The sequence below is a fragment of the Medicago truncatula genome, chromosome 1 (genome assembly GCF_003473485.1).
Source record: "Medicago truncatula cultivar Jemalong A17 chromosome 1, MtrunA17r5.0-ANR, whole genome shotgun sequence".
NCBI classification, from domain to species: domain Eukaryota; kingdom Viridiplantae; phylum Streptophyta; class Magnoliopsida; order Fabales; family Fabaceae; genus Medicago; species Medicago truncatula.
Window position 1 is genome coordinate 53,108,043 of NC_053042.1, and position 143,096 is coordinate 53,251,138.

At 32.5% G+C, this 143,096-nt stretch overlaps 15 protein-coding genes and 2 long non-coding RNA genes across 25 annotated transcripts in view; 5 read left to right on the forward strand and 12 right to left on the reverse strand.

Annotated features, from left to right (window-relative positions):
* Positions 1 to 10,389: 10,389 nt before the first annotated feature.
* Positions 10,390 to 12,037, reverse strand: LOC25485457 (uncharacterized). The gene is made up of 2 exons (XR_003007327.2): positions 11,811 to 12,037; positions 10,390 to 10,749 (listed from the first exon to the last, which is right to left on the reverse strand). It is a non-coding gene; the product is annotated as an uncharacterized lncRNA (long non-coding RNA).
* A 2,408-nt stretch (positions 12,038 to 14,445) lies between these two features.
* Positions 14,446 to 18,366, reverse strand: LOC25485458 (zinc finger CCCH domain-containing protein 15). The gene is made up of 3 exons (XM_013614672.3): positions 18,154 to 18,366; positions 17,127 to 17,892; positions 14,446 to 15,246 (listed from the first exon to the last, which is right to left on the reverse strand). The coding sequence occupies exons 2-3, from the start codon at positions 17,871 to 17,873 to the stop codon at positions 14,920 to 14,922; spliced, it is 1,074 nt and encodes a 357-aa protein (XP_013470126.1). The 5' UTR covers positions 17,874 to 17,892; positions 18,154 to 18,366; the 3' UTR covers positions 14,446 to 14,919.
* Positions 18,367 to 26,215: 7,849 nt separating this feature from the next.
* LOC25485459 (uncharacterized) lies at positions 26,216 to 26,649 on the reverse strand. Its single transcript, XR_003007332.2, has 2 exons — positions 26,520 to 26,649; positions 26,216 to 26,406 (listed from the first exon to the last, which is right to left on the reverse strand). It is a non-coding gene; the product is annotated as an uncharacterized lncRNA (long non-coding RNA).
* A 2,967-nt stretch (positions 26,650 to 29,616) lies between these two features.
* Positions 29,617 to 33,299, reverse strand: LOC25485460 (putative zinc finger protein At1g68190). The gene is made up of 4 exons (XM_013614674.3): positions 33,110 to 33,299; positions 31,690 to 32,280; positions 30,884 to 31,204; positions 29,617 to 30,220 (listed from the first exon to the last, which is right to left on the reverse strand). The coding sequence occupies exons 2-4, from the start codon at positions 32,167 to 32,169 to the stop codon at positions 29,987 to 29,989; spliced, it is 1,035 nt and encodes a 344-aa protein (XP_013470128.1). The 5' UTR covers positions 32,170 to 32,280; positions 33,110 to 33,299; the 3' UTR covers positions 29,617 to 29,986.
* Positions 33,300 to 36,016: 2,717 nt separating this feature from the next.
* LOC25485462 (uncharacterized) lies at positions 36,017 to 38,840 on the reverse strand. The gene is made up of 7 exons (XM_013614676.3): positions 38,671 to 38,840; positions 38,514 to 38,583; positions 38,333 to 38,400; positions 38,084 to 38,226; positions 37,395 to 37,590; positions 36,974 to 37,146; positions 36,017 to 36,329 (listed from the first exon to the last, which is right to left on the reverse strand). Exons 1-6 carry the CDS (start codon positions 38,674 to 38,676, stop codon positions 36,979 to 36,981), a joined length of 651 nt encoding a protein of 216 aa, XP_013470130.1. The 5' UTR covers positions 38,677 to 38,840; the 3' UTR covers positions 36,017 to 36,329; positions 36,974 to 36,978.
* Positions 38,841 to 42,165: 3,325 nt separating this feature from the next.
* Positions 42,166 to 47,034, reverse strand: LOC25485463 (amino-acid permease BAT1 homolog). Its single transcript, XM_013614677.3, has 8 exons — positions 46,716 to 47,034; positions 46,370 to 46,630; positions 44,301 to 44,319; positions 43,950 to 44,169; positions 43,668 to 43,849; positions 43,232 to 43,521; positions 43,012 to 43,141; positions 42,166 to 42,606 (listed from the first exon to the last, which is right to left on the reverse strand). Exons 1-8 carry the CDS (start codon positions 46,826 to 46,828, stop codon positions 42,259 to 42,261), a joined length of 1,563 nt encoding a protein of 520 aa, XP_013470131.1. The 5' UTR covers positions 46,829 to 47,034; the 3' UTR covers positions 42,166 to 42,258.
* Positions 47,035 to 49,600: 2,566 nt separating this feature from the next.
* Positions 49,601 to 54,719, reverse strand: LOC25485464 (amino-acid permease BAT1 homolog). The gene is made up of 8 exons (XM_013614678.3): positions 53,876 to 54,719; positions 53,529 to 53,789; positions 52,943 to 52,961; positions 52,593 to 52,812; positions 52,142 to 52,323; positions 50,286 to 50,575; positions 50,070 to 50,199; positions 49,601 to 49,973 (listed from the first exon to the last, which is right to left on the reverse strand). The coding sequence occupies exons 1-8, from the start codon at positions 53,980 to 53,982 to the stop codon at positions 49,626 to 49,628; spliced, it is 1,557 nt and encodes a 518-aa protein (XP_013470132.1). The 5' UTR covers positions 53,983 to 54,719; the 3' UTR covers positions 49,601 to 49,625.
* A 278-nt stretch (positions 54,720 to 54,997) lies between these two features.
* Positions 54,998 to 59,141, reverse strand: LOC25485465 (lipid phosphate phosphatase 2). Of its 4 annotated transcripts, none has more exons than XM_013614679.3 (8): positions 58,989 to 59,141; positions 57,457 to 57,678; positions 57,254 to 57,341; positions 57,056 to 57,165; positions 56,842 to 56,935; positions 56,029 to 56,217; positions 55,872 to 55,931; positions 54,998 to 55,389 (listed from the first exon to the last, which is right to left on the reverse strand). In XM_013614679.3, exons 2-8 carry the CDS (start codon positions 57,670 to 57,672, stop codon positions 55,175 to 55,177), a joined length of 972 nt encoding a protein of 323 aa, XP_013470133.1. In that variant the 5' UTR covers positions 57,673 to 57,678; positions 58,989 to 59,141; the 3' UTR covers positions 54,998 to 55,174. The 4 variants fall into 4 exon arrangements, with proteins under 4 accessions (XP_013470133.1, XP_024627374.1, XP_024627375.1 ...); XM_024771606.2 differs by having other exon boundaries at positions 57,457 to 57,688; positions 58,989 to 59,140; XM_024771607.2 differs by having other exon boundaries at positions 58,993 to 59,136.
* Positions 59,142 to 66,744: 7,603 nt separating this feature from the next.
* Positions 66,745 to 71,516, reverse strand: LOC25485468 (lipid phosphate phosphatase 2). Of its 2 annotated transcripts, XM_013614686.3 has the most exons (9): positions 71,192 to 71,458; positions 70,945 to 71,039; positions 70,480 to 70,698; positions 69,558 to 69,645; positions 69,160 to 69,269; positions 68,844 to 68,934; positions 68,297 to 68,485; positions 68,159 to 68,218; positions 66,745 to 67,149 (listed from the first exon to the last, which is right to left on the reverse strand). In XM_013614686.3, exons 2-9 carry the CDS (start codon positions 70,993 to 70,995, stop codon positions 66,965 to 66,967), a joined length of 993 nt encoding a protein of 330 aa, XP_013470140.2. In that variant the 5' UTR covers positions 70,996 to 71,039; positions 71,192 to 71,458; the 3' UTR covers positions 66,745 to 66,964. The 2 variants fall into 2 exon arrangements, with proteins under 2 accessions (XP_013470140.2, XP_024627376.2); XM_024771608.2 differs by having other exon boundaries at positions 70,945 to 71,516.
* An 18,534-nt stretch (positions 71,517 to 90,050) lies between these two features.
* On the forward strand, positions 90,051 to 90,668 carry LOC112418681 (uncharacterized). The gene has a single exon (XM_024775151.2). The coding sequence runs from the start codon at positions 90,051 to 90,053 to the stop codon at positions 90,666 to 90,668; it is 618 nt and encodes a 205-aa protein (XP_024630919.2).
* A 1,554-nt stretch (positions 90,669 to 92,222) lies between these two features.
* Positions 92,223 to 95,125, forward strand: LOC25485469 (putative mediator of RNA polymerase II transcription subunit 12). Its single transcript, XM_013614687.3, has 2 exons — positions 92,223 to 93,686; positions 93,915 to 95,125. The coding sequence occupies exons 1-2, from the start codon at positions 92,353 to 92,355 to the stop codon at positions 94,834 to 94,836; spliced, it is 2,256 nt and encodes a 751-aa protein (XP_013470141.1). The 5' UTR covers positions 92,223 to 92,352; the 3' UTR covers positions 94,837 to 95,125.
* Positions 95,126 to 98,404: 3,279 nt separating this feature from the next.
* On the reverse strand, positions 98,405 to 104,659 carry LOC25485470 (elongator complex protein 2). Its single transcript, XM_013614688.3, has 10 exons — positions 104,336 to 104,659; positions 104,151 to 104,238; positions 103,785 to 103,870; positions 103,505 to 103,658; positions 103,249 to 103,409; positions 102,463 to 103,134; positions 101,439 to 101,760; positions 100,093 to 100,310; positions 99,632 to 99,809; positions 98,405 to 99,048 (listed from the first exon to the last, which is right to left on the reverse strand). Exons 1-10 carry the CDS (start codon positions 104,474 to 104,476, stop codon positions 98,558 to 98,560), a joined length of 2,511 nt encoding a protein of 836 aa, XP_013470142.1. The 5' UTR covers positions 104,477 to 104,659; the 3' UTR covers positions 98,405 to 98,557.
* Positions 104,660 to 106,810: 2,151 nt separating this feature from the next.
* On the forward strand, positions 106,811 to 114,928 carry LOC25485471 (uncharacterized). Of its 2 annotated transcripts, none has more exons than XM_024771609.2 (10): positions 106,811 to 107,144; positions 107,497 to 107,574; positions 108,524 to 109,288; positions 109,403 to 109,505; positions 110,414 to 110,514; positions 110,598 to 110,772; positions 112,804 to 112,974; positions 113,061 to 113,161; positions 114,326 to 114,454; positions 114,582 to 114,928. In XM_024771609.2, the coding sequence occupies exons 1-9, from the start codon at positions 106,926 to 106,928 to the stop codon at positions 114,380 to 114,382; spliced, it is 1,770 nt and encodes a 589-aa protein (XP_024627377.1). In that variant the 5' UTR covers positions 106,811 to 106,925; the 3' UTR covers positions 114,383 to 114,454; positions 114,582 to 114,928. The 2 variants fall into 2 exon arrangements, with proteins under 2 accessions (XP_024627377.1, XP_024627378.1); XM_024771610.2 differs by having other exon boundaries at positions 106,814 to 107,144; positions 108,524 to 109,231.
* A 4,714-nt stretch (positions 114,929 to 119,642) lies between these two features.
* LOC25485472 (auxin-responsive protein IAA32) lies at positions 119,643 to 121,468 on the forward strand. The gene is made up of 4 exons (XM_013614692.3): positions 119,643 to 120,181; positions 120,664 to 120,873; positions 120,991 to 121,099; positions 121,191 to 121,468. Exons 1-4 carry the CDS (start codon positions 120,037 to 120,039, stop codon positions 121,261 to 121,263), a joined length of 537 nt encoding a protein of 178 aa, XP_013470146.1. The 5' UTR covers positions 119,643 to 120,036; the 3' UTR covers positions 121,264 to 121,468.
* A 5,415-nt stretch (positions 121,469 to 126,883) lies between these two features.
* LOC112418682 (uncharacterized) lies at positions 126,884 to 127,207 on the reverse strand. Its single transcript, XM_024775152.1, has one exon. It carries the CDS (start codon positions 127,205 to 127,207, stop codon positions 126,884 to 126,886), a length of 324 nt encoding a protein of 107 aa, XP_024630920.1.
* Positions 127,208 to 138,278: 11,071 nt separating this feature from the next.
* Positions 138,279 to 141,191, reverse strand: LOC25485477 (receptor protein kinase-like protein ZAR1). Its single transcript, XM_013614697.3, has 2 exons — positions 139,482 to 141,191; positions 138,279 to 139,147 (listed from the first exon to the last, which is right to left on the reverse strand). Exons 1-2 carry the CDS (start codon positions 140,953 to 140,955, stop codon positions 138,492 to 138,494), a joined length of 2,130 nt encoding a protein of 709 aa, XP_013470151.1. The 5' UTR covers positions 140,956 to 141,191; the 3' UTR covers positions 138,279 to 138,491.
* Positions 141,192 to 142,296: 1,105 nt separating this feature from the next.
* The window catches only part of LOC25485478 (uncharacterized), a 7,688-nt gene continuing 6,888 nt past the window's right edge, over positions 142,297 to 143,096 (forward strand). For 3 of the 4 annotated variants that reach the window (XR_003007440.2, XR_003007441.2, XR_003007442.2), the window contains exons 1-3: positions 142,297 to 142,536; positions 142,628 to 142,712; positions 142,960 to 143,029. Coding sequence is in view for 1 of the 4 variants with exons in the window: in XM_013614699.3 (XP_013470153.1) it covers positions 142,348 to 142,536; positions 142,628 to 142,712; positions 142,960 to 143,029 (344 nt within the window). In the remaining 3 variants the exon portion in view is untranslated. The remainder of the gene's footprint in view (positions 142,537 to 142,627; positions 142,713 to 142,959; positions 143,030 to 143,096) is intronic. The other variant, XM_013614699.3, reaches the window with a different exon arrangement.

Consider the following 143,096-nt stretch of genomic DNA (forward strand, 5'->3'; position numbering starts at 1 on the left):
ATCAAGACTCTTTCCAATTTAGAAAAAGTCTTGTGTTATTCAATCAAGATTCATTGTCATTTAAAAAAAATTATGTGGTATTCAATTAAGACTCTTAATCACTTAAAAAAAGTCTAGTGGTATTCAAAATCATTCAAATTTCAAAGGATTGTTTAATAAATCAGATTTTGATGGATTTTGTGGGATTTTCTATTGAAATTTTAGCATGAAAAAATCTTTCATGAAAATATGAGATTTCTTAGAATTTTTTTTTTTTTTTTTTTAAGATTTTACCATCTCTCTCTCTCCCCTTTCTTCTCTATCTCTCTCCTTTCTTCTCTATCTCTCTCTCTCTCTCTCTAACTCTCCCGTAAAAAATAAATTAAAATAAATAAAGAGTTTTTATCAAGATTTTGTGAAAGAGAGTGTGTTATGATATTTTTTTCAATTATTTCTTAAAATTCATAAAATCTGTTGTAATCTCTTGAAATCCATAAAATCATTTCAAATCCTTTAAAATCTTATGAATTAAATCCATTGAAATCCTTAATAGTCTTTTAAAATCATCAAAATCCTTCAAAGTCTTTTAAAATCCTCAAGATTTTTTTAAACAAAAATTATCCTTTAAAATTCTAATCTAATGCACCCTCCTAAGACTTTGAATGTCCAATTAGATTGGCTCACTTATTCATCTTAACCGGTGATTTTAGCTAAAAAAAACTTTGAATTGCTCCTTCAATCACTCATTTAACTGGTACTCATCTATAGAATTAGAATTCGAAATCTCATGCTTTTGATTTTGTGGACAGGTTGGAACCTCTGCTAGACTTCATCCTATTTTGTGGGCCGATACTATTCGTGATTTCTTTCTCCCTCTCCTATATGCACAACTATCAAATTATTTTGGTCACTCCACTGTTACCCGGTTTGAGATTTAATATCTTTATTGTTATCTTTAAGGTCTTCTCGTTATGTTTGTTGTTATGTTAATTTTGTTTTAAGCTTGTGTTTAATGTGTTTGTCAAAAAACTTAAAAATAGCTCTTTTTGTTGGTACCATATTTCAAGCAAGATATTTTCGGATAGCACTTGTGTATCATAATAGTATATACTATTGTCCAATTTCTCAAACTCATTGATAAATAATTTGATCATATGTGAAAGAAAATAGTTTGAATGTTATGATTAAAATTGTGAAAGAAATTAGTTTGAATGTTATGTTTAAAATTGTGGTTTGTTAATGTCCTATTAACTTCTGTAATTTTTTAACCAACTTAGGTTGGACTGGTGGTATTAATTTGAGATTTGGAAGTGTGCTTATTCTCAAGGTCTCAGTTTCTATGTACTTCCTCCGTCTCAAATTGTATGATATTTTGGACATTTCACACATATTAAGAAATGTAATTAATATTGTGTGGAAAGAGATATTATAAGTTGTTTTACAAAATTGTCCTCGATAAATGATATGGGAAAGATGAATGAAGGAATTGAAAGAAGAGAGAGCAATAAATAGTTAAGGATATAATAGGAAAAGTAACATTAATTTTTCATTGGTATTGTAAAGCGACATATAATTTAGGACAAATATTTTTTCTAAAGTGACATACAATTTGGGGTACACCACAAACTCATTGATTTTCAAACTGAATAAACTGAATCCATTATTAGAGTCAAATAAAGGGGTAAATAATTTGATTTTCCTAACCTAATTGATACCCTTCCTAAGTTTCTCTTTCTTTTTTAATTAGACTTCATTTCTTAACGGCACAACGATAATTGTTTGGTGTGGTTAAAAGGAAGGAATAGTTACTACCAAAAAAAAAAAAAAAAGGAATAGTACTCTTGAACTATGGATTGTTATTCATTGCCGTCAACAAATTGACACGGTCACACAGTCGATCATAACACAACCATCTGATTAAATCAACATTTCAAAAAATTCATCTACTCAAAATTTTCAACTTTAAACCCACAACACAAGAAAGTAGAAAGGAAAAAGCTCTTGGAATTCATCTTATTTTCAGTTGTCCACTCTAATTCATCTTCAATTTTCCGACCCAATCAAAACGGTGAGGTTTAGTATGGGAAAGGAAAGTTGTTTCCCATGATGGGAAAGCTTTTTTTGACCATTAGATTAAATAGGTGCACACATTTTATGATGGTCTGTCCACACCATATATTTCACACTGTCTTCTCCATCCTAGCTCACAGTTTTAGATCCAGATTTCTCGCTTCAAAAACCATTAATTTCTCAAAATCCAATTGATCTTAGTTTTTTTTCTTTTCTTCAATTTCCGTGTTGTTTTTGTTTTATAATCAGACATATATGTTAATACAGTAGTATCAAATTTTCTCTCACATTTTGGTGTTTTGGTTTTGTATTTGCTCAATGATATTGTTCTTCATGGTATTCACTAGTTTTAATAATTGAATTTTGTTCTGTTGTGGTTAATTAAAAAAAAAAGTTGCTTAATCCAGCAAAGATGAACAAATCGAAACCTATTACATTCATGTTAAACAAATTTTTGGATTTTCGTCAGATCTTGGACGGAGAATGTGAACTGAGATTCATTGTGAGTTAGAGGTATTGAAGGTTTTCTTTATAATGGGTTTGTTCTGATTCAAGAGAGGCTCAAATTGATGAAATGGATTTGTTTGGAGGAGAGTTGCTAGTAGGCTCAAATTGTTCTTCATTGGATTTGATGAAATGGCAAATTGGCAATATTCAAGATTGGCTCATGATTCAACGATGTGTGTTTGTTCAGTTCCTCAAAAGTTCTTTGTTGAAACTTGAATGAAATGGATTTGTTTAGAGAAGAGTTGCTGGTGAGAGAGCCATGGAGGACATAGAATTGTTGGAGAAGATAGTGTGAAAAAAATTCAGTGTGGAGAGAACATGATAAGAGGGTGCTCCTTATTTAATCAAATGGCTAAAATCAACTTTTCCATCATGGGAAACAACTTCCCTTTCCCATACTAAACCTCACCAATCAAAACACATATTTCAGTTGTGAAAATTTGAAAGTTGAAAATTTGAAAAAGAGTAAAATCTTAAACAGTTTTGATTGCGGAGTCACCTCAACAACTTCGGCGTCAACCGTATCATCGGGTCTGTCACCAGAATTTGAATAAAAAAAGTTTTGACCTCTTAAACAACGGTAACTCCAACACAACCCGTTGAGAGAACTTAAAACTCTAAGCAACAGAGATACATTGGTCGAAGACCAGAGCTGCGGCGGGGTTTATGCCATGGATGCAAGATGAAGAAATGATATCCAATATTGGATTGAAGATCATGTGAATGCGAGAAGGATAAGTATGCACGGTTTAATTGGGAATGGTTTCAACCATGGAGATTCAAACCGCATAGGTTCCCTGCTTGCTTTCATGTGTTTAGGGTCTACAATAGAGAAGATGATTATTTACTGTTGATTTAATCGGACGATTGTGATATGATTGACCGTGTGACCGTGTCAATTTGTTGACCGTAGCAAATCACAACAAATCGTCACAGCCACACACTCAATCAAAGGACAACCATCCGATTAAATCCAATATTTCAAATTCATCTCCTACAATTTTTTAACTTTAGAGGTGTTGTAATACCATTTAGATTGTGATTTGTGCAATAATTGATCCATTAGTTGAAAATTAATATAGTGTATAGCACTAATGTTTTAAAATTGTCTATAATAACATTAGAAAGAAAGAAAAAAAACTGTCATTACAACAACTTGGAGATTGGCTTGGTATTTTTATAGCGGACAGGTTACATATTATTTATCATTTAACACAATTTACAAATTTAGCAAAAATTTGGTTTTCGCTTCAATTGATTTTGATGGCGTCACTTTGAGTTTTATGAAAAGAAATGAGCAGTCGTATTTTTTTGGCAAAATGGACTGTTATTACAACAACTTGTTGAGAAAGTGAAACTCTTCTCGTTTTGGTGGTTAACAACAAAAATGACAAATTAAATTTAACTGATTTGAATCATCACCAACCTTTTCTCTCATGTTATTTGTTGTATCATAATCTAAGTCATTCATTGAATCGAAAAGGAGAGGAGACTGCACAAAAAAGATAGGAGAGGATCCAAATCCAAACTTAAATTTTGATTTTCATTACTCTTGTTACCTAGTTGAAATGCTGGATTGATTTCTAGCTAAAGGTTGTGTTGATTTTATTATGTATTTCGATTGTAATCTCTTGAGTCATAACCTAACACTCTTTAAACTGACGTATAGCTCCTTTAGTTTAATATAATTCATTTTTGCTATTAAGATCTATCTCATTTTTGCTACCCTTTTTGTATAAGGACTATTAAATAACTATATAAACATTGAAAACTACAAAACAGTTAATGCATGTGTGAATTTATTTTTCAGGTGTAAAGTGAACACATATAAATTAAATTCTTCAAAAATATGTAACCAAAAATGTCTTTAAAAATAAAAATATGAGATACTCCGTATTTGCTTTTTGTTAAATTGGATCTAAGTTATCTTTTGTTTTGAAAAAATAAATTTTCCTTCTTAATGATTTTTTAAGATTTTTGTTGGATGCAAATGTAGAATGTTATGTTAATTTTTTTGTCCTTGTTTAAGATTTGAAGACCTCAAACTAGTTGAGCTACCTAATTTTCTAAGATTGATATTTTTTTTTAAAGAAAACTACAAACTTCGATGTATTTTGTTGATGGATCAATAACAATTAAAAAATTATTCCAATTGATAATTCTTCTTATAAGAAAATAATAAATATGTTGAAATGCAAAACAAAATGAGGCAAAAAAATAGAGTAGAAACGTAGATCTGTATACTGAAAATGAAAATAAAGATGGAAGTAGTGTTAATTACCATGTCCATATGAGAAGGGAGGGTGCTGAAAGTAAGGGAAGAGGGAGAAATAGAGGGAAAACGTAGGCATGGGAGGTGTAGGTAAGAAGAAGCACCATAATAAGCATATGCTGTTATCACTTCTTCCCTACTATCCCATGCCTATGCCTTCCCCCAACTTTGGCTCCCTTTTCCTCTCCTCTATAATGAAGTGAAGGGGGTTCTATTCTATCTATCTAGATCTAGATTTAAGTTGGTTGTGTTGTGGTAGTGATGGTGTAAGATTGGAGTTATTGTAAAACAAGAAAAGCTAAATAAAGGTTAAAAAGCCTCACAGAACAAAATTATTGAAAGTAGCGAGATTCCTGACATAAGAAATGGACAGAAGTAAAGCTGGTGGGTGGGGGTAGGAAATGGAATCTTTTTTAGTACTACTAATTTAATCGTGATAAAATATTTTGTTAGCAAAATGTTAACTTAAGCCTAAGTTAATAAATTAAACATAAAAATATTTTATTGAAAATTGTGCATTTCATGTTTTAAAAATTTAAAATCTTATCTTTTTAAGATAATATTTATGTTTTAATTCTATTTTCAGCTTTTTATATTGTGTTTTAAAGCTCAAGTTAACACAATTCATTTTGTCCTACCAACATATAATAGATATTGTCCTACCAACTGAGTTATGCTAATGGGACATTCAATATACGTACTTATTGTTATATCAATCCTTACAAATATTTACTTATTATCATATAAATCATGTATGAAAAGAGTTATGTCAACGTTAAATGACTATTTCAACGTACATTACTTTAACTAATAGAGTGCATAATGAGAAAATATTTTAGAACTTTAATAACTATTGTGAGTACTTTTTATATATTCATACTATATTTGGATTAATGGTGTATGATGGAATGGAATGAAATGGAGTGGTAACTAATTTGATTTCATTGTTTGAATAGCAAAAAGTAAATGTAATGGAATGAAACATAATGGAACTCATTCCACCTCATTCCATTAATTCTTCAATTTTACATTCCCCCAATTGGGGTTTATGCAATGGAATGAAGCTTCATAGTTTCAATATTACCATTTTACCCCTAATTTATTTTATCATTATTTTTTCCTCATTCTTCCAAATACTTTTTTTTCCCCAAGTCACGTGTCTTTCTTCGTGTACCTATTTGTATGCTTGCTTTTCTTTTTCTTTGTAGTGGGTATGTACATGCAGTGGATATTTTTGCTTATTTTTTGTTTTGCATACCCAGTGTGTCTGGATTATTTTCTTGCTTCGTAGACAGGGGCGTGCAATTCCTATGAGATGTCATGTCTCGCTTTGATGTTCTCATGTAGGTGAAGTGAGCGCAATTCCTATGGGCTTCTGTTTGGGATGATCTATGAGCTTTTGTGTGGGTCGTTGAATTGTTGAAGTAGATAAAATTAGTAATAATATGTTTTACATCATAATAGTGGTTTTGAAAAGGTTAAAAATGAAATAAAAAATTATAACTTGTTCTATTCCGTCCATTTTCTAAACAATAGGATGGAAACATTATTTCGTAATATCTTAAAATACACAGACAATAAAATGAAATATTTGTTCAATTCCGCTCCATTCCATTTGGTCTCATTCCACTCTGCCATGTCCAAACAAACAAAGCCTCCGGGATTAAAATCAGCAGTTTTCAAATGGAACCCTTCATTAATTGAATGTGCTCCAATTCAATTTCTTAAGCATTCATATGCTTGAATTTAGAAATTGTTCGATTCAACGAACTGCAGATAAAGTAATTTATACATTATTTTCATTAGTACAGTCTTATAATTCGATTTGTTTTTTTTTCTTTTCCCTTTCCAATAGCTTTAGTTTTCGCTAAATAATGGAGTTGCATTTTTGTAAAAATTAGTTAAGAAAAATCAATTCCATTCTAAAAACTGCATTTCGTATTTGGTAAATGCATTTTTTTTAGGGGTTGGTAAAGGCAATTTTAGTTAAGTTTAGAATCACGTGTGCATCAATCCTTTTTATTTAGATTTGGGACAAACTATTAAGGATGAGTGTCTTTTTTTTTTTTTTTTTTTTTAGAGTTCACACAATTTAATTATGGAGAAGTGGAGTGTCCGATGTTCGAACTCCAGTTTCTGCATATAATATGCAATATCCCTACCAATTGAGTTAACATGAATTGAGTTATGTCTTTCTAAACCAAGGTAAATTCAGTTCAATTTTTTTTAAAAAAAAAACAAAACCATTCAAAATCGGCATTCGTCATAAGTTTAGAGTATGTTGGTATGCATAATGCGGATGTCTTGCGATCAAAGTTTAAACATTAGTTTTTTCATTTCGACGATTATTATCATTTCGTCTAAGTGTTTGAATTAATCGGTTACACACTCATGTACTTGCCCAGTCCATTTGCTTGGAGCCTTGGATTAATGAGCAACACCACGCGTGTCCTCTTTCTCTCATCACAATCACAGCACTATCATCTGACTCAAGGGAAATAAATTACACCACCAAAACAACCATGTGCTATTCGTCTAAATAAAGTAAAAGCATCAAACCACCTGAGAATAAGTATAATTTTTTGGAAAAAAAAAAGTATAATTTATTTTCTAGTACATCCATCTAGATATGTCATGGTATTATTCTTTTCTCCCTAAAAAAGAAAGTATTATTCTTTTCTAAAATATCTAGACAATCTCAACCTTTTAGTTGGTGCTTAGAACAATTTTACACACAAATAAATTTCGTTTAACAAACTATTACATTGATGATCTCAACAAAAAATTAGCAATCTTTAGTTTTATTTCGCATCTCAATCACGTTCTTTTTTTATCCATGAGACTTAACCTAAAGTATTGCAATATTGTTTAGAGAAATGATATTTGTACAACCACTTTGTGACAACTTTTGACAACTTTATCTCTCATACTCACATTATTTTCTTATTCTCTCTCTTCCTTTTTCTCTCTCCATTGTTTTTAACCAATGAAAAGAGAGAAAAAAAATTATCACCAAAAGTTGTATGAAATGGTTGTTCAAATATCACTACTCTATTGTTTATGAAATTAGGGTTAGTTTCACTTGAAACAATACAATGTTGGTTATTTGTTCAACACTGTAATTTTGAGGTTTAATAGTAGTTTTCGTACCCTAACTTTTTCAAATTTGCGATTTTGGCATCCTAAGAAATAAAACTACAAAATCATCCTCTAAGTTTTGCAATTGTAGCAGTTTTGACCCTCAAGGCCAATTTTTGGTTAAAAAATAACACGTGACACCTTACTTAGGGTGTCACGTCAGCGTAGACCAAGTCAAAATTGGCATTGGGGCCAAAACTGCCACAAATGCAAAACTTAAGGAACAGTTTTGTAGTTTTTTCTTAGAGGGCTAAAATCGCAACTTTGGAAAAGTTAGGGGGCTAAAAGCCTAATTTTTATTAGGATAAATTATATGTTGATATATACTCCATCCGTTTCAAAATGAGTGTCGCTTTAGGCAATTGCACACATATTAAGGAATGGAATGAAGTAGTCAAATGTGATATCAATTTTACCAAATTATCCTAATCAACTATTGGTTTGTTCTTCATTAAAAAAAAATATTTTGGAAGTAGTGTAACATAGTATTAATTGACGGGTACAGTTGAAAAGAAAAAATTATTATTGCATTGAAAACTGAGTGACATTTATTTTGAAACATTTTTTTTTGCTAAAACGACATTCATTTTGAAACGGAGGAAGTATTATCTTTCCCTTTAGAATTTAGTCCTTAAATTACATAGAGAATTGCTGTTTACACATTTGATAAGGCTGTACCACACGAGTAAATGACGTGTTTTCCCTTCGGCAGTTAACCGCCGAAGTTTTAGAAATCCGGCTGCAATTAACTGCCGAGGATCTTCTGCTACAAATCTGGCAGAATCTCCTCTCATCCATTATTCATCTCATCTTCCAAATAATTTCTTCAAATTTCTCTCAAAATCTCTCTAAAAAACACAACCAAATTCAACCAAATTTATTCAACAAAATCACAAGTAAATAATTATAATGCTATTAACTTACATTTTAGTTGTTATAAATGTTTTTATTTTTTAGTTTTTGAGTACATTTATTATTTTTTAGTTTTTGAGTAGATTTACATGTTATAATTAATTTTTAGGGTAGATGTTAGTTGATTAATGTTGTTAAAATATTTGCATGATGTTTATGTTATAATTTAATAATTTTGTTATATTTTACGTTATGTTACAACAAAAAAAAATTATGTTAAACATAAGTTTAATGATTTATGTTATATTATATGATTAATTTTTTTATTTTAGTAAGAGTATATGATTTATAATGTTAGGGTTATTTTTATGAATTTTAGAGTCTATGTATAATGTGCACATCAAGTGTTTGATGAAATGTTTGAATGAGTTTTTCATTGATTGTTTTTAATTTCTTATTGTGTAGATTTAAAACAATGGCCAGGTGGATCGACATTCATGCGCAATTCAACGGCGGAGAACCTCAGAGGTTGAAAGTTCGGTGCTTGGTGTAACGTTAAGAGGTCTCAAGGATGAACTGACTGAATTCAACCAAGGAGTCAACCCCAGAGATACAAGGATGGTGTTACACGTTCGGTATAAATGTCCAACGCTCGACGAGGGGAGAGTATCATTCACTTGGGCGGAATTAACGAACGACGAAAACGTGACGAGCATGTTTTGGGAGCACAACATGTTCCAGTGGATCGATATGCGGGTGAAGTTGCTTAGATCAACTGAAGATATCATCAAAAGTTTGATTCCGCCAGAAGATCGTCATTAGTTAGGGTAAGGTGCATTCCAACTACAACAATTGTCTTCCTTTGAATGAGATAAATTCAAACCTGCCAAACAACAGGACTCGAGCATTTCGCTCGGCATTCATGTTTTTCGTTTGAAAAGATTAAATTCTTGTTAGGCTGGTTTAGATGAAGGTATTAAGTGTCAAGGAATGAACCTCATTTCGTTGGCACTTGAATACCATCATCTAAAGCACGCCTAACAAAAATTTATTATTTTCAAAGGAAAACATGAATGCCGGGGGAAATGCTTGAGTCCTGTTGTTTGACAGGTTTGAATCTATCTCATTCAAAGGTAAGACAATTGTTGGAGTTGTAATGCACATTCCAACTGCAACAATTGTCTTACTCTGGATGGGGCAATTCAAACTTGTTAATCGGTAGGACTCCAACATTCGATAAGCGTCTTGAACGCTGGTATTCAAGTGTCAAGGAATGCACCTCATTCTTTTGACACTTGAATACCAGCGTTCAAGATGTTGATTGAATATTGGTGTCCTGCTGCTTAGCAAGTTTGAATTTGCTCCATTCAGTGGTAAGATGATTGTTGCAGTTGGAAGGTAAATTTCAGAATGTAATGTAATGTGATAACATATATATATTTTTGAATGGAACAATAATTATCTTATTTATTCACTTTTCAAATTTATTTATTCATTACACAATTTTAATTAGTTAAATTCACGTTAGATTTAATTAGTTTTTATTATTCAAAACGCGACTTTAATCAAAATTATTCCAAATTCGATTTTATTCTAAGTACCATAATGTCAAACAAAATGTGCGCGACACAAAAATAAAACATAAAAAAATCCAAAACAATTAGGCATTAAAAGCCATTATATTCATTCTTCCTCGTCACACAAATCAACCGGGTTGCCCACTACAGTCCCTGCGGTACCTTGTTTTGGTTGAGGACCGAAATAGCATGTCCTCCCGCTCCTCCTCAACCTCGAGTGATTGTACACCGGCACCTTCGAACCCTTCTTTTTTTCGGAACCATCGCAAACAATTTCGTGCCACGTCATAGGCGATTTTTCTTTGTTCTTCTCATCACCCTGAACGTTACCCTGATTCTGATTCTGAGACATATCTACATTAAAAAAAATGGCGATCAAAACCTAACTAAACAAAACAACAATGCCATAAAATCGTAAAATCAAAAACTAAACCTAAACCTAAACTATCATCAAAACCTACACTTAAACCTAAACAATTCTAACAATTCTAAAACGATTCATCAAAACCTACACTTAAACCTAAACAATTCTAACAATTCTATTCTAACCTAAACTATCCTAACATATCATAAAATCAACAAATCAATATAATCGAACCTATATAATCGAAATTTAACAAAAAATAACAAACAATTCGACCACAAAGCAACAATGCAAAAGTAATCAAAAAACTTACTTGTTTTTGTGATTGAAATTGGCTTAGAATGACTTCAAATGACTTAAAATCGCACCTTGGATAATAAAAAACGCAACAATGGAGTTTTGGAAACTCCTATGCTGTTATGTTCTTATAACATTTTCCTCGGCAACTAACTGCAGCCGGATTTCTAAAACTTCGGCAGTTAACTGCCGAAGAGCATTTGAGTAATTTACTCGTGTTTCACAACCAAACTCAATGTGTCAATAGCAATTCTCAATTACATAAGTACAATAAATAGTCTATAAAATATGTCTATTTTTGTCACTTGTTTTAAAATGTTTGAGATTAAATTGATGTTTATTCCTTTCATTTCCATTTCCAATTTATACTATTCGTATCTAATCTACCCGGTTCAGATCCGATCCAGAGAATGAACAATTCAATTCAGTTTGTTGATATATCCCTTCGCATCAAAAGTTGATATATCCATCCCTTAGATCTAGAAAATATAAATTTAGGTAATTTGATTTCAAATTATTTAGCAAGTTGATACTATAGATATGGAATGATGGATGTTTGGATCTATTCAAATAAAGAATTTGTAGATCACAGATCAAAGATTAAAACTCCTTAATCAATTATTAATCATCATTACAAGTCCATGAAATTAAAATAAGGAGAAGTAGTAGAACAAGAAAATGAGTTGCCTTTTGACCAGTAGTTATAAAGCTTTCTCATTCAATCAATCCTTGAAAAGAAAAAAAGAAAACTTACACAAACAGAAAGGTGGTTGGAGAAATGGAGAGGAGAGTGGAAAGAGAGGAACAAAAGGAAATAATAGGAATGGGTGGAATCGGTAAAGAAATTATTCAATTCAGATGAATTAGATCTGTTTTACCGATCCTCCCATATCCCATAACTTCCTCAAGCTCTTTCACCCTTTCCCTTTCTCTCTCTTGCTTAATTTCTTATTCTTTCTTATCTTCAATGAATGAATGAATGAAACACAAACATCAAATAAATACTACTGCTTGACGTGTGGAAAACGTTGAAAAAGACATCCAAAAACACCTATACCCCACTGCACGTTATTTACCTAATTTTTCTCTCTTTTTTGGTCCAAATTTTGAAAATTCATACTAACATAATCACATTTTCCAACTGACACGTTCAATTTTAAAATTTCATGAACATTCACAGATTTGTGGGGTATGTAGAAAATGAGTTTGAACTTTCGTTTTTTACTACTTAAGGGTGTTTTAGGAATTTCACATTGAGTGGGTATAGAGGTTTAAATGAGTGGGTATAGAGGTTTAAATGCAAAGCAAATGTATGAGGTAAAATTTTCGGTGGAGTTAGTTATGTCGCATTACATTTACCGTTTGTTTTGGTTTTTTTTTTTTTTTTTTTCGGCAATAAGCACTTCTACGACATCTTAAAAGTGAAAATTGAGTTTTCAATTATGTTTGGTTTGACTTTTCAAAAGGATAATATTTCATGAACACTCTTTTCTCCATACACACTATGTACCACTCCCATGTGAAAGTGAGTTTCTTGTGTGTGTGGAGACCAGATGGACACATGTCACAATTGTGTATTGATGTATAAGTGGTACATGCCACCTAAGGTGGTCTATGTATCACCACTCTTTCAAAATTATTTCTATCATTCAAAAACAATTTTGGATGAAACTACAATTTATAGCTTTTGGATTAATTAGATTCAATTCTCCAATAAATTTTATATTTTTATTATTACAATTTATTATTTTCTTTTATTGCCCTTTACATTTCTTCTTCTTTTTGCTTTGTAATTAATTTAATGAACCAAATTTAATCAAAAAACTTAACGAACCAAACCAGCTCTCGAAAAATATTTATGGTCATGAGTCACCAAATTTTAGATTTTCCTTTACGGTGTTTCTGTTCATATTTACTGTATTTTCTTCTTTTACCTTTCTTTTACACTATATTTTATCATTTTTGGCAACTAACTCTAGTATTATTTAACTTAAATATATTTTATCAAAAAATTTAAAATATATGAACAAATATTTTGTAAAAAAAATTGGTTTAATGATCGCATTAATATATAGAAAATTTATTTATTTAAATTAAATAATATATCTACATTTAGTATTGATCTAAATATACATTCAACTATGTCCTTTTACTTGTACGTAACTATGTCCATTTTAGTAATTATATATTCAAAAGTAATTTTGATCGAAATTATCTAAATAACATTTATTTGTTTAATAAATTATGCATTATTATATACAAACATAAATCAATTCTCAGTCAGAATCAATTCTGAAAGCTGAACCAAACACACTATATATAATGCACAAATTTCTATAATTGAGAGACAAGAATGACCAATGGAATGAGGGATCTGTTAATTTTTTTGGTGCTACCATTGCATGTATGAAGAATTAGGGGTTGGTTTATACGAGGGCCTTTGCATAGCTAGAAGGCAGAGAATATTAAGAATTGAAGTTCAAATGGATTCATTGGGAGTGATTCGATCACTGTGATTCAGAATTTACAACATGGAAACAATGACAGTGTTATGGGAAGGAACGTTATGAAAAAAAATCAATGGGAGTGTTATGGGAAGGAACATTATGAAAAAGAAAAATCAAAGAATTAATGACATTAAACTGAAACGTTAGGGTCACACATGTGTATCGAAAAGCTAACAAGTGTTCGGATGTTTATAACCAACTTGGATAGTGAAGGCGACACAGGAGCTACTTATTTAGAAAACCCTCCTTCATGGATGTTTGTTTTATCTTGATGATTGCTGTGGTGTTTAGAACCCCATTTAATTTTGTTGTAGTAGTTGTTTTTCTTTTTCTTTTTTGGCTTATACCGACACCCTTATTTATATAATGCAATGTCGTTAAGTTTGCGAAACATACCAGAACGCTATTGTATAAAAATAAATCATCAAAACCGACACAAATGATTTTTTTTTTTTTTGTGGTGGCCGGGGTTTGAACCCCGGACCTTACATATATTATGCATTATTCCTACCAACCGAGCTAAGACGACACAAATGATTTAAGATTTTTTTTTCTTTTTCTGAGAGAATGATTTAAGATTTATTACAAACATTATTCTTACATTATATATTTTACACAGAAATGTATCTTTTTTTCACTAAACACATAATTGTATTGAAGCAGATAGAGTACTTCGTAAAATAAAAATAAAAATCTTAAAATTAACGTAATCTAAACTCGAGTATAGTTCAGTAAGACTTAAGGAGTCTTTAGCTGAATGCAAGTAAAAGTATTAAAATACTAAAAATACTATTATGGACGAGTACACATTTTGAACATTGTTATTTACTTAACTCTTGCCAAAAAAAAAAGTTTACTTGATAAACAATACTTATATAGATATAAATATTAATACCTTAAAAGAATAAGTATAAAAAATTGAAAAATAGACCACTAGAAATATCATATTACAAGCACAATCAGAAATTGCTAACTTTGCAGAGTATGGAACGAGCGTCGTTACAAAACTACCAAAAAATGGTATTATTTCATAGAGTACCTTCCCTTTGGTTCGTTATGTTGGGACCCATATAGACGTATTTGTATGTAATGCTCAAAATTCAAAATGTCAAACTTATGGGGGAGAAAAAAGAAAGACATGAGGGCCATACACATTCTCCTCAAGAATCCTGCTATAGACCTCAATTTGCTGCAAGCGTTCCCTTTTGTTTTTGGTATTACTTTCTAATGGAAAGTAATTATTTTCAGCTAGCTCATACTGTCCCTGTTTGTAAATTGTTGTAATTACACAATCAAGAATATTATTATGTACCGTTGTATATGCTTTGAGTCAAACAAACACCTCCATGAGACCATTCATCTTTCCAGCTTCATTGATCTGGGCTTAGGTTGTGACATAGCTTTCTCTTGTTCAGTAAGTGCATGACGGAAATGGCATCTATGGCCATAAGGGCACACAACCCCAGCAAGGACCATCCTGCAGACCTCAGTTTTGTAGCGTGGGTGGCGGATCACTGGGCGAAGCTCCCCAATGCCATGAGCGAATTGACAGTGGTCTCCATAAGGGCATGTGCCAGTTTCCTGCCATTTGTTACAGAGCTCAGTCTTGAACATCCCCTGGTTGTACACAACCATCTCAAGAGGCTCTTCCTCTTTCTGCCCTCCTCGCACAAATACCTTTTGCTGCAAGCATAGTAACACAAAATTTCAACAATAATCAATTCTTCCGAATATCAACAATCAAATCTATATAATGTCCACTCATTGTTATTAAATGGTGATGCATCTACAATCTACTTTGACGTTAATATGAGTGTCAAGGCATGGCAGAGCATTTTGAATATGAGTCAAATAAAAAAAAAACAATAAGATGAAAAATATAATCAGTCAAGATGAAAGAAACATTAGTATGACTGTCAAGGAATGGCAAGGCAAGACATTCATGAATAGTATATGCAGAGCTCTTGACACAGTTTATCCCAAAATATATTCAATCAATTGCTTGACTGATCATCCGAGAAATTACCATTTCAAAATTGAACACAATTATTTGCATCCATTCATCTTTATCTCGAAGTATTGTCCTTATTTTCAACATAAATAAATCAAAGCATATATTAATAATAGAGGCTAATCCCAAGCACAAGATGTGTCCAAGGCTAACCAATGAAGATTCAAGACATTACCACAGTCAGCACTGAGTAACAAAACAAATAACTAAATGGAGACAAACTAACAGCACTATACGTCTATTGAAAGCTACACCTACAACAGTGGATAAAACCATGAAAAGAAATTGAGTGACATATTTTGCATCCCCTGCATCACTTGTTACTTGTAAAACCAGTCCAACCATTTAGCCCCTTTAAAACTTAGTAAAAAAAGGTATTGATTTTGGCAACTAACCACTACCAACAGCACTGCAAATTTCCATACATGGCTATCATAAATATCTTAAAATTCAGAAATGTAGAAAAATAGTATACATTTGACCTCTTAAATACTCCTATAATGTAGACATTGTATGACTCATCAATCTTCCTAGTCTTGCTAGTTCTATATACTATTTCAAGAGTTTATTGAAAAGTGTGAGAAAGATTATTTAACCACCTTAATTATAATGTAAAAACTGTATGGCTGCATCAAAATTTAACTTAATTGGAACATGACACTAAGCACAAAGAAACATGGTTTTAAAATGTGGCCGCTGTTGCAGTCGCTGCCTTTGCAATATTGCAGCTATTGCGGTGGTATTGTGGTCCTTGCGGCGTCAACTTAATTTTTATTAGCATGAATACTATAATTTACTATTATTTATTTTATGGCTCATGTATCTTCCGTTTCCTCTCTAAAATCTTTATCTCATATCATCCATCTATTAGTTTAAAATATCACTAGTTCTTTAAAATACTCTCTAAATCTATGATATAAAGAAAAAGTAAAGTATAAAAATAAATTGTGTGACCACTAGTTTTCTGCACCCAATTCCCTCATTACGGCACTGCGAAGTGGTTTCAAATGTGATTTATGATCACACCACAATTGCGGCTTGATGCGATTGCAGACAATACCGTGGGCGCATCAGGTGATGCATCCACAATTTGAAACCATATACAGAGCACATTGGCACAGAACACAGGTTAAAAGGTCACAAAAAGGCTTCAAAGTTTAGCTTATCTGTTTTGCCTCATGGCAAACTAGAGCTAATTTGGTCCTGCAACACTACTAACCAACAACTAGTATAAACTGGAGTCGAACTTGCATCTTTGCAAAAAGCACACGCAAATGAAAAAACAACCAAACTACAAGGTTTGTTACAGCTAACAGGTAATGACACAGACAAGCAAGGTTTTACTTCATTTGGAAGGAAAATAATTAGATACTAACAAGCAATTCAAATTTGGTATATAACTATAAAAGCAATAATTACACATTAAATTAAGCTAAGATCACAATAACAACAGCAGCAATAATAAAAAATAAATAATAATAATAATAATAATATAATAGTAAAAAAAACTAATTAAATAAAATAAAAGCAATCATAACGTGCGTGTGCTTACAACTGTATCAGATTGAGTGGAGGAAGCGCGGGAGCGAGTAGCGCCTTTGGTGCGGCAAGCATTGTTGTTAGTTACGACGGCCGGAGGCGGAGCAAGCTTCAAGTAGCCATTGGATCTAACAGAAATGCTCTTTGGAAGCGAGAACCTCTCCGTTTCAACACCGTTATTCTCAATCACACTCGTCGGACTCTCATCAGATTCGGAAGCTTCCTGCAACTCCTTGTTGTTATTGTTGATGTTATTGCTATTCCAATCAGCACAGTTTTCCTTTCCATCTCCAAGATTCAAGCCACGGAAACCTTGCAACACATCAAACGGAGTTGATTGAGTCTGGACGGAGGATCCACCGCCATTGAATCGGTTCTCCAGCGAAGCTTGAACGAGAAGGTTCAGATTCTTCTGCAACTCTTTGTTCACGGCACGGAGCTGTCCGTTTTCCTGCTGCAGAGCTTCGACCTCTTTGGAACTTTCCAGAAGGCGACTGAGAAACATACTGTGACGATTCACCATATCCTGATGCTTCTGTATCACGCATGAGTCGTACTCTGTTCCAAGGTCAGAGTAAGGATAAAGCGAAAATCCGCCGCCGTTGCTGCTGTTTCCGGCGAGCGATGATGGAAGATCATTACTCAGAGCAGAGTACAACGAAGCAAACACGCCAGCGTTCGACTGCATGTGACCGGCGTTGTTGACGCCGATGCCGTAACCGCTTTTGGATGACGGAGAACAAACGTCCTTGTTATGCATTTTGATCGGTGAAGTAATACTGCAAAATTACCAGAAAACGATTAAAAAACGTGACGAAGATCGCGATAAACAAAAATTCATAGATTCATAATCATTTCACGCATAAATCAATGTATACATTTTCAGATCAATCAATAAATTGGCGAATTAAAGTAACAGTTTAACGATCGAAGAAAAATTGAAAAACCTAACCGATTCAAGAAAATATACAAACGAAATTAATAAAGCGCGCTAAAAAACGAATGCGATTATTCAAAGAGAAATGAGAAGAAAGCATTACCGATGAAGAAGAAGAAGAAGATTCACAAATTCGATCGTAACAGAAAGGATGAGAAACGACGAGAAGCTCCACCTTCACAAGCAGAAGCTTCTCGAAAGAGAGAAAGATGAAGTAAAATTTGGAAAGAGAATGATATGGTTAGTTAGAAGAGAGAGAGGTGGAAGAAGAGTTTATATAGTGACAATGGTGAAGAGGGTGTGTTTGTTTGGTGCGAGGGAAAATCAAAACCGTCTTCAACACACTTTCCAACAGAATTCACTTTGCGATTTTCGAGGCAGTGGAGTTAGTTTCCATAATTACCCCTCATAATTTCAAAGCAACCGTGTATTCCTTGTGGTGTTTTTTGGAATTCAGTTTGTGTCTTCGTTGTAAGTGAAATGCATCTACTGAATAAGACCACTGATATTTAATCGAATGGTTGAGATCAACTGGAGGTTTACCAGAAAAAGATCCTTCGCTATCAGTGTATATTCTTTCTTTCTGGTTTTATTTTTATGCAATATACTCCTCTACGACTATATTCTCTTACCAATTTTGTACATGCTTTATTCATGAATAAATTGTATGTTTTATTGGTTGATTGTATAAATTGTATGTAAATGTGTTTATGTGATTTACGTCAAAATCCTAATTATGCACTTACTCACGGCATAATCACTTAAACTAGATAAATTAAATTGAGTTGGAATAATCATAAATTTTAACTCAATTGACAACAAATATAGATACTGAAATTACTATGATGTTGCGAACGGAGTCAATTCTGATTTTTCTATTTATGAGTGTGATTTTTTAATATGTATATTTGTATAAAATCATTGTCATGACAAAATTCTTCAAATGATCTTCTTTCAAAACAAATAAAAAAAAAATTCAAATAATCAAAACAGTTTAGCGGGTTAAATTGTTTAGGGTTTAATTTAGACATATAATTAAAATGAGGTACATATATGTGATTTGGCAGAACTATTACAATGTTAGTGGCATATCTTATTTACTCAATTGTTTATGTACATTGAGGTTTAATAGTAGAAGAAATATTAGATGATTATCGATATACATTGATATTTAGATTGTTGCACGAACAGTTCAATATAACTGGGTATTCTACCAAATTATTTTACGACACCCCGCTTTAATAGTATGACATGTAACATATCCATTACACCGATATTTATGTACATCGAGGTTTAATAGCGGAGAAATATTAGATGATCATTGATATACATTGATATTTAGATTGTTGTATAGATAGTTCAATGTATTCTGTTAAATCATTTTACTACACCCCGTTTTAATAGTACGACATGTAACATATCCATTAAACAGATAGACTACATCCATTAAACTCTATGAGGAACTTATTTTTCATTAATAATTTATTCACTTAAAAGTTACTTTAATATACTGATAATAAAAATAAAAATTATATTTAAGCCATTAGGATTGGTCCAGCCACGAGGGATTTTGATGGTATGCATGAGATCTTAAGTTCAAACTTCATTCCCTTGTACATAAAAAGTATATTTATTATTATTAATTTTTATCATAAAAATATTGACAATCCCTTATTTAGGTTTTAAAAAATGGCAGAATATTAACTTTAAATCAGTTTTTTTATTAAATCATATAAAGTATATCATAATAAATTATAAGCATCAGATAATTTTTATGTTAAATTAAAAATATATCACTTGAAAGGGCCAGATCAATATTCCAAATATATTTGAAGGACCAAAATGAAAATTTACCAAGAAAGAAACCACACACTCAAGTACCTCTAGTTGACAAACCGGATGATCTATGCTAATCAAAATTCAATCACATCATATCAATATTCAACACCAAGGTCCACCATATGTTATTTATATTGTTTATTCTTTTGAAGTACATGTGTTTGAAAAATTAATATTTTTTAAGTTGTAACAGAAAAATGATAAGAATGCAAGAAAGTTTAGAGAGCGTATTGAAGGTGCATAGTTGCGGTTAGAATAGCATTTGATTACACATAATGCTTGAATTTGAAGTTAGTTACTAGTAGCTGGTAGTCTTGACTTGGGTTTCCCATTTTTAAGTCACAAACTAGATTAAGACACTTATTATTTACGAATAAATAGAATCCAATCATGTTCTTATTTGGAGGGAGAGAGGTTGTTTGCTTCTTTATCACATTTACAACAACCTCTTCGTCTAATCGCTACTCTATCAAAATCTTATATCAAAATGTTTGTTGAATAAAATAAGACACATCCTAAAAATCGGTCCCCATGTTAATTCATTTCTCTCTCTCAAAAGCCAATAGCTAAAGTCTTTTCCATGTGTGATGGTTGTTTGTTAAGTTAGCCATACAATTCTTCTCAAATACTTTTATTTTCATAAAACTAACCATGGTCGGATTATATTTCCCTTTCATTACAGCTTTGGTCATAATGCTATTATAGCTAAAAGCTGATTTAGTTGTTATTGAGTTTTATCAAGGACTAAGGAATATATATATATGTTCCTTTATTTGTCTCAAAATACAAGTGAAAATCTAGCACAGTCTGATTTAAATTAGAATCTTATTTGTGTCACCATTCGAATATAACAGCGAGTTTTACAAAAATATTCCAAACAAAATTAACATGAAGCAGTGCAAGACAAGATCCATTAACTCGATCCAAGAACTAATATGCACCCTCTCCCGGGAATGTCTACTGGCCAGCCTTAAGCTTCATTCTATGCGAGGAAGGGGTCACCCAATGCATCCTCTGAAACTGAAATACAAAAAAGAAAACAAACAACAAACCATTAAAAATATAAACATTTTAACATAACAATTGAATCGTTAAAAAAACAATAATTAAAATAAACATTTTAACATAACAATTGAATCGTAGAAAAAATAATATTTTATATAGCAATTGAATAGTAAAAAAAACAATAATTAAATAAAATTAAACAATTATACTTACTTCGGCGAAGCTCCAAAGCCTGCCTGCACTCCACAATCCACATGTGTGTCGAACGATGGTAGAAGCGACAAGTCACTAGGGCCCTCAGGAAAACCCTCTGATTCAAGCGCAACCTCATGTACCCCATGCCGCTCAGGGTCAGCCTCTCCCTCCTCTTGAACCGACTGCTCATACTGAGGTTACTCGTAGCAGTGCTCCTGAGCAGCGTAGTAGTGAGGGTCTTCCTCATAATGTTGTGCATGGTCCACTATCTGGAACGGACCCGTCTGGGACGACGACCCCTCCCCGCTCATACATTATAGGGATACTATGGTTCTCATTTTTCTCATTTAGGATGATTATTTTAAAAAAAAAATTATATAATTGTGTAAATGTGTTATCTCCCTTACCCGCGGACAAAAGTCGTAAAATAAAAGAGTAAATTTTCAGGACACTTTGTTTTCTTTTGGCCTTGCGAATTGTGGGTATAGTTGTCCATAACAGTGTGCCAACTATTAATTGAAGGAAACACATTTCATGTTTTTTTCTTGCTAGTTGGTGCCATTGCTAACTTTATAAGTGTTTTATTTTTATAATTATGTTGAAAATATAGTATTATTATGTTTCATAAGCAAACTATTAAAGTAATGCAAATTTTTTATTACAAAATTTTCATCATTTACTCCAATATACTATAAATTTATAAACTATTAATGTTGAAAAACAAACTTCTACTGTACCATTTATGAAGTTTGTTTTTTGTTTTTTATTTTATTTTTTTGTTACAAAAAAATTAGGGTGAGGGTATGATGTCTCGGTCTAAGACGGAAAAGACTTTTGGGCTCAAAAAATACTTATAAAAGAATTTACATTTTTTTCTTTTCATTTTACTATTCCATCTCTCTTCTATTTCACTTATTTTTAATTGAGAGTGTGACATACAATAGAAGTAAGTGATATATTTCATTTATTTATCAAAACAACTAGCTTATTATATATTCGAAATTGAAAGGATAACCAATATCAAAGACATTTCTACCAATATACTATAAAATTTTTCTTTAAACTACCATAATTATCAATAACAACTCAACAAACTTGTGCATCGCACGGGTATACGTCTAGTACTTGTCTAATATTCAAACTACAAATCATGGCAAGTTTTTTCTACTATGATCAAATTATTTGCAAACAAAAAGGAAATAGGTTGAGACATAAATCATAAGTGACACATTGTGCAATATGCAAGTTACTAAACCAGAGAATAATCTACTTCATGTCGTAGATGTCTAAAACACCAATCGAACATGGAGAAGCCTGTATCATGAGGATTTGGAAGCGTGATGTACTTTTGTGATTTTTTATCGTCCCATGAATACATGATACATGTTGTAGATAAAACACTGATGACATAAACAGAATTACTCTCATATCCCCACATGTTCGGATTTCTCAATGCATAACAGCTTTTCTCCAACATATTTGACACACAAAATAACGCAATGTCACCCAAAGTTTCCAATTCGACATAAGTCATAGTTGAGAAGTCTATCTTGTACGCATTCCTTATAAAATTGAACTTCATATCAACCACTAAAAGTTGATCGTCACAATTAACCAACCTAAGCCATAAGGACGTTGTAGCATCGGAAATACTCTTCAGTTTTAGAAATTTAATATTTGCTGAATTCAAGCTGAGTACCCCAATGTTGGCCTTGTCAGTGACTACATATATTATATTATGAAAAATCACAAAGTCAACAACCCTCCCTTGATTTTCCATTGTAGAATAAGTAACCCAACCACAATTACGAGATTGATAGACATGCAAACTCATAGAATCTTGGCATAAAACCACCAAGACAAATTCCTCAGAGCATTTGCCAAAAGCAAGCAGGGCATGGTTAGCAAACATATAAGACTGAACTTCGAAGTTAGAGGTATTGATTACCTTGTTTATTCTTGTAAATGGATTGATTAGCATAAATGAATTATTGTCCCCTGCCATGATAAAATATCCACTACAAAACGTAACATAGGTATAGCGGAAGAAATACTCCATCATCTTCAAGCAATAAACTTTTTGTTCGGGTATGCTACTAAGGGAAATTGATCCGTAACCATCATATGAAATTTGAAGAATTAATGGTTCTTGGGATGCCAAGAAATTTCTCCAGTAAATTTTACGAAAAGCCCCTCCAATTCTTGCACACACCGGCAAACTGAAAGAGGTCGTCAAAATCTAGTGTTTTGGAAATGATATCAAGCACATCCCAGGGAAAGTCACGGTTCTCTTCTACTTTCTTCAATTTTTTCCCTTTGTATCACAACAATGACAATGTTAGGTGATTGCTAAACATATCTTTTTATTTATTTCTGAAACATAAGATATTTTATTGTTTATATGATAATATCATGGAAAGTACGATAAAGAGATATTTACCACCCCTTTTACCCCAAACAAAAATCCAGCATAAAATACAAATATGCGTGATCCTCTTTTTCGTGTGAATAGTTAACTTTCCCATTTTTGTGATCATGGATCATGCCAATATATAGCAAACTATAGGTGTCCATTTTCATCTTCATAGAAATTAACATTCTAACTGAAAGCATTAAATATTTGGCATGCATGACATTTTATTGACCCTACTACCCAACAAAAAAGAAAAAAAAGGATAAAAGACATAGGAAAAGTTCAATTAGTGAGGAAATAACATTTCCATGCAATTCCCTACAATCATGTGAGATAAAACAAATACACCAAGAATCAATAAAAGATACAAGAATGAAAATTTTAGATTAATTCTTAAACATAAAAGATACTGGAATACTGATATAACTGAAAAGATTGGAATAGTAAAAATAAATACTACGAAGAAAAGCAATAGAGTGGAATTATTGAAGGGTTGAAAATAAACAGACAAAATTACAATTTATGCTATCGAAGACAAAAGTGATAAGGTTTTAGTTGCATGAGCCGAAAAAATACAACAGATATATATGAGAATACCCTTCATTGTATTGAGATGCTATCAAATAGCTTCCGAAGCTCTAGATCTCTAGGTAGTCAATAGTGGCACAATCACGCCCGTGCATGGAGGCGTGGTGTCTGACCGCGACAGCGTGGGCAGGTCTTGTGTGTGCTCTAAATGCGTTCGTAAGTCTTGGGTGAGGAGCAGGTCGCGGGTCGTAGCGTCCTCCTAGACCGCGAGCCGTTGTCTAGGAAAGACCCAAATTGTCCTTAATTTTGAACCATTTAAAGCTATTTTGGGGGTTTTGTGTTTAATCTAAACCCATTCTTCTATTCTTCTTTGATACTCTTCTTTTATCCTTCGCTGCAAAGTGCAATCAGTCCTGAGCTGAGAGAGTGTTGAGTGCAAAGTTGAACTTCATCTTCACCGTTTTTTGCACGATGCCGCGCCGGCTACTGTCCATTTGTCTCCTCCTCTCCATTGTTTCCTCTTTTCTTTGTCTTCTATGTTTCCTCCTTTCTTTTTTTGTTACTCTGTTGAATCTATTGATATTATTTCCCCCCTTACTATTTATTCTTCTCTGTACTCTTATTTGTATTTCCTTTTGCTACTATTGTTTTGATTTTTTTTTTTTACTTTCATATATTTAAGTGTTGGAGACTTCCATATTCTTTATTTCGTTGACTTTTGTTGGTATTTAAATGTATGTTTTGATTAAGACTTGTGGAATTTTATTGCAATTTATGAATTTTTCGTGAGTTTTGAGTTATTTGTTTAATCTTACATTAAACAATGATTATAGTATTATTCGTGAAATTTGTCCCAAAATGATTAATAGCGGTCATCTTGCTATACGCTATATATCTCACTTTCAGTGTCGGACGCTCTGCGTTGCTACCTGGGAACTGCCTAGCTAGATACCAATATGGATCCAAGAGCTGATTATGTGAATACATTTAGTATGATTCTACTTCTAAAAAATCTATTGGAATAAGTTTTTGAAAATTATAGTCCTTCAAAATTTAACTACTACAATTGCAATCAACAACAAATTTCCTTCAAATTTCCCAAATTTCCCTTTTGCGGCCAAATACACATATTTTCTGTGCCCCCTATCAATAGCCCAACTCAAACAAAAATAGTCCTAGATAGTGTGGATAGTTAACACCAACATAAGTCAAGACGATGGCAAGGTTTAGGACAGATATCAACCCCAATCAATACATCACCATAGATTCTCGGGAAGAATTAGTATCCACCCTTTCTAATATGCTCGCGTAAAACAAGAGACTGAAAGACACCACAGTTTCAAAATAAGTCAACCAAGGACCAAATAAGAATTAGCATTCACCCTTAATACATTCCTTTCAGATTTTTTGTTTATTTTCTTTGGAAAAATTTCATGCAATTAAATGTTTGGGACCCCCAATTTAAAATCCTTGCTCCATCTCAGCCTTCTAATTCAAGACGATGGCACAGACAAGCATCTAACATGTAAGCTATGAAGAAGGAGATCACTTGTAAGATGAGAACAAATGGACAAAGTTAAGATGACTGGCAAACAACAAGAAGCTTCGAAGGGCAATATTGATGGATGATAGGACTATACAACTCATGTTTATTCTAGAAAGAGATAGCAAGGGGCACATGAGATAGATAAATGGAAAAAGAGGATAGGCTGAATGAAAAGTATGTTGAGTTGGAAAAAAGGGAAAATAAAGAATCCTAACAGAATATAAAGGCTAAGGAGTAAGGAGACTAGAGAGGTGGGGAGTGAAAAAATATTGGTATGAGGTGCTATAAAACGGGTTGGACATTCATATTTGTCTTCACTTTTAATGGATAATGGGCCAAAAAAAAAATGAGCTGAATGAGGAGGAGGATCTGTTGGAAGAAAAAGAAAATGAGGAATCCTAACATAATGGTTGCAGAGCTGAATGAGGAGGAGGAGTGTCTTTTCTTTTTAATACTCCAAAAGTGTCACTATATGTCGCAAAGAATCTTAATCCATCAATTAATAGTGCAAAATTAGGACTCCATTACACTCAATCCAACAAAAATTGAACAATTTAAATATGGTGGATATATATCGCAAAGAAACTGCAGAAAAGCATCAAGATATGAGAATTACAATGAATAGTGATAAACTACTAACCAGTGGTCTCAAATTGAAATGGAAGTGTGATTCTATCTGTATGACCTTTAAGCAACCCCTTCACACTTTGATCCTGGAATTCTTTTAGAACTTTCAAAATCCCGTTATAATTTTTCCTCCTAACTTGAAACGAAACTTTTACTGCCTTACGAAACGCCAATTCATCAGCTTCGTTTCGAGCGATCTTCATCTTTTTATTCAGAAAATCAATGATTCAGTATAACTAATTCCAATAATTCAGAATAAATAAAACCAAAAAAAATTAATGTGTCGAGTGAAAGAGGAGGAGGAAGAGGAGCATACCATTGATTTTTGAGGCTGCAAGGATTAAGATTTAAGAATGCGAACCCCCTAATTCTGAAGCTACAGAGAGGAGAGGGAAGCTTGTGTTTTGTCGTGCTTATGTTTTTTATTTATGAAAGTGTTTGTTTTGTCATGTTTTCTGTTATTTATATACTAAATAATTTTTTATTTTATTAACAAATCAATTTAATTGTTACAGAAAAAAAATATACAAATAAATTATATTAGATTTTCAATAAATTTAAATAGAGATTCCTTAAAAAAAAAAAAAAGATTTTAATTTTATTATGGACAAAGTCACCAATAAGCTAGCTTTTTGAAAGGGAAGACTTCTCCACAAGTGACTCTTGTTGTAACAAAAAAAAAAAAAACAAGTGACTCTTGTTAATTCTCTTTTGACTTTTATCCCTGCTTATAATGGGTAGCACTTGGGTGACATAGAGTTGGGTGACATTGGTGACATCGATCAATCACAATGTTACAATGCTTGTGAGAGAGAGAAACACAAGCATTGTGGCATTGTGATTGGCCAATGTCACCCAACTCTATGTCACCCAAGTATTTTCCGCTTATAATATGCAAATCAACTGGCTTCTGCGGTATGTGTGTGACAATCTTGATAAAATAACTCGTAGTTTTATTTGGAAATGATCGACGAACAAAGGGTATGCATATGGTTGGCTGGAAAAAAAATTACTAAGATTGGGCAAAATGGTGGTCTTGGAGTGAGAATGGCTATAAACCAAAACATTGCGTTCTTTCAGCAAAATACTTCCAAGGGTCAAATGTCTTCCTTGCAAGAAATAGTAAAGGCTCCCCTATTTAGAATGCTATTGTAAAACCTATTAAAAAAATATTGGAAGATGGTTTCGAGATTAAGTTTTGTTCCCCATCGTTTTGGCATCCTGCTCTTCACATGACAACTTATCTCTATTCTTCATTGTAAAACACTTCAAAATCAGTCACCAATGCAACACTTATACCACTGTGATCCCAACTACACGCATCTATGAGTTTTTGATTGTCTATGTTATGATCTATTCTCGTTATCTAACATCCATAAGTTACAACCTCGCTCTACTCTGTGTCTTCTTGGGCTATCCGCTAAATCATAAAGGCTACAAGTGTTTTAATTTTTCAAACAAAAAATTAATAATTTTTAGGCATTTTATCTTTGATGAAACCCAATTTTCCTTCACCAAGATACACCACCTTCCCTTAACTATTATAACTTCCTAAATAATGACAGACACCCATACCTTGTACATCAGTGGCAAAATAAACTATTACCACCTGTTTCTCAATGCCCACCTTCACCAATCACCAGCAATCCCCATCTCATAATTATGCGAAATAGCTATTACAAACTCTTAGAAAGAAAAGTTTAGAGAGATAGCGATGGTTAGAGGAAGTTTAGAGAGAGAGAGAGAGAGAGAGTGATAGATAGATAGCAGAAGAAGAAAATTTTAGAAAGAAAAGTTTAGAGAGATAGTGATGGTTAGAGGAGAGAGGTGTGGAAGAAGGAGGTTATATTGTGGCAATGGTAGAATGTGAAGTGTTAAGAAGCAAATGAAGCTCGAAAGAAGCTTCTAGAAAGAGAGCGGAATAAGATTTTAGAGAGAGAATGACGGTTCGAAAAGAGAGAGGTGGAAAGAGAAGTGTGTTGTTTGGTGCGCGGAAAACCAAAACTTCCTCAACACACTTCTTAACAGATTTCCTTTATGTTTTTAACAGAATTGATAGTTTCAAAACAACCGCTCATTTTTTTTTTTGTTTGGAATTCAGTTTGGTGTTCTCTTCATATATAACAAACTTTTTTTTTTTTTTTTGACAAGTATAACAAACTCTTAGACATAGTTTATAGTATTAATTTGTACACTTAGACATCATATAACATATGTAATAATCAATTATTCGGTCTTGTTAACGAGTGTTTCAGACACTCTTTAAGCATTCCTAATTAATAAATTATTTTAAAAAAAAAATAAAGACTTCAATTTTCAATGCAATAAATGCACAAACTTCTATAAAATATTATTACCATAGATGCTAAGTGCCTTGAGACACCCGTTAACATTTTCCTTAATTATTTCATCCTTTATATAAAAAGAAGAATATACAACATCATCATCAAAAAAAAAAATACAGCATCTCTAATTATAACTCCTCAAAAAAAACATTTTTAATTGTTTAAAAAAAATAATGTTATTTGAACATCAATTTGCTTGACAACTAAATGGACAATCACATTTTTACAAAGAAAAATATGTATGTATTGGCACAAATATCAAAGTAATAGAGAGAGAAAGTAAAAATATAATGTAAGTATGAGAGAGAAAGTTGTCACAAAAATTGGTACAAAATGGTTTTACAAATATCATTTCTCTTTAAAAAATAACATTTCTAATTATAAGCTCCGTTTGAAGGAAAAAAGGAAGTGGATCCACTACTACCTTATTCTCTCCGGTTGCCTTTTCTGTGCGGTTCTCGAGCATTTGATTAATCCAACTATATTCCATAAACTACTATGGTTATAATAAATAGTTGCAAAACTCAAGACAGAAAATACTATAAATAGTTCAAGCAAACTTAGTGTTAGTTTAAAATCTCTTATTATTAAATCTTAACCCCTCTAGCTAACCCCAACTCTAATTTTACCTTAATTTTTCCCTTCATTTGCCACACATTAAATGCTCAAATTTGACTTTCTCATTCCCTTTGCCACGCACTAAATGCTCCTAAATCCCTACAATTATCCATAATCACATTTGACATTCTCATTTAAAAGTAAATGTGACTCTTAAATCAACATTTAAGTGTTTAATGTTGGGCTCCCACTCAATTCCATTTTTCCACCTTGACTCTTTATGTCTCCATACAAATTAAAACTCGCCTAAATGCACATCTCTTATTGTTTTCCCCTTCACACAGTAGTCGCATATTTGACATGGTTGATCGTGCCGTAGAAGTCTTGCTCTCATATCACTGCCTAACCGGTATATATATTATTCAAAATAGGTTCTCAGCGTGACTCTTTATTTTGACGTTTTCTAACAGAATGTTTGTAATATGACCCGTGCAGCACGGTTTCTAAATCTTGAATGCAACATATTTTAGGTATATATGATGCCTTTCTAATTCAATTACATTTAAATGTTTTCCAAATATAATTTACATGACCAATAATAACGTACTACAAGAATGAATTAATGTCAATATAATTCATGCCTAAACTTGACCAGTTTCGCATTTTCCTCTTTTGATAGAAGTTGTAAGAAAACTATGAGTACAACTTTTTTTTTCCCGAACATAATGTTTATTCTTCATTGACATTGTCTTCAATCCTTCAAAATTAGTCATACAAAAAGAAATTCCGCTTAAGATCATACGAATCGGATGATGATTTTCTATTATGGTCCGATCTAGCACTTTAATTCTCAATTCACTGAGAGGAAGTGAAAATGTATTCAGACCTCCATTGTACTTGGATTGTCAATATCTGAATTATCAACTGATAAATCCTTCTCCAATGAAGAATAAGAGACGTCTTTGCCACCAAACATCACTCTAATTGGATCTTGATCTCCTCCAAATAGTTCCTCATAGTTTTGGAATGTTAAGTCAACGTCAGGTATGTTGAAATCGTCTCGACAAACAAGTTCTTCACATATTCCCAGGTCTTGAATATTTTGCGGCCATAACTGCAAACATCAACAAAATGAAATTTCCACTTTTGACTAGAAGTAGATTAATTAACCCAATGTTCGATACTAAACAATTAATATAAAGTTGACATATCAAATTTCATTGAACTGAATGTTAATACAGTCACCAAAACAAAGTTTAAATAAATGTCTGCTGGCTAAACTAGCATCAACATGAAGTTTTCTGTCTGATCAATGTGTTCAAGGAAAATGCTCCAGACTATTGAAGTCAATGTCAGGTATGTTGAAATCATCTCGACAAACAAGGCTTAGAGTATGTAATAGGGGACTGAGGGATTGATCAAAATAATGGTTTAGTCAGAATGAGTCCTTAATTTCTATGATATCTTATCACTAGCCAGAGTATGAATTTGTTTTTATTCTTGATTAGGATTACTTGACGCTTAAGGTAGTTCCTTTTATTATCAGGATTGGAAGGATCATTTGAGTTTCCTGTATAGGGTACATTATCTGTCTTATTGGTAGCTTATTATTGATATTTTAATATCAAATACTGAATTCTGAGTGTTTTTAAGATTATTAGTTGGTTATATTCCTATTCTACACCAAAATCTAAATATATTTCCAAGGGATGTACGGTACATAATGTATGTTTCCTTTCAATTGTGGCTCACAATAGTGGATAGATAAGTATCTGACCTGGTTACTTTGTAGTGAACTCTTAGCAGTCCAAAATAACTCTCCATGCAAGGGAAGGTCCATAACTGAAGATGAAGACAAATTATCAAGTTGAGAAAATGCAGAAGAGAAAGTTTCGGGGTTCAGCTCCCCGATAGAATTGTCTTCTCCCAGCAGATTAATACCAAAATACTTGGATTTTTGTGCTTGTTGATTGAATTTTTCATCCACTTGTAGCCCATTTATCTTTGTAGAATGATCCCTCTCCTCTATTAGCTGAAACCTTTTTAAATCAACAATCTGCTGCAGAATAGTTTGCCGCTCTTGATCACTGTACAATATCTGTCACGACTCACAAGTAATTAAACACTAAGATGTATCATGAACCTGTCTCTTAAAGAATGGAAAAAGGAAAACCTTGTGGTTTTGAAAATTAATATGCATTTCAAATTGTACAATTTCTGATTTTGATTTATTGAGTCGACCTTAGAAACAAAAAAAAAGAATCCTCATACTTTAACTAACTCTTAAGGAGTGAACTTCAAATTGCACCTTTCTCTAATTGTTACCGATTCTTTATTTAAGAATACATTAATCATTTCTTCTATTTTCCCAAGATTTTGGATGAAGATAATGTGAAGGCTCACATTTTAGGAGGAGAATGTTGAAATCCAATGCTGTGTAATCAGCATAAAAGTATATATCATTTTCTAACTCTTGAGTATTAAGTACCAATGGTTTATGAGAACTGAAATAACTATCACTGTATATTTTCATGGATTTCATCACTATGATAATGAGGTAATAAATTTTACAAATTTGCATACCTGACCTAATTGACTGCTGGATCCCTTATCATGTTTGTCGCCAGATGTTGTTGAAGCGACTGAATTTCGAAAGTGATGCTTGATCACATTTACATCTGTAGAAACGCTAGAAATAGATGCAAACTGATCCTTCTGACTGACACTGTTTTCAATCTCCTTAAATTCAAATCCCCATAGTGTTGCAAACTCTTTGGCAGAAGGGCAACCGATGAAAGATTTGACAGATCGTTTGCGATGCGGTGAAGACCTGTCATGTAGCTTTTGATCGCAGTCTCTACAGATTAACATTTTGTGATCCAAGCACTGAACATAAGCAAGATCACAACAGCACGAGTTACACACAAGGGTCCGGAGGTGCCGGCCAGACAATTCATTTGCCCAATGGACCTTTGCATCACAGGATAGACAAAGGTATGCTGCATCAGCATTACAGTAAACAAGTGGCCTCAATGCTGTGCAGAATTCACAAATTTTCTCCATTTCCTTTAGTTGTAAACTTCAAACATGAAAAAAAGATCTGAAATTTATAAAAGCTCACATTGTAGAGGCCATTTGCATCAGGAGAAATATCATCTTGCATATGAAGTTGTCCTGTGTAGGTTTATATAAATTAAAAAACAAAACTCATCCATGAGAAGTGGAGTTAATAGAATGTAAAAGCAGAAAAAAAGACAAAAAAAACTTTACAACAAATACAGTTGCACATGCTTGTGAAACCAGAACAACAAGTATTAAGACCGTTTTGAACAGTTATCTGAGAAAACCAAAAAAGGAAAAAGTGATCCAAAAGCTCATCCAACTCCTATAGCTCCAATTCAATGGGAAACCTCCCATTGTTTACAAAACTTTTTAATCTGCACACGTGATTAACAACTTTGTATTTTTCAAAAAAATAAATAAAATAATATTCCACAACACTATCATACTAACCATCACTCATCATCAATGTAACACCGACACTTATCAGATTAACGGTATGTCCGATGTTCGACACCGACACAATATCGATACATGTAATTAGTTACATTCAATCACTTCCAATTTTTTAATCACTTCAATTATTACCAGAGTCGTGGTGTCTATGTCAAGAATAATGCTAGCAACACATTATCTAACACGTTTTTCTCAACACACTATAATTGGTTGAAATTTAAACAAGTCTCGCTAAATTTATGTGGTGTCTAAATAATTTCGTGGGATCCATTTGAATTTTAACAAAGTAGAGAGATAGTGTATTATTAGCACATGGAAGTGGTTCATAGATCACCATACATATGCCCAGATTTGAAAATCTACATCAGTGGGAATTTAGGAGTAGGCGACGACTCTCAACTCCCACAATAAAAAATTTAAAAATAGTAACTAGAAAGCAGTGCATGCAATAATTAACATGAAATAAATTGTGAATTAAGAAACGTACCTATGATTGTTTACTAAAATAAGCAACAAGAGAAAAAAAAGTGAGAGAGATGGAATTGATCCAATCAAAGAGAAAGTAAAGAAGTGATGTTTATCTTGTTTGTAAAGGGAGTGTGATGTTCTTATTCTTGTTATTGCATTGCAGTATTGTACATGTACAGTTAGATTCTGAGGCATGAGTCATGCGTAGCTCTAGTTTTTACCCATTTTGGAAGATGACGTGTACAGTTGAGACATGGAACTTTCCAGCGTGGAACATGGATGTGTGTGGGGACCATTTAGGATGTTATCCAAAACCAAACCAAAAGTGTAGCCTGCTGTACCTTACACTTACATGTGAGTGTGGTTACGAAATCCCAAAGTTTACCCCTGTTGGGCCAATCGGAGTACGCCTGTTACATCCACCGGGATGGGTCAAACCAGCTAGCGTGTGGGTCCCACTCTCTCCTTTTTCATGAGATGAGACACCAAAACTTCTTAGGGACTAATTTTATTTCTCTTTTATCCAACCCACGATTTTTAAAAAATTACATGATTCAATTCAAGACATGTAATCCTTCCATCCTAAGTATAACAGAAAATTATATCATTAAAAAGTTGATGTATTTAGTCTATTAGATCAAATACATCACCAATATATATATTTTTTTAATCATTTATTTTTTTAATCTAAAAGTTCATAATTAATCCCACCCTTCTACTTTGTGCAGATTCTTTCTTTGAATCATACATTAGTGTTTGCGTTCGATCAATGGAAAACTCATATCGTAAATTATGGCTGCTTCGTGATACTCTAAATATTCTTCTGGAATTTTTTTTTGCGCCCTACCCGTCACACACCTGTTGCTATTACTGTTGTCTTTCAAATTTTGTGATAACGATGCCAATTGAAGAAGAAGGTAGTCAATATAAAAGTATTTTGGATGTGATTGCTTCCATTTGTTAGAATTTTAGATGTTTAACCAGTATTGAAAAGTAAATTAAGATAATCTCATGGTAAGTAAATTAAGATAATCTCATGGTAGTATCGTTCAAAATGAATTTGATGTAGAAACTAATTTTATGGTTTCCGTAAATGGGAAACCTTTAAATTGAATTGCTGCCAGCCCTTGTATAAAATCAAGAATCATGTTGTGATTGGATACATGAGATCGGTGGAGAATACACACTTTCAATCTTGGCAGAATTAAAGACGATAGAGCTGGGATTCAAGTGAGAAAAGAGCAGCTTAGTAAATTCAACAAACAATTATGGACCTTTAGATTAAAAAAATTAATGGTTGAGATCAAGGTTTTGCAACTCGAGAGTTTATCTCAACTCGTTTCGTCTAGGTAAATTCGACTTGTAAACTCGACTCGAGAACTCGTACGAGTTTACCTAAAATTAAAATTATATAAAATTTATTATATGCAGGACATATATAAGTTAATATAATATTGTAAATAGGTCAATAGTGCAAAATATGACTTAATTACAAAGATAAATTATATCAAACTACCGTAATAAAATATTATGCTCAACTTAGCATCAAAATACAAAAATTAACGCACCAAATCATAAGTTTCATAAGTCTCTAAGTTTAAGTCATCCATAAAACCATCCAAAAAACAAGTTTCACAAGTTCCTAAATTTGTTAATAAAACTATCTAAAAAATAAACTAGTTAATTTCTTCAAAACGACAACAAACACTACCACCGCAACCCTAACCGGCGTCGCAATAAACGGCGTCGAAATATGACTTTCCACCGTTGGAATCGCAACCCTAACTGGTATATGCTCCCCTGTTCGAGAACTTAGAGAAGAAAGAAAAAAAAAAGTTTCATTTCAGAAACGTGTTACTGTAAAGGTAACTATTCAATAAACGTTTCAGTCTTTGGACTTGTAGAAAATGAATTTGGTTTTGAAAAAAATGGACCCAAATAAAGGGCCAATTTTCATTTTTTTTTTAGATGTTAACTCGGTCGAGTTCAGTTTACACGAGTTTACCGAGTGTTAACTCGGTCAAACTTGTCAAACCTTATGATTTTTCCAGAAATCGAGTTTACCTCAGAGTTAACACGATTTTTGGTACCTAAACACATAAACTAGGTAAACTCGGACAGTTAACACTCGATTTGCGGAACATTGGTTGAGATTTGGTGTCAACGAATCTGTTGACACTGTAACTCATATCTCATATATATATATATATATCATATATATATATATATATCTGTGTGTGTGTGTCATGTTCTCTTAGGGGTGGGGAGTGTAATTTACTCGAGGAATTATGAGGTTGTGCATATATGGGGGTAGTAGAAGGAAGACAAGAAAATTTGATTGGTACTAAATATACCAACAAGTTGTATCTTCTCTTATTACTGATATCATAAGAACTTCTATAAATTTGGTATAGGTGACCTAGATAGTTTCGAGAAGAGAAATGATATTTGTACAACCACTTTGTGACAACTTTCTCTCTCATACTCACATTATACTTTTATTCTCTCTCTTCTTTTTTCTATCTATATTGTTTTTAACCAATGAAAAGAGAGAAAAAAGTTGTCACAAAAGTTGTATCAAATAGTTGTTCAAATATCACTACTCTTTCGAGAAAATGGGTGAGTGAATATAAAATGCGCTAAAGACCCGTGCCGCTAAATATTGCGAATAACCCTAGACTCTTGATTTTCACAACATTGGATAAATCACATCTAGCAAACAAATGTATTTCTAAACCCTTAGCACCCAAGCAAGCACCATGTACAATACACTGAATTACATTTGTATCCTAAGAAACCCTCCTCTTATACAAATTTGGTCGAGTTATAGCCTCCACAACAACAGCTGCCATGAAAAGGCCATAACCATAGGGAGGAGCCAATAACTGCTGGCATAAATAACAATAATTAATGATTATAATTTTGGTGCTTGAATTTGAGTTTCTTTCTCAAAAATAATCTATTGAACAGTTAACCAAACTGAATGCAAAATCCCAAACATAATGCACAACATCAATAGAAGCGTTTATACATTTTGACAAACCTATACCATACACCTAAGAAACTTCTACCTAGAAAGTGTTCCAAGACATTCCGTCAAAACATGTGCTGTACAATTAGGTCTTCTATATTTAAAAAACTGGAATAGTTTTTCTCCAGTAAAAATTGATAAAAAGCTCGAAGATGTAAATCCAAGAACGAGGCCCCAAAATGTCAATCTCAGCTCCATGGTTGAAGATCTGCATCAGAAAAGTATTATGAGAAATCTAGAAAATCGACATATTTCCAAAATAGCAGCGCATGTTGGTAGTAACCAACAGCAAAATCAATTGAAAATTTCAAATGCTACTAGAGCAGAAGAGGCCACAAATGATACTTCTGAACTGCAGAGACAAGCCAACGACAAAAGGAACAGTGCAACAATGCAATACTAGGAAAGGCTAAGGTAATGCTTTACCTCCATAATTTCCTCTACCTGAGGCTAAGAACAAAGACATCAATAATGTCTCCTTACAAATGATATTTACCACACCCTAAATATGAGCATTCATCATTTCAAACAACCTGATTACACTTCACCATTGTTGAAAAAATTGAAAATTATATCTTCTGGTGAAACAACAGAATGTACAAAACTCTAGCATCGATCCACTTCTATTTCTAATGGTGCTTACTGCCTCAGAGAAAGAAAGGTCCTTAGTTTTTTACTTTAAAATACCACCCCCACCCTGTCATCCTCTCTTTCCATACAGTTGAATACAAATTCATCATCAGGACAAATATAAATTACTGTGTCATTAAGTACATAAAAAACACAGAATATCATAATGAGATGATGATAAATATAAAATTCACAGAAGTGAGAAGCTAGAAAATTCCTTACCTAAATCAACTTGATTTCACATGAACTTCAATAATATCATTGTCCTCCATATCAAGGCTGGCAGGGGTTTGAGATGAACTTATTTTATCACCATCAAATGACAACACAATTTGTTTCAGATCACACTTCATTTTCTCTGCGTAAGTTTTAATAATCCTTTCAAACCTGTCATCCTACAGAGAATTGAAAAAGGAGAGTAAGGTATCCAGCTAGATAAAGTGACAAATACAATCATTCAATATGACCTAAAGAAATGCAGCTCGGATAAAGAAAATAAAATAAAAAGGCAGGCAGATCAGAAACACAACCCTTGTAACATTTCAAACAAACTACAACTAGACTTGACCTGAGTACTAATAATAACAAAACCACAATATTAAGAACATCAACAACATAAAGTATATGATGAAGGAACCAGTACCATGTACATCCGAATCTGCTTTGTTTCATCCTTGTCTTGAACAGAGATGAGAATCTTTGCTCGTTCAGAAGGTTTTGACGTTTTTTCACTTACGTCGTCCACAGAATTGGAATTTTCAATTTCTACAGAATTCTCAACAGTTTCCAACATTTTTTTTGCTGATTCAGCAAAAGCGGCAAGCTCCTGCTTCTTCAATCTATACAAATGATAAACATCTTATAAGAAATTGTATGGTAAATAAAGAATATAAGCACATCAGCATAATGATAAGAAAGTATGCGTAGTATAACTTAAATTGGTAAAGTTTCAAACCAAGAATAGGCTTAATTATTTAAAAAAGACTAAAATCATTTCCTTCACCCAACACACATTGTTAATATAAGAGCATGTGTATAAATGCATTAATAGCCTTTATGAGCATATTATTTTTATTATCATATCTCTCTGTAGCAATGTTTTAAAAACTGAGCCAAACCGGACAGTTCAACATGTTGAACCGGAAATCGATCAGTTTTCCAATTTGTTTGATTTAGATTACATTGTAGTCTGATTGAACTGGATCTGAACCAGTTGAATCGTGGTCGGTTTAACTGGTTAAACCTAGGAGTGTTAAGTAAACAAACAAAGCAATAGCAAAAAACAAAAATTTGGCAGCTAAAAAATTCTATTAAGACTTAAATGCTATCAACCTCAAATTCTTCAAAGTTGAATCCTCCTCGTCGGTCTTCTTATGGGCCTTACCAGTGACCCTTGGTGGCGAAGGTAACCAATCATCATCCTCAAGGTCCACCACATTCACTGTTTCCACCTTAGTATTCTTCCCATTCTCAACCTAAACCCCAAAACATTATCAAAATTTGCAAAAACAGAATAACCAAACATCCTCCGTACAAAACAAAACAAAAAAAAAAAAACAAATTTGAAACCAAAATACTCACTACATGCTGAGACTTAGAATTCTTTTTTCTCTTCTTAGGAAAAGCAACAACATCATCGTCTTCATCATCTGCAGCAGTTCATCAACAATATTTTAGAATAAAATTAAAAGCAAACAAAAATTTTAACATTTGGGGGTTTTAATTTCAATTTGAATAATCGGAATAGTTAAGGAATGCTAACCATCGAGGCACACGATATTGGGTTGAACGCGACTGTAATCAAACAAGGGTTCAAGTTCTTCTGTTTCATCCTGCAAAGGGGAAAAAAAAATACAAATTGAAGATTTGAAATTGAAAGAGGAACCCTAATTATTTGAAATTAAGTACGAGAAGCTCACCGCCATTATCGCTGTCTGGATTTTGATTAAGCTTTTCACAAATAAAAACTTATGAAATCACTCTCCCACTTCAAAATTGAAATCGCTATTTTTTTTGGTTGAGGGAATTGAAATCGCTTGTCTTCACCTCTTTTCTATGCTGTAAAATTTTGTTTTGTTTATTCCTATCAAAAAAGACTGGTGCTAGTCACATCAAAAAAAATAAGTTACATTTAAATTTATTTAAAATTTTACAATAATACTAAAATTATCCTCTTCATGTAAATTTTTAAAAATTCATCTTTTATGATCATTCTGAACCCTTACCATCTTTCATCCACAAATCACTATAGATGTGCAACCAATATCTGAATCAACATCTTTATTATTGATCTGTACTATATTCATAAAGGTTGGTGAATTTCATGAATTTCATTTTCGATAAGTTTCTATTTATTTATTGTTTGTTTTGGTATGAGATATGTCTGTCAATCAATTTGATTTTAAGTGAGAGGTTAGTGTAAATTAAGTTTACGTGTATGTATATAAAATGGGTTAGTGTAGTTTACGTATGTAGGTTAATGTAAATTCAAGTTTACGTATGTTCAATTTAGGTTATTGTAAATTCAGTTTACTTACATTCAATCTAGGTTAATGTAAATTAAGTTTACTTATGTTCAATTTAGATTAATGAAAATTTAGTTTACTGTATATAAGAGGTTAGTGTAAATTCAGTTTACTTGCGTTCAATCTAGGTTAATGTAAATTAAGTTTACTTACGTTCAATTTAGGTTAATGTAAATTAAGTTTACTTATGTTTAATCTTGGTTAATGTAAATTCAGTTTACTTACGTTCAATCTAGGTTAATGTAAATTAAGTTTACTTATGTTCAATTTACTAAATTTAGTTAATTTGAAATTTTTATTTTAGTTAAAGGGTATATTAGTCATTCTGGGATGCAACTTGTTTTTTTTGGGGTGTGACTAGCACCAATCATGAAAAAAACACTTATTTTTATTTTCTTGTAAATATATTTTATTTTATTTCCTCAAAAAAAAAAAAAAAAAAATTATTTTAAAAGTAAATTATTATCTTTTTGTCCTTATAAATATATCAAATTTTAATTTTAGTTAGTAAAATAATATGTTTTCATTCTCACAAAAATTTTTGTTTTACTTTTGGTCCTAAATGGATATAATTTTGACATTTTTTGAACATAATATTAATAAACCAACATAATGAGAATACAATATGAACATAAAAGAGTTATATATCTTTTTTTATAAAAAAAAGAGTTATAATCTTGACATTCACATCAACATAAAGTGGTCAATAAGGACAAAAAAAATAAAATTGTGAAGGTGAAAACATTCAGCTTAATTTTTTAGAGACTAAAATTAAAATTCGCTACATTTATAAAGGCGAAAAATATATGTACTTAAATGCATACAATAATTTTTAGAATGAATAGAATCGTCGAACCTTAAATTTGGATCCATATATCAATTGATCCTCAATTTTTTTTCTTCTTTCAGAAATACTAAATAACCCCTCATTTACTTAACTTATATTGTTTTTGAAGAAACAAAAATGGTATATATTAACAAAGGCGGTGAAGCCTCCTAAATACAAGATGTACTAAGAAGTCACCCCTGCAAGAGTCAAATAAATGTAGTAATTACAATAAATCGGATGCGTCGATACCCAAACAATGCATAGGGTCCGACCACCACCTTTGATAACCGTACACAAATGTGGCTTTACTAGCTTTTAGCCACCATAAAGAATATAATTTTACTTTTTCTGATAAACCTTCAATGAATGTTTGGATATTATTAAAAAGTCATTTGTTGCGTTCATTTCAAACCATCCACACACAAAGCAACCAAATAAGTTGAAGAAAGGATCTACGTGCCTTCGAGTGACCTGTACAATTAATAAATTGAATAAAATAGTCACTGAGATCATGTGGGTCAACACCTGACACGCCAATCCACGCACGAATATGCTGCCAAACTGCACCAAAAGTAGTATAATGAAGAAACAAGTGATTTGCGGTTTCTTCAATACCGCAAGCCACGCACCTAGCTGCCTCGACCTCCAAACACCCACGCCGCACGAGATAGGCCTTAGTTGGAAGTCTATCCTATAACAAACGCCAAGCCAGAATGGTAACAAACGCCGCACGAGATTTGCGGTTTACATAACTTATATTAAATAAGTTTCTCCATCAAGTTTGATAGTTGAGAATGCTAACATGTGATATTAAACGATAATGTGTCATTTCATGTTACCTTTGAGGTATGCAAGGATTATTTTGATAGAAAATTGTGATTTAAATAAAAAAATCAAAAATCATCAAAATTAAAAATATGAAAACTTTCAATGCTACTCTCTTTCTATACAAATAAAGGGGACGTCTAGTTAAAAATATGAAAACTTTCAATGATACCCTCTGTCTATACAAATAAAGGGGACGTCTAGTTAAGACCTAGAGTTAGGGACGCGTTTTTAAGAATATTTTAGAGGGTCACAAGTTTAATCCTTTAGAGTTTGACAGTGAGGGTTGTAAGATTTGTCCCTTAATTTATCAATGTATTAACTTTCAAGATTTTTTTTTTTTGACAAAATTAATTTTCAAGATTTTTATAAAATACTTTTTAAGATTTTGCGAGATTTTAACCCAGAGATTTTTTAAAATTTGAAAATACTTTATGAGAATTTTTAAGATTTGAAATTGACTCTATCAAATTTTAGCAAAAATAGAAAATTACAAGAGTGGATGACTAGTGATAATCAAAAATCAAATGTTTGCATGTTAAAAAATAACATGGATACAATTTTTAATTTTTTTATAACAAAGTGGTTCTAGTATACCGTTTTTTTTACTAATGAGATATATATCGTTTTTTTTACCATTACTAGACTGACTACTAATATATAATAATAATAATTACCTAATAAAACAAAACTCATTCCTTAAAAAAAACGTATTGATAATAATAGAATAAACATGTAAGAACAGGAAAAAAAAGAAAAAAAAAATTGGTAACGTAATCTTGAGTAAAAAAAATGAAATAATGTGATCAAGGATGACAACCACTTCATTAATTAAGAAAATAAAAATGATGAGAACCACAATTAAAATCTAGAAAAAAAGGAAAAAAATAAATCAGACATGACATAATAACGCTCACTCAAAGGAAACAAAATGAAAGGAGAATATCAACGGTAACATATATTGATGAGTGATGTGAGGGAAATGATGAAAGAACATATAACGGAGTAAAAAGAATCTCAACATATCTCAGGTCTTTATATGAGATTGCTAGTTTTAAAATTTTCAACTAAAAAGTCTCACAAAATCCATTATATCAAGTAATCCATTGAAATCTATACGTTTTTTTTAATACCAAGAGATGACTTTTAAGTTGTGTGAAAAATCTTGATTGAATAGGACTCTTTAATACATATTATTTTGACACGGACATTACTCATTGATAGAAAACATAAACTCCCAACAATGGCTAAAATTCAATTGACTAAATCATTATTTATTTATTTTGGTCAAGTTTTCAAATCAATTGACTAAATATGTACACACAAGTTCATATTTGTATATTGGTAATAGGGCCTTTAAACCAACGCCTACCACTAAGTACCCAATAAGAAAGTACAATAATGAGCAAACATCCAACAGCAACAGGTGTGTAGTTAAGTGTCTCAATGGTTATTGGGTAGGAAACAGGCAATGAGAATAGTATAGAGATTGTGGCCACCCAAATAACTGCAATCCAACCAACAACGAATCCGTAACGACCTAAGTTGAAAGGCCCAGCAATAAATCGCTTTCGCGCCAAGGTAACTCTGAAGAAGATAGGCAGTGCATAAGCAATGTAGAGGCCTATCACTGCTATGGATACCATGGCTTCAAATGCCACTATGCTTCCAAGAGACTGCATTCAATAATAGAGTTTGAGTTGAGTTAGAGAATGGCACCAATAGAATAATGGTACGAGCTATGACAAGAACATCACAAATGACAAGAAGACTATGGCCGGATTGTGTATGTACTTTAAATCAGCAAGGTTCATATCAATGATAAAAACCTTTTAGCTCAACCAAACTAATATGTGTCAAGAATGTGATCATTGCCCTCTACTTAATAAGATATGGACAGAGGTAAAGCTTATTTATTTTTGACAGTATAGGGTTGAAATTTATTGAACAAGTCTTAGTTAGTTCCTTTTCTTTGTTAACATATAGATAACATAAGAATCACAGTTTTCCATTTTGCAAAATATGAAAGAATACTTAAATTTACAGACTACTAAAAATGAAATTCGATAATAAATACACACCGGTAGAGCCATGCAAAAAGATATTAAAACGGAGAGCCAAACTGCATTTACGGGGACCTCCTGCTTGTTAACTTTATGCCACAATGACGACAATGGCATGGCCCCATCTCTTGAGAAAGCATAAGCCATCCTGCATAAATTTTAACCATTATAAGTAAATATACAAATTGAATTCCTCTTCTCGTATGGAAAACTCACTAAGAGATGCTGGTACAGTTACCTTGAATTGGCTGTAACTGAACCCATACCACAGAAAAATATAGCAACAGCAATAATTCCCAAGCAAATAATGCCACCAATTCCATGGCCATATCTTCTCTTAAATGCAAGATAAAATATTTCGGCAATGGCGTATCCACCAGCCTCGTTATTTTCATTCAAAAGGTAAGGGATGTCAGTAACAGCAAAGGTAATTCCTAGTATGTAACCCCATCCAGCAAGAACAGATATCCCAACAGCACTGATAATTCCTTTTGGTCCATTTATATCAGCATCCCTGGTTTCCTCTGTCTAAAAAAGAAATAGTTAGTCTAAATCATTTAGTAACTTCAATCCATCAAAGGAAATGGATGATACAAAAAGGAAATTTCTAAAAGTCGTTCAAGACAAAAAATTCTTAGAAATGAAAGAAAAGAAAAATAGAAAGGGTATTATACCATATGAGCTGATGCATCATATCCAGTTAGGGTGTACTGACTCATTAGAAGTCCCACCAGAAATATATAAGGTTTACTATTGATTCCTTCCCCGTTGTCACTATTGAAATGAGTGAAAACAAACTTGGCACTAGCTCTTTCCGGGGCAACACATGGAATGATAATCATAAGCACAAAAACACCTAACAATTTGTACATTCCAATTAGATATCCGGCCAAAAGGGTTACGTCAGAGTATTGAATTTAGGAAAGAAAGCTTAAAACGGAAGTTTCTTAGTATACCTAAAACATTCCAGAAAGCAGCCAATTGCCCTAAGAACGACAACCATGAGATTGGAAGGCTGTTTATTATACCATGCAGGACCAAAATTCCACCATGGATAGCAATAGTTACATATTTAGATCCTTCATAACCACCACCATTTTTTCCACCAGTACTAAGAAGAATGATAACCTGAATGAGCTGTGCAAGTGAAAAATCTACACTTGTTGTCACCGCCCACTGCAAATGAAAAGAAATCAGAAGTTAGAGTGTACATTGGGTTATTAGAAACCTACATCACACACAAGTTTGACCTTGCAGTGAAAGTGAAGGATGTTGAAATTCAAGAATATCTCTCTTCATAAGAATACCTGACCAACAATATTGAACCTGCAAAAAAAGAGAAACCATGCAACACAAATCAGAGAAATGACTGTAGGAAAGCAAATATAGCAGTGTAACTTGTTATTAATCTTGATAACCTAATTAGCCTTTTCATTTTCAAGAGATAGGCATTAAAGAGAGCTACAAAATTAAATATCTATAGCTCAATAGTACATTATACATGAAATATTGCTTATTGGTTAAGAGCATAAAAGTTTCAGCACATCTGTTTTAACATTTTACATTATAAAACTGGGAAGAACAGTAGAAAGGGAAGAAATTCTATAATGTTATACTTATGTGTCATTATTAACCATAAATTTTGCAGGTGAACTTAACAGAAGTTCCATCTTGTCGTTGATCTTGTGATTACACTCCTAAATCATTAAAATCTCAGAAACATAGTTCAAAATGTTGACTTTTGTACTCAGCAAGCATACAGAAGTATAAATTTAACTTGAAAGAACAGGGGAGATTCTTTGCCATTATTTTCCTGTGACAAATTTAGGTATGGTTAATATCAATTCATAGTTAGCGGAATATTTCTTGAATTATGCACACAACATGCTTTTAGATGAAAATGTTAATAAGGTACCGTAATGTTTTTAATTTTATGTGCAACAAATAACAACTTTCCACTTACAGTTTACCGATTAATCATCTGCTCAATTTTCATTTTGACCACCATATGCATGTGGTGAGTGACGTTTTTAGAAATGATGAAAATTACCTTTTACAAGTTTCAAAAATACAGTACTAATTTTGTTCTCTAAAGTTCACAATGAGAGAGCCAGACAAACATATTTTTAAGGTCGTTATTTATTTTAGGAACTATAAAAGGAAATGGCAAAAGAAAACGGGACTTAATTTTCTTAATTTATACATGAAGATTGTTCCTGAAGCAGATATTGACAGCACATAAATCTTTTTTGCAAAAACTTTTTCAAATAGCGGTAATACAAAATTACTAATCCAAAGTCCAAACACCCATGTTTTGCAAATTCCCAAGACATGCATTTACTCTTTCATTGAATACTATATTGAGTACTTCAAGAGTGATAAGATCATGAAAGATAGTAAGATACAAGTATTACTTTCATCTGTACAAGTTGGTCCACCAAGGGATGAGTTTGTTGGCATACTAACAACTTCAGTACAGTCAACTTGTTCACTAGTTTATAACTCCAGGGACCTATCTATATAAAGGGAAACTTCAAGAACTAAAACAACTAATATTCCAAGGATAAAATAGAACATTTAGTCTTAGTAGGAGAAATATATAGCACAACTCTAAATACTAAATAGAATGGTGGTAGGTTGATACTAACGGCCAAATGCATCAATTATTCACCCAATATGAAGTGATTTGTTTGCTTATAATAATGACCGGAGTGAGTATTTTTTTTCGAAGTTGGTGTTGGATAGTCAACACTGTAATGAAGAACATTAAGGTTATTTCCTGGTTTCTTTCAAGGGTGAAGGTGAAACATTGCCACTACAAGGATTGGTGTTTTATTAGTTTGTCTATGTTATGTGGAGCTGTTTTCTTTGTGATAGTATTACTCATCCTCACAACTGAGACGAAAACCCAAAATATAAAAAAAAATTAGTCTCTCAAAACCCAGCTTATACTGTATACTTATCTTGTTAAAGTCAATTCAATGAGACCTTAGCTAGGAGAAACCTCAAGGACACTCAATTTCTACTTGGAGGTGTTGTGGAAATTTTGAGCTATTTTCAAGCATGGATGTAAAGTAGAACACTTTGAAATACCAAACACAGACACAAAATTAATTGAATGTAATCATATATGTTGGTGTTGTATGGTACACCAAACACACATTTCATCATAAGTCTAGTGATATTGAGATAAAACAATAAAACACAAGGGACAAATCTTCACGCAAACAATTACCTGATATTAACGCTACACTATAGTACTAAAAAATTGAAACAGGCCTAGTAACTACTACGTACACAAATAAGAAAAAAATGAAATAGGCCTAATTGCAATAATTATTGAAAGGAGGTAGCATAGGGACAAGATAGTACCTACCAGCCAGTAATCCAGGAAGCAAAAGGTGCCCAATTGGGACCAGCAAGTTTGGCACTCCAATAGTAAAGACCACCAGAAGTTGGATATGAAGAACATATTTCAGCCATAGACAAAGCAACAAGCATGGTGAAAGCTGAAGCTATAAGCCATCCATATACAAGTGAAACAGGACCTCCATAGTTTAAACCAGTGTTGTAAAGTGTTGTTACTCCAGTTAACACTGATATGATTGAAAATGAAAACGCAAAATTTGAAAGCACCCTGAAATAAATAAATGATTATTATTAGTATAAAAGAAGGAGAATGAAATGAAACGGATGAGTTATTAGTATATTATTATTATTACGAGAGGTCGCGTTTGAGTTCTTGTTTGTAACCAAGTTCGTTAAGACGAGATTGACCAGAATCTTGCGGAAGATGGCCATTGATGATAAGTTTTGTGTCATACGCAGAACCCATCGGAGAGTATCGATGAAATTGAAAGTGACTCTGTTTTTTTGTTGGATGGATGGATTAAAGGAAGAGTAAAAAGAATGCGATGCGTTATTCAAATGAAGAAGAAGACGTAATTTACATAAAAAACAAAGAATTTTGTCGCTTAACACATTCACATCACATGTGTATTTCCCTCTTTCCTGGCTGACCCTCTCTCTTTTAGTTTAAATAAACCATGCTGTTTCTACTTTCTAGGAGAGAGAGAAACCTTAATAACTGGAGGGTTAACACCCAAGAAAATTCAATTTTTTTGTTTAATATTTGTATTTGTCCTTGTTCAAAAAAAATATATTTGTATTTGTTACATACGATTCTATCCATACAATGGTAAATAAAATGACAATAGTTATTGGAAGTTCACACACAAGTTGAGAAATTGAAATTTGAATATCGATCATGACATCCAACTTAATAATTTTAGCATTTTTTTCGATTGGGTGAGAACTTGTGTGTAAATTTATATTTTATATCAATTGTAATGTGATCTTAGCTCAATTGGTAGTAACATCGTATATTATATACAAGAGTCGAAATCAATGGCTAAGCTAAGAATTTTATCGAGCCTGGGCAAAGTTTTAACCGCAAATTCACATGCGACATAATATATAAATAGTCATAAAAGAGGCTCGACATTTTGTCGATAAAAGTTCAATTTGAAATCAAATTATTGAACCACACATCGTTGATCATGTTGTTACCATAAATTAAATGAGCAATGAAGTATATATATATAGATTTTGATTTTGATTTTGTGAGTATTGAGTATTTCTATGAGCATTGAGTATTGGTTTGGATAAAGGGTATAATAGTTCATAGTTAGGAAGAATTATTCTAATTAAGTCACTTCAACAATTTATTCTAAAAATTGATTATAGTAATCGATTTCAAATTCCAATTATATTGATTATAATATTTTATTATATTGATTATATTAATTTTAGTGGTAATTTTATGAATTATTCATCTTTAGAATTTATAGTAGAATAGAAAATATTAAAAAATAATAATAATAAGAAGTTTTAGTGACAGCCGAACCGTAGGTAGAGGTCCATAATGTATTATTTTAAAATTGTTTTCTTAGAATTACCTACGTTTTTTTCATAGGTAAATGTGGAAAACATGTAGTGACAGCCATTTGACAATGACAAACAAAATTAGCGACGAAAATTTTCCTTATAGTGATGAATTTTGGTTGTCACTATAAGTCAAATTTCTTGCAAATTTCTTGCAGCGATACAAAGAAAGTATCGGTTGAGCTCGGGCGTGTGCCCAGGCTAGCTGGGCGGTAGAAACGCCCTTGGTTGAAATTCAAAACCTAGATACTTCATTTTTCCATCTTAAGAAATGAATTTATAGCTCATGTTCTTGTTGTAGACATGACCTTCAAGATGTTTATCCAATCGAATTCAAGTTCTTCTGAAATTCATTCGTTTGTGAAATTCATTAAAGACAAAAATCATTATTTATTATTCAAAAATTTATTATTTGTTATTGAAATTACATATTCATTTTGAGAAAATTTTATCTTTACTTTTTTTTAGGGAATATATTTTTACTTTATTATTAATACATTTACTCTTTTTATGAATTATATATCTATTATTGATATTATTGTTTTTGATAATTTTTAGTTTTGTGATTTTTTTATCTAAAAAATAAAATCGAAAGAGTTGACAAAAGAGATGATGTTAAGACCTTTTTTTATTTAGACAAAAGAGATGACGTTAGAGGTTAGACTTGGCAGTCAAAATTTCACTTTAGAACACATGCTTTTCCTCTAAGAAAACAAAACCAACACATATCTTTTGACATTTTTTAAAAAAAATATTTTGACTTTTTTTTTTGTTCTCCTAAATAATACTACAACTTTAAAAGGAAATTAATAAAAAGAATACTAAATATATATCAATTACCACTAAAATATATTTTGTCAAACAAATTTCTTTTTAAACTAATTAAAATGTGAATGCATTTATTTTATTATTTGAATTCGTCGGGTGCTGGTTTGAAATTTGTGAGATTCTTTTTTCTACGTCTCAAGATTGATTTCTTAGTGTCAATTTCAATGACTTGGTATAAAATAGATGGTGAAATTGCAGTCTTTGAAATAAGTCGGTCATTAGGTCGAATACCGACTTTTTTTTTGTTAAGACAGAATTTATTCTTACGATTCAGATTTGGACACTTTGTTTTCCTTTTTTCAAGCAATGCTTAGAAGTCAGAGGAAAACCGACACAACAATGTCACCCAATCAGTCAAATAAGGCGGCATGCAATGCAACTTATACTAATAATATTAGTTTTGATTCTCAGAATCTTGTATCTTGACTTTCGACCAAAGAAATTATAAATGAAAGATTCTTATGAATGCCACGATTCTTCCTTCCTATCACCAAGAGATAATTATTTCTCTATGGAAAAAAAAGTAGAGGATGATAAATAGTAGATTCTCAAGTAATTTTTAATTTTGTTGTACCGAAGGTTTTTATTAAAAAAAAAAAATTATAGTAATTTGGAATTCGGTTATGAGTTGAAATATTTGTAAAAATTATTTATGTTATGATTTAAATTTGAATTCTTTCAAACGTTTCTTTAGCTAAAGTTCATTAAACCACTAGTGCAACAACTTTCTTAATTAGCAAGTAATTTGAGACATGGTCGCATGATATCCAATATGATAGACAAAATAAATTGCATATATAATGTTTTAATAATATTTTACATTAAAATATGCTCAATTTACTAAAATAGTGTACATAATTTCAGTGTTCTAAATTGGTTATAGGTCCTTTAAACCAATGCCTACCACTAAGTATCCAGTAAGAAAGTATAAGAATGATCAAGCATCCAAGTGCAACAGGTGTGTAGTTAAGTGTCTCAATCGTTATTGGGTAGGAAACAGGCAATGAGAAGAGGATGGATATGATCACCACCCAAATAACTGCAACCCACCCAACAATGATTCCATAACGACCCAAGTTGAAAGGCCCTGGAACAAAATACTTTCGTGCCAAGGTCACCCTAAAGAAGATGGGAAGAGCATAAGCAATGTATAAGTCAATCACTGCTATGGACACCATGGCTTCAAATGCCACTATACTTCCAAGAGACTGCAATATATAGTTCAAATAGTGTTAGACATGTGACATAAATAAAATCAAAGACAATCTTGAAGTCTCATATATATATAAATTATGTGTACATACCGTTAGGGCCATGCAAAATGATATAAAAACAGAAAGCCAGACTGCATATATGGGGACATCCTGGTTGTTAACTTTATGCCACAAAGATGAAAATGGCATTGCCCCGTCTCTCGAAAAAGCATAAGCCATCCTGTACAAATTTTAACCAACATAAGTGATTCTACACAAATTTAATCCCTCTTGTATTGGAAGCACTCTGAGAACTGGAATAGTTACCTTGATACGCTGGTAACTGAACCCATACCACAGAAAAAAATGGCAACGGCAACTATTCCCAAGCAAATAATACCTCCAATTCCATTTCCATATCTTGTCTTGAATACTTGATAAAATATCTCAGCAATGGCATATCCACCAGCATCATTGTTTTCACTTAAAAGGTAAGGGATATCAGTAACTGCATAGGTAATACCGATTATGTAACCCCATCCTACAATAATAGATATCCCAACAGCGCTTATAATTCCTTTTGGTCCATTCCTGTCAGCACCTTTAGTTTCCTCTGTCTGAAAAGGAAAGTTTGCAGTAAATAGGAAGTATTTTCAAGGCATGAATTATGCAGATGAAGTAGTATTGTTAAATACTCCCTCCATTTCAAAATGAGTGTCGCTTTAGCCAATTGCACACAGATTAAGGAATGAAATAAAATAGTCAAATGTCATAGCAATTTTACCAAATTATCCTAATCAACTATTGGTTTGTTTTTCATTAAAGAAAAAATAATCCTTTGGAAGTAGTGTAATATAGTATTAATTGAAGGGTACAATTGAAAAGAAAATGTTATTATTGCATTGGAAACTGAAAGTTACATTCATTTTGAAACAATTTTTTTTTATTAAAACGACGCTCATTTTGAAACGAAGGGTACACTCATTTTTTCGCTATAACATTGCTATAGCGCAATTGCACGGCGAAATTTGAACAAATTGCTATTGTTGCGATTAGGCTGCTTAGTACAAAATAGTGTAAAATAGTGGCTATGGAGACGCTATAGCACTCTTGCATGGTAGAATTTGAACAAATCGCCATTTTCTACGGTTTGCAATGGGTGATGATAGGTAGACCATTTTATGTGGCAATCCCACCTTATACACCTCTTGTGGCACAATTTAACTTAAAATAATAAAAAATGAATTCTCTCTCTTGAGTGCCTTTCCCCTTCTCTTTCTTCTCCCTCTCTCTTTACCACCACCACAGTCCACAACAACCAGCGCCGACGCCGGAACTAATAAAACTCAAATCCTGCCGTCACCTCCGCCGACCGTGGTTCCTCCTTCCTTCACCGGCCGTGGCACGTCTTCTCCACACAAAAAAAAAACATTCATAAAAAAAAGGACATAAAAAAATTATGCAAATTTCTCCTTTCGGTGGCCAAGAAGTAGATGCTTCATCTCTTGGATGGGCTATGTCAGCAGTTTCATCTAGAGCATTCAAGTTACATGGTAACAAGCAATCGAATGGGGTAAACTTTGACATTCCCATGATGCTCCCTCTAATTGACATGTGTAATAATAGTTTCAATCCAAATGCTAGAATTGTTCAGGAACAAGAAAGTAGCACAAAGATGTGGGTGAAGGCATGTTATTTCATAGTCTTTCCTTAATGACTCCTCTCCTAGACACATACACTCACACGTCAAATTCTGAGGAATTTTCTTTTTAGAAACAACTATACTTTGGATTTTTCTTTGCTGAGGAATTCAATCTTTGCCATAGGTTGTGGCTGAGAAAGCAATCAAGGAAGACGACCCTTTATTACTTTGCTATGGATGTTTAAGCAATGATCTTTTCCTTCTTGATTATGGATAGGAGAAAACAAAGATACCCTTGGAAAACGAGCAGTATCGTCGGAGATGGAAGTGCGGCGGATGATTTGAGATGAAAGGGGAAGTTTGAGAGAGGGGATGGTCTCTGAATGAATCAGAAAAACAAAATTAAAAATGGGTAAATTTACAAAAATGTCCCTGCCACATGGGGGTGGTACAAGAGTGGTACAAAAAAGAGATGTCTACCAATATTTACTCGTTTGCAATTGACAACATTAAATGTAAGAAAAGTGTAAAAAATATTTACCATATGAGCTGATGCATCATAGCCACTAAGTGTATACTGACTCATTAGAAGTCCCAAGAGAAACATGCAGGGTCTGCTATTGATTCCATCCCCATTTTCAGCATTGAAATGAGTGAAAACAAATTTGTTACTAGCCCTTTCCGTTGCAACAGATGGAATGAGAATCATAAGCACAAAAACACCTAAAAAAATTCCCCATTCCTGTTAGTAATTGAAAAAAAAGGTCTTTGTCACAATGTTTTAAAAATCAAACCAAACAGGTTGGTCTGACTAGATGAACATTGAACCAACCATTACAACAGTTCAGTTATTTTGGCAGTCGATTGCAGTTCTTTCCGGTTTGTGCGGTTCAATACAGTTGAACCACAACTAAGAGATCCCGCTAGTTCGACGTTTGGTTCAATTTTTAAAACAATGTTTTGTCCTAAGAATAAAATAGGGAATTTCTTACCAAAAACATTCCAGATAGCACTGAGTTGTCCTAAGAACGATAACAAAGATATAGGAAGGCTGTTTATTATACCATGAAGGAGCAAAATTGCACCATGGATGGCAATAATTACATATTTAGATGCTACATATCCACCACCATTTTTTCCACCAGTACTAAGGAGAATGATGACCTGAATGAGTTGTGCGAGTGAAAAATCTACACTTGTTGTCCCTGCCCACTGAAAATGAAAAGCAATACAAAGTTATATTTTCAAAATGATTATTGGAAATCTACATCCCACACAAGTTTGACCATGCAGTGAAAATGGAAGATATTGAATTCTAGAACATGTGACTTCTCAACAATACCAGGCCAATAATATTGAACCTGCAGGAAAAGCGAAAAAATGTGATAGTGTCAGGTAAATGAATGTAGGAGGTTGCATGATAGTTTGCATTAAATAGAATCATGTCAGGTGAATGCCATCCCCGCGTGGATCCTCTACAATCGGTTTTATAGTGCACTCAACCATTTTTCTCCCTTAGTGCATGTTTGCTTTGCAGTAGTTTGTCAAAATCACGGCAAGCCACCATGATTTTATAGAAGCTACTGATTGTAGTTTCTGTAAAATTATAGTGACTCGCTGTGATTCTGGTAAACTCACCGTGAAACCAAACATGCACTCACTGTAACGGTCTAGAGCAAGCTGCACTGTAAATCTGACTCTAGAGGATCCATATTAGAATACTACCAACTAATATATTTGATTCCGATACCGAGCTTAAGGTAAATTCATCCATTGTGGGACAAACACTAACTAGAAATGAATCCAAAATCAATCATACGAAAATGATGAAGAAAATTGTTCTAAGGCAATACAGCAAGCGCTGCATGGCATGCGTATCCTATAAAATATTAGGGGCAGAGAGAGAGAGAGTGCTGTTTGTAGAATACCAGCCAGTAATCCAGGAGGCAAAAGGTGCCCATTTGGAGCCAGCAAGTTTGGCACTCCAATAGTAAAGACCACCGGAAGTTGGAAAAGCTGAACAAATTTCAGCCATTGAAAGTGCAACAAGCATGGTAAAAGCAGAAGCCAAAAACCAACCATATTGCATAGAAACTGGGCCACCATAGTTCAACCCAGTGTTGTAGAGGGTGGTGATACCAGTGAGCACTGATATAATAGAAAAAGAGAGTGCAAAGTTTGAAACCACACTGCAGTTGACAACCAGCTCCAATGAATCCAGACCAAAAATATTGGAAGTCAAAATTAAAGGAACAAGAAAGGAGAGAATCTTTACGAGAGGTCGCGCTTGAGTTCTTGTTTGTAACCAAGTTGAAGGAGACGGTTATGACCAGAGTCGAGTGAAACATCACCATTGGTAACAACATGAGCTGGGAGTGTCATGTTTCCTGTGGCAGAGATCTTTCTTGTTTACAGTCAAGAAATAGAGCAGCAAAGAGTCAAAGTGTCTTTGTTATTGTCAAATTTAGGTACATAATATAAATCATAGTTGATTTATTCATCAATCGTTCAAATTATTTGTTTTTCACTCTGACTTGCTCTACGCTTTAGAGACATTCTCAACATAAATGAATATATTTGATGGTACCTAATCAGAAGGTGACTGCCGGTGTCGTGAATGTGGTGGTTGTGACGATGGTTGAATACGTCAGAATGCTTCTTGGAGCGGATGGGAGGGAAGAAAAATTCTACCTTATGACTGCATTGAGTCCCTTATTTTATAGAGGTGGAGGGTTTTACTCTGACGGTTACGAAATCGTAGAGTATAACCGCATGTGAGTTTATTGCGGGAACGTGGAAAGAGACGTTGGGGTTCATTTGAACCGGTCTCTTTCGTTCCGTGCACCCCCTCGCGTGGGAGGGGTGTTTCGCGAGTAATTTTGTCAAACGCGGTGTTTGGACTTTGGATGGTATTGGGCCTAAGTAAATGGGTCAAAGATCCTTTTGCCCGGTCCAGAATAATATTAATATTATGTTGCTTTCTTTTGTCCAAAAGTCCTAATTTAGATCGTTTATTTTGTCCAAAAGTCCTAAATGTGTCACACCAATATAGTCAAACCCACTCTCAGCCGGCTCTCACCATTGATAAATGTTTTATTAATTTATACTACGATATTATCAACCATTTCAGCATTAGTTAATAATATAGATGAAGACAATATAAAAATGAAAATTTGTTTTGAAAAAAATATAAAAAAAATTCCCAGCCACTTTTTCCACACAATCTCAGGAGTTTGTTTACGAAAAATCATACACTTTTTTTATTGTCTCTTTCTTTTCTCGTGTTGCAAGATCATGCATACTTTGATCGCATCCACTGAACATTCTCATGCTAAGTATATCGCAATTGGACAAAAACAAAAACAAAAACAAAAAAAGTAAGGTGGCAGCAAGCAGATAAGTTGGACGAAACATAAACAGCTAACAAAATATTTCAATCCAACAACCATCTAAGAACCAAGGCAATTAACAGAGCGATGCTAAAGTGTCAATTATCTGCAACTGAACCTCCCAAACCCCTATAATTTTTACAGGCTATGGACATCTGATGATCTTTCCTATGTCTTTCTTGCAGTCAATGCATCCTTGCATTTTGTGATAACCCACCGCCTAACATGGGGCTCGAATCCCAGCTATTGCCCCGTGCATCTCCATCATTTTGAGATGGGATATACAAAGATACGGTCTGAAGCTCTGCAGATTGTGCAAGATTAATCTCATTGTTGGCAGGGGGCTGAGCAACATTACGAGATTCGGCTAACATCTGGAAATATGCATGAGGTCCCCAACCTACATATACAATGATATCATATTATGCATAGGGTATAATTCAATAAATAGTTTAATTACGTGCTTATTACGTATTATTGTGACAAACTAAATTAAGTGTTCGTAGGCAATTCTGGTAGATTATGAAAATAACCTTTTTTTTTCTTTTTGAAGGAAAAAAAAAAACCTAGAAGCAGTTTATTGGAATGTTAGAAGTTATTTTTATCAATATATCTAAACATTAGCTTAAGCAATTAAAACACAAGATAAACTCAAATAAATTCTAAATAATCTCTTCTAAATGACTCATAACTTTTAATTTGAAAGTCCAAAAGATATTTAGCGTTGCTCAGAGATGACAAGGAGGCATAGCAGCATTGTTCAGATTTATATAGCATAGGGCAAATATTGGCGTGGACAGGAATAAAATCAAATTGTCATAACAAAAATATCATCACACTATAAAGGAATGATAGGATGAAGGGAATGATTCATGGACATACCATCAATGTCATATGGAGGTGGAAAGAATTGTAAGTAACAAAAGGAAGAAACTGTCGTCCCTGATAAAAGAAGTTAAAGTAAGAAACGTTGCCGAAAGGTTTACAGAAAATATTTATTTACTGAAATACTTGGTCAATTTGGCTTCAATAAACTAACCTATAAGACCTCCAGCAAACACATCTTGCCAATGATGCCAATAATCATCAACACGGGAGACAGCAATCAAAGCTGCCAGGAGGACTGGTAAGAGAACAAGACAGAGCTTTGCAATGTGGCCTCTGCGATCAAACACCCTAACTTTTCCGGATAGATACCAAGAGAGATAAACAAGACCAGCAAAAGACCCTGCATACCCAAAAAATGACTTTCTGAGCTTACATTGTGGCAGTCCATAGAGCTACTGGTAAATTATAAATTGAAAGAAACGGTAGAGAATCATAACATTTTCTATTTTCATTTCTTGTGGTTACTAATAACTACAGAAAGGTCACCCTATTTTCAACTTGGTTCAATCTTTTAAAGATTCATATATGAAATATTGTTAATTTTTTCACTATTTCTTGTACAGTTTTTTTAAAACAAAAATCAATGTAAAAACAAGATGATATTTTTGGGAATATCAGTGACAAGATATGGAAAAAAAAACAGAGAGAGACTACTCAATACATATAAAATGAATCCCTGGACAAAAAATGAAGGGTGAAAAACCAAACGCCACTTAAATATTTCTAAAAAATAGTACCAAAATAAGGAAGCACAAATATTCTTATAACAATTCATTTCCTTTGAAATTAATCCCTGAACTTAAAATTCTATTATAATCCAGAACAACTTCATCCACGGCATACTGTAACTCTGTAAGATTGTCAATTGCATAGATATCATATGGCAACAAGACTATTCAATACACATAAAATGAAGAAATTGGGCAAGTTGCACACAGACCCTAAGTTTGTAAAGAGTACTTACAAGATGTATGCCCACTCGGGAAACTTTTGTGCCCTTCCTTAATAACACTCTTATCTCCGGTACACAGAACATCGCTTGTTACTTTATCAAACACCTGAACATTTCATGAAGTAATGCCATGTTTACTGAGCACATAACTACTTAAAAGAATTATGTAATACATGGTAATTATATTAATAGGACTATTTTGTAGTTGATAAAATTGAACACCCACCCCTGTTCCGTTAGGGAAACAGCGCCAGAAGAAATCCGGGCGTGGCCGTCCAATACCATCTTTGATAGCATCAGTTATCACCGCAGTAATGAGTACAGAAAATAGAAGGCCTGATATGCATTTGGCAATAGTAGCATTATTATGTATCACGGGGAAGAAATAAGGATAGGAAAAACTTTATAAGGTTCAGAAATGCACCCAATAAGGCATGGTGAAAGTCATAAACATCATTCCGGATGAAATAGTAAACAAGAAAGACGGCAAGTGGCAGCAATATTGCAATTATCTGTTCAGAAATTAAAGTCCAAGAGTTAATAATCTTGGGTGTTGACCAAGTCAAGGGCAAACATAACATAATCTCAAATATATAGTAAGGTACAGTTAATGGAGGCAAAACATACCGGAACAGCCCAAAAAGGAATAGTGTTATCTTTCAGTGGGTATCTAAGGTCCGTCATCATATCTTCTCCAACAAAACGGTGAAATGGCTCTATTATATTCAAGACAGCATCAATTACCACAAGAAGCAAAAGAATCAACCAGTCATGCATATGTATCCTTGCAACTCTAGCTCCATGTGATCTGATAGTGTGTACACCCAACTGAATTTCTGGCATTTTTTGCTGCAAATGGCTGAAAGGAAGGTTAGCAGGAATTATGATATAAACGAAAGCACTGCAGTCCGCAAACTTAAGGATATAAAGCTAGAGCGAAAACAGAAAAGAAAACAAAACATAAGAACACTGTTACGGTGACAATTTGCAAATTTGTACTTTTGCAGCTGATCTTCATGGTATCTGATAGACTCGCAATAATAAAGAAAAAAGGAAGGAACTAACGGCAACTTGTAAATAAACTGTAGATAAATTAGGAGTTAGTTGAGAACTAAGTGAGGACTGTAGAGATGGGTTCTCCTAAAAATCACCTCACACTGTATTCTCCCTGGTTGCATTGACCAAAGACTACAAAATAACAATTTAGGTGCCTATGTCCAAAGAATACAAGCAATAGTGTTCATTGTGCTTAGATGTACATGGGCAACTAATGTTGCCGGAACCAAGTTGCGGATCATGTGCTAAAAGTGATTCAGCCATAACCGCGGATTTTGGCCCAAATAGAAGCTCTTTATACCATATTAACAGATCGGACTAAATCCTAGATTATCCAAGGCTATAGATTAATTATCTCTATTTTGACACATCACAAAACAATGTCACAGATTCAAACATTTCTTAAACCTTGTCAATGGCATAAAAAAACCTCCAAAATCAAATTTAGACCTAATCTTTGTCAGCTTCTTGTTTAGGAGAGCTTCTCAATTAAAACAAAAAATTACGAAAAAGGTCGCTATAAGCTTGTAAAGTGTTAATTGAGAGGTAATTTCAACTTATATGCAAAGCCGTTCTTTAATATTGCTCATTTCAAAAGTGATTGTTAATAAGTTAATCTAAATTTGAAGGCTGCTTTGTCTCCATCACCGGAAGAACTGAGAAGAGTATCAATTACAAGAATTCACCACTTATACTATAAAATTAAAATTAAAAAAAAATAATAATATTAATATAAATCCACTTTGTAATCTCTGTGAATAACAAATAAGCATATACAGTTTGCATGCATAGCAAGGGTTTCTTCTTTTTGTTTATTTTAAAAAAATGAGAAGCACACACAAATTCCACTTTAGTATAAATTGAATGAAGCAGAAACTGAGAAACCACCGATCCAAAATCAAACACGAAATTCACAAAGTAAAGCAAAATATTCTAACAAGTTGCACAATAGTTGTGCTGTGGTTTTAATTGATGAGAGAAAAAGAAAGGGAAAAAAAAGCATGAGCAGTAGAGTAGAGAAAGATTCCTACAGTGAAACGCGCGAAAAGAGTAAAGATGATGAAGCACAATGCGATAAGATGAGAGAGAAAGATTCGAGATACCTGCCTGCCTGCAACAGCACGTGCACGAGATTCGATGCGATGCGACGGAGGAAGAAGAAGAAGAAGAAGAAGTAGAAATGATTGGTGGCGAAAATAAGATAAATTCAAAATAATAATGAAAGAGAAGGCGCGTGGGATTATTGGAGTAATGTTTTTTTTTTTGCCTGTTAAACAAAGGGAACGCGGTCTTTTTTCTTTTTTTTTTTTTGCTGTTTAGACGAGGGAATCTTCATTAGAGTAGTGGTTAATTAAGATGACAGCGGATTTAAATCCCTAGGTTTTTGGTAAATAAAGTTTCATTTTTTCATACCTGCAGTCAAAAAAGTTTAGATAGACAAAAACAATGCTGTTCAATATACATTTTCCTTTAATTAAATATTATGCATTGTTCATTACACTATTACGAAAATATTTCATTTAATTATAATTATTTGTCAAACAAACATTTTAATTAATTGAAAAATATCAATATTATTATTTGTGACATTCAGATTCAAACTCAAAATTCCGCAATTGTTTGCATAAATTTAGTGCACAAAATAATAAAAAAAAAATCTCTTTAAAATGCCGTTATAAATTTGGAGATAAATTAGTTTTTAATAAAAGTACACTTATTTTCTTAAAAAAAAAAAAAAAAGTACACTTATTTCTTTGCTAATTTGCTTGGTGATGTGCGCTCTGGCATGGTAAAAGGGAGAACACAAACAAAAACGAGAAAAGCAACATGCATGCACTGGTCCACTCCACAGTCAGGGTGGACTGAAGACAGATCCTGAACCTGCATAATTGAGAAAGAAAAAACGAATGTTTTAATTTTAAAAATCTGAACACCTTTGGCAGCAGATCCTTCAATCACTAATATAAATAAAAAATTACTTTATTCATTTAATAATGTATGTAATCTATAATAAAGATTATGTGCATCATTAAACAAATTAATTATTAGCAATTAATCGATCTCTAACTAAAGGAGGAAAATATTATTAGAGTTATGTAACTCATGATCTAATCGAACTCTAACTCAAATCAACAAATTGAGTTACATAACTCCAATTATATTTAACAAATTGCTTTCGTTTTTCTTGTCTCCCTTTTCCTTTTGGCTTTTCCTTTTGTTTCCTCCTTTTGACTACTCATGCAGACTTATAGTTACTACTGCTAGCATATTAGTTCAGCTACCTTATATCAGAGTTACACTAGTTTTTAAGAGAGTGGTTTACTACTAAATATATTAGCTCACCTATACCCTACAATTTCTGAAAATCCGGTTGCCAAATAATTTATTTAGCTAGATGAATGAATTGAAAAACTATCAACACACCACTTAGATAAAAACAATTTTTTTTAAAATTATTCTATTGATTAAAAATTCATTTTTTTAAGGTGAAGAAGAGCGATGTTTAAAGTTCAAATCTCAACCCTATATATATTATACAATATCTATGTCACCTGAGTTAAGCTTACGAAAAGAAGATAAAGACATGTTTTCTTGATTTTTTTATTAGTATCTAGCTAAATACCATCGTGAAAGGTACATGTTATACCAAGCTTATAAAACAACCAAAAGGGCAATCAAATCAAAGCTTCTTTATGTTCAAAACAAGTAGAGGGTTGTCTCGTGCATACCCTTTATGTGTTCAAAGGGAGACATTGCAACTGCCACTTCATCAAGACTTATGATTGATACAATAATAAAATTTACTTATGGCATTTCTTGTGCTTTTTTGTGCAAACAAGAAGACGATGTACTCGACTTGAGAATTGCATTTTCAGAGTTTGAAATGGTGTGTATGACCATAGAAAAAATGTAGAAGGGGTCTTGTTAACGAGTGTCTCTGGAGTACTCTTTAAGCATGTTGAGTTAAGTAATTATTTTTTTTAAATGTCAAAAGTTTTCAATTTCCAATGCACTGATTACACAAACTTCTATGAAAAGTTACCATTTAAGTTCCTTAACCAGTGCCCCGGAGGCACTAGTTAACATTTCCCATATAGAAATTATGTTTTAGAAATTGTGTAAATTTCGTTTTGATAGACAAATGACAAAGTCATCATAAACTCACAAACACGAAGTGGCGGTGCCAGAGTTCGAACCCCGGTCATGACGTCCGGCTTAACAATCTCAGCATTTTTGTTGGTTGAAATATTATGTGTCAGTGTACCTTTAATAATATGTGTCCTAAGATTATGTTAGCATGACCTTTGAAATATTAGCAGCATTAATTTATCATTCTTTTAAAAAATGTGAAAATTTCTCCATTTTCCTCCATATTTCCCACCCTTCACCTCCCCTCCAAACTCCCAAACAAAGCCTAAAAAACTAAAAAAAAATTTAAAAAAAAAAATTACTAAGACACTAGTTAAGAAAATAAAAAATAGAAACTTTTCATTGAAAATAACAAATATTTTATGTTTAAAAAGTTGATTATACAACTTTTCACCATTTCTCAATATAATATTTATATAATATTTTCTTCAATTAGTAATACGGGGCACTCTTTAACATTAAGTTGCTTTATTCTTGCTTACCATCATAACAAACTATAATAATTTGATGCTCTCATGACCTTAACTCAGTTCTTAAGGATAATACATAAAATATGCAAGGTTTAGGGTTCGAACCCCGGCCACCAAAAAAAAAACTATAACAATTGGATGAAAACTTTTAAGAGTAAATATTTTGTTTAAAAAAAGTAATTTTTCTATTTCTATTAAAATTTAACTTTCTCATATTTTTCCCCAAAATAAATTAAATATTAACCTTTAGGGTTTGTTTGTATCAGAAATGGAAATAATAGAAAAGGAAGTCTTTCCCTAAAGAAAATAGAAAAGAAAGTTTTTATTTTAGGAAATAGAAAAGAAAGTTGAAAATACCAAAAACAAAGTTGGAAAAATGAATGGAAAAGAAAAGATTTTTTTTAGTTTTTTTTTTTTTTGTAGGATTGAAAAGTGAAAGGAAATAGTAAATGTGAATAAATAAACTGAACAAAAAAAAGTAGATTTTTTAGTAAATGACATTAATCCTTTTTTTTGTAGTGGTCGGGATTTGAACTCCGGACCTTGTGTATATTATTATGCATCGTCCATACTAACTGAGCTAATTTCACGAGGACAAATGATATTAAGAGCCTATTAAGAAAAAAATCACTTTTAAGAGTTATGTATCCGTTTGTTACAGTTTTTTAAAAAAATCAGAATCTAAAAAAAATATAAAAACAGCTTCAAACGAGAAGCTGTTGAGAGCAGCTTCTCAAAAAATATTTTTTTTTTAGAGGAGAGCGAAAATATCATTTTAAAGATTGAACTAATTTTGTAACAAAAAATTCCTTTTACATAGTTGTATCAAAACAAACTAGATTATTTGTTTAAAAAAGTTATTTTCATTACGGTAAACAATCGCAAAATAGATTCTAATTTTTCTTAAAATCTCTAAATTATTTTATGTCAAAATCACTTTTATTTTAATATGTAACAAACATGCCCTAATCCTTTAAAACAAAAGTAAATGACTTTAATTAATATTACTTACATTAATTAATCCTATATAAGAGTATTAACCAACAGCACACTCAATGGACATTTTTATCAATGTGTACAAATTTTTTGTAAACCACTTTGAAGTTTAGACGCAATGTAGTATTCTTTCTACCACTATGTTAATAGGGAAATTGTAATTTTTTCGATATAGAACACTCATGTCGATAAAATGACTTGAATTCTCTTTACGATGAAAAATAGGAAAAACAGGTGTTTTGTTTAACGCCTCCTTTTATACAATGCGGAATTGATGACCTACGTATAAATTAATCAGAATTCTTTGGATTTGAATAAAAAAAACAACTTTGCTGACAATTATTTGTTTGGTCAGAAGAGTCCTCAAAATAATTTAATCTTGTATTGGTAATCATTTTCAAGATTTTTAGAAATAGAGAAAAGAGGATAGGCTCATTCGATAATATAGGGAAATTTCATATAAGGAATTGAGTGTGAGAGCCAAATGAATTGAAAGATTCATGTTTGGTTCGGGAAGAGATCATAGACATTTTGAAATAAATGCAAAGAGAATCTATTTTCATTAAGTGATTTATTAGATAATCGAAAACAGAGAATCTTGAGAACTATTCGAAATTCAGAAGAACTACGGGAAGCAGCCGTTGAACAGCTGGAGAAAGCCCGGGCCCGCTTAAGGAAAGTAAAAACGGAAGTGGATCGGTTTCGAGTGGATGGTTATTCCGAGATAGAACAAGAAAATTTGAATTTAATTAATTCAATTTATACAACTTTGGAACAATTCGAAAATTACAAAAATGAAACGATTCATTTTGAACAGCAAAGGGCGATTAATCAAGTGCAACAGAGGGTTTTACAACAAGCATTACAAGGAGCTCTGGGAACTCTGAATAGTTGCTTAAACAACGAGTTACATTTACGTACGATCGGTGCTAATATTGATATGTTTGGGGCGATGAAAGAAAAAAATAACTGATTAGTCGTTATACTAGAATATACAGTATAGGCATTATTTTTTTTTCCTTCAAAAAAGAATCAAATTCAAATTCAAATTAAGAAATATTCATGGTAACCATTCGTGCAGATGAAATTAGTAAAATTATCCGTGAACGTATTGAGCAATATAATACCGAAGTAAAAATTGTAAATACAGGTACTGTACTTCAAGTAGGCGACGACATTACTCGTATTTATGGTCTTGATGAAGTAATGGCAGGTGAATTAGTCGAATTTGAAGAGGATGCTGTAGGGATTGCTTTGAATTTCGAATCCAAAAATGTTGGTGTTGCATTAATGGGTGATGGTTTGCTGATACAAGATGGAAGTTCGGTAAAAGCAACATGAAGAATTGCTCAGATACCAGTAAGTGAGGAAACAATAAAGTAGTGGGATTCAGCTGCAATTTTCCATTCCATTCTGCTCACTAGTCATGATGCTCCAAATAATTTGGATTAGTTAATCGCACAAAAAATAATTACCATACCAGAAAATGTTATGCACTAGGGGGAGAAAAGAACACGCTTTTTCATAAAGAAAAAGGAAGAATATACATTTTCTTTTTATGACAAGAAGAATATACAAATTGGTTTCATAAAAAGAGAGGAAATATGTCCCACGTTTATGAAAAGTTTAAATTCATTATCCACAATATTTTCCTCTATAAAAAAATGTTAGTGGTTATTAGTTGTGATAAGGGGAGAAATTGTTGGTAGCAAGGGTTGAACCAAAAATCTCTCTATTGATAGCTCTTCACTGTCTCAATTCATGATATGGAATCTCATTTTCCACCGTCTGTCTATTTTCTGTTGTTAAAAGTGTATTTGTATATAAACAATGAAATGTTGCAATGTTTCCTTCAAAAAAAAAAATGAAATGTTGTAATGTTAGTATTAAAATGAGATGGTTGTCTCTTTTTGTAGGCAAACATTGTCTATTAGTAATGCACAATTTTGCTAAATGTTACATATAAGAAAATCGAGTTTCATATGTGAAATTTTAAAAATAAAAATTTCAAATCAATACATTCTTAAATTATTATTTAAATATGTAAAATAGCCGGGATTGATAATGATTTTACTCTTTTATTTTTGAGAAGATAATGATTTTATACCATATAGAATTAATATAATGACGTTTAATTTTATTTTTTAAATTGTTAGTAAATTGTCATACTCGCTCCAGTCTAGTATGTGCGAAGTCACGACTCATTAGAAGGAATTTACTCATGGAATTGATATGTTATTTCTATACCTTGTGTATCTGGAGGAATCTATGAGTAGTAGGAAAAAAGCATTGATGTTTCTCTCAAACATTTTGTTTTGACGTCTTCACAACCTTAACCAACAACAAATAACTTAATCAGGATATGGGTTCTACAACCAAACGCGCAGCTCTGTGCGGGAGGTTGTGACAAAACAGAAGACGGGTTTCATTTATTTATAACTTGTGAGTTTTTTTGAAAAAATTTGGTTTCATATTTATAACTGGTTAAGAATCACTATGATTCATCCGGCAAGGGTTACAAATTACAATACATCCTCTCTAATTTGGATCTTTGGGTGGTTTTTCTAAAAATATCTGCTCAATTCATCACTTGAATTTGGTTAGCTTGTGTCTGAGTCATTTGACGTGGAATAAATACTAGAGCTTTTCATCAAAAAGGGTTACTTTACATCTTCTTCTTGAGAAAAAAAAATTCATTCATTTTGATGGCCGAAAGAGAAGCACATTAATTTTGTTTTCAACTTTAATATGTGGTGGCTTAATCCACTGTCGTGTTTGGGAGTAATTTTGTAATGAGCTTTGTCTTTTGACTTTTTTCAGTTTATCATTAATTTCGATGTAACTGATTTTTTTCCTAGTCTTTTTCCTAGCACTCCTTGTGCAAGAAAGTCTAGGAGGACCAGTTATTTAATTCCATTTTAACTTCTTTAAAAAAAAAAAGGAAAGGCAAGAAACTGACTCAGAAAGAATGATAGTGCCACACCACGAGGTATTGTCCCAGCACTGTTTTAGAGTTTAATTAGCATTAATTTATAATATATTTATGGCTCTTGCTAACAAGTGCCCTTAAGGCACTTGGCACTTGTTAAGAATTTAAGAATGGAAACAACTGATGAATTTTATGATGAAGATGTTACTTTTTAATGTTTCAATGTGTTGAATAACAACTTCCAAAATAGAATTACCACTTTAAACTTTTTATCAAGTTCTCTAAAGGCACTTGTTAGCATTTCCTTATATTTATTTATTCAGTTAAACAAATATATATGACCTCAAAAGATTTGATCTAACGATAAAAATGCGAACCTTGAACCTAAGAGGTTTCATCCGTTAATGTCATTAGACGAAGGTAAATGCAAATATTTTTATAAGTTTTTATTTTATTTTAAGGTATTGTCTCTTGTGAAAAGTTGCATCACCTCTTCATCGGTAAAAACCCTATATATCCTTATTTATTAATTTTATTAGGTCTGCAGCAACTTAACTTAATAATTTCTCTCTAAAGTGCTGCATTAGGTTAGCAGCAATTTAACATAACAAATTTCATTTAAAATGCAGCGCATCAATTTAACCTAACAAATTCTCTCTAACATGCAACAATCCCTAATATTTCTCCTCACTGATAAGCTTTTCATTTCTATCATGTTGTGTCATCATTTGTATATATATTGTTTCTGCAGACTCTTTTTTTTTTTTTACAATAAATAATGTTAATATTCCTGGAGTTCAATAACTTTAAACCAAATATTCTCATACTTCTTTATTTTCATACGTCTTTAAAATTTTATTTTATGGCAAAGTATTATTCCTTTTAACATATTATTTTATTTTATTTATGATGCAGACTATGAATATTATTTTCTACCACTATAAGCTAGTCAATTTTCGTTGGTTAAAGGATTTTAACCATTAATATATTATGTTGTTTAATGAATTTTATTTATGAATTTAAATTATTTCAATCTGATATATTTATGTTTGTACGTTAGTTGTAAATAAAAAGTCAATTGATTCAGTACAAATATGACTTTTATTCTAGTCTTTCTTTTCCATTTGGAGATATGCCGCGGCGCGCACACAACATGGTAGAAAAAGTTGTTGCCAAATGCTAAATTTATAAAGGAGAAAATTGTGCGAAAATAGGTGCTGAGACTCGGCACAATTAATAAGCCCACACTATATCATGCCTTCCCTAGACTCAAGCATCCTTTAGCGTGTCTATGGCCTCTGTGTAATACTAATGTCAATGTCGAATATCATCATGATCACTATTTATGTTTTTTAATATATATGATCGCTATTTAAATATAGAAGCATAAATTTCTATACAGTTCATTATCATGCAAACTAAAATAAGGCTTGGTCAACAAAAACAAAATGTTTTGTGTATAAAGAATTAGCTAGCTAGGGAAAGGGATTGTGTAAAAACTAAAAAGAGTTATAAGATCATTCATAATCAAACTTCACTTGTGTCCCAACTCCATGGCTTCCAATGTTGGGCTTCGGTTGAATGAATCAATATTTCTCCTTGGCACTTGATTCGCATACCTATTGTCAACCATGGCTTCTACAACGGGTGACTCCCGATTCAAACTTGCATTGCCTCTTGCTTCCTCCATAGCCACGAAATATGCATATGGACCCCATCCTGAAAATTAAACAAAGTCAAAACTAGCTCAATTTAACTGGGTGATAAAAGTAAATAATTACACTTTTTTACACTCTTCATCTACACGGAGGTGTAAGAGTAAATAATAACAAAGACTGCTCAGCCAGCATTCAGCTTTCAGGCCAAACCCTAAAAAATTTAAAGTGTACAACTATTAACACCCTCATTTTTATAACACAGTTATCTCTAGAAAGTTAATTTTCAAACATAAAAAACTGTCCACAATTTAACTTCTGATTAAAAAATATACGAAAAAAATAAACATCCGAAGTTAAACTTCCAAAAAGTGGCTATGTTATAAAAAACATGAGTGCCAATATAATTTCCCTAAATTTCAAGGTGGCCTAACCCTAAATATTGCTGGGTTATGTTGAAAGTCAAACTCACTTAACACAACAAATTTGCAAGCTCACTCATTTCTTGAAAACGACACTCCTCCGGATTTACCAATCTGGCAAAAAAAAAAAACTGTTTGTTCCTCACGTTGGAACGGGTAATTTGAAAGGAAAAAAATGCATTTTCTCCATCCGGATAAATAAATCTTGATGGGAGCGGTTTTTAAGAATAATTGAGCGGTTTTTAAGAAGCTCTTAATTTGCAATGTGTTTCATCAAGCTTTTAGGCCATAAAAAAATAAAATAAATAACCTTGCAGAATAGAGAATAATGACTTGGGAGTGAGGATTGGTATCTAATATGTGTAACAATGGATGTGACAAGGCAATTTTTTTTCATGTAGACTGTCACTTTTTTTATAAAGGCTACAGCCTTAGACAAAAACAGCAACCAAAGAAAGAGTCAAGACAATAATATAGTATTATGCTAATTTATAATAGCTTCCTTATAATTGCAACATAATAAAGCTTCTGATGATATCATTCTGAGCTTTAATTGGGGTAATATATTTGCAAAGTCAAACAATTGGGTAAAACATTATATATAAACAACATTTGACATGACGCTGGTTAACAGAGAGATAGAGATTTTACCATCATCATTATAGGGAGGAGGGAAGAACTGTGAATAGCAAAAGGTTGCAACAAAAAGCCCTGAAAAAACATAGATACTAACTTGAGTTTCACTTTCAATTTGTTTTTAAAAAGGATATCTGATTTTTAAACATAAACCTAGAAGGCCTCCAGCAAACACATCTTGCCAATGGTGCCAATAGTCGTCCACTCGAGAGATTCCAACCAGACATGCAGCAAGGAGAGGTAAAAACAGAATGCATAATTTCGCTATGTGTCCTTGGCGATCAAAAACTTTAATCTTCCCGCATAGATACAAGGAGAGAAAACCAAGACCTGCAAAGGACCCTGCCAAACTAAACTTATCAGATTAAAGGAACATGTATAACGGTATAAGAATATACAATCGTGTTCATATCCAACCTGTCTACATGATAAAATGCATTGTTAATACCAATTCTCGGAACTACAGTGAACTACCGTGATTTTTCTGTGATACCAAACATATGCTAAAGCATTTAAATAGATGACCGAGTGTATGTTTCGAATCATTTTGAATTTGACAAAATCATGGCAGCGTCCTGATTTGTTGAAGCTCTAAAGTGTAGCTCTTATGAAAATCATGGAGGCACAATGTGCTTGTGTTAAACTCAGCTATCAATTCAAACATGCATCAACTAACAATAGGAAAATTATGGTTGCTCACATGATGTATGACCGCTGGGGAAACTCTTATGCCCTTCTTTTATATCACTAGCCTTGCCATGGCAAACCACACCTCCTAATTTATCATAGACCTATAAGTTTAACCAAACAAAGAGTTAGTGACCACTTTCCTAGGCAGTTGATTAACATCAGTATATAATAAAATGACAGTTATAGTTTTGTAGAAACATCTGAAAGCTCCTATCCCACATCATAAACAAAACAAACAGGTTAATGAAAACAATAAAGAAATATAAAAACCACAAAAACCTATCAAGTTAATGTCAATAAATAATATGATACTTGCATTTTCTTACCTCTACTCCATCAGGAAAGCAACGCCAAAAGAAGTCTGGCCGTGGCCGGCCAACAGCATCTTTAATTGAATCAGTCAACACACCAGTTATCAGAACAGCAAACAGAAGGCCTGTTAGTTAGCAATGAAATAAATTAACAACAATTCACCAACTCTTCAACATATTAGTTTACACTCACATGTCAAAATACCACTATCTGTCATTTTATCTTATCCTGAGAATTATTCAATAACTTAGATTTATTAAATTCAACAAGAAATATTGTCACAGACTTTAAATAGGAAAGAGAATTTGATTTTTTTTATTAGATAGTTAAAATACTAAATGGGACAAAGTTCAATATTTAACAGAATATCAAAGTAACAATAATTTATATAATCTGCAACTGCAAAGGTTACCTAGAACACTGTGGTGCAAATCATAAACATCTCTCCTACGCATATAGAAGAAGAGGAACACAAAAATTGGCAACAGAACTGCATAAAGCTGATCATTGACAAAAGAAAAAAAAATATTAATCACAATGACTTGCATCAAATAAAAATGTGCTGTTAATTCATAAGACGTGTGGGAATCAAACTAAGTAAACGCCTCTCATTTGTTCCACATCTCTTTGAAGTTTGAGGAAAGATATTTTCAGAAAGTATGAGCACAAATTGAATATACAAAGCTAGCTATTATAAATATTTTTTTGGATAGATAAATGTTAGTATATTAGTTATTAACCAAAGATAAGTGTCAAGAGAGGATTCATCATGAACTTTTTTGATAGGACAGTTAAACTTTGATCTATCCTGTTTTCCATGAAATAAAAAAGTTACTGTTATCTTTCTTTACAAATAAAACAAATGAGCGTCCTGAAAATTTACAAACCAGACATTTGTGATGCATAGCGTTGGCGTAGTTGTTATTATTATCTCCTCCGCTAGAGTTTGAACTTCTGTCTTTTAACTTCTTCAACTATTTTTAACCCTTAATTCAAATCAATTGAACTACCCAACCATCTTGGTATTATCAAAATTGAAGCAAAACTTACTTATTTCAACAATGAATGCTACATCAGTTATCAATTATATACTTATATGCACACAAATCATCTATGAAAGATCGACGAGAAACTGAATTAACAACAGAAAACAGAATTAACTAAAATAATTATCCTCAATCTGTGAATTCTGTATGGTAATTCAACATTATTTGTCAGCATTTTATATTGAATACAATACAATTAAAAAATTGAATGCTATGCAGGTAAAATAATCTCAAAAACAGACAAAAAGGTCCCTTGATATGCAAGCAACCTAGAGTAAAGGAACTTACAGGAACAGCCCATACAGGGACAGTGTTTTGTTTCATTGGATATCTAAGGTCTTCCATCATGTCCCTTCCAACAAAGCGGCGAAATGGATGAATTACATTGAGAATAACTTCAATTAGTATGAGAAGCACCAACATAAGCCAATCATGAATGTGATTTCTAGCAAGTGTTGCTCCATGAGACTTTATTGTATGCGCAGTCGGGTCAATCTGTCTCCCTCCCTGTTTCAACAAACATCTAAGAAAATGTCTAACTAAACATATTCTAATCACATGACATGACTTTGAGAACATATAATCATTAAATTGAAGACAAATTATGTCCAAAAAATAAAATTGAAAACAAATATTGTTTGTTTGTTACAGACTAATTCATTCATATAACATGAATCAGTGTATGTAAGTTTCTAATAAATAATAATTAACCACATAACTATCAAAGGAAAGTGAGAGAGAATTTCAACAAACCTGAAAGAGTGACCAAAATTTAGGAAAAGACAACAAATTCTGTAACGCCATGTGAATGAATTACGAAGAGAAATAACGAGCGAAGTCACCAAAATCTGGTTAATATTTATTTATGCATAGAAAATAAAGCGAATGTGAATGAATTTAAGCCAATAGTGAGTGAGAGATAGAGATATTTTATCCCGAACAGGAAAGGGAAGAGAAAATGTAAACAAATGAATGGAGAAATTATTGGTTGTTCTGTTACCTTTTGAAAAGACTCCAAACTACTACAACTCTTCTAGAATGAGATAATTAATTATTTTCAAAGAAAAATATAGATATTGAATATTTTGAAATATAATCCAAAAAAACGGTTTATAAAGAAGAAGAAGAAGAAGAAGAACTTTGGTTGGCGCGGGGTGGGGTGGGTGGTTCACTCTGTCCAATTCGATGGATCCCAGATAACCAACTTATAATAATTTCTTTTTTATAATAACGACGTACAAGAAAACAAATGCTTAAATCGTTGGATACATGTCTTTGAATGAACGACATAGCTTTATGTATGTATGTATGTATAGAGCAAATATGAGAGGATTAACTAACCCACTTAGTATTATTGTATTAGGGTTAGGTTTTCATGTTTAAAAGGGCTGAGGTTATTGGAAATAGAGTTCAATCAAGCAATTTCACACCACAAAAAAAAAAAACAATTCATCGTATTTTATATTAATGATAATAATTTATAAATAGTTTTTTTTAAGGAATAATTTATAAGTAGTTAATTTTCATGATTAAGTATTTTGTGGGCTAGTTCACACTCAAGTGGATTGTATAATTAGTCCACTCTATTAATCGGTCATTGGACAAGATATCGTGTTTTAAAAAATAAATTAAATAATTAATTAATTTAATATAGATAACTCAAATAAATTTAGTCAAAAATAAAACTAAAATAATTGTTTTTCTTCTTTTTGAATAAACTCAAATAAATTACAATTGCCACTATTTAAGTTAAAATTTATTTTTGGTAATAAAAAAAAAGAAGTTAGAATTTAATTGATATCAATTTTCACCATAAATAAAAATTAAGGTACTAATATAACAAAGAAAATATGATTATGTGTATACGTAATTATGAAATATTACTTCTTAATACATTTTTCTCTATCATGAATGACATCCTTCATTTCTTTTAGAAATTAAGAGGAACTTGATCCCTTTGAGTTATCTTTTTTTTTTAGCAACCCTTTGAGTTATCTAAAGAAATTGTAATTCAACAAAAAAAATCTAAACAATTTATCGAAAAAACGATAAAATTCAGTTTCTCAAAGAAGAAAAGGAATATTTTCATAATAGAAAAATGGAAGAATAAATTTTTAAACAAAATTGCATTTATATTTTTATACATTAAATTATGCATTTATGTTATTTAATTGATACTTTAACTTCACCAATTAGCTACACTTAAAAATCATTGCTGAATACTTGTAAAAGTTTCGAGCTAAAAAAAGATAACATTCCAAAACTCATCTTGAAGGAACTAGGGCTTGTGCTGAATTATGTATCGTTTTTCACACGCTTTGCAAATTTGCAACAATTGTTGTTAAAATTCGTGCAACTTTCGAATTAAATCAGATTCGTGCCACTTTGGAAAGAATAATTTCGAAATCTATTCAATGTTAGAGTGAGTCTACTCAAAATAATATTGCATATTCGGATGATGGTATTGCTGATGATTATTTGCTCGTTTATAATTAAATATAGCCACCATCTTTGGATAACATTTACCTAAGCTTAAATATTGACCAAGAGAAATTATGAAAAGTCTTCATTGTATGGTAGATGAGATGTCCGCACTGCCGATTAGCATGACGGGGTCCAACCAATCCTATATGGGACCGCACGTTGCATAATGCATACAAATTAATGTCTCCTTTTCTTTACAACATTAATGTCACCTATGGTACATACGACTAAGTGATATATCAGATGAGAAAAAATTATCACTTTATTAAAAATTGATGCAAACTAAATGACATTTAATTGGATTATATAAGATTAATCAATCATTTAAATTGAATCATATGTAATTTTAATCTTTAGATCGGATAACTTTTTATCTGAAACTCAAACTCAATCTAATTCTCATGCCGAATATCCCTACACCAAAACATAATGTTATGTACACAACTTATTCCCATTACTCATGTGCGTATGGAATTTAGATCATCTAAAGTTTAAAGTGAAAAAAGTTGTTATTTAAACAAATTTATGATTTGTTATGACATATATACAATATTCACCTTTAATTTATTAATTAATTGTGAGTATTATTATTCACCTTACATTTTAAAGTGAGATATTCACTTTAAAAGAGTAAGATTCGTTTATAAGCATGGACCAATATGAATTATATTGGTCATGATGCATGTAACTAGCTTCCCTGAAAAACTAAATTGGCAACTAATGGGTCATAGAAAAGCAAAGTGCGCACAGAATGTTCAAAGAAGTTTTCTACTCATAACAATTTGAATTTTCTTCTTGGCCCTCTAAGTGCTCGTGCATCTTGTTCTTCAAATCCTAAAATTAAAAAAAAAAATGGGAGATTTTGAATGTGTTTTATTATGTACTCTTTTTTTTTTATCAAGTAAAGAAATTCTATAAAAGACCTGGAGAGGGTCAGAACCCTTAACAGCAAAAGTGCTTACATCAAAAGGTATAAAATATTACATCACAAAGATCTATAATAAGGAAGGCTTGTGCAAATCCTCAATGAATTAAAATAACAAAGCAGCTGCTAAAAGAACAACAACGGGGAAATGGCAGAAGCTACTGACTAAACACCCAGGTTCACAAAGACGCTTCGAACACCTAGAGAGATAGAATCAACAGAATCAAAGAACATATCTTGTTGCCAGAACAAGATGTTGCAAATAACACTTCCCATGTATCTTTTACAATTGAACCAACTATTCGGTATACGCCAAGGCAACTTTGGAGGTACCCTTTTGGGCACGGGTCCTCATTCCGGCTGAGTTGAAGCTAGTAGGCTCACTTTGTTCACATGCTTCTTCTGCTTTCTCCCTGCCTTAGTGCTCTCTAACAGACTTGGATAGTGTTGCTCGAAGATTGATGTGATGGCTTTATCATTGTCCTCTTCCTTAACTTCATCCCCCCAAAATTTGGAGAGAATCTACACACTTTTAAGGGCTGCAACAGAATTGAGAGAGGGTTTGGAGGCAGGAGCCAAGTTTTGTTTTGGAGGGAGCTTGTCACTTGTCAAACTATCATAGTTAATAGTTACATGCTGCACATAGATGGATGTGACAGTATGAGGAAAACCGACTTCTCAGTACCATCATTCATCACATGCGCACCTGAATCCAAATCTGCAGTCTGAGAATTCCTTTTTTTTTCAATTCACTAGGAGTCTCAAGAGTGTTTATTTGAATCAAGTTGGCATCCCCCCTGGTGGCAGTCCCCACATTATCAACAAAAGTATCTTGCAATTCAGTGATTTTGTGAGAATGCACCGTTTCCACTAATCCAGCCTCCCCAGCAGGTTGTTCAGAATCATCTCCAATCAAGAGAAATGAGTTATGCAGGGCCAGAACAGGATCATGATTGGAATCCTGCAAGATTGTTGTAACAACATCATCATCAATAGCCTTATCCTGCTCCTGAATCAAATTAAGAGACTCCCTATCAAAAGCATCCGGTTCCCGGTCGAGTTGATCAATCTCAATGTTATTCTTATCATGCTACACATTGTTGTTCAAAACCTCAATGGGTTGTTGCTGCACTATAGGCACTTCAGATGGAATTTTCTAAACAATCTTTGTGGGAAAATCCTTCTGAAGCTTCTTACAATTCTGAGTAGAATGACCTAACATCTTACATTGAACACAAACAAAGGTTTTTGCTCATATTGAACTGATATAGGCATGACAAAACCTTCACTTTCCTCTACCACCGAATCAAATAGCTGAGAAGATAAATCAACATCCGCCAGAACCCGAGCATAAAGACCAAACTTTCTGGAGAGAGTAGCTTCATCTATAGTCAAGGGGGTTCCTAAACCAGATGCAATCTCAAATTACGTCTCCTTTCTCCAATATTCCTGAGGTAACTGCATCAACCGGATCCAAATTTGCGCATGAGTTTGAACTTGGTGATGTGGTTTGAAGGCCCTCGACCAACAGTAGAAGCGCAAGTTGTCAGGCTTCAAATTAACAACTCCCAAAGCCCATACTTTCCTCATGTCTTCAATGGAGCCAAATTGAAATTCGAAAAAGCCCCTTCCTAAAGGGAGCACACTCCACTCTTTCAAGGATGGCTACAATCTGCACAGCTTGTTCTTCAGAGCCATAAAAGTTAGAGGAGTATCCCCCTTAGCAAGAGTAATTCGACCATGTAGATTCATGCGACAATCATAGATGCCAGAATCCAATTCAGCTTGCGTAATCTTAACTCTTACCGCATCTCCCATAATCACCTTAGGAGGAAGTTGGTTGAGTGGAATATCACATGAATCTGATAACACTTGAGCAAAGGATTTCCTAGGTTCAGAGGTTTTTGGCATCGAAGCATCCAGAGGAGTCATAAACGGCCAAGGACACACCATCGAATTCCAGAACACCGGGGAGCAACAGAATAGAGTTGGAATCAGGCAGAATCGATGGAAAATCACAAACTTAAGCTGCATCGGAGCAAGTAGCGATAAACCCAAAAGGAGTTGAAACCAGTGAAACATGATGAATCTTGAAAAAATAAAGAGGAATCTTGCATAGAGGATAAGGAATCAGGCAAAATCGGTGGAAAAACTCAAGCTAGAGCTGCATCAGAGCTAGATTCATGTCACTGGAGAAAGTTGTAGAGGTGAGAGAAGAGAGAGCTCCGGTGGGCACCACATAGCTCCCTAGCTAGTCTTTCTACTTTCTATTTTATCATTATTGGTCATAGTATTATTTCTTTGAGAGATTTGGTAATACACTAATGCATATCTCCCTTGATAATTAAAATCATTGATTAAAGATCAGGGTTATCAATTTCATATTGAAGACCATGGCAAAAAGTAAAAAATTGTATGTAAAGAAACTACTTAAAGAAAAAAAAAATTGTATGTAAAGAATTATTTTTTACATTTTTAAGAGTTTGATCACTCAAATTTCATCCGTCGCGGATTAACTGAGCTAAAAGCTCATTTCACACGTATTAAGAAAAATGTATAAATGAAAGAGAGAGAAAAATAGTTTTAAGTGCACTTGTTAAATATTGGTCAATTCTCCACTATCATAAATGTAAAGTGGAATATATTGAATTAGAAATGATGAAAGTAATATTAATTAAAGTTATAAAGGAAAAAAGTAATTAATAGTGTATTGAAAAGTGAAATGACTCGATTATTTTGAGACACTTTATTTTTGCAAATGGCTCGATTATTATGGAAGAAAAGGAGTATTAGTGAGACATCGGTTAATATCTTCCAAGTACTAATTACATTTTAGTGGTTGAGAATTGTAGGGTGGGGAAAGAAGCGGTTCATAACAGTTGGTCAAGAAGTTTGAAATTCCTGCAACAATTGCTCTTGCCTATAGTAGGGAGTATTTTATTAGCTTTGAAGGCAAAGTTGATTTTGGGAGCTGTCTATGTCTGACGGCATTTTTTCTACCATGAATCATGACAACTAGAACCTGCATTTAAAGTATCCTTTTTGCTCTAGTTGTCAATGATTATATGCAGACGTTGTGTTCCCTTCATCATTCTCAGATAAACTTGTAGTAGTAGATTAGTATATAATTTAGGAAAAATGTTAAGCAGTGTTCCAGACCACTAGTTAACAAGATCCTATAATTTATCACGTTGATTTTATTTGTTATATGTCACACTCATATAAAAAATATCCCGTTAACAAGTGTCTTGAGTCACTTTTTTTAAATTCTAAAATAACATATTATTTCTTAAGATAATCAAATATTTTAATTTATAATGTATTATTCATACAAATTTTCATAAAAAATTACCATTTATAATCTTTAAAATGTGTTTCGAAAACATTAGTTAGCATTTCCTTCTAAAAAAATCATTTTGTTTGTGTTTATAAAATTACCACCTCTTTTTTTTTTTTCTTTCTTCTAAATATAAGTTTCTCTTAAAATATTTCTTTGTCATTTTTTATAAGACTTTTTAAATTTTTTAAGTATGTTGATTATTTCCTTATCCAAAGTGTATGGAAGATATAATCACAAACAAAAGTAAAAAACAGTGAGAGAAAGAAAGAGGGAATACATAAGAATTTCTTTACCTAGTTCGGTCTAAATTGACATAGTCTTGGGGAGAGATAAGCCCTTCGTTTCACTATAATGATGAGTAACTTTACAAAAGAGATATCAATGGGTTACAAGAATGAGTCTCCCGCCTAATTCTACCCAAAGCCCCAATCTCTTACCGTGACCAAAAGACTCAATTTTATTAGTGTTTCCCAAGGTGAATCAACTCAACCATAGTGTTTGTTGCCAAGAGCAAACTATATGCAAACCCTAGTTTGATTTATAAACCCTTGTTTCAGCCCCCTCTATCTCAAGGTTTACTCTGATACAAAGTCTATATTTATAGTAAAAGTATCCCTCATAAAATTCGAACAAATCTGGCTCATAAAAATACGTTTTATTTTTATGCTATTACGACAATTCGGGCGCCGATTTTGACCATTCGGGCCCCGAAAAATGTCGAATCAAATGCCCTTCAAAAATAGACAAAATTCGGGCCCCGGACAGAACCATTCGGGCCCCGATTTTGACAAATTAAGCAAACTTCTCTCCAATTTTAAATCACTTTCACAACAAAGAGTTATCCAATTGTTCTTAATTTGTTTTCATATAATCAATGATATATATGTTTAAGAAAAAAATAAATATATGATTTTTTAATCATATATATCATTTTACAAAATAGTATCCACCTCAAGGTATGCATCATTCAAAATTTAGTATTCACCTCAAATGCAAATTAACTTAATCTTTGAAGTGTTTAGAGTACATTCCCATCAATAGAATCAACTCCGTCATGTATTTCGACCAAATGTCACTATTTGAAAAGTAATTCTTCCATCGATTTTTCTGTCTTTGTTGTGAACATGGAGTGTAGATTCGAAAAAAACTCTTACACTTGAAAGATAATTTTGCAAAGTACCATCAACTTTTTTATTTATCATGATTTATTTAATGATACCTTACATTTATGAACGGTGGTAAAATAAATTATACGTGTTAAAATTAACATCAATTAAGTTCGGTGAATATCCTTTTGGATTAAAATATAAGCAAAAAAAATTCAAAAATATCATATATCACCTAAAAACTAAGAAGTTGAGATTACTTTATTAGCTTATAAAATGTTAACTTCGAATTGATCTCTATAATTTATAAAATTTTGTAAAATGATCCTCATATGCTTCAGATTGTACACGTTCGTCTTTGTTTATTTTCAAATTTTACTTATTTCTCTCTATTTTTTTTCAAAATTTTCTAGATTAGTTCCAATATTTATTTACACCTTCAGTGTGCTGTTTTTGAGAAGTCCATGTTTGCCACTACCTTGATACTTTGAGTCTAATGGCAGTACATTATCAGTATAAAACAATTTTACCCCAACATTCAATGGTAAACCATCATTTTTCCCTTTCATACAATCCATTTTAAAAAATCTGGAGTGATGTATCGCAGTAATAAAATTTCATTGTAGATACCCTTTAATTGTAGATACTTTACATTCATTCAATAGAATTTGTGCAAAAAATACAACTCTAGAGGACCGGGTGTTGTAGCAAAAGCACATGTGCAAAACATTCCATGAGGGAGTTTTGTTCACTGTTTAGTTTAGTTGTAGAGTTGGGCCTTATTGAAGTATAGCCCAAAATATTTACAGATTTTCAATTTACCAACTTACTTAAAAAAAAAAAAAAACTAAACTTTATTTTAGAAATATAAGTTGTTTATTTTCGTCTTAGCAATAATTTTACCACTTTTTAATGCAATTTTTTTTTTTAGTATTTTAACTAATGCATCAAGAACATTCATTATCCTCTTTGTTCTTTTTTAAAGATCATGTTAACTTGTGCCCTTGCACTAAGGGCACAAATTAAGGAGTTTAAAATGAAAATTAAAAATATATTATATATTAAAAGTATAACTTTTGCAACTCTTAAGATATTAAATACTTTTTCCGTTCTTTTTTAAGTGTCACTTTTAAAGAATTTTTTTGTTCTTATTTAACTGTTATTTTTGAAGTTCAATGAAACATTAAATGTTGTTTTACCAATATTGTCCTTAGTTATTTATTGCGGAGAGATAAATATATGAAATGTGATATTAAATGAATAAGGTCATTATAGTAAAAGTATAACTTATTGCATCAAAAATAATATCAATTGTTAATTGTCTTAGTTTGTATAAAATATCAAAATGTAACAATTAAAAAGGAACGGAAGTTACTATATAAATTCCAAATAAAATATTCTACATTTGCATTATTAACTTATATCCCTTCCCTCGGTGTTAAAAATGGGGTGTTAAAAATGGAATAAGAGTACTGTGACATAGTAACATTAGTTGGAGACACCTGGGGGCTCTCAAACCGAAACTGTGGTCTACCTCAAACTTGAAGTGTGTGTTTGTTAAAGGGAATCCCAATCCACCTCAAACTTGATGACTGTTCCTTAAAGACTACACACTCCTTCGTTCATTGCAACTGCAAGGGATGCACACATTCTCGTTCATGTTCCCATTCATAAATAATACTGTACTACAAGAAGCACCAGCATGCATGCGTGCACTATAATTTTATAATTTTCATGGTAATTTCTTATGTAGATTCCGTAAATAAACTATCTTTCTTGATCAATTTTTTTTTTTTTTGCCTCTTTACAAAACTATCTTTAATATTATTAATCATTTTTAATGATTATCAGAAAAATGTTAATGAATGCTCCTAAGACATTGATTAATTTATTGTAAAAGAAGTAAGTTTGTACAATATAAAAAAGTTACTAGCCCACTAAAATTGTTAAAGAGAAAATCGAACTTCAGATCTTAAACAGAGCGCACTTCAAAATTCAAATGTCTCAAATAAACGCCATCATACCAACCTAAATGGGTTAGTTGTGTATTTATTACATTAATAAAAGTAACGATATGTATTTTTAAGATAAAATTTCTTTCGATAAACTCTTTAATAAATATATTTAGGACATCAGTTAACAAAACTCTTATTATTAATATGTTTCATACTTTTTGCAAGTTTTTGACTATATTCATCTATCTTGTGATAAATAAAAAATCCCCACATGATCACTGATAGATATTTTAGCAAGCGTACTAAATACTGTCGAAGTAGTAAAAATATCGTTCCCACGAGGATTGTGTTAATCTCAATTTAGCAATAAGGTAAATATTTAGGATGTGTAAATTTCTTTTAGTTGCCCTAGGCAGTAGTTTTGGTTTGCATAAAATTAAATAAACAGAATATAAAGATAGAGTTGGAAAGAGAGAGATGAGATTAGGTCTTTCGAATCATCTAAGTTCCCCTAATTGGTATACTGCACCTATTCTTATGAATGATTTTATAGTTCCACGATAGTTAACAAAATAGTCCTAATCAATCCCTTGAGTTAGGACCCTCTTCTCAAACTACAGCCCCTAATTCCTTAGGTGGTCTAATAATCTTTGAAGGTTTAAGCACGTTAACCTAATATCACTAACAAACGATTATCCATTCCTAGACTAACCCTGTTTATTAGAACAATTCAATTCTGTCTTAAGTAGAAAGCTATGGTCAGTAGTCATTCATTATCACTAAATCATGTTTATATTTGATCAGGATATAAAAAGCATTAAGAACAATTGAATTGAATAAAAACTAGATTATCATTCACAATAAATAGAGTTTCACAGCAACATGTTTCAATTGAGGTTACAAAGAATCATCTCAGACCTAACCAAGAAAACTTAGCAACTCATGACAATAAAGATTAAGCAATATTAATAAAAGAAATTACAGATTTGGATCCTGAGAGTTTCTTGAATTTGATATGCCTAGTCCCTTTGTACATGCGTTAGTCTTCTACCTCTTTTCCTCGTCTCGGGATCCGTTTCTCACTTGTCTTCCAAAACGTGATTTGATGCACGTTGTCGTGTGCGTGCCGAAACAGTGATCCAAAGATGTCCTTTCCAAGTCTATGCAGCGCTATATATATGTATCTTTTATGCCAAACCCTTCTTTCACGTTTCCTAATCTTTCTTTCTTTTCTTCTTGGACCAAACAAAACATAACTTGGCTAATAAGCCCAATTTATATATCAATTCCAGCACCCCCATGTTGCTACCGTGGCCACATATTTCTTACTGCATTTTCTTTCCTTGTGCCACATGTTCCTAAAATCGTGTCACGAAATAGCCATCGTGACACGTTTTAACCAATGTCGAATGAACCTCATCATATGCTCCAAATCGTGACACGTTTTCAACAATCGTGACATGATTTTGCTTTCTTCAAAATCTTCTATTTTTCTTGTTTTCTTTGTTGTTTAAGCTTGCATGTGAACTCAAAATATCATGAAAATAACACTAAAAACAGCGAATGACTGACTGTCATCAATCACTATTGTTGTAATCATCACTATCAATTTAAAAAAAATATTTCAAATAAGTTATTATTTCTTTTTCCAAATATTATTTTCATCATTCTCAGTGAAACTGGGGATTGAATAATACTAATTGATTTGAACTAAGAGATAAGGGGTTGGAGGTCATGAATTCAAACTCAATCAAAAACGATATAATCAGCCTAACTATTAATTACCAACAATGTCATTTTTAAAATAAAATAAAAAAATCATTCTTGGTGGAATTAATATTAACATATTTAACCAACGTGGCTTGGGCCAAAAGTAATTGACTAGACTTCCATAACATGACAATTCAAGATTCGAATTTCGATTGTAAAAGGTGTACACATTTAATATCCAACAATGTCTCGAATAAAATTATATATTACGGAGGTAAAAATATTACTATATTTAAACAAATAATATCATTTCCAAGCAAAATGTTCACAGAACAAATGTTACAAGAAAAAAAAAAAGCAGTGGCAACGAAGAAAAGAGTACTATCAAGTTCAAGCTGTTGAATCTTCTCATCTTCTTAAGAAAAACTTTTAATTTCATTTTTCTCCTCGGTTAGCTATTTTTAATTTTTGATGTTCAATATCATGCGCTCACGATACTTAAAATCAACGGTATGATTGTATGTATAACCCCTTCCTATGAGAACCGAAAGGTTAACACAGTAAAAAAAACTTGATTGTGTTTAATACATATGTACTTTTTGATAAGCGCTATAGGAAGCGAATAAATTGGCTTGTGAAAATCAAGGCAACGTACGTGTATAGAGTTTCATAACATTGAGAAAATATTCAATTATGATTGTCTGACTAAAAACAACGGTGAGTGGACAAAGAAGTCGTGTCACATCCGTCGTGATTCTTTCAGAATGCTAAAATTCGTTGTATATAGCATTTTCTTTACTTCTTTAATTAGAGTCTATATATTTTAACATAAGAGAGGCGATCAAAATGCAATATTGGAAATGGAAATAGAAAATTTGTGGAAATAAAATGGGGATATAAAATTTAAAAATTATTAAATCGTAAAAAATATTAAATTACAATTTCTTAGCATCTCAAAATAGGTTATCTATGACTATGTTGATTTTTTTTTTTTTAGGGATATGTTGAAAATATATAACCATTAATAATAATATCCAATTTGATAACTTCATAATATCCATTTGGTTTAATTGTTTACATTATTACATATGACAACAAATATACGTTATCTATGTTAAAAATCATATACCAAGTTTACTTGCAATAAAATCATTATCTTTGATCCACAAGTCCTAGCTCAACTGGCAAAATGCCGAAATTGTTAGGCCGGATGTCATGATCGAGGTTCGAACCCCGGTACCTCCACTTGTGTGTGTGAGTTTATAATAGCTTTGTCATTTCGTCTATCTACCAAAAAAAAAATCATTACCTTTGTATGAAAATGAATTAACACAAAAACATCGATATCTTGTATTTCTAATATGAATATATCAAACTTTTAGCAGTTGTTCCCAACATTATGCATTCCTCCAAAAGAAGCATTAGGCTAACAAAATAGAGAAGTGTCATCATCATCTTGGCCACCTACTACTATGAGTTGTACAGGATTGATTATAATTTTATTAGATTAGTCACAATGGAATGGACCCACACACAAGAGTTCAGATTCTTCAAAAAAGCTCATTATCCAATCCATGTCATTAGAATGGAAATTTCCATACGGCCATACCAAGTTGGAAGAGTGTGGGGCCATTTCATCCTCTTTATAAAAGCCTAGCGTTTGTCTTAGGGCAAATTTTTTTTTTTTTTGAAGGAATCTTAGGGCAAAATTAATAGGGAGAATATTCAATTTTAGTAGGCTTTAGTAGCCTCAACAAATATAATTCAAAATTCAATTCATTTCGATCAACTTCTTCTCAAACATATAAGATCGTAACTATGATTTAAATCTTGACTGCAGCCCTTTAATGATGCATCTTTACATGCCTATACAAAGAGAAAGCCGCACATTTGTATATTATATTGTTCAAGATAGATACGGTCCAAAGTAAAGACATGATTTTACATCTATTTTGTCCATAAGCCAGAGCATAAAATTCTTACAATGAAACACTCAATTCTTGTAATTGATTGTGAAAAGAGGAACTCAAACAAATTGTTAATCACTGGTCTTAATTAATTATAAGTAAATATGAAGACACATTGGCTCCTACAAGGGAATAAGCCCTTATTGACCTTTTTTAAGAAGGAAAAGAACAACTATATATACACATAGTCTATAGAACATGGTCAATTAGTTAACAAAGTTTGCTACACCTAAGTTTTTACTTATTTAAGTTTTAAATTTGTTTCTTATATCTTGCCCTTTCTCTCTATATTATTTTTCTTTCTAAATTGCATTCTTATCCCTTTTCATAATTTTTAGCTTATGTTTGAACATTTAGTTTTGGTCACATTTAAGAGAATTGTTGTTGACACATATGCATTGACCAAGAAACACGAGTAATTTACCTAAATGCTCCTCGGCAGTTAACTGCCGAATTATGAAATCGGCAGCAGTACTCTACCGAGGAAAACTTCGGCAGTAAACTACCGATGAAAACTGAAAACTTCGGCAGTTAACTGCCGAGGAAACCTCAAACCTGTTTTTTTTTTTTTGACAAAAAATATAAATTGTCATTAATAATATTTATTGATTTTGAATGTTTCAATCATTATTTTGGTACGTTTCAAACAATTGCAGTATTATACTTATGCATATATATCTTAATAATTAGAATAGCATTTAAATCAGTGTAAAAATTAAGCATTTGAATATTGTTTTGCACATTACTTAAATAAAAATAATAATAATAAAAAAATCGTTAAAATAATTGTGCACAACGATTTTTTTAAAGGTATAATATGTTGTTATATTTTCTACATTAAAATAATTGTGCACAAAGATTTTTTTTTACTTAAGTAATTTGCAAAACAATATTCAAATGCTTAATTTTGACACTTATTGAAATGTTTTTTGAGTACTTAAATGCTCTTTATTTTTTGGTCTAAGATTTAAATGATATATATATATATATATATATATATATATATATATATATATAATATTGCAATTGTTTGAAATGTACAAAATAATGATTCAAACATTCAAAATCAATAAATATTATTAATGACAATTTATGGTTTTTGTCAAAAAAAAAAAAGGCTTGAGGTTTCCTCGGCAGTTAACTGCTGAAGTTTTCCTCGGTAGTTAACTGCCGAAGTTTTCCTCGGTAGTTAACTGCAGCCAGTTCCATAATTCGGCAGTTAATTGCCGAGAGACATTTGGGTAAATTACTCGTGTTTCTCAGCCAATGCATATGTGTCAACAACAATTTTCCACATTTAAACATAAAATGAAGGTAAGGAATCCAATCAAAACTTTTACTTGTTGCATATGTTACTAATTGTTGCACATACTTACATACTACTCTAGCTAGCCTCCGACATTCCTACGCCTCACTTTGCTTAGTGTTTGTTTGTTGTTTGTCTAGTAGTTGGAGTTCACACATTTAAATGTGAAGAACTGGGGTGTCCGGCGTTCGAACTCCGGCCCCTGCATAAATTATGTAATGTCCCTGCCAATTGAGCTATGCTCACAGGGACGCTTAGTGTTTGTTTGTCATTGAAGGATACTACGCAATAATCAACCTCTCTCCAAATCTACAAAAGTGTAATTAATCTTCTTGAATTCATAAAAAGATTGCCTTAATTTTTCAAAAGTATTTCATGCGACCGTATTCCTGAAGAATAAAAGGTGTATTCCTGAAGAATAAAAGGTTTATAAGAGTTAATGTGTTAGAGAGTGCAAATGGACTTAAATGAATAATTTAGTTATTTAGTTTAGATGTAAAATTGCATTGGTTTATCTTTTCTTTAAGTTATTTTTAGTTGGACATTTAGGTTGAGTTTTTAGTCTTTAGTGTCTTTGACACATTATGCAGAGGAATCAAATGAATGAAAAATTATTTTATTTTATCTTATTTAATTTTATTCTTCTTTATCTTTTAGCTTAGAACCATAGTTTTATCATAGTTTAGTGATAGTTTTTGCTTCCTAACGATTTGTCATCCTTGACCTCAAACCCTCCCATAGTCCCATGGCATACTCCAACTCTATTCCATTTTACCCTTATCCCACAAAAACTACGGTTACTGCCCCATGTCCACCATATTCAACTTATTCCCCTCCACATCCATACTACACTTTTCACCCCTATTCAGCCCCTCTATCATCAAACTCGTACCCTTCACATTCACCTCCTTCCAACCAATACACTTATGGCTACCCAAACACCATTACAACTTCTCCATCACCAAGTATGTGTTCTAACTATGGCTACACACCACCACCAAACACCAAGTATCGTGGAACTTCTCCATGCACTGTTCTTTTAGAAAAAAAAAATGATAAGTTATGTTGAATTTTTTAGTAAAACAGAGGTGATAGTGGTTGGTGTTTCTAACTTTCTATTGTTCGCAAATTCTTTTGACGGCCCAAAGTTTTCTAATTACAAGTAGATTATGACTTGTGGTGAGTAATTCTTTTGAGAGCTTATTTTAAACCAATAATTTTGAGGGTTCAAATTTAAGGTTATTAACATAACCGTAGAATTGATTTTGATATATTTGGTTGCTTTAAAATAAAAATGATTTTGTATCTAAAATTAATTTTATTTAAAGTTAAAAATTGTAGCTTTTGATAATGAAATTCATTTTTGCACTCAAATTACTTTTTCATGGATTTTTATACTCAAACTATTTTTTTTGACAAAAACAAAACGATATTCATTCATTCAAATCGATAGAGTACATAAGATACAAACATCGTTAAAAACGTAAAGGGTGAATCTGCGAACAAACTCACAGCACCCAAGTTAATAGCATACAACGGTAAAATGCCTAAAAATATTATGTTAAAACCCAAATCACCGAAACACTCATGCTTCCGGATCTGCAACGTTGACATCCAAATCATTGTTTGAGTTTGTAATTGATTGATGTAGATCTTTCAATATTGTTAATCTCAATTTCACATATGTATTTATACATAAATCATTTTATCTTCAACCTAATTTTAACCAACACTAATTGTTTTCATTGCAAAATCAAACATCAAATGTGTCCATTATTATAAGATTGGTCTTTGACTTTGCAGCTCATTGCTACAATAGTCCATCACTCACTATAAAATTCAAAATAGTCCTTAGATGTAATGTATACTTCGTTAGCCACTTTAATCCTAAATGTTAAAATTTGCTCAGAATTGTTTTGGCTATAAAAAAATGTATGATGTGAGTAACAGAAACCAATTTCAAATTAACATGTTCAATCTCTAAATCCTAAAATCACACAATTCATCCCTCCCAATTTCAAATTTGTAATCATTATCCTGCTTCTTCCTTCTCGTTCCATCCAACCTTTCATTGAATATCAAAATCGAATTGGTAAAGAATGCAAAATGTGTGTTAAAGATGATGATTTCTTATTAAAGATAATTAAAACCTTTTCTAAGGGCTTTAATCATCTCTGAAATGACAGCAACTTCAACCATGTTCATTGTTCGCGACCAAACTTCTCCTTACCCTTAGCAATGTTAATAAAAGCATACATTTATCCTATAAGGAAACTCTTATTATGGCTTTCTTCCGTGATAGATGGATGCATTATATATTGAACATTAAGCATATGCTTCTTGTATCTTAACATTACCAATCTATCAAACATACTTCTTCCAAATCCACAATTTATCAGCAAGAGAATGATTACATATTTGGAATTGGAAAGGATGAATTGGGATTTTAATACTCAGGGATTTTAGAATGTTAATTTGGAATTGTTTCAGTCACCTTAGTCTCTAGAGCCGCATTATACATCTTTATTGGTCGAAACAATTGTCAGCACGGCTGTTAACGATAAATTTTTACTATGTTCATGACTAAAGTGGCTAATACATGTAGGGACTATTTTGAATTTTATCCCAAATCAAAGACTATTATGACAACGAGGTCAAAAATCATAAATCTAAAATGACTGTTTCCCAAATTTTTTTACTTTGTTAGTTTTTAAAACTGGTAAAAAAGAAATTGTACTCCTAATACAATTTGTAAGTTTTGTACGACGTGTATGTGATTTTTTTATCTCTCTCAAACATTAATCAGAACTCTTTTTGCGTCGCCAACAACAGTACATCATTGATCCTGGCAGGCGTCAGGTGAAAACGTTACCGTGACATTTATCAGCTGTCATTTCCTTTCCCTTACTTACCGCACGCACTTTACTACAAACACATCCAATGCCAGTGTAGTCCCTCGTAAATGTGTAAGCGTTGATGCGCGTGTAAACTACTCACTCCGTCATTCGTCATTGCATTGCATTGTGTTTTTGTAACAAACATGCATTAGTCATTGCACTTAAGCTAAGCATGATAATCGTGTTGCTCATATTTTGGTTTCGTGAATGACCTTTTCATTTTACAAATACTAGATTGCAAAATAAACCTAAATTTTGAATATGCATAGCTCAACTTATAAAAAATAAAAATATACAAAATTTATATGCTACTAACATATATATCGTGTGTTTGAAGCCGCATTTTAAAACTATGCATGTGTTTGAAAATTACATTTGTACACCACAATCCGAGGCAAAATTATATTTGTGTACGTTTGATGTGTTCCTAAAATAATTATTAATGTCAATATTATTAATGATAATTTCCTCTTAACCTCCTTAAAAAAAAAAGATATTTTCCTCTTAACCAGTTTCAAAAAATATAGGAAATGAGCTATTTTAAATCTTTTATATAAGGGATAACCTATTTCTTATATAAAAATTGAGGCCCTTAGAGCGTAAACTACGTTGAAAAATGGCGACTAAAATAAATACCGACAACATCCTACCATAAAAAGATATACAGTTCTAGAGAGGATGATCAAGATAATGAATATACGTAGATAAAAAGATTGCGTAACTCACAATATAAAGAGACTCGTTATCCTCAATATAAAATACTCTTTTATCCTCAGCCAAAAAGGTACAATTAAGTAATTTCCCTCAACAAACAACAAACAAATAAATAAATAAATATGATTTTGTTATCTAAAATTTGATTCCGTGTATCCTTTTGATTATTTAAACTCCAAACACCATGCGTACTCAACCAACCAAATTAGAGAATGAAAAGGGCATTTCATATTTTTTTACTACTAAACTTAGCTGTTAACTGCATAAATTGTTCACTTAATCCTTTTTTTTTTTTGCTGTAAAAATAAAAAGAACAAAGAGGTTGAAGATTTATTCAAAAAAAATGTTAAGGATTTTTTTTTTATTAGATGAAAATGGTAAGGATTTATTACTCCATTTAATTTTTGACAGGAAAGGATTTACTACTCCATATTAACGCCATTAATAGTAATTTAATTCCCCGACAAAAGATTGTTTAATTTTTTTGATTAATTTGGATAAAGTTACTACTTGTGTTAGCATAGCATAGTGTGCTGATTCTGTAAAGGGACACAACAAAAAGAACCAAGGCACAGCCAGGTCCAACCCGTAAACTAGCTGTCAAACTCAAACCTTCCTCACGTCACTTGCCCTTTCCCACAGTGTTCAATCCTAACTTTCCTTTTCCCAAAACGCGCAAAACAATAAACAAATCAAAATATAAATTAATGAGATTAATTGCTGTGTGTATAGAAATGTTTTACACAATAATCAAATCAAAATGCATTGGAACACGGTGTTTCTTTTACGCAATAATCAGATTGAAAACACTTTCTAAACCAATTTCCATGTTTTGATATATTTTTCATCGCGAAAAAAGATGTTTAAATGACTAATTTTTACTTTATGGCGGTTTTACATGAATACAAAGTTTATAAAAGGAATTAAAATACGAAACTATAAAAAAAGAAAGTAAAATTGGTATAAATTATCAATTTAAATTAGGAAATATAATTTAATAAGATTAAAAGAAGGAAATATCAAAATAATTAATAAAATTAAGAAAGGAAATAAAGGATCATGTGTAAAGTACTAAACACTTCTTTTAATAGCAAACGTTCGTATTCAAAAATGATTATTATTTTGAGAAAGAATAAAAATGTTAATTTTTCTCTCAAAATAATGGTGATTTTAGCATACCAATTAAATATTTTGTTTAATAAAATATTTTTATATATTGAATTTATAGAATACCAGTGAAATATTTTATTTAATAAGATATTTTTATATGTTAAATTTCACTTCATTGGATTACTCAACTAACCACGATCAATAGAGGTGTTTAGTAAATATATTAACTTTATCATTGAATCAACTTAACTAATTATTTTTTAAAGGAAAATGTTAACTGATTTCCCCTCTATGCTGTTCACTTTTTTTGACAGGTTATCCATTTCTCAAGTGGCATTGGTAGTTATGACTCTATGGAGCCTTTGGAAATGTCGCAATAGCAAACTTTGGGATAATGTTGATACACCGTCGCTTGTGGTTTGTAATCGAGCAAGAGACACACTCTATGAATGGACCTATATGCAACAGGCAAACAATCCGGTGCAAGAAATAACACATGATGCATTGTGGGAGAAGCCTCCGCTGACATTTGTTAAATGTAATGTTGACTGCGCGTTGTTTAACAATAACTCTATCATGGGCTATGGTTTATGCTTCAGAGACTCCATGGGTCATTTTCTGCTTGGCTTGTCTAATTATGAGTTTCTTAGAGTCACTCCATCTGAGGCGGAAGCTACCGGACTTCTTGAAGCATTCAAACTGGCTATTGCTCGAGGCATGCAATCTGTTATCTTCGAATCTGATTGCAAAATTGTGGTGGATGTTGTGAACTCTAGTGTCAACCCCCACAACGAACTTGGTGACATTATTTTTTATTGTAAACAACTTTTGTCTTTGCACGCTAACTTTTATGTGCGTTTGCGGAAGCTACCGGACTTCTTGAAGCATTCAAACTGGCTATTGCTCGAGGCATGCAATCTGTTATCTTCGAATCTGATTGCAAAATTGTGGTGGATGTTGTGAACTCTAGTTTCAACCCCCACAACGAACTTGGTGACATTATTTTTTATTGTAAACAACTTTTGTCTTTGCACGCTAACTTTTATGTGCGTTTTGTAAGGAGGCAAACAAATAAGGTAGCTCATAACATAGCTAGAGCTTCCTTATCCCACCCTAGCCCCCATATTTTCTATGATGTACCATCTAGTTTGAACACTTTATTATTGAATGATATGAATTAATTTTGATGTTGCTCAAAAAAAAAAAAAGGAAAATGTTAACCATTGCCCTTGGGGCATTGGATAAGGGGATAAAAATAGAAATATAGCATTGGAAAATGGTGAAAGTGATAAATTTAACTTTTTAAAAGTCAAAATATTGTCGAAACCAATGCAAACATGCTACTTTTGGCTTCTTTAACCATTGTCTTGAGGGCAATAGTTAGCAAGACCCTTTTTTAAATAACTGCACACGACCTAGACATGACATTTAATCCGAGAGAGATGTGATAGTAAATTAAATTTTCAAAGCATATAAAATAGCTAAATAAGTGTGTTTGAAAATGCTTTTGAAAACCAATTCCTGCATCAATTGATTTTTCTTTTACCACGAAATAAGAACATCCAATACCTTGTGCTTGGGAGCATAATGTTTCTTGTGGTAATATATATCATTTTTGCTTGATGACAAAAAAAAAAAATCCAACACCTAACTCCTACGTTGCCTTGGTTTTTTTGCCACGTTTTTCACCGGATGCTAAATCTTACTACATTTTTTGCCGTGTTTTTTTTTTTATGGGATGAACAAAAAAGTTTATAAAAGGAAGTAAAATATTAAAATATAAATATAGAATAGGAAAATATCAAATTAATAATATTAAAAAAGGAACGAGAGAGAATCATAGATGATGAATAATTAAAATAAATTATTTAGACAGTTAAGAGAAAGATAAAAACCAAGACACAAATTACAGCAAAGCCAAAGACATCCATGTGCAATCCAGGTTATAAGATACCCATTTCGTCTTACTTTTATCGTCATTTTTACACAATTTTATTATATTTTACAAAATCAATTAATTTTAGAATACCAATGAAATATTATTCATTTCCATAATATTAATTTTATCATTGAAATCAAATCAACTAGTTATTTTATTAAAAACCATACACAACTCAAATGTAATAGACACATAAAACGAGTGTTTCTCAAATACGATGGAGGAGTAGCATTAAATTTTCGAAGGAAACAAAATTAAGTGTGTTTGAAACCGCTTTTGAAAACCAATTCGCGCGTTTTAGTTTGTTTTACACCGCAAAATGAAAAATCTCCAACGCCTAGTTTCCATGTCGCCGCGGTTTTTTGCCGTGATCTTCACCAAAGAGATGCTTAATCTTAATTAGTTCAAGATAAATACATGAATAAAAAAGTTTATAAAAGGAATTAAAATACAGAAATATCAATTTAAATTAGGAAAATATCAATTTAATTAATAAGATTAAAAAAAAAAATGAAAAAGAGGATCATCTTCATCATGCGTGAAGTAGTAGTAACAACTTAGCACTATATAACAGCAACAAATTATGTGAAATAGGCCCTCTTTTTCGTCCTTTTATTTTTGCGCTGCAAAAAGGGGCTGCACTGCAGCAACAAGCAGCAAAAAAAAAAAAAAACTCATCAGTTATTATTCATTTCATCGATCATCCTCATGGAGGCGCAACCCCAACCTCCAACGCCGTCAACCGGACCACCGTTATCCTCCGTGGCTCCACCACCACCACACCTTAACTACCCCGATTCCGTTGATTCCTCCCCTCGTTCCCGCAACAACGACTCATGGGACGAACCTTTCCCTCCAGCCACATCCAAACTCCGTCTGATGTGCAGTTACGGCGGCCACATCGTCCCTCGTCCAACCGACAAAGCTCTCTGTTACGTCGGCGGTGATACTCGCATCGTTGTTGTTGAACGCGCCACCTCACTTGGGGATTTATCCACGCGCCTCTCCAAAACCTTGCTTAATGGAAGACCGTTCACTTTCAAGTATCAGCTTCCAAACGAAGACCTAGATTCGTTAATCTCCGTTTCAACCGATGAAGATTTAGAAAACATGATCGATGAATACGATCGAACGAATTCTACGAATTCGTCTTTGAAACCCTCGCGAATTCGTCTTTTTCTGTTTCCATCGAAACCTGAATCTGCTCAGTCAATTCCACCGCAAATTCTCGATCCTACTGTTAGATCCGGTGAATGGTTCTTTGATACCTTAAACGGTGCCGTTACGTCGCTTAATCGAGGTTTTTCTGATTCTGCCGCTTCTTCTGTGAATCATCTTTTAGGTCTTGAGGATGATGTTGCTGGGAATAATCATATTGAACAAGGTTCCACTGGGGAAGCTCCTGATGGTGTTTCTCAACCTGGATCTTTCGGGAATTGTAAGAACTTGAAGCAGGATGTTCATTCTGTTCCTGATTCGCCTATGATGGAGACTTCTTCGTCCTTTGGCTCGACTTCTTCGTCTCCGTCTTTAGCGAATTTGCCTCCTATCAGGGTGCATGTTGAAGATGGTGTTTCCGGTGGTGTTAGGGCTCAACAGCAGCAACAATTGCAGCAGCAGCAGCAGGATCAAAAGGTTTTGGGGATTGATGAACAGTTTGCTCAAATGGTTGTTGGTGTTGGTGGTATTGGACAGAGGCTACAGGATGAGGGTTTTGCTGTCATGTCTTCACCACCTCATCCTCCTGTGCCAACTACGCTGGCGGCGGTTGGTGTTCCGATTGGTTCTGCTGTGGTTGTTGGTGATTACCAGAATAGGGTATTCTCTGATGATGAGAGATCGGATCATGGTGTGCCTGTGGGATATAGAAAACCACCAACTCCTCAGCCACAGGTTGTTCAAGTTCAACCTCAAGCTCAAAATCAAGCTCAAACTCAATCTCAGGCACAGTCACAAGCACAGACACAGTCACAAGCTCCTCAATTTCAACAAAAGTCAAGTGGTGGTGGCTCGGATTTGCCTTCTCCTGATTCAGTTTCAAGGTTTGCTTTTACTTCTTTCAATTTGCTTGTTTTTGTAATTTATCTGTTTGATATGTGTGATATAGCTTATTTTTAATGTTTACTTACATAGGATTGTTCAATTCATTAATATGTATGTTGTTAGTTGCACTGATGTGTATGTTGTTAATTGCTTCGATTATTATAAATTACTGTGGTGGTTTAGCAATATCTGAAATAGGTTGTTGGTGATTGTTTTTGATCATGCAGTGATAGTAGTCTTTCCAATGCAATGTCACGCCAAAAACCTGTTGTTTATCAAGAGCAAATTCAGATTCAACCTGGAACTACAAGGGTTAGCAACCCTGTGGATCCAAAACTCAATTTGTCTGATCCACATAGTAGGATCCAGGTGCAGCAACATGTACAGGACCCTGGTTATTTGCTGCAACAGCAATTTGAACTCCAGCAGCAGCAACAGCAATTCGAACTCCAACAGCAGCAACAACAGCCTCAACATCAGCCGCAACAATCACAACCTCAACATCAGCCGCAGCAGCAACAACAGCTTCAACATCATCAGCAGCAGCAGTTTATTCATGGGGGACACTACATTCATCATAACCCTGCAATTCCTACATACTATCCTGTATATCCTTCACAGCAACAGCCCCATCATCAGGTTTACTATGTACCTGCAAGACAGCCCCAACAAGGTTATAATATTTCTGTTCAGCAGGCTAATATGGGTGAATCTGCCACAACAATCCCTTCTAGCAGACCCCAAAATCCTCCAAACCCCACCACATTGGTTCAACAAAATGCAGCTTACAACCCCATTAGAAGTGCTCCTCTACCCAAAACTGAAATGACGGCTGCTGCTTACAGAGCTGCAACTGGAGGCAGTCCTCAATTTGTGCAAGTTCCTACAAGTCAGCATCAACAGCAGTATGTCACTTACTCCCAGATCCACCATCCGTCTCAATCCATGGCTCCTAATTCTGCTGCCCCTGCCAGTTATGCTTATGAATATGCTGATCCTGCTCAAGTATACTACTCTCAGCCTATGGCACCCACAATGCCTTCACAGTATCAGACCATGGCAGCTGCTACTATGATGCAGCCGGAAGTTCCTGGACAACATCCATCAGACGGCATGAAGCAGCAGATAAGAACCTCACAGCCACTATAAGCAAGTTCATAAAAGAAACAATTTTGAAAAATTGGTTTGGTTTCCTTTTATGTTTTATATATGCAGTTCTCGTTGGGTCGTCGTGTTTGCTACCTGTTTGTGGTATGTATTTGCCATAGAAAATAAGAAACTGTGTTTATCTTTGTACTTTTTCTTGTATTTCATAATTCATAGGAAAGGAAATCGGTCCAAGGTTATATTATACTGTATAAGTTGAAGTCTGAAACATTATATTTGTGAAGTTCAAATATCAATTCCTGAAATGATTGTCATATAATTTTGCGGGGCATTGTTTCTTGACATGGTCTATGATTTATGGCTATTGGCTATTGACAAACTATTCTTGTTGACGAGTTCAATTGGATGTGGCCTTTCGGAGCCTTGATTTAACTAGCATCTTTGATTCTTTTTATTCTCATTCCCCTTATTCGATTTTGATGTGGGAAAATCACACATTTCAGCTGTTATGCTGGATTTTTCTGTGAATGCCCAAACAAAAATGTCTTTGCCTAGTTTGCTTCTTCTGGATGAAAGCTTAGACATTTCTTGGAACTTTGCTTCTTCCTTTTTGTTGGTTAATACATAAAGTATAGATGAGTTGTGCGCAGGGCTGACCTCAAGGCTGAGAGCGTGCTGACAAAGGTAATTAAAAACGATCCACCAATGAGGTTCTATGCCGACATTAGGAGTAGAATCCATGTTTTTGAGACGTATGAGTCAATTTCTTACAACTTTGATTCAATATAAAATAGAACCCTTACATGAACTTTTCAAGCTGCAGAGTATGATCTCAAGAGATTATTAGAAAATCTAACAAAGACTAATCACAGCAGACAAACACTGCGTTTATAATTTGCTTACTTAGGATGTACAAATTTCTTTGTTAAGACACATAGTTGTTCTGAAATCGAACATCAGACGATGCTGACGGGAGCAACAATACCATGGGCTGATACTAACGGAAGCCTGATAGTTGTAGTTTTCTTGACCAAGACACAATTGGATGATACAAATACAATCATATTAAAACAAAGAAGTTGATTGATGGCGAATTTTGACGTATAGTGAACTTCAAGAATAATAAAACCTTACATAACAGAGTGCACGTTGCATATGTCGGTTTTACTGAATTTCATGTGACCTTGGTGGTAAAGTACGTTAAATGAGATGTTTTATTGTATTGAATTGAGCACTAGAGTTAGATACTAGTGGTTAATTAATTGTACGAGGTTCAGAAGTATGGATGAGGTGCTTGTGTGCTTGGGAAACGTACAAATTTGGTTACTTTTGAATTGAACCAAATATAAATAATGCATAGTATATATGATTAAAAACAAACAAACATAAAGTATGCTTAAATCTAAATATTATTCAGCTACACGTTTGCACGATGAAGCCGCTGCCTACACTCAAATGTTGTCATCTTTGATTTGAAATTAACTTGTAGGGCTTGTAGTTGATGCTGACTAAGCTTCAAATAACTTATTGCATCCTTATGATGAGTCATGACATTCATTGTTAACATTATCATCCAAAAAATAGTTGCGGTAAGCAATTTTCAAAGTCAACTGTGTTCAGGGTCCATCACCATTCCACAAGCTGATTTTTGTTGCAAATTCAATGTATATAATTGGTGCATTATTGGTGACCAAATCAGCACTCTAAAAATGAGAACCTGGGATGGTCATGGAAACCCATATGAGAAAAGTATGGAAGGAAGGAGTGTATACGTCCGTCCCACCGAATTCAATGTGATATTTTAATGCGTCTTAACCTTTGCTTCCAAGAACTAAATTCCATCATATGATGGAAAAGGAATCTATAACTCATCCGATCAAAATTTTGATTCCGTTCTAACTTTCAACGGATTGTTGAACTTTTACTATTGGCACTCAATTGAGAAGGGCAACAAGCAAGGGACTCCCCGCCAAAGGACCCACTTGAAAGAGTTAACTGTGTTTGCGGCGCAAACAATTAAAATGGAGAAACTTAATATACACAAGTAAAAGGAAACGGAATATACCAAAGTGAGGTTGGTTCTAGTCTAGTGTAAGATTCATACATTTTGAAAGTGTTTCTTTTGGTTTCGCGGTAGATTTATCACGATCACGGTCGCACCCGACAACATATGTATGTTTGATTTCACTTTCGAAGGGAATCAAAATTGAGTTTGAGATGTAATATTGATTTTGACATGTTTAGTTACTTTGAAGTATAACTATTATTTAAAAAAAAGGAATTGATTTTTTCTCTCAAATTGATTTTACTTAAAGCTATATAAATTGTAACTTCTTATTCTATAATTGATTTTTTTTAGACTATTTATTATTCAACTCACTTTTATATCAATATATTTAAACATAAAAACACTGTATCTTAACTCAATTTTAGACATATCAAGTTACTCTAAAATTTTCTCATGGTTGAATCAAACATGCACTTTTTTCTTTTTAAAAAAAGTTGTGTGGTTAAAGATTTGATTCATGTATCTTGTGTACGAAGAAAACTTATTTGAAAAAAGATAATTCATCTTGTGTTCAACAAATTTTTCGACAAAAATTGATTGGTGGTGATAAATAACGATAAAAATCTCGTACACATAACATGGTTATAAGAAATGTTGACCACCCTCGGGTAACACTTATGTGACATTGTGGTTGGTGATATTAGTGACATTGACCAACCATATTACAAAAAAATAAAAAATAAAAACCTTTTGAAAGAGATAGAAGAAAGCCACTTATGACATTATGGTTGACCAATGTCATCCAAATGCTACCCGACCACCCTCATTGCACTTATTCAAACCTCAACTGACACCCACTACACTTAATTTCATCACCTTGAGACAGTCAAAATGAACAATTTTTCCAGCTCACCGCACTGTAGTAAGCCCTATAATTGGCGGACTGTGCACCACTACACAAATGCACGATTTTTGATAAAAGGCATCGCTAGATTACATATTTTCAATGGTATTTGAAGCATATATACATGCACTTGTGAATCTACTCTTCAGGGACATACATAAATGGTAAAGGATTGACAACTATATTTAGTAATTCATAACGACCATTAAAATCAGATAGAAGAATAATATCTCAAATCTCTGCAATTCCTTTTGGTTTTATACTATGCATATCCTTTTTTCCTATTTTTAAATATAAGAAAAATGTAATACCATCAATCAAGAAGTTGTCAAATATTTCAGCTAATGGCAAACAAGTTTGTTTTTGCCGCTTTTCCTTATTTATACATAACAAAGTGACCAACTGCTGACTGGTGCGGATAGAATTTTCCAATGATAGCATGCAACGGTGGGTAAAGAGATTGTCACAAGATTTTGAGAATAGTCTGGATTCTTAATTTGTATCTAATGATTGTAATTAATACTATTATCATTTTTTACAATAATAAAGTATTACCACCTTAAAGCCACCAGGATTGGTCTATTGGCAAAGGGGTTTGAATAGTATGTATGAGGCCCTAGGTTCAAACATCATTCCCACCATTGCATAGAAAAAAAAAATGTATTATCACCTTAAAACTCCATAACTAACTCGACCTATTTAGACAAAAAATACTTTCACGGGATAATAATAATTCATATTTCTCAAAGAGGTACACAAACAGGGAGAAACTTGTTAGCATACCTACCTATAGGAGTAAAAAAATATTCTACAGATATATAAAAAATAAGGGGAAGAAATAATCTAATTAATCAAACAGTTACATCAAACACTCTCACACAGTTATCAGCTCCACAAGAAGCAAGTTGTAGGCTCTTGTGATCTTCTTCAGTTTTCCTCCACGCCAGACGGTTTATTGTAGAGGCATGACATATAAAAGGATCTACGCGAACAAGAAGAGCAGCAGCAAAACCCGGTACTACAATGCTTCCATCCACTTGTCTGTTATAGGACAGACTCCACAATTCTATTTGGCCATTTTCCATTCCAACAGCTAGAATTCCATCATTTCTTCGATTAGGCAGAGCAACCCAAGACAATGCAGTCACACTACTCGTAAATTGAGGTAAAGTCATAAGCTGTCTTACTGATGAAGATTTCTTCTCTACGGCCCAGATTTTCACTGTCTTGTCGCGTGAACCTGTTGCAAATTCATGGCCGTGTGGGTTCCAAGAACATGACCAGATAATCCGCTTGTGTCCCTCCTGCCTCGCAAGAAGACTATAACTAATTTCACCGGTTCCTACAGACCACAATTGAGTAATTAGTATTTCAGTTAAGTTGCAGTAGTTAATAAGAAAACATGCAACTTTTGTAGCACTAAATGCGTAAAATAAATGCCCAGGGCCCTGTTTGAATGAACAACTTAATTAAGTGCTTAAAACATAAGCGTTTATCATATAAATTGTTTGTGTATAAGTTATTTCTATAACAAAAGATAAAATAAAGTCAAATTGTTTTCATTTAAGCTATAAGCTGTTTTCATAAGCTAGCTTATCAAAATAACCTGAAAACCACTTATGGACATGTCATAAGTTGTTTCCAACTTTCCATAAGCTCTCCCAAACAAAACCACAAGCGCTTATACTAGTAGATAAGTTTAAATAAGTCAATTCAAACAATCATTTATACTCAGGCAGGAATTACATTACTAAACAAATGTGCTCCAATGTTCAATTCAGTTTCGTAACATCGATGTGCTCCAAACTCAACAAATGTCAACCAAAGAATGTTACCAAAATAAAAAAATAAAAAATCATAATAGTAATGCAGAAAAGGTGCAAACACGTATGCTTGCATCCTGGGGAGAATGATGACTAATCTACCTGTTGTTGTGATTGTAAAAACAGAGAACTGGCGATCTCTTGAGACAGTCAAAAGAAAGTTGTCATCGTGTGAGAATTCCATCTGTGTCACTGTTAAGCTATGGGATTGCAAGCGGCCAACTGCTTTCCATGAACCAACCTGCCAAAGCCATACCTCTGCCACAGCCGTAGATTGGGCCTGCAATGCATAAATTATTTATTCAACAATTTCCAACTAATGTAGAAATATCAGCAACATAGCAGTAAAGTGTACAACAGTGAGACTGATCTAAGCCAAGTTGGTTAAAGTTAATGTATATCAAATGTTGGAAAAAAGAGCATTAGAAATTTGATTGAAGAAAAAGCACAATAAGCAGCATATAGTTGCTAGTCATGAGAATTGCAAGAAACAATGAATTTCATATAAGTGTTTAATTTTCCGTCTAATTATACAGGTCCATAGTTAGACTAACAGTGCATACCTTACATGAAGAAGCGACAAGCTCACCCTTATGATCACAGCATAAAGAAAATAGCTCGTTTCCATGGCCATAGAGTTTATGTGATTCAGGCCAGAGTGTGTGCCATGCTAGTTGGTCTTCAATTGGAGGTTCGGTAAACACGGTTGGAACTGCATCGGGAACAGTTTCAAAGGTGTCCAGACCATCAACCCCATTTGTATCAGAGGTCTCATGTACAGCTGCAATGTAGAATAATAATCCTCAAATTTACAAACTTTGGAGAGACCAAAACACCAGAACAGATATATAATTGTTTTGAAAGTTAAATTTTAACATCAGAAAATAAATAACAAACAAGATTTAGTTTACCAACCCTTCTATGACTATGGTTTTTTAATTGTTATCGCTACCAGCCATCATTTGGATGAACCCATTACCTCAATATGAGAGATAGACATCATCCAAGTACGTAGAGAATATGTCCTAACTCTGGTAACTTTCTATTAACAGCTGTTAGGAACCAAAGAAATTGAATTGAAAAGAAAGAACTATTTCTATTTTATTTAAAGAATATGAGACGTATCTCCTACAAGGGCAAATAGCGGTTGAAATAAGTCAATTATTTATAAAGAAAAAAAGGGGGGGGGATGCGGAGCATGTAGTAAATAATATATTGGAAGCTTTATGTATTATGGTGAATATATGAGTAATGCTCGCCAACTCTTCACTTCAGTTTCCTATGGTGAAAATAGATCATGTTTAGTGCAGACACGGATTCTTTGGTTTTATCTAAAATTCTCTTTATTTCTGCTATTGCCGGCTTGCCGCTACATCAGCTAGCAGAAACTGAAACAACAGCTGCTATCGCCCTAATGGTGAAGCTAGGATAATGTTGTGGTTTTCGTAGCGAACTCATTAAGATACGTTATGTTATAGCATTGTATCGCCACTGATTGACAACTCTGCCTCTGAGGTTTACCTTCTACAAAGAGCCAATTTTCTATTCACCAAGTGTTTACACATCAGTGTGAATCCCCTATATTATTGTATCCTATTTATACACAATATTCCTATAACCAACCAACTACTAACCTTAACTACTAATTCACTTTTACTTTGCATCCTAGCAACAGGTTACTATAAGCTGTAACTATTTACTAATGGCAGCTTGCTTCCATCCAATAGCTTTATTCAAGTATTTCCATTCCCTATCAATCAACTACAAGTATACAACCAAATCCTTTGCAGTCAAAGTTAACACTAGCAGAGACAATGAGAAAGAGCACCAACATTAAACAATATGATCTCAAGATCTGCCTGTTATGTATCACATGACAAAAGATCACAATTTCAACAAATTAACCAACCTTGAGCATAAATAGGTTTTTGTGAAAGTCCAAGAGCTGACATATTTGCACCCAAAATCTGAATGTTTGTCAAGTCGTCATCAGAATAACAAGACTTCTGCAAAGTGGCATTACTCAACGTTTTCAAAAATGATAATGGAGCTTCAAACACTCTAGCAACTTTCTCATCGGCTCCGCCAACAAAACGGTGATTACCCTTACTATGAACAACGGTCATACAATTTATATCATGGCCATGAACCTGAGGCCGCGCAATCTCATACCAAAACTCTCCATCTTGAAGAGAAGTCTCAACTTTCCATGGAGCATAAATTCTAGTTGTCTGCAATTTTCACACAGCAAAATCAATTTTAGAGCGAAGACAAATTCAATATAACAAGTGGCTTGAAATTTTGTTGTTTTTCTCTTCAAAAAAGCCAAGTTTATAGAACTAATGTTCTTACACTAATTAAACCATGGTTATTAAATCGAGATTCGTATTGTGAATAAAATCTTATTATGAATTGTAAAATACATTCTTTTCATTACCAATAAAATGTGACATTTTAAACATTTTTAGGTAAAACAAAAGAAACATAGAAAACCAATAAGTTAATAGATCATCTACTAATCTCAAAATATTTCAACATTCAAATCATGTGTAAATAAGCGAAAAAGCGGCTGGCTATAAAGAGTTGACAAAAAAAGTGGTTGACTTGCACTAAATTTAGATAGTGATTCATTAGAATGAATCGGGATTCGTTGCATTGAATTGAGATTCATCATAATGAATTGGGGGATTCGAGATGAGATTCATGTCCAAAATAGATACACACTAGAGATTTGTACCAATTGGATTCAGTTTTTTATCAAATTGAGATACGACTTGCGTGTATCATAAGATACTAATACAGCAAGTTAGACAACATATAGGAAGACATTTTTAAATTATAAAAGGTATTTTCATATGAAATCCTAATAGATAACTTAACAGACACAATCAATAGTAAAGCTTTTGTGGATATAATGATGTATTTTTAAATACCTGGTCATGGCTAGCTGATATAATGTAGTCACCAGATCTAGCCCATGCTATCTCAGTCACCGATGCAAAATGACCAGAGGGAACCTTTTGCGTAAGCCAGTTGTCATCGCCAACATTTTTCCAAAGATGGAACGATCCACCATATCCATGTGCTAAAATTGAATCTCCATTTGGACTCCAATGACCACCATAGAATCCCAGAGCACAGTGACTTAGTTCGCCAACAGTAACCACATTCATCCACACACCAGAAGTCTTTTCAGGCTGCCAGATCATCATAGTCTTGTCCATGGATGCAGATAAAATGCTCTGTGACTGATAACAGGCTTCCCCTTCCGTGGATGCAACCAAAGGGGGTTGCCATTCAACCGAATATACCCAATCCTCATGTCCAATCAAAAGAGATTCTAAGGATATCTGAAAAGAAGATGAGCCGGCCACAAGGACAGGACCTTCTATATAGGATGATAAGCTTGATTCTTCCTCCCTGTATATGCCATTCCCGTTTGGCACAGAGCTGCACAATGCCATCTTCCAAATTCGTATGCATTTATCTTGAGACGAACTTACCAGAAAAATATTGTTTACCTCCCCATTGATGCTTACAGGTAATGAGAAGTCCAAACTCCGGATCCAATCTGTGTGCCCTTTTAGCTCACATGAATGTACAAACTGGGTTCATAGGTAGAAGAAAAGTATAGGATGACTTAAACACACTCCCAGAAAAAAAACTATAAGGAGCTAAAATTTCATGTTAGTAATCTATAATTATGGCGACAAAAATACCTTTCCAGTCCTTCCCCCACAGTAAAGGTGGATCTTGTTATCCAATCCTCCCATTGCAAGGATGATGTGATCAGTGCATCCAGGCAGTTCCGCCATCGATAAGGCTACCATAGATTTAGAACCAACGGAAAAAGAGTCCAGGCATGATAATTTACAGTCACCTAGAATGATAGACCAAATATCAATTAACGTATATACAAGATAGTAGAAACACAAACATAATAGTGAACATTGTCATTCGAAAAGTAGGGCTTACCACTACTCGTCAGTGGAAATACAAGTTCCCATATACAAACAGTACCATCTGAAGAAGTAGATGCAAACATTGCCTCAGTTTGAGAAATCATAATTCCATTGATGCATGTAACCCCTTTCTTGTGTGATTGTGGTACTTGTGACACTTGCCTCCACTATAAACGCAAAAAATAGAAATATGCAAAAAAAAAAAAACATTAAAATCAAAGCTGCCAAGTGACTCTTCGGATAGTTTATTTGCACATAAAGAAAGTAGAAAAGAACAATGAAGCATGATGTACCTTCCCATCAACAAGGGACAGTTCCCATAGAATAATAGCACCATCTGCATCTCCAGATAGCAAATAATGCAGTTCCAATTCTTTTGCTGTGTATACAAGGTACGGGAGGGCATTGATCATCAATAACATTATTAGGGCTTGCTTGAATTTATTTATTTGAGATTATCTACTGACATAACAAAAGTACTTCTGAGATTGTTTGAGAGAGCTTGTGGAAACAACTTATGACATGTTCATAAAGTTGTTTTTAGCCAATTTCTATACTCAGATAGTTTACAGAAACAACTTATAGCCGTAAGCTTACATGAAATCAATTTGTACCTTGCTATAGAAATAGCTTAATACATAAGCACTTATAGAGTGTACCTTTGAATAGAAATTTGCTACTTGGGAGCCAGTGAGTGCAATTGACAACAGCTTTGTGACCGGGAAGAGTGGTCAAAATTTGAGCACTCTACAAAACAAAACAAAAAAATTGAATTCAATGAGAAGAAACAAAAATTAAAGATAAAAGGGTGACTGAAAAGGAGTAACTGGGGAAGTAAAGTAACCTTGGGGGAGAAAATGGCGACGGCGTTTGAAGCTCCAAAAGAGACAAAACCAGAAGCACCCCAAGAAACGTTGTTCACTATTCTGTTGCATCCTGCTCCAATGAATACCCTTTTCACTTCAACTCCTTCTTCGATATGCATTATTATCACAGCTCCGACAGAGGGCGGCGAGATTTTCGGGCGACGGCGATGATAGTTGGGAAGAATAAGAAAGAGAATTGGGTTAGTTAGTGTTAGTGGGTGTTTGTTTTAGCCCAATAAGCCCTAAAATTTCCCATAGTGCCCGGTTTTTCACGCCCTCCCCCTTTTTTATTCTCTTGCAATTTATCCTTTTTCGGATTATATTTGTCGAACCATAAAAGCAATGTAATTATATAATGCGAAACACCCTTCATTTCGAAAGGTTACGATTTTATACCATAATTTCTCTCAAACGCTCTAAAATCTGAATCACCTTGCATTGGGTGATTTTTAAGTTTTTTTGGTTTGAATTCATCGCATTTCAAGCTTTTTTGAACACCAAACATAAGATAAGATCACATTTCTTTAATCAATGAGTGTTTGATTTGATTTTTTTTATTGGTACCGGATGGGTTCGGATTCTATAATCCAAACACGTTAAGTAATTGTTGAAACATGTTTTTTTTTAATTGTTATGTGTATGTAATTTTGATTGTTTCATGTATGGACCCTAGACTGGACCGTGTTAGGGGCAACAGACCTACCATGAAAACATCTGCAAGGTGGGAGCAGTTACAAGATGCTAAAATGGAGAAATGTGGCACATGCACGTTTCAGCTTCTTCAGTGAAGATCTTGGGAAACGTCTACAATATGCAGCAGGTGCGATCGAAGCAGAGATTATTAAGGAGGAGGTGCAGCAGAATCGTTTTTGTCACTTACTAAACCACAACACGATTTTTTATCTCACGTGTCTAGTATTTACTGTTAAACGAATCAAATACACCAAACACATTTTCCCACCCATCTTTTCCCAAAAAATTATCATCATTCCATCAACCGTTCATGTCAATGGTATGTCTATGTAATCTCTTCCCTATCATTCCTAATTCATCCTTATTTATTTTTCATTTCCATTTTGCTTATTAATTTTACATTCTTTTTAATTACGTTTGTTTTACAGTTATTTTGTCCTTGCTTAGTTTTTGTTGTATCATCCTTGTTCCATTGCTTAAATTATAGATTCAAACGCATTTGATCATTTTGTAACCAAAAAAAAAAACACATTTGATCATGTTTTTTTTTTTTCTCCATTGAATTTCAATTGCAAATGTCAACTTAATTATTTTTATTAATGACTTTAATTTGTTCTTAGCAACCATAATTATCGTCACAATGTCGAGATTTATTATTGTGATCACGGCCCGCATTGATTATTTTTATCCATGATTTTTTTGGTAATTTTAATCATAATTTAAAGCCGAGTAAATCGTCAATTCATCCTCTAAAATTGTATGATATGGACATTTTACCCCTCTTAAATGTTTTAATAAAGCAACTTCGATTTTAAATTATGTCGAGCAACTTGATTATTGATAAGTCTCAAATCTATCAGAATCCTCATAATTTTTGCAACAAGACAAAAAAAGGCTTAAAAACGCCATTGTTGCTAATATGGTTATAAGATGATTTTGATGCCTCCCATCTCAATGACCTATTGCTCATAAAAAAAAAAAAGACGGGATCAATTTTCTTTAAGATCACATCCATTAATGTAGAAAGACAAGTCACGAGAAATAATCCCACACCTCATCAAATTATCCTTTGTTTGAAAATGATTATTTAAAAAACGCAAAGCAAAAAGGGAGACCTTCGTTAAAATTAAATTGTTTCAAATTAAGTTAAAACTTTAATTTGTTTAACTATTATGCGGATATTTCCCTCTAGATGACGAGGAAGAATTTTTTATTAAATTGTTTGATCACCTTAAAATACTTAGGATAATGATGATTAAGTTTCTAAAAAAGTTCCTCAATTAATTTAAGAATATGTGTATTTCATATAGCATAGAGACACATGAGAAAATGGAACTCGAGTTTGTGGAGCAAAGTAGTGAAGAAACGAAGATCTAAGAGAAATGATCAATCAACAAACAATTATAATTTAAAAAATTATGGATATCAAAAGGATAAAACTTTAACATTTTTTACGTTAAAAACTATATTTGATTTTGCTTTCAAAATTTAATCCGTCTTCTAATTTAAATTTTAGTCTTGAATTCATTTTTTAATTCACTTTATCTAAACAAAATTTACTATACATTTAACTTGTCGAAACAAATCATCTGAAATCAATTCATTCAAAAATAAATTACATTGTTACCATATTAATTTAGTGGAACTTGTATAAATTTAGAGAAATAAAAAAAAAAAAAAAGTGTGTTCAAGATATTATTTTTTAAAAATAAATGTGTGAATCCGAAATTGATCTTCGGTGGGAAAAGTTACTACTCCATATAGTAACTGTGTGTGGATAATGTCAACCGCCATAAAAATAAGAATTGGAATTGGAAAACCCAAATTGAAATTTCAAAGAGACAAAAAGAAGAAAGACGATACATCCATCGAGATATGGGAATCATACAATACGATCCAATGTATTCTATCTGCAGAGTTTCTTCTACAACCTTCCGTCGTTTCCCACGCGCCACCGCTCCTTTTCGTGTTAGAGCCTTCTCCACCGCCGTTCGCGATAAGCCTTCGATATGCACCGCCGACGAACTCCACTATGTCTCCGTCCACAACTCCGATTGGAAACTTTCCCTCTGGCGCTACCACCCTTCTCCTCAGGTTACTTTCACTTGTTTCGTTCTTCATTCAATTTCTGCAATGAATATCAATTAGTTTATAAACTTAAAACTGTTCAAGCAATAACTGAATTAATAAAATTTACTATTTATAAAAATCTGATATCAGGCTTAATAATTAGACATTTACAACACTCATATATCTTTTATGGGATGCAAAATCCACCATTCAACTGTTGATTATGTGATATTATTTTGACGATCATGTATGCTAAAATCAAGATAATTTAGACTTTGATTAGATATGCACTGCAATAATAAATATTGACCTTAATAACTAGATAATCTTGATAAATATTTATGATCTCTAATTGAATTTGGTACTTGTTTTGCAGGCACCTACAAGAAATCATCCTCTGCTGCTCTTGTCAGGAGTGGGGACTAATGCCGTTGGATATGATCTTTCGCCTACGGTAATAAACCTTTCTTTTTCCTTACTTTTCTATTAATCTTATTTGTATCTAGATTTTTCTTAGCCCCTCCTTCATTATAGTGCATTATGTGTGTTTCTGTTTTGCATGTAGTTTTCCTTTGATTCTACCTGTCCTACTTTCCTATCTGTCTTCTTTCATTTTCAATTTTTGCATCTCTCATTTTATTGGTGTTTGTGTTTTATCATTACAAGACCTACAGAAACACTAGTATGAAAGGTTAATCTTATAGAGCATAGTCTTACAGTAAGAAATAGGCATAGAGCAAGAAATTTTTATGTTTAAAGGCAAACAGTCTAAATTTGAACTTAATACACGATAGGAAATAACAGATCCACATAGTGGGAATGAATTTTGTTGTTTTATTTTATCATTGTTTGAAATATTTTCTGGCACATGAAATTGGTCAATTAGATGATCCAACGTAAGTAAAGTCTCACATCACAGGTATGGCAATCAAACGACACACATATCTGAAATGTTGTTATTGCCATTTTATATGCATGTTTTTTTTTTTCCTGTATATTTTTCGCACCCAAATATTTTTCTTTATCATTAGAAATTATGGATGTAAAATATGAGAATGAGAATATAATACGTGACATGAACAAAGGAACTAGAGACTCTTGAGTGTCAATATTGAGATACTAATATACTGTTTTAAATTGCACTCTGATAGCGAAATTCTGAAATCCTCTTCCTTTAAAGAATGCACTGAAGATGCATCTTTTGTTTCTCTGTTTTTCCTTCCACCATAGTGTTGTGGTTAAATTTTCAGTTTTCCTCTGTATCATTTTATGCAATTAAACTATGTTTAAGTGAATGAGACTCTCTGCCTAATCATAACTGGATAGTTGTATTTTATCGAGCATTACATATTTTACCGGATTTTTATATCAGGCTTCATACTAACACATGATATGTACTGCAGTCATCCTTTGCACGTCACATGTCAGGTCAGGGATTTGAGACTTGGGTTCTTGAAGTACGAGGAGCAGGGTTGAGTGTTCAGGAATCAAATTCCAAAGATATTGAGCAGTCTGCCCATGCAATGTCTTCGAAAATGGAAGATATGTTGGAAAATGCAACCACTGGACCCATGTCTTCGAAAATGGAATTGGATAACATATCTGGTACTGTATCTAAACCTTACAGTTCTGCTTCAGAAGGAGTAGAAACAGAGAATGTGGCTGTAATAGGAGACCTGGCTAAGTTAGCTACTGCTTGGGATGAATCAAAGCTGGTCGCTAAATTGTCTGAGACTCTTACGCGTTTGTCAGAAAGAGTCTCTGGGTTTCTTGGTGAAAGTCAAGCAAAGGTCATGTCTGCCAAACTACTTGATCAGATTTCAAAACTTTTGGTGGATTCTCCATTATATGAACAATTCAACGAGGTGAGGGGAAAGCTTGCAACTTTGCTGGAAACAAGACAAAATTCAGGCATTACTAGTCAAATAACTGATCTGAGTGAAAAGCTGGTAAATATTATTGAGGCAGGTCAGTTATCCGTTTCTCCTCCATTATTTGATTTGCAAGCTCGCTTTACTTCTACAATAGAGGATTTTCAGAAGCAACTGGATTTGATGGTGAAATACAATTGGGACTTTGATCATTACTTGGAAGAAGATGTTCCTGCAGCGGTGAGGGGACATCTGTTCATGTTGGATTGTTACACATTCATAATTCCTTTTTCACTGGTTAACAATTATATGAACGGCAATCCTTTTCTTTTTTATGATATTCGGAGGAAACTTTCTCTGGCTGCATGTCTTTTTCTTATATGACTTTTTTTTTTTGTTTTATCTATACAGATTGAATACATTTTGAGACAGAGCATGCCAAAAGATGGAAAATTGCTTGCAATTGGACACTCCATGGGCGGCATCTTGCTGTATTCAATGTTGTCACGGTTTGGTAAGTTTCCAGCTTTTTATAGTGTGGATTAACCATGGACCATTTTTCTTTTATTTGTTATCATCTTATTTTTTACTCTCTCAACCAACATCCATTATTGTCTAAACTATACAACAACACTATTTCGTATTTGGTCCATGTCATAGAGATTCAACAAAGTTTTACGTTGGCTGTCGAGGCCTAACACAATCCTCTCCTTTTACCCGAGCTTGGGACCGGCCTTGGCAGGACATTATTGTCTAAACTATAATCCCGAATTATTTTTTAATTATGAGCGAAGGTGTAGGATTTGGAAATTTCTATAGTAGGTTGATATCATAATTGGTGGCCATCTGTGGCAGATACTTTGTCTCTGTTCTATTGTTTGGCTGACCAATTATACCATCATTTATCCAGTTATTAGATGTCAAGACTTTGAAATTTTGAATTGGTTTTTAGTACAATATTTACTTTGTGGAGAAAATAGCAACTAACAACTTTGTCAATGAAAATCATTAACTTTGTTTTTTGTTCTGATGGAGTCTGTAGTGATATAACAAAAGCCTTTTTACACAATGTAGGGTTGGCTACACCTCATGATATCCTCTATGGCCAATGATAAACAATTTAAATTTAAAAAGGATGATATCTCTCATTAGGTATCCGGTTACCAATTAATAGAATAAAAAATGGGTATGACATGGCTTAATAGTATAGGAGTGTATTTGAGAGTGTGACCTTCGCATTCCTCATGGCATATTTACTAGTGAGCATACATAGTGGTACAAATCTAGGTCTACAGGTAGCACGGCCCCTTTCTATATTGAGACACACACACATATAGATCTGTTTAGACATTTACAAAATAAATATGTAAGTTATTAAATTACTTATTTATCATCTGTGTTATCATTTTCATCTCATGCAAGGTTTTGAAGGAAAAGAACCCAAATTGGCTGCAGTAGTTACACTGGCATCATCTCTGGACTATACATCATCCAAATCAACTTTGAAGTTACTCGTGCCTCTTGTAAGTGGATTGTTTTATTTGTTCCTGGTTACACCTTCGAGAGGTCTATCTGTCAAGGTAATAATTAAGTTATTTTTAAACAGGCAGATCCGGCACAGGCTCTGAGTGTCCCTGTTGTTCCTTTAGGAGCAATGTTGGTAGCAGCTTATGAAGTTTCATCTCGTTCACCATATGCTTTGTCATGGTTAAATACTTTGATTTCAGCGGAGGGCATGATGGATCCCGATTTATTTAAAAGGCTGGTCTTGAATAACTTCTGTAAGTTTCTATATCCTTGAGAAATCTAAAAATATTCGTTTACCATCACCTACTTGTTTAAGTGATTAGGAAAGTTGGTTCTTGACATGTTAGTTTTAGAGCAGTTATGACTTATTAATATTAACAAGTGGTTAGGACGTAGGAGTCTGATCCCTCCCAATCTTTTGAATCCCAGCACAAGGTAAAATTGGATTGTGCACAGGTTTTTTGTTGCATGTAGCAGGGGTTTAGTTTATTTTGGGATCAGTGATAGTATCTCAATTAACATTTGAGAGTTCTGCCATTGTGAAAATTGAAAACTATCAATTCCTCTCCAATGAATATTTGCAGTGTTTTAAAAACCGGACCGGTGATCTATCGGCTAAGGGTATTGGGTCACTGATTGAGAACTACCGAGTCACTGGTTGAACCGCATGGCTGAATCAGATTAAACCGGATGACTCAGTTAGATAATCCGGTCTCTATATTAAATATGTATAGGTATTAAATCCAATTTAACCGGGTAACACCTTCTCTAGAAATTATAAAAAAACAAGACACCTATAAAATGTCATAAAAACTACCGAACAATTTAAAACAAGATTAAATATGTTTTAAAATAATATTTCGTGTTAATAAAAGATATAATTAAACCCAAAATTCTATTCATATAATTACATCAATTTTTTTTTTTACATTCAATCACATTTTTTAATAAAAAGATATATTTTTAATAGAAAAATAAAAAATATATATGTTTAATAAACGATCAAATACAATGAGTGATTATACCTTAAAAAAATACAATGATTATAAAAAAAATGAAATACAATGAATGATTTATGCATTCAAATACAAAAAATTACAATGCATACGTCAAAAAAACAAAGTACAAATTACAATGCATTCTTGGTATAACATTTTTGTTATTCGTTAATTTTTTTTTATAATGAGCTATTTGTTACTTTCAATTATTAAATATTATTATTATATAAGTATAGCGTAAGTAGAATGTTTGACACTGAAGAATTTGGCCTGGTGGTTATATTTCATTTTCTATTCTTTCGTGTCAAGAGTTCGAAACTTGTGCATGCCAAAGTATTTAGTTTTATCCAAAGCTACCAATAAGTTACTGGTTTATTGACACAACCGATCCAGTAGGCTGACCGGACTGTTTATGGGTTCGGTTCCCAGTTCAACCATTCTGGTTTTTGAAACAATGATTATTTGGATTCATTTCAAAAGCGCACTTGATGTTTAAAAGGATCTGGGGTAATAGCATGGCCGCTGGATTGATACTATCATGAAAATAAAGAAAATATTAATTAGAGGGATCCTTTCTTCTCGTGTACTTTTAGTGTCTTATCTTGTAGAATATATATTTTTTGGAGCATTCAGTTGGACTTCACATGTTTTTTTTTTTGGACTCACCAAAACCTCTGTATGAACAAGTACATGCCCTTCGTTTTAGTGCCTACTCTATACTTATAACCATCGTCCCGGTATCTCCATTTTACGGACGATGAGAATTGTATGTTATATATTATCATCATAGAAAATCTTGAGAGAGAATATTCAGATGGATTTGAATTAGTGATATAGTATAACTGCCAATTAGATGGATTTGAATTAGTGATATAGTATAACTTCATTTAAACATGCTATGATGGCCAGTATGTTGAAAAAGTTATGTTATTTCTTCGCTTTTAATATAAGACTAGGGCTAAGCCTTTGGACCTAGAAGGCATGGATAGGTCATATGAGGGTAAAATATTGAACTAATTCAGAATTATATGATGAGCAGGAAATGATGATTTGACTGGTTTTCATTAAAATTGTGGTTATCGAACCTTGCTAGATGTATTTTCTAAATATTCTCGCTTTTGCTCAGCAATTAGGTATACCTGGGATTGGAACTTCTTTATTCTGTAATCAGATTGGTATATGTAGTGCACACGACTTTTTATTTTTCAGTTAAGAAAATTATTTATATTTGACTAGTTAGTTTATAAATCACCTTCATGAATCATATGATATTATTGCATCTGGTAGGCACCATACCCGCAAAACTTCTCTTACAACTCACAACAGCATTTCGAGAGCGTGGTTTATGTAATAGGGATGGGACATTTTTTTACAAGGAGCATCTACACAAAAGCAAAATACCTATTTTAGCTACTGCTGGAGACAAGGATTTGATTTGCCCACCTGAAGCTGTGGAAGGTATTTTTCATATCCTAGATGTAGATGTTTTACTTGCCTGTTGGGCTTTCAAGAAATGGATATTCTTAAAGGTTTTTTATGAGCAGATACTGTTAAACTAATTCCTGAGCACCTGGTTACCTATAAACTTTTTGGAGAACCCGAAGGCCCACATTATGCTCATTATGATTTGGTTGGAGGAAGACTGGTATTACCTTACTCCCTTTATTATCATTGTTAAGTTTATGCTAGATTGGAAAATTGTTGTTGATATGCACCCAATTTTGTATTGAGTAAATTGCTTCCGAGGTTCCTGAAAAATTATTCCATCAGTCAAACTAGTTTGACATTAATAAATGTCAGTTGACTTTGATGGATATGCAGTTATGCACAGTGGCGAAGCTAGCATAATTTTTACGAGGGAGCCAAATACCAATAATTTTTTTGAAGCAAAGAAAAATGAACTTTCTTTTAAACTTTATATATTAAATATAAGGGTTAAATATGTTTAATCTCTATAAAATTAAACTTTAAGGAGTCAAATATATATTCATAATTGAATATTTTCTAAATGGACTAACAAATTCTTTTTTAATGTAAACAAATAAGCTATTTGCATTAAACTATCGCCCATTTTATTTGACTATTGATAATTTTTATTACTAAAAATGTTTTCTCTATAATTGTTGTAGAGACTCAAATGTCAATATATATGACAAATGAGTTTATTAATCAAGTAATAGTTTGTTAACCTTTTTATTTATGCTAGTTTTTTTGCAAATAAATATGTTTAGGTAGCTATAAATATATTATTGGGGTAGCTAACTATATTAATATACCTAGCCATTCAATAAAAATAAAAATTTTGGGGTAGCCAAAGCTACCCCTTCATTACACAAGCAATCGCCCCTGATTATGCACATGTAGCCATTAAGTGTCATGCAAGGTTTACATGTGCCAAGTCTTTCTCTTCTTTCCCGGACAAAGTTATTTTCCTTTTGAAAGATCTCACCTGCAACAAGTGTGATTACAAGGTTCAGCCCAAAACTCTTTTCTAGTATAATTTTTTCCCCTCCGAGTATGGTTGACTTCATATCATTTCAAGGGCCAAAAGGATTATTCGCTCATTTTATATAGTGATTAATGGTAATGGCCTATTCAGTTTTCTCCTCGTCCATCTACTCTTGCCAAGTTGCCATGTTTTTTCCTTATACATTGTCGATGATCTTTCTTCCATTTTTAATTGTCTCACTTGAGCTCTGCTTGCTTCCGTTGTATCAAGATTTATTTGACACAAATAATTGGTATACATATTTTTTAAATCTATTGCTTCTTTCTTTGTGACGTTTTTCTATGCATATATTGAGTGCAGGCAGTGGAGCAGGTATATCCATGTATAATTGAATTTCTTAGTTGTCACGACAAGTGATGTACACCAAACACCATCAATTCATCAAATACATTATTCTTTGGTCACACTTGATAACTACATTCCTAACAGGTATGCGTTGCTTGTTGCATTCTGTACAACCCATTAGAACTCTTGCACTACACTAACCTGAGGCTGTTGATGGTAATCACAAGATTATTTATCCGATCATTCTTACCGGGTATCTAATTTGATGCAGAAAGTTAAAAGAAATTATAGCCCTTTTGTGCATTGGAGTTTGAAGTTTTCACATTTTGTTTCCACCCAGCAGTGAAGGATATGATTCTGAAGGCTGAATTACTACCAGGTATACAGTGATAGGAATTACAAAGTCAATAGTCCTAAAGAAAATTTTTCAGCATTGTTGCTGATTTGTTATAAAACTTATGTACAGAATATCATACATAGTACTCTAATATAAACATGCCCAAGTTTCTTGAATGTAAATTGACCAATTTCCTCTGTTCCGGGTGCCTGGACATGGATAGTCGAACATCTTGCCTCTAGTCTAGATGATCTTATATTTAATTGATAATGATAAACTTACAACTGTTAGCTGCTTGGCGGCGCGGATATAGAAGGGAAACTAAGAATCGAAGAATCATAATCATGCATCATTGCAATCAATTAATCAGCAGTTTATTATAGCGACATCATGTTAGTGGTGGATATTTTGCCAAACGTTACAAACCAATTTGCTATTTACCAAGGATGGTGACACAATGACATTTTATGGCAGAAATGACTACTTAAAACGGTGGATTGGACTTCACTAAGATAGATCAACTGTTACCTAAGATAGATCAAGTTTTGAGCTTGTTAGAAAGTATTATTTTTATTCAACACCGTTAGGTCATTTCTAGCTGAAAAGTAAGTATTATTTTTGTAGGAAGTATCATTTCAAGTTTGTAGGAAGTACTCTTTGTTTTACAATTAGCGATAATTAAAAAAAAAACTCAAGAATCCAATGTAATGGTTATGGCCACCAATTGAATATAAAAAAAAAAAAAAAAAAAAAACTCAAGAATCCAATGTAATGGTCAAGTAACATAGTGGTCGTTCGTGGCTCACACATTTTAACTATTTTTGGCTGGTGCTTACATGATTTCATTCGCGAAATCTATTGTAGCCTCCCATAGTTCCTTCTCACTAGTTATTATTTATTCACATCCCTTAATATTTGGTTTTACACACTGACGGCAAATTCAGTTTGCTGGCTTCGATAGTGATTTGGAACATGTTTCTAAGTTGAACCAAACACATTGTCGTCACTATCCAAGAGAAAAGGTTACTAGGCTTCTCTAGGTCGATAGAAAGAAGGTAAATAAATAGTATAGATACCAGGCCATTGTGTCTCTGCCAGCAAGAGATATCAATAATGGTTTCACCTTCTACATTGTCTCTACGGGACCCTCCATTGTTGATCTTGACATCTCAAGAAATATCTAAGTCATGCCTTGATTTTGTTTAAAACAAATTTTACACCTAGATATTAGCAGTCCTCTTCTAAAATTGATTAGCCGGATATTAACTATTTTGCTAACTGATCGATACATTTGTACACAAGGTATGTGTTCACATAGGGAAGGTTAATCCTTTCCCACCACGGGAAAGTTGGATTCAATGATTAGATTAAGTGAAGAACATATTCTTAACATGCTCTCTCAACACTAGATTTTTCTTCACACTATCTTCCAATAATTTAAAAATTATGAAAATTAATTTTCAGAAATTAAAAAAACGAAAAAAATATAAAAAAATTCAGATATTTTTTTTTTAAATTCCGTAATTCATTTATTGAATGTTAGAATTTTTTTTTTGAAAAATAAAATTTATTTCAATAAAAATAAAATTTTGGAAACTAAGATAAGTTTTTATTTTTCTAAAAAGAATATATTTTTTAATTTCATAATAAAATAAGATATTCTGAAAAATAAAATAAAAATTCTAAAAAAATATTTTGAAATTAAAGTTTTTTATTTTTCTAAGAAAATAAAATTCTAAAAAATAAGGTTTTTGAAATAAAATTCTGAACAATTTTTTTTTTCATTTATTCAAAAAAAATAAATTCTAACATTCAATAAATGAATTACAGAATTTTTTTAAAAAAATTATTTGAATTTTTTTATATTTTTTTAATTTCTAAAAATTAATTTTCAGAATTTTTAAATTGTTGGAAGATAGTGTGAAGAAAAACCTAGTGTTGAGAGAGCATGATAAGAATATGTTTTTCACTTAATCTAATCATTGAATCCAACTTTTCCATGGTGGGAAAGGATTAACCTTTCCCATGTGAAATGCCACCTGTACATAATATTAAAAAATTACCAAATTTTCTAAGGCTTTGTTTGCGAGTTTTGAGGGGAAGGAAATGAAAGACTAGGGAAGGGAAGGAAAGAGAGGGAAGGGAGAAAGGAGGGAAAACCTTCCCCTTGTTTGGGAGTTAAAACACCAACAAGGAAATGAGATGAATGACTTATGTTATAATTTTACTATTTTACCATTTTTCTCTCTTAAATTAATGCTTTGTGTTATATTTTGTAATTTATCTTCTAATTTATTCAAAAGAGCTTATCTCATGAAAAACAAATTATTTATAAATAAAAAAAACTTATTACAATCACTTTATAAAAAAAAAAAAACTTATTTATACAAAACAATTTATTACGGTCTCTTTTTAAAAAACAGCTTATTTCATGAAAAACAAATTATTACAATCTTTTTTTTAAAAAACAACTTATTCAAAACAGCTTATTTATGCAAAACAACATATTACGATCTATTTTTTCAAAAACAACTTATTTATGCAAAACAGTTTATTAAGATATCTTTTTCAAAAACCGCTTATTCAAAACAACTTATTTATACAAAACAACTTATTACGACATAATTTTCAAAAACAACTTATTCAAAACAGCTTATTTCTGCAAAATAGCTTATTACGACCTCATTTTCAAAAACAGCTTATTCAAAATAAGCTGTTTTGAATAAATAAGCTATTTTGCATAAGCTATTTTTGAGAAAGAGGTCGTAATAAGTTGTTTGACATCAATAAGCTATTTTGAATAAGTTGTTTTTTGAAAAGAGGTTGTAATAAGCTGTTTTGAATAAATAAGCTGTTTTGAATAAGCTGTTTTTGAAAATGAGGTCGTAATAAGCTGTTTTGCATCAATAAGCTGTTTTGAATAAGTTGGTTTTTGAAAAGAGTTTGTAATAAGCTGTTTTGCATCAATAAGCTGTTTTGAATAAGTTGTTTTTTGAAAAGAGGTCGTAAGAAGCTGTTTTGCATAAATAAGCTGTGTTTTGAAAATGAGGTCGTAATAAGCTGCTTTGCATCAATAAGTTGTTTTTTGAAAAGAGGTCGTAATAAGCTGTTTTGCATAAATAAGTTGTTTTGAATAAGCTGTTTTTAAAAAAGAGGTCGTAATAAGTTGTTTTGTATAAATAAGTTGTTTTGAATAAGCGGTTTTTGAAAATGAGGTCGTAATAAACAGTTTTGGATAAATAAGTTGTTTTTGAAAAAGAGGTCATAATAAGCTGTTTTGTATAAATAAGTTGTTTTGAATAAGCGGTTTTTGAAAATGAGGTCGTAATAAACTGTTTTGTATAAATAAGTTGTTTTTGAAAAAAATTGTAATAATTCAGTAATGTCTAAAATTGGAATTTTGAATTATTACGAGGGCAAAATTATCAATTTGTATGTTTAACCCCAAAAACTCTTCAATTTGGGGAACTTTAAAATTGGACAAATGAAGTCCTTCAAAACCCCCCAAAACCTTTCCCTTGTTTTGTTAAAACTCGCAAACAAGATTTACCACTCCATATGCCTTTCCTTCCCCTCCATTGCCCTCCAAAATCCAACTCACAAACAAAGTCTAAGGGATTAATTTTGATATACCATCAATCGATCACAACCCTTCATTGTATGACTTTTAAAATAGACACGGTTATTCAACTATTATGATTGATTCACTCACTATATGCAAAATCTTAACAATATATATGCATGTCAATTAAATTATTATTCCAAAAAGATTCCAATATTAATATAATTTATCTTCGAGGTACAAATATTTATTTAAGAGATTGATTTTGATCAGCAACGCTGATGCTTTACTAATAGCTCAGAACTAACAATCCCAAGATTGCTTTTTACTAATATTCACTAAAAAGATTAGTCTCACCGTATAGTTTAATTTGAGATTGAATTCATGTCCATATATTTAAGAGATTGAGTAGTATTTATCAATCATCTCATACCATGTTAGTCTTAGATCCGATTAAAAAAAAGGAGAAATAAAACTTTTTCTGCTAAAAGTCACGATGGTGTGGGATGTTGGAATCCGACCAGATCGGTGTTCCCTTGGGAAGTGGCAGTCATGTCACACATGAAGATAACTCAAACAGATATTCTAAGGTTTAGCGAGCTTTATGCACTTATATCTTATCTATTGTCACGTTGCTTATTGCTTGTTTTGTTTTGCGTCACAAAAATTATTTTTCAATTACTTGATTTTGTAAAACTATTTTAACTAAAAGTAACTTAAATATAAAATAATATATGTTTAAATTTAATTACTTGAATCTAAAGGATTTGACGCGGTTTCAAGAATAGCATAAGTACATGTTTAGATTAGCGTTTAGTTAGACTGAATCGTGGTACCATCAAGATTTTGATAAAAATTACATTCTAGAACTTCAACCAAATTGTCTTGATTACTTCAAATTGAACGTGATTCTAAATATGTACGTATGTTCAGTTTCACTTTTGGAGGAGCCAAAATTTATTCCAGAGGAATAAAGTTAAGTTATACATTTTTTTTTTTTGAGAGAAGTTAAGTTATACATGTTTTGTTGTTTTAGAATAGAAAAGATTTTCCTTTAGAATTTATTCTAACATGAAGTTAGGATTTAGAACTTTTGCCTTCATAATTGATTTTTAGCTTTGAATTTATAGTTCAACTCACTTTTACAAGAATATATCTATACATCAATCAATTTATTAAGTACAACTCAATTTTAGCTAGAAACAACTTTACAAAATCAATTCATTCAAAGTCAATTTTAAAAACCGCTGAACCAAGTATGTCAAATTTAATTTATGTCCATGTGTTTCATTAATCTATGCATTCCAAGGTAACTTCTGATAGTAGTACAGGCACCATAAATGCATTAAATACACTGTAACTTCTGCTAGTAGATTACTGAAACTGCAGTTATGAGAAATGTATAGCCAGAAGGGTACATCAATACCTCTAAATGAAATATATGTTGGTTCAGCAGATTCAATATCATATAATACTTTCCATTTGCTTTCTTGAGTTACTTTCACAATTAAAAAACTGATACAAGAGTCTGAACATTTGAAGCAATGTTAGGTAGCATAATCCAGAATAACTTCTGTAAAGGATCAATTTGGCCATCCCTTGTTCTTGTGGTGTTTTGTTTTTACCATGTCTTCCATGTTGACAGTAACAGAAGATAAGCTTTATGCATTCAATGATTAATAATGGAGTAGGTTTTCTTGTCTTCCATGTGCTTTTGGAATTTCCACTTAGATACTCAAAATATTTCATTATAAATGAGCAAGTCTTACAAATGAAACTCATAGCCATTGACCACTAAACTTTTTCATAGGACATTATATTATACCAATGGACTCAAATTCATCTAGCTTTCTTTTGAACTCTTCAAATTTTCACTCAGTTTTCTATCAGGACAAACATGATGATGGCATAATTGATCTTGGTCTTAGTCTTGGAACTGTTCAACATGATGCTTATCATTCTTCTGCTAACTGTATGAGTTCATCTCCTTGTTCATTGTTTCAATTTTTCAGTTCCTTTTCTTATTTGAGTTAAATTTTGATATCCCGTCACTTTAAAAAAGTTTTACATCGTTAACAAATTACAATCAATCATATATGTGATTTTAGAAGTAGTTATTATTGAAGTCGAACGTTTTGACGATAATGATTAATTGATGGTGTAGAAAATCATTACTCTTATGTATATAAATTAAATCCTTATTTTTCATTCAGTGTTTTGTCAGATACTTTTTTAATAAAAACAATCATAGTCATATTAAATGAATTTTGTAAGTTGTCTTTAGCAAAAACAAACATAAAAATGATTGATACAAACTACTAAACTAAATACAGCAGTAAGGTCTCATAAACATGGATGGTATTGTAGTCAATACTAATTAAAGTTGAATTTGTAACATGAAAAGTAAACACTTATTTCAAATACATAGAGTAATGTAATGATGTTTGAATTCAGTGTATGATGATGATCTTATGGATTGGCCTAATATGAAGAATTCTAGATCTGTCCATGAAAACTTTGATGAAGAGATAGAGGGAGTACAGAGCAATGAGAGATGGGCTTATGTGAAGGTTAACATGGATGGGGTCTCCATTGGTAGGAAAATTTGTATTCTTGATCATGGAGGATACTCAAGTCTAGCCATTCAATTAGAAGACATGTTTGGTAAGTAGTGTCATTGTGTCAATAATGGACTTGTCATATATTCACATTTTCTCTATCTTATCTTATGTATTTCTTTATGATTCCGATACATTAATGGACTCTTCGAATAACATTCAGGTAGCCAATCAGTATCTGGTATAAGATTATTTGAATCTGGATCAGAGTACTCATTATTCTACAAGGACAGTGAAGACAATTGGAGGACTGTTGGTGATGTCCTGTGGAAGTATGTATTCATCCCTTTTCATTTACATTTTAATTATACTAGTTGGACAATAATTAATTGTTTTTTTTTGTTTGTAATGTTTTGTTAACAGGGAGTTTGTAGAATGTGTGAAAAGGCTAAGGATTGCAAGAAAGAATGCAGGCAATGTTAACATTTCATCTTAGATAAATAAATTCAAAATTAAATTGTTTTCATGACTTTCTTTTGAGTTGTCTAAACTTTGACCATGTAATACTTGCATGTGCTGTTTTAGATTTGTAAAGGCAAGTCCTTCATGGAAAAAATTGAAAATCTAAGGACTTTGATACTACAGTGTTGCTTTCAATTGCTATAATTCCTAACGAATTGGAATTTTAGGATCAGGACATCATTATTAATATTATTAATTCGGTCCAAACAACTGTCTCAAATTAATTTCACTATGACATGGACATTCAATTTGTTGGATATAAGATCATAGAATGTGGTTTCTATAATCAAATAAAGTTAAGTTGTTGCAAGTATTTCAACATTTTGCCTGATAGATTGGAAGATTCCATTTATTCTTCATTGCTCCATGAGTATATATGCATGCAGCAATCATTGTCATTGACATTCAAATCTTTCATCTTACTTAAGCAGATTAGAATCCAAAGCTAATGTTTTAAATAATAAATAAAGGGTTCATGATATAGTGTGTTCTTACCATATAATGCGGTATTATTGACTAATAGTTAACATATGTTGCTTGATCTTAGACAATAGACACGGACATACGTTAGGAGCATTTAGAAATAAGATAAGATATGGTACTTGAACTCTCATTCAAAACTTAAAGTTTTAGGGTAAGTTTCTCTAAATCTACAAAGTTCACAAATAAGGGTTTTTCTACCTTCGGTTTAATTTAAACACATTCTTTTAATTTTTTTATTTATTTGATAGTATTAGAGATCAGTTTGATAGATAATATAAATAATTCAAGGAGCGATTTGACAATGAGTCATAAAATTTAAGATCAATAATAATTCAAGGAGCGATTTGACAATGAGTAGTAAAATTTAAGGATCAACTTGATCTTTAACGAAATAATTCATGGATTGATTTAACAATGTAACAATTTGTAATAATTTTCATTTCAAAAAGAAGTCCAAAAAACAAAATCAAATTTAAGAATTACTTCCAAGTCAGCGTGACACATCAGCACTGTTAACGGCGAGACTTGATAGAATGACTAAATTGATTGACATTTATAAAATTCAGGGACTTGTTGGCTATTTCAAAATATTGGGGGATGCAATTGACCGGTGCATACAAATTTAAGAACGGAAAGGCCTATTCACTCCATTCAATTCTGATACACATCTGAATTATTCTCGATACTAATTAATGATTTCAGTTCTTTATTTTATCTAATATCTGTCTAATATTGAAACTACAAACCATTGAAAGTTTTTCCTTCTATTGCCTAATTATTGGCAAACAAAAATGAAATAGACCGAAACACAAAGACCACGAGTAGCACAGTGTATAATGTGCCAGTCACACAACTAGAGAATAATCTACCTCATATCGTAGATTTCTAAAACAACAATCCAACATGAAGGAACTTGTTCCATGAGGAGAGGAACTTGTTTCATGAGGAGCTGGAATTTTAATGTATTTTTGAAACTTTTTATCATCACCTGAATACACACTACATATTGTAGATCCAAGACGGATGACATACATAGAGTTGCTCTCGTATCCCCATCTACTCGGGTTGCTCAATGCATAACAACTTCTATTCGAAATATAAAATAATGCAATGTCGCCCAAAGTTTCTTGTTTGACATAATCCATGGTTGAGAAGTCTATCTTGTACACATTCCTTATTTCACTGTACGTTAAATCAACCACTAAAAGTTGCTCATCGCAATTAACCAACCTAAGGTATAAGGAATTTGTGACAGCAGGAGTACTCTTTAGTTTTGAAAATTTAATATTTGCAGAATTCAAGTTGAGTACCCCTATGTTGAACTTGTTAGTGACAACATATATTAAATTATGCAAAACCACAAAGTTAACAACCCTCCCTGAATTTTCCGTTGTCGAATAAGTAACCCAACCACAATTTCAAGATTGATAGACAAGCAAACTCCTTAAATATTTGCATAAAACTACCAAGACATTTTCCTCAGAGCATTTGCTAAAAGCAAGCAAGGCATGGTTAGCAAAAATAAAAGTTTGAACTTCAAAGGTCGAGGTATTGATTACCTTCTTTATCCTTGTAAATGGATTGATTAGCATAAATGAATTATTGTCCCCTGCCATAATTAAATATCCACTAGACGACGTAATATAAGTAGAGTACTCGAAGTACTTCATCATCTTCAATGAATAAATTTTTTGGTCGGACATGCGAATAAAGGAATATGATTCATTACCATGATACGAAACTTGAAGAAGTAATGGTTCTTGGGATGCCAAGAAATCTCTCCAATAAATTTTATGAAAAGCCCTCCAATTCTTACACACTCCATCAAATTGAAAGAGGTCGTCAAAATCTAATGTTTTGAAAATGATATCAAGGACATCCAAAGAAGTTCACAATGTTCTTCTACCTTCTTCATCTTTTTACCTTTAGATCACAACAATGATAGTGTTAGTTGATTCTAAACATATGTTTTTTCATTTATTTCTGAAACAAAAGATATTTTATTGTTTATCGAAAATGAGGAGATGAAGAAATATTTATCACTCGATTTTCCTCAAACAACAATCCAGACCAACATAAAATACAAATATGTGTTATCCTTTTTTTTTCTCTTCATGTGAATAATTTATTTCCCATTTTCATGATCGTAGATCATGCCGATGTATAGCAAACAATATATCCATTTTCATAAAGAGATGGGAAAAGGTCAATTAGCAAGAAAAAAAACGTTTCCATTCAATTTCCCTACAGTTATGTGAGAAAAAACAAATATACAAAGAATCAATAATAGATAGCTGAATAAAAAAATTTAGATTAATTCTTAAACAAAGATACAAAGAATCAATAATAGATAGCTGAATAAAAAAATTTAGATTAATTCTTAAACATAAAAGATACAAAGAATCAATAATAGATATCTGAATAAAAAAAATTAGATTAATTCTTAAACATAAAAGATATTAGAATACTAATAAAACTGAAAAATTTGAATAGTGAAAATAAATATGTTAGACGGTTCTAATTATTGAAATAAGACACTTATATCATATTTTAATTAAGAGGGCAGTTACATATTGTTTTAATTAGGACAGTTATGGTTATGTGTGGCAGTTATGTATTTCTTTGGAATACTAAGCAGATGTCTTCACTTTGAATGGTGGTGCAGTAAGTTGAAAAAGTTCCAAACAAGCTACAATAGCAGATTCGACTACTGAACCCGAGTATATAGCAGCAAGTGAGGCTGCTAAAGAGGCTGTTTGGATGAAAAATTTATATCTGAACTTGGAGTGGTCCCTTCGATAAAATATTTTGTACCATTATTGTGTGACAATATTGGAGCGATTGCCCAAGCAAAGGAGCCAAGATCACACCAGAAATCAAAACACATTCTTCGAAGATATCACTTGATCAGAGAGATTATTGAACGTGGTGACGTCAAAATTGAAAAGATGGATGGAAAAGAGAATGCGGCAGATCCATTTACCAAGGCACTTGACATAAATGTCTTTGACAAGCACAAGTGGGGAATAAGATTGAAATACATGATTGGCTCTAGTGCAAGTGGGAGATTGTTGGAGATGCCCAAGATCCAATCAATTATGTAACCAATTTTAGACTAAATAAATATTCATTATCTTGTTTACTGTTTAGTGAAATAGTTAATTTGATAACGTCCTTGATTAAAACTATAGACTTGTTATCATGATAGAGATTATGATAATGAGAAACAAGTCTTTATAACAGAGACAACCAAAAACTTTAAGAGGAAAATTTGTAATAAAGCGAGAGAAGTGGGAAAATTATTTTGTAACACCTGCACGGGAGTCTCATATTGTAACACACGGGATGGCATTCGATTGATGAGGTGACAAGCAATTAATAAAGCATTATCCCAAAGATACTTAGGTACATTCATAGAAAACATAATAGCTCTAGTAACTTCTATGAGATGTCTATTTTTTCTTTCAGCAATACCATTTTGTTGTGGAGTATCACGACAAGTGGATTGATGAATTATCCCATTAGTTACTAGGAATGTACTTAAATATTTGTTGAAGTATTCAGTGCCATTGTCAGACCTTAGAATGTCAATCGTGGTAGGAAATTGATTTTTAATCATGTTAAAAATATCTTGAAACCTTTGTTCAACTTCTGATTTCTTTACCATGAGGTAAACCCAACAAATCCATGTGTGATAGTCAATAAATGTCACAAACCATTTTTTTCTAGATAAAGTTTTAATTTTTGAAGGACCCCAAACATCACTATGAATTAGATAAAAAGGTTTGGAAGCAAAATAACTTCTTGAATTAAAAGACACACGATGATCTTTAGCTAAATGACAAGCATCACAATGAAATTGTGAGGAACTTATTTCTTTGGAAATTTCAGGAAACAAATGCTTAAGATAAAAAAAACTAGGATGACCTAATCTTTTATGCCATAACATGATTTTATTTGAAACAAGAGGTGGACTTGTACGGCTTGAACCAAACATTGTTGTTTTGCCAAGAGAGGTTTCATCAAAGTAGTACGGTCCATTAATCTCTCTAGCAGTTCCAATCGTCTACCCCGAGTTCTGCTCCTGAAAAACACAAGCGAAACGACGAAAAAGAACATAACAGTTAGAGTCCTCAGACAGTTTATGAACAGACAGAAGATTACAAGCAAATTTGGGAACATGTAAAACAGATTGCAAAGTGATTTGCTCAGAAATTTTTATGTTGCCTTTGCCTGCAATACTTGAATAACTACCATCAACTATCCTAACTTTTTCAGAACCTGAACTAGGAAAATATGAACTGAATAGATGAGAACAATTAGTCATGTGTTCAGATGCCCCTGAATCTATTATCCAGGGGTTGGAGTGGTTTTGGACAGATAATGCCCAAGAATCCTTACTTGTTTGTGCCACAGTACCAACAAGAGTATTAGGGGATGAATTGAACTTTAGAAGCTTAAAAGGTGATCCATCTGCTCCTTAGTAAATGGAGATGAAGCAACATCGTTGGTTATAGGCATAGGTCGATCACCAGCCTTGCTATTGTTTGGCCTACCATGTAGCTTGAAACAAGTTTCTTGAGTGTGATGATTGTGGCCACAGTAGTCGCAAACTAAATGAGTCTCATCACCACCTCATGCATTACGGAAAGATTTGTGATTGACTTGAGGAACGGCCAAGGCAGATCCTTCAACTGGTGGTGGGACATCGATTTTCTTTTTTTTCCGAGCATCACTTGCCTACAACTCTCTACGCGACGCACTTCCGCAAAGACTTCACCAATTGGAGAGATAGGATTCCTGCCAAGAATTCGGCCACGAACCTCATCAAACTCAACATTTAAACCTGCAAGAAATTTGAAGACACGGCTAACATCCACCATCTTCTGGTAGTGCTTGCAGTCCTCAGGTGACTTCCACTCATATTCATTGAAGAGATCCAGATCTTGCCAAATACGTTTGAGACAATTGAAGTATTTGGTGATTGAATCTTCAGCTTGCCGAATTTCTCCAAGTTGGAGAGTTAATTCGTAAATTTGGGAGTGGTTTCCCAAATCAGAGTACATTTGAGAGACACTCTCCCAAAGATCTTTTGCGGTAGCATAACAGAGCTAGTTCGCACCTATCTCTTCAGTCATAGAATTGACTAACCATGTCATGACCATGGAATTTTCAGCATCCCATGTATCATAATCTGCGCCTGCCTTGTCTGGGTGTTTCTTGTGGCCAGTGATGTAGCCAACCTTTCCTCTCCCCCTGAGATACAACCGAATAGACTGTGACCAACGAAAGTAATTAGCACCGTTCAGCCGAATTGTTGTGATCTGAACAGGGTGGTTTTCATGGTATGTCTTAACAGGTTGGAGTGATTCAGGTTTGGGTGAAGAATGTTTGGGTGAATGCTGGGACTCACTATCAGACATGGAATCAGACATTATATGAGATGGATAAAAAATACGGAAGCAAAATAAACCCTATGGATTTCTTGCTGCCACTGATACCATATGGAAATATGCTCTATATTTCATTGATATGTAAAACAGTACATAGAAGGTATTTATAGAATACAAGTGACTATAGGTAGAGTGCTAGTCTGGCCAGAAAATAAAACAAATTATTCAGCCTATAAATGCTACTTATTCTCCCTTTAAAGTCTAATTCTAATACAACTAATCACAATTATTGGTATTTACAATCAGTTATAATAAGTCAAACAACACAAAATCTGATTGATTTGGTGCTAATATTCAACAGTTTTATAAAAAAAAAGGAAGTTATGGGACAGGGGAGGGGGAATTCGGTTATTTGGTAATGGATTGGGAGAGACCTAACTCTCGAACATTTGGGAAGGGAGAGATAACTCTCAAATTTCTTGGGAATCTATTGTAATATTAATATAAATTTGTATTTTGGTTTCAGTTTCTATCAAAATACTACGAAGAAAAAAACAATAGAGAGGAACTATTGAAGGGCTGAAAACAAATTGATAAACCTATTTATGCTATCAAAAACAAAAATGAACAACCTACAGATGTGATAAAGGTTTTATAGTTGCATGAACAGAAAAAATACAACATAGATATTTATGTGAATACCCTCCATTGTATTGAGATACTATCAAATAGCTTCCAAAGCTCAAAGAATTCTATACCAATATGGATCCAACTGTTGTTTAAGTGAAGACATTTAGTATGATTTTACTTCTAAACAATTTATTGGTATAAGTTTTTGAACCTCGTGTTTTTTTCCATCACAAACTCTTACAACATTAGAATATAGTCCTTCAAAATTAAGCCACTACAATTACAATCAACAATAAATTTTCTGACTGTATAGTTCACTTTTTGTAGAAAATAAGGGCCGTCTGGTGACTAAAGCTCCCGCATACACGGTTTTTGGTGTATTGTACACAATTTTACCCTATTTTTTTACACAATTAGAGGTTGTTTTAAGAACTTGAACCTGTAACCTTTCAGCCACGTGACAACAACTTTACCGTTGCGCCAAAGCTCCTCCTCACTTTTTGTACACAAATACAGTGACAAATCATAATTTGCGTGCCTCGTGTCAATAGGCAAACTAAGACAAAAAAAAGAGTCATAGATAGCGTGGACACTGTAGTTAACACCCGCATGAGTCAAAATGATGGTAAGGGTTTAAGACAGACATCAACCCCAATTATATCACCGTAGATGGTCGGGAAGAATTAGCATCGACCATTTCTAATGCCAATGTAAAGACACCATAATTTCAAAATAACTTGACCAAGGACAAAAGATGCGGCGGGGTCATGCCACCCTCTCTGACCTAATATATCCCTTTTAGATTTTTTGTTTATTTTCATTGAACAAATTTTATACAATTAATAATCAAACCTGTATACTATGAAGAAGGAAAACACTTGTGAGTTGAGAACAAATGGACAAAGTTAACACGACTGGTAAAACAGCAAGAAGCTTCAATGGGCAGTATTGGTGGATGATAGGACCACAACTCATGTTTATTCTAGAAAGATATAGCAAGGGTCACAGGAGATAGATAAATGGAAGAAGATGGACTGAATGAGAAGTATGCTGAGTTGGAAAACAGGGAAAATAAAGAATCCTAATATAATGAGTATGGGGTGAAAATATATTGGAATAAAGTGCTATAAATGGGGTTGGCCAGTCCATCATTCCATAGTATTTCTTCTTTAGGTTTAATGGATAATGAGCCAAAAAAAAAATATGAGCTGAATTAGGAGGAGGATCTGTTAAAAGAAAAAGACAAATGAGGAATCATGACATAATGATTACAATGTGGGAGTCTCTTTTTTTTTTTGTTATGATGATTTATTCTTTTAGGCATTGTTTGTGATTTTGGAGGGGAGTGAATGGCTTTGGGTAAAAAAGGAGGAAAGGGAATGGCTTTGAATAGGGGGCTTGTTTTTCATTGCAACAGAAAATCCCCTTAAAATGGGGGAACTAAAAATATTGTACTAAAGAGGGTTTCGTGAAATCTATGTTGTGTAATAATACTTCCAAAATTTAAAAGTATATTAATGATAAACATTCATTTATCATTATCTACAAAAACACTATAAAAAAAATGTGGAAGATTTCTCCAATTTCCCCTCTACTCTCCCTCCCCTCGAAACTCTCAGAGTCTTAGTTGCTGTTTTTTCAATCGTGAAGTTTTCAAAATATTTTCTGGCCGTAAGACAGTTTTTACCCGTGGAAATTAGTTCCCGAAGTAGATATAATGCATGAACCTCTAACCCCTATTTTAATACTCCAAAGATATAAACTACATTAGTTCATTACGTGAAAAAATTCTATCATCACTCATCAGTTTAGTTCTCCAACAGTGCAGAGTGACCCAACTTAATCCATCAATTAATTGCACAAAGTTTGATCAAATTAGTCTCTAAATTACCGCATACAGTAGTAGAAATATATATACAGTAAAAAAAAAAATCATAATAACTGCAGAAAAGTATGAAAATATGAGAAGTGCAATCAATAATCATAAACCACTAACTTTGATGTTCCTTTGGCAGTAAGGTGTTGAATCCCAAAATTAAATCTGCCCTTTAAGCAGCTTCTTCACTCTAGCTGCAGTATCTTTTGAATCAATTCTTTTATCCTTGAAACCTTGTAGGACTTTTGAAAACTCATAATAACTTTCCCTCTTATCTTGAAATGCAACTTTTATTGCCTTAAGAAGCGGTGATGCATCTTTAAACCTTAATGATATGAAAGTTTGAATTCTGTGTTCCTTTGGCAGGAAGGAATTGAATCCCAACATTAAATTCGAGTTCCCTTTAAACAGCCTCTTCACTCTTGCTTTGACAGCTATACTATCAATTCTTCTGGCCCTGAAATCTTTTATGAGTTTTATAAACTGAAAATACTTTTTGTTATATTGAAATGCAGCTTTTACTTCCTCAAAATAACCTGATACATCGCCACAAACTCTAGAAGACTCGTCGTTGTTTAGGGTGATCTTCATCTATATTCAGAATAGTATGATTATTGATTGAGTTTAACTAGTAATTGCAATAAAAAATAATAGGTTTAAATGCTTTTTTGGTCCCTTAACTATTTAATTGGTATCGCTTTGGTCCCTTAACTAAAAAACAGATTGTTTGAGCATTTTAAGTTTTTTTTTTAGTCTCGTTTTGATCCCTTCTGTTAGGTTTCCGTTAGTTTTAATAAAAAACGTTAAGTGCGGACACGTGTCACCTTGTCATTGTCTGAGATTTTTTTTTTTTACAAAAAAAATATTTTTTTCTAAAAACAAAATTATAAAAAATTCCCAGAACCAATGACAAGGTGACACGTGTCACTTTGTCATTGGCCTTGGGATTTTTTTTAAATATATATTTTAAAAAAATAATAACTTTCTTTTTGTAAAAATAAAAAAAAACTCAGAGCCAATGACAAGGTGACACGTGTCCAGGAGTTAACTTTTTTTTAAAACCCTAACGGAAACCTAACAGAAGGGAACAAAATGAGACTAAAAAAAACTTAAAATCCTCAAACAATCTTTTTTTTAAGTTAAGGAACCAAAACGATACCAATTAATTAAATAGTTAAGGGATCAAAAGAGCATTTAAGCCAAAATAATAAAATCAAAAAACAAATGATTCGATTGAATGAGGAATAGGTGCTTACCATTGGCTGGTTGATTTGCACAGTTCACCGCAAGGATCAAGAGTGTGAACCCTAATTCTGAAGCTATAATGATGATGTTTTGTTTTTTCTTGTCGTGTTTTTTGAGAGTGTTTATATATTGAGGAACAAAGGAACGAGAAAAACGACTTTCAGAGTAAATTATGATAATTTTCTTATTTTCTAATCAAATCAATTTGATTTCCCCCCCAAAAAAAAAAAAAAACAGATAAATTTGATTTTCAACAAATTTAAATATGACTATTGCGTAATCCAAGATACTACAACCGTCCTTAATTATAAGACTCTTTTGAAAAAATAATTTGTCCCTTTTTATAAGACCCTTTTGGTATTTCCAAGTACATTAATTATTTCTTTACCAACACACCCTTATTTATTTTGCATTTTTTTTTTCAATCAACAATAAATATTATATTGAAAATATAAATTAACTCTCTCTCTTAAGGATAAAATTGTAAAAACAATAGTAATTATATACAAATTTAATACTACAACCAACTTTCTTAATCTCCGCAATTTTGACAAAAGACTCCTATATTTAGGGAGGGAAGTAGTAATTCTGTTTCGTATCTTTCTTAAGGAAAGAAAACGTGATAAGTTTGGATTTGAAGGAGAAACATTTCTTCTATGAGCGGTTATCATTTATTCAAAAATATTAATAAATAAATAATTTGATTTTTATTTATATCTATTTGTGGAAACTAAGGTTTATTTTTTTTACATGGAAACTAAGGGTCCGTTTGATGGTCAGGATAGTGAGGCAAGATATGATACATTAATCATATCCTGCTTAAATCTCATATTTGATGCACCAAAGGGATAGGATAAAATAAATCATTTCCCTATCATATCCTGACTTTCCTTTGTAATTTATATATGAGTATAGATTGGGTTAAAAGTTATCCTAATGGGATTTGAAGATCATTCCTTATTTATTATCTTGATATTCTGCCATTTTTAAAATATTGTCATTTTTAAAATAATGATAGCATAAAATACTTTTATCGGTTCAACATTTAGTCACATATCATCAGTAGAATGTTGCTTATTCCAACCGTACTAATGTTTAAATTGCTTTGTTTTCTAGATAATACATGCTATCATTAGATACATGCTATCATTATTTTAAAAATGACAATATTTTAAATTCCTTATTTGGTGTTGTGCTGGGCTAATCAATTTCAAAAGATTAAATGAATTACACATAATAGGGGTTAAAATATAATAAAGGTTAAAATTAGATACATAAATATGATAGGGAATTAAAAAAAATTAACCAAAAGAGAGACCAAATAACTGAATCTTGTATTTTCTTGTCAAATTTTAAAAGATTTATGCAATTTTCTATAATCAAAACAAAACATTCAGTTATTTGGTAAATATTAGATACATAAATATAATAGGATTTTAAATTTATAATCACTTTGTTTTTCTAACATGTATAACATTTATTCTCATATGACACACATTATTCAAATAGTCATTTTTAACACATGAAAAACAAGGGAAATGTGTATTCTTTGCAAGATATATTGATTATGCATGTAGTTGATGTTGGGCGTGTGTGATTTAAATGCATGAATCCTATATTCATATTTAATACATGAATATCGAGAGAATTATGCATTTTTTGCAAGATATCATGCATGTAGTTGGTGGTGTTGTGGAATTGAAATGCATGACTCCAATAGTAATGTTTAATTCTTGAGAATAAGAGAATGTCAATTGTGTGCGATTTATCAGATATTCAAAATTGACTTTTTTATTTAAAATTAATGATATTTTAATTTGTTTTCTATAGTTAATAAAGTATATATTCATCAAGGTTCGATAAGTTTCTAAACTTATTACATTTGTTAATTGATTCAAGAAAGCTGTGAACCAATCCACAACAATATTAAATGTTGTAATTAATTACTAATTTCTTAGCATGATTTAAATTGTTTACATTTTTTGTCATAATGAATAAATTTGATTGTTTATTAGGATGGAGGGTTGTTCAATTTTGACAAAAAATAAATGGTAGTGTCACTGATGACTCCTCATCAATCATCGTATCATATACTTTAGTGTTTTATTAAGTCTTTTTATTGTTTATTTTAGGGTTTTCTTGAGGATTTAGAGTGAGTTATTCAAGGTTCCGAAAGAAGTATGTAATGTTTTGTTAAAGTTATTGTGTGTCTTGTACTTTCCTAACTAGACAACTTTATAAGGTGTCTTAGTCTTTTTGGTATATTCCAGTGTATTGATCCGATCAGAAGATATCTCATAGAAAGTATGGAAGCATGATGAACATTTGGAAGTCTAGACAACTTGGAGAAATTATGTCTCAAGTTCCAAACACATTCAACTAGTTGACAAACCTAATCAAAATTAAATCACATTTCACCATCCATTTGGGTCTCACATAACTTGGATTAGTCTTCGCATTTGCAGGCGGAGGATATTTGATTTAAAAAAAAAAAAAATCAATTGATAGAATAAGGAAGGAAAATGTGTAAAACAAGTTTCCTATTTGCGGCTATGTTGACTGTGTTTTACTTGTTGTTTTGGTTTTTATTTGTGCGAGATACAACACTTGTTGACGTCTTTGATTGGCCTTTGAACCAAACAATATCTATGGTTGATGTATTTTGTTCTTATGCAACAAGTTATCAATGAAGATGTTGTACAGGATGACATAGATGAGGAGGAAGACGTAGATGATGAATTTCTTGAGGACGAATTTCTTGAGGACAACTTAAGTGATGAATTTCAGGAGGATGATATAGATAATGAATTTCAAGAGGATGACCTAGATGATGAATTTCAAGAGAATGACATCGGTGATGAATTTGAAGTGGACGGTTTGGCTGATGAATTACAAGATAAACTTGAATGATCGAGTTGGATGGTGTTTTATTTTGGATTGTAGTTAAGCCACATTTTGGATTGTAGTTAAACCACTAAACTTCTCCGAACTATAGTTTTGTTATTTTGCTAGGCTTATACTTCGAAGCATTAAACTTATCAAGTAATGTTTGACATTTTGATTACTATTATGTCTTGAATTAATGTTTGAACTATGTTATTATATTACACCCTTTGTGGTTGTATTGTTAAATTCGATCTTGTTTGAGTTATAATTGTCAATTTTAATATTGCCTTTAAGCTATAGTTGCATTTCTAAAATAATTGGAAAATTCTAAAATTTTACTAGGACACTCTAAAAATGTTGCCTATAAGCTATGGGGACGTTTTTATGATTTCTTAAAGATTCAAATTTTAGGGGACGATTATTAATTGAAGCAACCTATGGGAACATTTAAAAACGTCCCCTCAGAATCACCAAAAAATCGTCTCCTATTCCTAAGGTTTAGGCGACGTTTTCAAAAACTGTGCCCAAAGAACATGAAAAATCGTCCCCATAGACTATAGGCGACGCTTGTATAGGAGACGCCCGGAAAACGTCCCCTATATCTTTAGGGGACGTTTTTCTTAGTTGTGGCAACATTTTTCGATTGTTGTTAAAAAGGATAAATGGTGTAGTGCAACCACATCAAAATCCAACTTCAAAGTTCACCACATGTTAATTTTAATTATATTTATTTAAATCTCTTAAGGTTTGATTTTACAATGGAATGAATTCTATTGGAAATTCTAACTAAAATAATTATTGATCAGAATTTATACACTTTTGATCGAAGTGTGGATTATCATAACTTATTTTCTTCGAGAACCAAAGGGTTGCGACAAAAAAAATGTTTTACACCTTGACGGCAAATTTAGTTTGCTTCTGTAGTGTGATTTGGATCATGTTCATGTTTCTAATCTAAGTTGAAACAGATACATAGTTGAGAGCAAGAAGATAAATAAAATAGACACCATCCGTGCCTTAATTATACTGTAACATCTGCTACTAGATTACCGAAATGCAGTCATGACAAATGTGTAGGCCATGGGTACATCGTTACCTCTACATGAAATATATGTTGGTTCAGCAGGTTCAATATTCGTTTAATATATTTTTTCTATTTGTTGTCTTGAGCTACTTTCACAATGAAAAAATTGACACAAAGTCTGAACATTGTAGCAATGTTTTTGAAGCAACATTTGTAGCAATGTTAGGTAGCATAATCCAGAATAACTTCTGTAAAGGATCAATTTGGCCATCTCTTGTTCTTGCAGTGTTATGTTTTTACCATGTCTTCCATGTTGACAGTAACAGAAGATAAGCTTTATGCATTCAATGATTGATAATGGAGTAGGTTTTCTTGTCTTCCACGTGCCTTTGGAATTTCCATTCATTTATTTAGATACTTGCGAGAAAAAAAAAATCATTGTAAATACATGAAACTCAAGCATTGACTACGACCGTGCTTTTAAATAGGACATTATATCTTCCCAAGCAGAACACATTCTAGATTGTGCATGAAAACTTCGATGAAGAGATAGAGGGGGTCCAGAACAATGAGAGATGGGGTTATGTGAAGGTTAACATGGAGAAAAATGTTCTTCTCACCATCACTTTTGCTCCAAAACATTAAGAAAATGCTCAAGTTTAGCAATTCAATTAGAAGACATATTTGATTATGCACTTCCAAAACATTGTTACTTTTTATTTATTAGTGATAATATTTTTAAGGATTTAATTTAGTGGTAAATTCTTAGTACTTGAAGTTTGGTTGTAGGTAAAATTCATTTGAAATATGATTCTATTTTTAATCATATAATATAAAAATATGACATGATGTTAAATAATTGAATGATATGTACACATTCAAGAAAACTTCAAGAATACCGTTATGGTCACAAGTTCTAGCTAAATTGACAAAATTGTCGAAATGGTTAGGTCGAACGCCGTGTTCGAACCTCTACCCCTCGACTTACATGTTACCCTGAAATTTAAACCTAAAATTCACTCCCTTATCATAGTGAACAATTTTTAAAAAGTGATATCATAATTTATAGGCTGAATAAATTTTTGGTCCCTATAAGTATGTATTTTAAGGGTCTTGTTAACGAGTATCTTCGAGACACTCTTCAATAAATAAACTCAAATATTTCATCTAAATGTATCTTCATCATAAATACTTTAGCATTTGCGTTAAATTCATTACAATTCAGAGAAAGGTGTTGTATTGGACAATTTCTTTCGGTATGTTGTGTAAAAAAAAAAAATCGGGATGTTCGGTCTTTAATTCAACACTTTAATGATTTTTTTTTTTATAAATATTTTCTATCTTTTACTATGATAAAAGCTAAATTTTATTTACTAAAAGTTTCGACAAAATCAATTTTTTATTTTTATTATTTATACGTAATAATGTATATTGGTTATTTTTTACGCTAAAACATTTAGTATGGTTCTCATAAACAGTGAAATAATGTTACTAAATTATAAAAGTTGATAAATAGTGGTAGTTCTTCATTCTATAAAAATGATCCTGATTTAAAAAGCTAGTGCATCATTACAGTACAATTTGTGTACATCGAATCCATCAAAGTCAAAGATGACCAATGAGATTATTTACCAGACTTCTTTTCATTTCCCTAAATTTGCGGCACATGGTTTGGGCATCCCAAAGTCCAAGGATTTCCCTCAATTTAACGTGGTCCATCTTCTAACAATTCATTATCACAGCACAGAATAGTCAGCAAAATCTTGTGAAATTGTACATCACAAGGAACAAATTATAATTCATGAAAATAAATTGACTAGTGTACTCTATAAAAGTAGTACCGTGCAAGAAACATAAGTAGTGATTAACAATGTAAGAAAAATCAATTGCTTTTTTTTTTCCTTCATTTAATTATCAAATTAAGAAAAATTGAATTTCTTAGGATAGTCTCTTCTTTCTCTGGCCCATTAACATTTTACTTTACGAAAAATCAAGTGTTAGAATTCTTAAAAAAAGCCTCAAATTTAGTAGTAGGAATTAGTTTTCTTTAACTGTTATAAATGTGAAGTATTAATCTGGTTTGTCTGATTAACCTACGTAAGAGAAATTGAGCCTAGAAATTACAATTAATAAGATAACTATAATAATAATAATAATACTTGTTCTCGTACCTATCAAATCGATAGATAAAAAAATTCATATCTTATATCGTAGTACAATAAAAACTATACTTGTTTTGTACCGAACAAGAAAACTATAGTACTTGTTAAATTGTTCTGATTTAAGTTGTAGTTCTTAAAGTACACTACTATAATATCTTAATTCGGTACACTATACAAATGGAGTTAACAAATGTGTTTATGTCGGATTCTTAAAGACTAATAATCATAAACAAGTTAACGAATGTTTGTTTACCACTCATTATTTGTTAAATTGTCTAATGTTAAATGGGACACGAAATCGGTTTAAGAAGCCATGTTTACTCAACTTAAAAAATTCGTGCGGAAAACAATTCTAATCCATGTACTCCACACTCTTACCATGACAAAATGTTGGTATTCCCTTAATTTTTTGTTACAATCCCACGATGTTAGTTGACTAAAGATGTTAATCCCACGTAAGTAGTAACTTCACATTCCACTTCATCGTTTTAGACACGGTTCAATGAAGGATATTAATTCAAAGACTAAATTATCCTAATTTATTTTCATTGACTAATGAGTTTCGTTTTTTTTTATAGACTAAAATGAGACTTCATGCAATCAAACTATAAACATTTCAGTATTACCATAATTAAAACAGCATTCCAATCTGGTACTTGACAAAATATACTTATATTATTATTTTAAAATAATACTGGTATTTGATTATGTTCCCGTTAACAGTAGTGTGACTGTTAATGACATGCAATCTTTGTCGGATCCTGAATGCTTTAAAATAACATTAAAGATAAAGCAAACGTTCGATCAGAGACAGGAGCCATGTACTAAAACAGTTACCTACCCTACTCATCATGAAAAAATGTTTATTCTTTTCCTAATTCCTTGTTTATAATTTTAATTTTAATAGGACCCCCCCCCCAAATAATGTTTGGTCATGACATGAGAATGAGAGGAAAAGTGAATGATGAAGGTCACGGGTTCTAGATGATAAAGCAGCCAGCCATTCGTGGTAGTGGTACCATCCCCTTGGAATAAAGTCATAAAACTGAGCAAAAGCAGACACAGGGTGAGACATAACAGAGTGGATAGATTTTCACTAATAATAATAATAAAACCAATATAGAATGACATGCAGACATTCTCTTTTCTCTTTGTGTGTTGTGTGTGACTATAATTATAAAGACGGATGAGTAACATTAATCATTTAATTAATAATTCCTCTTGACTTGTACTATATTAAATAGATAGAATACCAGCTTCCAGCTAACTCTACACATAAAATAGCAATAATATTAATAACAATAATAATAATTAAGGGGAGAATCTTAGAAACATTGGTTAGTTTTTTGTCGAACAAATTCATTTTATCTTCTACTGCTTCAATTACAAGGATTCATATTTCATACATGTAACGAAACTCCTTGGAAATTCAAGCAATTAGAAGACATTCTTAAACCATGAACAAAGCTAAAACCAAAAGCTATCCAAATGAGCTGAATTTTCTCAATCAGATGAAACAGACAATCTATCCAAAGCATCAAGTACATGCCTCATTGTAGGTCTCTTTTCAGTGCTGCTGTTAACACAAGCCATAGCAATCTTCAAAACTCCAATCATCTCTTCCTCTTTATCTGCATCTTCAGCCAAGTATGGATCTAATACATCTGAGAGAGGCTTCTTCTCTTCAATGCAGAACTGAATCCATTGAACAAGGTCCATTTCTGAGTTACCTACTTGTACAATAGGTAATCTTCCTGTCATCATTTCTAACAAAATTACACCATATGAATAAACATCCCACTTCTGTGATGGCTTCACCACTTTAAGTGCTTCCGGAGCTTGATAACCACTTCCAATAATATTTGTTGCGACTTCATTGGACAAGCTTTTCTGTCTTTCATGTAGTTTCTCTGCAGCCACTCGGTTCGATTGCAGGGTCGGTGAACCTCCAGCGATGTTTGCGAGGCGCCCTAGTCCAAAATCGGAAATGTAGGGTGTCATGTCATGTCCAAGAAGTATGTTACTTGGCTTTAGATCTCCATGGACATATTTTTTGGGGCTGAACTCATGCAGATAGACCAGTCCTTTTGCAGTTCCTTTCATGATTTTCAGTCGGTCCGACCAAGTTAGCGGCGTAAATGTGACAAGTCCTGCCTTCCCTGAATACATAAAAATCAAAATCAAACTATCAATGAATCAAATGGACAATGTATGGATAAACAGCTTAATTAAGTGCTTATAACGTAATCACTTATCATATAAGTGCTGCTGTATAAGTTATTTCTATAACAAAAGATAAAATAAAGTTAAATAGTATTCATTTAAGCTATAAGTTGTTTTCATATAAGCTATCCTGAAGAGCTAGCTTATAGAAATAAGCTGAAAACAACTTATAGATGCCATAAACTATTTTCATAGGCTATCCCAAACAATCTCAAGAGCGTTTATGCTAGTAGATAAGCTCAAAATTCATATAAGTCAATACAAACTTACCGTGAATTGCTGAAGCAAGGCTTCCATTTGGTATATAATCATATATGAGAAGCTTCTCATCAACAGACCAGTAATAAGCTCGAAGAGTAGCAATATTTGGATGCCTTAACTTCCCTATAGCTTCTACTTCTGTTTGAAATTCTTTAAACCTTTGAGAACCTCCTTCCCCCAATCTTCTCACAGCCAAAGCAAGCCCCTCTTCAAGAACAACTTTGTACATAATCCCTATTCCACTCTTACCAAGAACAAAAGCTGAAGCCTTAAGAAGTTCATCCAAATCAAAAGCCACTTGGGAATCTAATGGAACAAGATCATATTGCTCGACATTATCAGATAGTGCCTCAGATTCATCCTTTCTGAAACAAAAACACTCTTTCCTTCTTTTCCTTCTCTTGGTAACATCATTTTCATCCTGATCCTGAGTAAAACCGCAAACCCTCGAGTAAAAGAAAGAGAACAACAAACCTAAAAGACAAATTCCAATTAAATCACCAACAACAATGCCAACCACAGCACCTTTACTTAGCCCTTTGCTTTTCTCAGAACCAAAACCAGCATCATTTGGTGGATAATTGACAGGAAGATTTGGATTTGAGGAAGGTGAACTAGTAGCTGGAACATCAGAACCACATGGATTCTTCAAAGGCGGACCACACAAACCAGGATTTCCAATAAAAGCAGTTGGTCCTCTATTCATCAAAGCACCATTTTGTGGTATTGGACCATTCAAATTATTGTAAGTAAGATCAATATAAACCTTCTCAGGCAAATTTCCAAGGCTAACTGGGATTAAACCACTAAAATGATTATGAGACAAATCAACAGTTCCTTGCAAACTTGACAAATTTCCAAAGTCAGTAGGAATTGAACCATTAAATTGATTGAAAGAAAGGTCAAGTTTTTCAAGAGAAGACAAACCAGTACCAAATCCATCAGGCAAAGAAGCAGTAAAATTATTTCTACTGATAACAAGAGTTTTAAGTCTCTTACATTGAACAATTGAAGCAGGAAACGACCCATTAAAGAAATTTTGAGACAAATCTAGAGTTTGAAGGTACCTAAGATTGTGAATCTCATTAGGAACAGACCCAGAAAAGGAATTACCATAAAGCACCAAACTTTGAAGTCCTTGAGCTTGAAAAAGGTCATGAGGCAAAGGTCCAAAGAGTTCATTGTTCCTGAAATTGACATGACGAAGCTGTGAAAGAGAACCTAGTGAAGAAGGAAGAGAACCATTAAGTTTTCTTTTTGGGATACTAATGGAAACAACAGTTTTGTCTTTGCAGGTGATTCCATTCCATGAACAAGGGTTTTGATCAGAAGAGTTCCAGTTATTCATAGAACCTTGTGGATCTTTGAGGGATTGTTTTAGTGTTAGAAGAACATAGCCTTCAGGGTTTAGAGAATTAGCTAGAGGTGAAAGAGTGTTGCAAAAGAGAAGAAAAAAGAGGAAATGAAAAGAAAAAGGGAACATTTTAATTCTTCTTCTCAAACTATGTGAACGTTGGGAGCTGGAAAAATGAAGAGAGGAATGGTTTTGTTAGAGAAAGAAGAAGGAGAAGAAAAAGAAAAGAAGGGGAGAAACAAAGCAATGCAAAGGTGTTGAAGACAGAGAAATAGTTGAAAACAGTAAAAAAGGTTGTGTGGAAGAATGGGAAAGCAAAAGACTTTGTTGGCCTAGCTTAGGTTAAGGTTAGTGAGTGTCTCTCAGTGGAGTGAGAGAAACAACTCACGCCCGACACGGTATCATTCTCAATTTCTCACGATATTTCCCTAAATTCAATAGTCTCCCATATAATTATCAAATAAATATCAATTTGGTTCACAATCATATTTTTACAAAGAAAAGTATGTGTTGGTATAAAAATTAAAGCAATAGAGAGATAAAATAAAAATAATGTAAATATGAGAGAGAAAGTTGTCACAAAAGTTGTTAGGAAATGGATATACAAATATCATTTCTCATAATGAAAAGATTATTGTATTGCAAAACCAGTGTTTTAAGGATATTATTTGAGGATTTTTTAATAAAAAAATTTATGTTAAAATAAAAGTTAAATACATGTAAAAATTATAACTGCACAATTTTTATTATAAAAGTTTTTTTTAAACAATGTCTTAAGAGCATCCACAATTTTCTTAAGAGTCATATTAATTTATATCCTAAGAGCACATGTTAAAGTTTTAAAAAAAAGAAAGTATTTATTGAGCTAAATTAAATTTCAATAGATTAGTGCAATTTCCAATGCAAAATTTTATCTTTGGCATCATAACATGTATCCTGCGAGCACAAATTAACATTTCTTTTTTGTTAAATAGACCATACATACACATCATTTATTTATAATTTTTTTTAAGAGAAATACTAAAGAGTATCCTTAATGTACTTAAGATGATAAAAATAGAAATATTGTACTGAAAAATATTGAAAGATAGTAAATTTAACTTCTTAAAAGTTAAAATATTGTTGAATTCAATTCAAACATTTATAAGCATAATTTTTTAATTCAATTCAAACATTTTTATATATTAGTAAAAAAACATAGTCAAAGTGTGTTAGGTTAAAAATGTAAATTATCAAATAAGTCATCTAATATAACATGGAAAGAGTACCTTTTTATCAAAATATGCGAAAATTAAGAAAGTTGATTATCGTATTAATTTCGTTTTACAAATTTAACCTTTAAAAGAGTGGATTTGTTAATGTTTACAACAATATTTTTTTTTTGAGAGAAAAAGAGTATTTATTACTACTATTGAAGAAAAAAAAAAGAATATAATTCCGAAATTATTTATCTCGGGGTGAAAAGAGCAACATTATATGTGGTTTTTGTCAACTCCCAGTTACAATTAACGTAACGAGAGAATGACGGAAGCTTGCATCCGAACCGCCGTAGAAGCAATACACTCCTCTCCATACCAAACCGTTCTCTATCTCGCTGGCGGAGCTTCTCAGATTCTGGGTTTGTTACTTTCTGTTCCTGGTGCTTCCAATACTGTTCTTGAAGCCGTTGTTCCTTATTCTAGAATGTCTCTGATTCAGTTACTGGCCAAGGTTCTTTCCTTTTCCATCTTCAATTTTTATCATTATCAAACCCACTTTTACTTGCGTTTTTATTTATTATTCATTGTTTTTGTTCCTACAGATTCCATTGCATTTTTGTAGTCAACAGACTGCTGACGATATGGCTTTATTGGCTTATAACCGTGCTCTTAAGCTCTCCTCTCCAGGTTGCTTCATTAATCCTAATCAAAATAGCTTATTTTTATAACCTCTTATAGAAATATCTGTATCCGGGATACTTATATAAGCTGTTTTTGGTTTATATATGAAAACAATTTGAATTTGGTTTATCTTTTGTTATATAAATATATTATATATAAGCACTTATATGATTAGTGCATATGCTATAAACACTTAAGTAAGTTGTTTATCCAAACAGATGCTAAGGTGGTATGCATTTTTCTTGTTGATTAGGATCCCCAGTTATTGGTGTGGGCTTCACTGGTTCTTTGGCTAGCGGTCGTCCAAAACATGGGGAACACAGGTATTCTCTAAATCTACTTTTATTAAAAATGTATAATGAAACTTGCCTTATTCAATTTCAGCTTATT

Bases quoted from the DNA above. Each gene is read 5' to 3' on its own strand.
- LOC25485458 (XM_013614672.3), bottom strand. From the start codon at position 17,873: ATGCATAACAAGGACGTTTGTTCTCCGTCATCCAAAAGCGGTTACGGC. The intron at 15,247-17,126 runs GTAAGCACACGC...CTATGCTTGCAG, and splicing joins CCACTCAATCTGATACAGTT to CAAAAGGTATTTGTGCGAGG.
- LOC25485460 (XM_013614674.3), bottom strand. From the start codon at position 32,169: ATGGAGAAAATTTGTGAATTCTGCACAGCATTGAGGCCACTTGTTTAC. The intron at 31,205-31,689 runs GTATGCAAATTT...GAGTCGTGACAG, and splicing joins CCAGCAGTCAATTAGGTCAG to ATATTGTACAGTGATCAAGA. The intron at 30,221-30,883 runs GTCAGATACTTA...TGATGTTTGCAG, and splicing joins GTTCACTACAAAGTAACCAG to TTATGGCCGCAAAATATTCA.
- LOC25485462 (XM_013614676.3), bottom strand. The intron at 38,227-38,332 runs GTGAGTATTTTG...TTTGGGGTTTAG, and splicing joins ATTCTAAGTCTCAGCATGTA to GTTGAGAATGGGAAGAATAC. The intron at 37,591-38,083 runs GTTGATAGCATT...TCATTTGTATAG, and splicing joins TCAACTTTGAAGAATTTGAG to ATTGAAGAAGCAGGAGCTTG.
- LOC25485463 (XM_013614677.3), bottom strand. From the start codon at position 46,828: ATGGGTTCTGCGTATGACACAAAACTTATCATCAATGGCCATCTTCCG. The intron at 43,142-43,231 runs GTAACTGTACCA...AAATTTATGCAG, and splicing joins TCAGTTACAGCCAATTCAAG to GATGGCTTATGCTTTCTCAA. The intron at 42,607-43,011 runs GTGTGTATTTAT...TATTGAATGCAG, and splicing joins CTTTTTGCATGGCTCTACCG to TCTCTTGGAAGCATAGTGGC.
- LOC25485464 (XM_013614678.3), bottom strand. From the start codon at position 53,982: ATGACACTCCCAGCTCATGTTGTTACCAATGGTGATGTTTCACTCGAC. The intron at 50,576-52,141 runs GTAAATATTTTT...TTTCCTTTTCAG, and splicing joins ATGATGCATCAGCTCATATG to ACAGAGGAAACTAAAGGTGC. The intron at 50,200-50,285 runs GTAACTATTCCA...AAATTTGTACAG, and splicing joins TCAGTTACCAGCGTATCAAG to GATGGCTTATGCTTTTTCGA.
- LOC25485465 (XM_013614679.3), bottom strand. From the start codon at position 57,672: ATGCCAGAAATTCAGTTGGGTGTACACACTATCAGATCACATGGAGCT. The intron at 57,342-57,456 runs GTATGTTTTGCC...ATTTCTGAACAG, and splicing joins TTCCTTTTTGGGCTGTTCCG to ATAATTGCAATATTGCTGCC. The intron at 55,932-56,028 runs GTTAGTTTATTG...TTCTTTTATCAG, and splicing joins GTTTGCTGGAGGTCTTATAG to GGACGACAGTTTCTTCCTTT.
- LOC25485468 (XM_024771608.2), bottom strand. From the start codon at position 70,995: ATGGCGTTACAGAATTTGTTGTCTTTTCCTAAATTTTGGTCACTCTTT. The intron at 70,699-70,944 runs GTTTGTTGAAAT...TTGTTGAAACAG, and splicing joins AATTTTGGTCACTCTTTCAG to GGAGGGAGACAGATTGACCC. The intron at 67,150-68,158 runs GTAAAATCTCTA...TTTAATTTTCAG, and splicing joins TCCTCCCTATAATGATGATG to GATGGGGTCCATATGCATAT.
- LOC112418681 (XM_024775151.2), top strand. From the start codon at position 90,051: ATGACTCTATGGAGCCTTTGGAAATGTCGCAATAGCAAACTTTGGGAT.
- LOC25485469 (XM_013614687.3), top strand. From the start codon at position 92,353: ATGGAGGCGCAACCCCAACCTCCAACGCCGTCAACCGGACCACCGTTA. The intron at 93,687-93,914 runs GTTTGCTTTTAC...TTGATCATGCAG, and splicing joins TCTCCTGATTCAGTTTCAAG to TGATAGTAGTCTTTCCAATG.
- LOC25485470 (XM_013614688.3), bottom strand. From the start codon at position 104,476: ATGCATATCGAAGAAGGAGTTGAAGTGAAAAGGGTATTCATTGGAGCA. The intron at 104,239-104,335 runs GTTACTTTACTT...TTTGTTTTGTAG, and splicing joins TCGCCATTTTCTCCCCCAAG to AGTGCTCAAATTTTGACCAC. The intron at 103,871-104,150 runs GTACACTCTATA...TTGTATACACAG, and splicing joins TAGCAAATTTCTATTCAAAG to CAAAAGAATTGGAACTGCAT.
- LOC25485471 (XM_024771609.2), top strand. From the start codon at position 106,926: ATGGGAATCATACAATACGATCCAATGTATTCTATCTGCAGAGTTTCT. The intron at 107,145-107,496 runs GTTACTTTCACT...CTTGTTTTGCAG, and splicing joins GCTACCACCCTTCTCCTCAG to GCACCTACAAGAAATCATCC. The intron at 109,289-109,402 runs GTTAACAATTAT...TTATCTATACAG, and splicing joins TCATAATTCCTTTTTCACTG to ATTGAATACATTTTGAGACA.
- LOC25485472 (XM_013614692.3), top strand. From the start codon at position 120,037: ATGGACTCAAATTCATCTAGCTTTCTTTTGAACTCTTCAAATTTTCAC. The intron at 120,182-120,663 runs GTATGAGTTCAT...GTTTGAATTCAG, and splicing joins TTATCATTCTTCTGCTAACT to TGTATGATGATGATCTTATG. The intron at 121,100-121,190 runs GTATGTATTCAT...TTTTGTTAACAG, and splicing joins GTTGGTGATGTCCTGTGGAA to GGAGTTTGTAGAATGTGTGA.
- LOC112418682 (XM_024775152.1), bottom strand. From the start codon at position 127,207: ATGTCTGATTCCATGTCTGATAGTGAGTCCCAGCATTCACCCAAACAT.
- LOC25485477 (XM_013614697.3), bottom strand. From the start codon at position 140,955: ATGTTCCCTTTTTCTTTTCATTTCCTCTTTTTTCTTCTCTTTTGCAAC. The intron at 139,148-139,481 runs GTAAGTTTGTAT...TTATGTATTCAG, and splicing joins CCTTGCTTCAGCAATTCACG to GGAAGGCAGGACTTGTCACA.